This window comes from Cherax quadricarinatus, chromosome 63 (assembly GCF_038502225.1).
Source record: "Cherax quadricarinatus isolate ZL_2023a chromosome 63, ASM3850222v1, whole genome shotgun sequence".
NCBI classification, from domain to species: Eukaryota; Metazoa; Arthropoda; class Malacostraca; order Decapoda; family Parastacidae; genus Cherax; species Cherax quadricarinatus.
This window is the reverse complement of record NC_091354.1, coordinates 14,442,116-14,586,294: the sequence shown is the minus strand read 5'-3', so window position 1 is coordinate 14,586,294 and position 144,179 is coordinate 14,442,116. Positions and strand designations below refer to the sequence as shown.

General features: G+C 40.8%; 3 protein-coding genes across 5 annotated transcripts in view; 2 read left to right on the top strand and 1 right to left on the bottom strand.

Annotated features, from left to right (window-relative positions):
- Nucleotides 1-17,537, bottom strand: part of mdy (diacylglycerol O-acyltransferase) — a 139,199-nt gene extending 121,662 nt beyond the window's left edge. Inside the window, exon 1 of the mRNA XM_053790278.1 lies at nt 17,381-17,537. Coding sequence (XP_053646253.1) covers nt 17,381-17,479 — 99 coding nt within the window. The 5' untranslated portion in view covers nt 17,480-17,537. The remainder of the gene's footprint in view (nt 1-17,380) is intronic.
- A 28,356-nt stretch (nt 17,538-45,893) lies between these two features.
- Nucleotides 45,894-101,322, top strand: HDAC3 (histone deacetylase 3). Of its 3 annotated transcripts, XM_070098644.1 has the most exons (12): nt 45,908-45,979; nt 52,527-52,562; nt 53,943-54,066; nt 57,545-57,646; nt 64,460-64,654; nt 69,496-69,629; nt 80,527-80,639; nt 83,834-83,940; nt 91,447-91,598; nt 93,325-93,466; nt 98,251-98,352; nt 100,670-101,322. In XM_070098644.1, the coding sequence occupies exons 1-12, from the start codon at nt 45,922-45,924 to the stop codon at nt 100,761-100,763; spliced, it is 1,359 nt and encodes a 452-aa protein (XP_069954745.1). In that variant the 5' UTR covers nt 45,908-45,921; the 3' UTR covers nt 100,764-101,322. The 3 variants fall into 3 exon arrangements, with proteins under 3 accessions (XP_069954746.1, XP_069954745.1, XP_069954747.1); XM_070098645.1 differs by lacking the exon at nt 52,527-52,562 and having other exon boundaries at nt 45,894-45,979; XM_070098646.1 differs by lacking the exons at nt 45,908-45,979; nt 52,527-52,562 and adding an exon at nt 50,155-50,197.
- Nucleotides 101,323-108,938: 7,616 nt separating this feature from the next.
- Nucleotides 108,939-144,179, top strand: part of Rpn9 (regulatory particle non-ATPase 9) — a 52,087-nt gene continuing 16,846 nt past the window's right edge. The window contains exons 1-4 of the mRNA XM_070098643.1: nt 108,939-109,132; nt 111,510-111,623; nt 112,416-112,566; nt 140,215-140,318. Of these exons, the coding sequence (XP_069954744.1) occupies nt 109,032-109,132; nt 111,510-111,623; nt 112,416-112,566; nt 140,215-140,318 (470 nt within the window). The 5' untranslated portion in view covers nt 108,939-109,031. The remainder of the gene's footprint in view (nt 109,133-111,509; nt 111,624-112,415; nt 112,567-140,214; nt 140,319-144,179) is intronic.

Genomic DNA, 144,179 nt, shown 5'->3' with positions numbered 1-144,179 from the left:
TGCCAGCGCTGGTCCTGCTACCTGCATGGACCACAGTGTGCCAGCGCTGGTCCTCCTACCTGCATGGACCACCGTGTGCCAGCGCTGGTCCTGCTACCTGCATGGACCACCGTGTGCCAGCGCTGGTCCTGCTACCTGCATGGACCACAGTGTGCCAGCGCTGGTCCTGCTACCTGCAAGGACCACAGTGTCCCAGCGCTGGTCCTGCTACCTGCATGGACCACCGTGTGCCAGCGCTGGTCCTGCTACCTGCATGGACCACCGTGTGCCAGCGCTGGTCCTGCTACCTGCATGGACCACAGTGTGCCAGCGCTGGTCCTGCTACCTGCATGGACCACCGTGTGCCAGCGCTGGTCCTGCTACCTGCATGGACCAGTGTGGCAGCGCTGGTCCTGCTACCTGCATGGACCACCGTGTGCCAGCGCTGGTCCTGCTACCTGCATGGACCACAGTGTCCCAGCGCTGGTCCTGCTACCTGCATGGACCACAGTGTCCCAGCGCTGGTCCTGCTACCTGCATGGACCACCGTGTCCCAGCGCTGGTCCTGCTACCTGCATGGACCACAGTGTCCCAGCGCTGGTCCTGCTACCTGCATGGACCACAGTGTCCCAGCGCTGGTCCTGCTACCTGCATGGACCACAGTGTCCCAGCGCTGGTCCTGCTACCTGCATGGACCACAGTGTCCCAGCGCTGGTCCTGCTACCTGCATGGACCACAGTGTCCCAGCGCTGGTCCTGCTACCTGCATGGACCACAGTGTCCCAGCGCTGGTCCTGCTACCTGCATGGACCACAGTGTCCCAGCGCTGGTCCTGCTACCTGCATGGACCACAGTGTCCCAGCGCTGGTCCTGCTACCTGCATGGACCACAGTGTCCCAGCGCTGGTCCTGCTACCTGCATGGACCACAGTGTCCCAGCGCTGGTCCTGCTACCTGCATGGACCACAGTGTCCCAGCGCTGGTCCTGCTACCTGCATGGACCACAGTGTCCCAGCGCTGGTCCTGCTACCTGCATGGACCACAGTGTCCCAGCGCTGGTCCTGCTACCTGCATGGACCACAGTGTCCCAGCGCTGGTCCTGCTACCTGCATGGACCACAGTGTCCCAGCGCTGGTCCTGCTACCTGCATGGACCACAGTGTCCCAGCGCTGGTCCTGCTACCTGCATGGACCACAGTGTCCCAGCGCTGGTCCTGCTACCTGCATGGACCACAGTGTCCCAGCGCTGGTCCTGCTACCTGCATGGACCACAGTGTCCCAGCGCTGGTCCTGCTACCTGCATGGACCACAGTGTCCCAGCGCTGGTCCTGCTACCTGCATGGACCACAGTGTCCCAGCGCTGGTCCTGCTACCTGCATGGACCACAGTGTCCCAGCGCTGGTCCTGCTACCTGCATGGACCACAGTGTCCCAGCGCTGGTCCTGCTACCTGCATGGACCACAGTGTCCCAGCGCTGGTCCTGCTACCTGCATGGACCACAGTGTCCCAGCGCTGGTCCTGCTACCTGCATGGACCACAGTGTCCCAGCGCTGGTCCTGCTACCTGCATGGACCACAGTGTCCCAGCGCTGGTCCTGCTACCTGCATGGACCACAGTGTCCCAGCGCTGGTCCTGCTACCTACATGGACCACAGTGTCCCAGCGCTGGTCCTGCTACCTGCATGGACCACAGTGTGCCAGCGCTGGTCCTGCTACCTGCATGGACCAGTGTCCCAGCGCTGGTCCTGCTACCTGCATGGACCACAGTGTCCCAGCGCTGGTCCTGCTACCTGCATGGACCACAGTGTTCCCAGCGCTGGTCCTGCTACCTGCATGGACCACCGTGTCCCAGCGCTGGTCCTGCTACCTGCATGGACCACAGTGTCCCAGCGCTGGTCCTGCTACCTGCATGGACCACAGTGTCCCAGCGCTGGTCCTGCTACCTGCATGGACCACAGTGTCCCAGCGCTGGTCCTGCTAACTGCATGGACCACAGTGTCCCAGCGCTGGTCCTGCTACCTGCATGGACCACCGTGTCCCAGCGCTGGTCCTGCTACCTGCATGGACCACAGTGTCCCAGCGCTGGTCCTGCTACCTGCATGGACCACAGTGTCCCAGCGCTGGTCCTGCTACCTGCATGGACCACAGTGTCCCAGCGCTGGTCCTGCTACCTGCATGGACCACAGTGTACCAGCGCTGGTCCTGCTACCTGCATGGACCACAGTGTACCAGCGCTGGTCCTGCTACCTGCATGGACCACCGTGTCCCAGCGCTGGTCCTCCTACCTGCATGGACCACCGTGTCCCAGCGCTGGTCCTGCTACCTGCATGGACCACCGTGTCCCAGCGCTGGTCCTGCTACCTGCATGGACCACCGTGTCCCAGCGCTGGTCCTGCTACCTGCATGGACCACCGTGTCCCAGCGCTGGTCCTGCTACCTGCATGGACCACCGTGTCCCAGCGCTGGTCCTGCTACCTGCATGGACCACCGTGTCCCAGCGCTGGTCCTGCTACCTGCATGGACCACCGTGTCCCAGCGCTGGTCCTGCTACCTGCATGGACCACCGTGTCCCAGCGCTGGTCCTGCTACCTGCATGGACCACAGTGTCACAGCGCTGGCCCTGCTACCTGCATGGACCACAGTGTCCCAGCGCTGGCCCTGCTACCTGCATGGACCACAGTGTCCCAGCGCTGGCCCTGCTACCTGCATGGACCACAGTGTCCCAGCGCTGGCCCTGCTACCTGCATGGACCACAGTGTCCCAGCGCTGGCCCTGCTACCTGCATGGACCACAGTGTCCCAGCGCTGGCCCTGCTACCTGCATGGACCACAGTGTCCCAGCGCTGGTCCTACTAATTGCATGGACCACCGTGTCCCAGCGCTGGTCCTAATTGCATGGACCACCGTGTCCCAGCGCTGGTCCTGCTACCTGCATGGACCACCGTGTCCCAGCGCTGGTCCTGCTACTTGCATGGACCAGTGTCACAGCGCTGGTCCTGCTACTTGCATGGACCAGTGTCACAGCGCTGGTCCTGCTACTTGCATGGACCACTGTCACAGCGCTGGTCCTGCTACCTGCATGGACCACTGTCACAGCGTGGGCCTGCTACCTGCATGGACCACTGTCACAGCGCTGGGCCTGCTACCTGCATGGACCACTGTCACAGCGCTGGGCCTGCTACCTGCATGGACCACTGTCACAGCGCTGGGCCTGCTACCTGCATGGACCACTGTCACAGCGCTGGTATAAAGGGGTTGTTTGGTAGCTGTAGAGCGGGTAGTTAAATGATATACTTCTTCGGAGGCTTCTTAGTTTATTGTTAAGTAGTGGTGGGTTACACAGGCTTGTGTGTTTGTGCCCATGGCCCGGGCAGGGCCATGCCCGCGAGAGAGAGATGAGAGTACTTGTGTGTTGAAGCCAGGCCGCTGTGTGAGTGAGAGCGAGGCAAGTCTGGGCATACTGAAGTGGCAAGGCCTATAGGTGGCAGCACTTGAGTGGCGCGAAATATGAACTAAGCTGGCAGACAGCATGGGCTGTCTGTGCAGACAGTACAGGCTGTCTACATACGCTCGGCCACCTACCGCGCGTCGTCCCGACGCGACAATACTGGTAGTAAAAGAAACTCGGTCTCTCTCTCGTAGGAACAGGGCACAGAACACAAAATAAAAACATATATATACATATGGACATGGAAAAAAAAACTTCCTACAGGGAGGGAAGAAAAAACATGTGGGGTGTGCTAAACATCGTGGTCATAGGCAGTGAGCGTCGAAGGGCATCACTGCACGCCTTCCTGCGTCTGGACAGGTACTGCAACACGGGAGACATCGCTGCGGCTGAGCTGTGACGTAACAGGGTACGGTCTCCTCTGGAACGGTGAAGCAGACATCGTAGGAGTCGCTGCAGGTTTTCACTCAACCTGGGGCACGACATGCTGGTGCCCTCGAGTGAGGCGTCGACAAAACTCGGCAACTGGGCAGGACTTCTGGCAAGCGACTCAGGAGGACACTTCTCGACTGGTACTGTCGCTGGGCTGTCACTGCCGGCGATCGTGGAGCGAGTTGTGGAGCGAGTCGTGGCAGAGACGACTGGGCGAAACATCTGGGAGTCGTAACATCATACACCAGACTGCAGTGAGAGAGCTAGCAGTCAAAGTGACATCTTCTTTGTGCAGGCTGCTCACTGAAGCTTGTGACACGAGGCTGACACAGCGCCTGCCGACAGGCCTGGCTGCGGCTTGACGAGTATCATCTCTCGACAGGTGGAGTTATAGCAGAGGTTAGTCTAAGCGTCCCCAGACTTGTTTCTCTACATATAACTGCACTCTGAAGGTCTGGAGGTGAAGTGAAACAAATCTCGATGGGAATCGTAGCAGGTACGATTCTACAGAACATCACGAGCGACGAGCATAAAAGCTTTCTGTACAAGGGGGCTCATACGCTCAGGGCTGAGAAATCAGCTGTCAAACACACTGGTCACGGGTGACTTAGTGGTACAACTCAAGGGTCTGACCACAGACCTCACTGGACACACGGAAAACTTACAAACACACCGCTGTACATACGGTACAACATGGCTTAACTAGCAAAAGATGCTTTTCTGCGCATAAAACTGACTAAGACATACTAAAATGTGAGAACACTGACTGAGAGGAATTAATTAACACACGACATATATTTTCTCTCAATCTTCTCGACAATACTGAAATAATTACTAGAACACTCGATGTGACATCATGTGATGTCAGGCGTGATGTCGCAAGGTGACGTCAGCAGCAGTGACGTCAACAGACATCTCGAGGTGACGTCAGGCAGACATCGTGAGGTGACGTCAGCAGACATCGTGACGTCAGCAGACATCGTGTGACGTCAGCATCTCGAGGTGACGTCAGGCAGACATCGTGAGGTGACGTCAGCAGACATCGTGAGGTGACGTCAGCAGACATCTCGAGGTGCAGACATCGTGAGGTGACGTCAGCAGACATCTCGAGGTACGTCAGCAGACATCGTGAGGTGACGTCAGCAGACATCGTGACGTCATGAAGTCGGGCAGCATCGTGGGTGGCGTCGATGTGATGCGGGCAGCAGACCACAGCATGTGGCCTGGGATATCTGGTAACTCACGTGGCTTTGTAGGTCTACGTGACATCGGCCACACCCACGTGACGTCGTAATCCACGTAGCTTCGAGTGGCCTCGGGCACTCGGATACACAGCACTGGCAATGAATTCATACGAAAAACAGCAGAAAACACAGCAGAGGGAGAGATGGCGTGGTGGTGTATGGTAGTGTGGTGGCGAGGAGCGTGGGTGAGTGTACGGCGAGGGAGGATCTGGCAACTTCCTCCTCTCAAACCCAAAACACGGCGAAACGCACACTGGACGCAGAAATCACCACAAAACTCACCTCTGGCTCGCTGAAACAGCTGTGCTGAGCTGAACAACAACAGCAACATACAAGTGACGCTGAACACGTGACTTGAGAAACAGCGTGGGGTCACTGGGACGCCACTTACAATTCTCGTAGAATTTCGATAAATTTCGGCTGGATCCTGCTTGTACCTGTGTCTGGATGCTCAAACGTGCAGACACGACATCAGAATAACTCGTTGAGAGACGGATGCTTCTTATGTAGGGTGATGAAGTGAAGGTGACTTCATACCTCTCCTTCCTCTCTCCAGGGTAAACACAACGCTGCGACCACCGCTGGTACCAATATAAAGGGCTTGTTTGGTAGCCGTAGAGCGGGTAGTTAAATGATATACTTCTTCGGAGGCTTCTTAGTTTATTGTTAAGTAGTGGTGGGTTACACAGGCTTGTGTGTTTGTGCCCATGGCCCGGGCAGGGCCATGCCCGCGAGAGAGAGATGAGAGTACTTGTGTGTTGAAGCCAGGCCGCTGTGTGAGTGAGAGCGAGGCAAGTCTGGGCATACTGAAGTGGCAAGGCCTATAGGTGGCAGCACTTGAGTGGCGCGAAATATGAACTAAGCTGGCAGACAGCATGGGCTGTCTGTGCAGACAGTACAGGCTGTCTACACTGGGCCTGCTACCTGCATGGACCACTGTCACAGCGCTGGGCCTGCTACCTGCATGGACCACTGTCACAGCGCTGGGCCTACCTGCATGGACCACTGTCACAGCGCTGGGCCTGCTACCTGCATGGACCACTGTCACAGCGCTGGGCCTGCTACCTGCATGGACCACTGTCACAGCGCTGGGCCTGCTACCTGCATGGACCACTGTCACAGCGCTGGGCCTGCTACCTGCATGGACCACTGTCACAGCGCTGGGCCTACCTGCATGGACCACTGTCACAGCGCTGGGCCTGCTACCTGCATGGACCACTGTCACAGCGCTGGGCCTACTACCTGCATGGACCACTGTCACAGCGCTGGGCCTACTACCTGCATGGACCACTGTCACAGCGCTGGGCCTGCTACCTGCATGGACCACTGTCACAGCGCTGGGCCTACTACCTGCATGGACCACTGTCACAGCGCTGGGCCTACTACCTGCATGGACCACTGTCACAGCGCTGGGCCTGCTACCTGCATGGACCACTGTCACAGCACTGGGCCTACTACCTGCATGGACCACTGTCACAGCACTGGGCCTACTACCTGCATGGACCACTGTCACAGCGCTGGGCCTGCTACCTGCATGGACCACTGTCACAGCGCTGGGCCTACTACCTGCATGGACCACTGTCACAGCGCTGGGCCTACTACCTGCATGGACCACTGTCACAGCGCTGGGCCTGCTACCTGCATGGACCACTGTCACAGCGCTGGGCCTACTACCTGCATGGACCACTGTCAAAGCGCTGGGCCTGCTACCTGCATGGACCACTGTCACAGCGCTGGGCCTACTACCTGCATGGACCACTGTCACAGCGCTGGGCCTGCTACCTGCATGGACCACTGTCACAGCGCTGGGCCTGCTACCTGCATGGACCACTGTCACAGCGCTGGGCCTGCTACCTGCATGGACCACTGTCACAGCGCTGGGCCTGCTACCTGCATGGACCACTGTCACAGCGCTGGGCCTACTACCTGCATGGACCACTGTCACAGCGCTGGGCCTGCTACCTGCATGGACCACTGTCACAGCACTGGGCCTGCTACCTGCATGGACCACTGTCACAGAGCTGGGCCTACTAACTGCATGGACCACTGTCACAGCGCTGGGCCTACTACCTGCATGGACCACTGTCACAGCGCTGGGCCTGCTACCTGCATGGACCACTGTCACAGCGCTGGGCCTGCTACCTGCATGGACCACTGTCACAGCGCTGGGCCTGCTACCTGCATGGACCACTGTCACAGCGCTGGGCCTGCTACCTGCATGGACCACTGTCACAGCGCTGGGCCTGCTACCTGCATGGTTATTCACACACGTGTATATACTGCCCCGAACGAGTATTTACATTATGTATACAGGCAGTATATGTACACGCTCATGGGTATACAAATACGTACAGGTGAATACAAAATGTGTACATGTAAACACGTGTACATGTCCTAAATTAAAACTGGAATTTTGAGCATTGACGTAACTCGGTCAAGTATCTACTATATATCAGTCTAGATTGTGTAGGCACGGTACTCGAGGTGACCTTCATACAGCCATCCACCAGTCTTCATTATCCTAAATCCAGGATATTTACTTCAGTGTGAAATTATTGTAGTATTTGAACAACCACGCAAGGCAAGCCAGTTTCCCTACACCTGTTGTTGAAAATGCTGTATATATTTTCCAGAAATACAGTAGTTATATGTAAATAGATGGCCATACTGTATTTAATAAAATTTGTCATAAAAAATGGGAAGCTGCGCCTGCGCAGAAAACACTCGCCATTGCTGTCTGAACTGGTCAACAGAAAGTTAGTGAAATCGGAAGAATTTTTCGTGCTCTAGAGGTTAAAATTGGGCTGACACCTCTCAAATAGGAGCCGAAATTGTTGGATGTGCATTCCTGCATAATTTGAGTATCAGGCGACAGGACAGGACAACTCCAGGAACCTCAGATAAGCTGTCTAATTTATGTTTAAATTCAGGCCAGTAAATTTTTCATAAATGTTGGCAAAAAGGGGAGTCCTGTACATGACACATTAATCTCCAGTCAAATTGGCGATTGATATTAAGATATTTTCCTTCTGTTATGTAAATGTGTGTATATATAATCCTTTTTTAATTTTAATATACAGTCCACAAATTTATATATTTACCAGAATTCCTGGTGATACATATTTCATTTATAATTAATGGGTCCAGAGCAACTTGTGGATATGACAGTGGTAGGTATCGAAGAGGGACTTTTTGCGACCTGGGTGTCCCAAATTCCTATTTGTCTAACTGATAAATAATAATTATCTTTGTTCATTTACTGTTATATACATAATGATACATTCAGATAAATACAATTTTCCACACCTGTTGCCCCTGCTCACCTAACATTAAGTACGTACCAAGGTATGTCTACTCTCGTAGCTGGTATCCTGAGGTGAATGGCAGGTAGTAGCAAACCTTAACTTTTTACCAACTGGGGAAGTCCGTTTCTCAAAAATAGCTTTCGTGCAATTTTGCGCTCTAGAAATAGCAACCCCCTCCCCTTCCATTTTAATATTTGTTATTCTTTGTTAGGTTTGGTTATCGTATATTAACCTGCTATACATTTCCATATTACCAGACAATAACTAAACGAGAAAATTGGGTGGCTTACGTCTAGGCGCATTTCAATTTGGAGCGTGAATTTTCTAAAAATACTGAAGGATAGGTTGATCTAAGAAAGGGGAATGAAGTAACAACTCTTAGCCTGTATATTCAACTGTGTAAAAAAAAAGGGAGGGGGAGGGGTAAAGCATGTGGTAGGCAGACGTCCTTCAGTGAGAGTAAACACTGAGGCTTCCTGAGAGCTGCACCTCACGAGATTTTTTACTGAACGTTTCACCTACACGATTGGCTTTATAGTCACAGAGGATGGGGATAGAAGATGTGCATATATACTCTTATTGTGATAGCGGCAGCCTGAAGAATGAGGCTTTAAGGTATGTTTGGTAAATGGACACAGATGCAACTAATTTGACATTTTATTATAGCAAAGTTCCTGGAGAGCGAAACATTGACAATACAACGTCGCATTAGCTACATTTGTGTCCATTTACCTAACATTTTGTTGGTAATTCTACCATATCATAAAAATCTTTGAAAGGGTTCTAAGAAGCAAGATCGCCAACCACCTAGATACCCATCAGTTACACAGCCCAGGGTAACGGGTTTCAAGCAGGTCGCTACTGCTTGTCCTAGGTACTATATCAAGGTCCTGGATGCTGTAGAGGATAAACAAAATACAGATGTATACACAGACTTTGCAAAAGTTTTCGACAAGTGTGAACATAATGTAATAGCACACAAAATGCGTGATAAAGGAATAACAGAAAAAGTTGGTAGATGGATCTACAACTTTCTAACAAACAGAACACAGTAATAGTAAACAGTAAAGTCTGAGGCAGCTACGGTGAAAAGCTCTGTTCCACAAGACAGTACTCACTCCCATTCTATTCCTCATATCTGACTGACAAATGTAAGCCATAGCTCCGTGTCTTCCTTTGCGGATGACACCAGGATTGCCATGATAATGACAAATTCTAACCATACAATAGAGCAAAAAAGTAATGTGAAGGACCTGGAAGTAATAATGTCAGAGGATCTCGACTTCAAAGACCACAACAATGTATCTACCGCATCTGCTAGGAAAATAATAGGATGGATAATAACCTTCAAAACTAGGGACGCCAAGCCCATGATAATTCTCTTCAAATCGCTTGTTCTCTCTAGGCTGGAATACTGCTGTACACTAACTGCCCCCTTCAAGGCAGGCGAAATTGCTGACCTGGAGAGTGTACAAAGAACTTTCACGGTACGTTAAGGCACCTAAATTACTGGGAACGGTTGAAGGCCCTTGATCTGTATCCCCTGGAGCGCAGGTGAGTGAGATGCATGATAATATACACTTGGAAAATCCTAGAGGGATTAGTACCAAACTTGCACACGAAAATCACTCCCTGTGAAAGCAAAAGACTCGGTAGGAGATGCAACATTCCCCCAATGAAAAGCAGGGGCGCCACGAGTACACAGAGAACACAATAAGCGCCCGGGGCCCAAGACTGTTCAACTGCCTCCCATCATACATAAGGGGGATTACCAATAGATCCCTGGCTGTCTTCAAGAAGGCACTAGACAGGCACCTAAAGTCAGTACCTGACCAAACCTGACCAACCGGGCTGTGGTTTGTACTCAGTTTACATGCGGCCAGCAGTAACAACCTGGTTGATCAGACCCTGATCCACCACGAGGCCTGGTCTCAGATCGAGCCGCGGGGGCGTTGACCCTCGAAACCCTTTCCAGGTATAGTGCCAGAACGAAACATTCAATATTGTCCAAATCATAGGCAGTACATCATGAAATTTTACGAAATGGGAAATATCCGACATTTAGGTGGCGTCTCGTGGCTCGGATGGCAACGCTCTCGCCTCTCACACCAAGTGTCCATGGTTCAATCCCCGGCACGGGTGGAAACGTTGGACATGTTTTCTTATACCTGATGTTCCTGTTTACCTAACAGTAAGAAGGCACGTGAGTGTCAGTTGATTGCTCTGAGTCGCATCTTGGGGGATAAGATTAAAGGACGCCAGTGAAAACAAGACGGTCGTCGAGGATGCACCGACTCACCCCGGGGTGTCCAGCGTCAAGTAGTAGGTTCGCTGGTATTGTCCCAGCGCGGGTCTTTTCCAGATGGTGACCCGGCGCGCCAGGGTCAAGGGGTCACAAACCACCAGCATGGTAAAATAGTCCAGCGTCAAGGGTCACAAACATCATATATTCAAGTTGACCTTGTACCAAGTATAGAGGTCATCACTCGGGTTAATTTAGAAATATTTACACTGGTACATATTAGAATTTCGTTAATTGTATTAATTTAACAGTTCATCCGTGATGTGTTTCTCAAAATATTTCTGTTTTATCATAATGTATCCATCGTTGAGGAAGACGCACAAAACTTCTACAAATTGAGCACCAAACCCCAATGAGTAGGTTTTTTTTTTCAAAATATTTCGACTCGCTAGATTACAAGGACTAGGAACTTACACAAATGACTTTCATATTAGATAAGCTTCTTAATAAAAGTACAACAAAATATATACCCCACAAGCCATGTCAGCATCAATATAAATTTTGCAAAAAAATATATATTAAAGGGTTAATAAAATATGGAATATAGTGTTAAGGACTGGTCATATATGTATATAGAGGTGAATCTATTGAACATCGCCCAGCGTGCCACCGATGGAGTATTTTGTCATCCCGGAGGGCTAGTAACCCAGGATAATTAAGGAAAGTTGATCAGTGTGCCTTATTTCCACTGGGATCATTTGGTTTCCCCAAGATGCGACCCACTCGAGTCTGCTAACACCTAAGTTCCTACATGTTCCTGCTAGACGAACACTAGTAATAAGGATAAGGAAATCACGATCTGAATCTCCACATTACCCAAATAATAATAATTAATAATCTTTATTTCTACAAGTACATGTACAACGTATACAGGCCAAGCTGACATTAATGACGTACTACTATATAGAAGCCGCTTGTTATGCTGAGCATTTTGGGGCAAATTAAGTCAGTTATGCCCCAGGATGCGACCCACACCAGTCTTCTAACGCCCAGGCACCCATTTTACCAATGGGTGAACAATGGACAGCAGATACATAAAGGACACGTCCTAATGTTTCCGGCCGTACCGGCGATAGATCCCCCCGGACCCCAGTGTGAGCCGAGTGCGCCAACGATCGAGCTACGGCACACCAACCAGGGTTCTTTAGTTGTGAATTATAGGCGCTATCACTAAGCCTGTAGCTTTTTTAGCTATCTGAACTTTGAAGCCCAGTCTCTGGACCGATTGTGTGTGTGTCATCTTGTGACTACCGTCCACATGATGGGTATGTGATGCTTAATAAAGATATTAAACTAACTACCACTAAGTCGATAGTCAGGTGAACATGCAACACTAGTACATGCCATGTTATCCGTGGGAACCGCTTACCGACTCCACAAGAGTCGCTGCTTAACCTTGAAAATAGAGATAACCTTAGATAACGAGCACCTCAGGCACCCAGATCACTGATTGCCTTAGATAATGCATACCAACCCAGACAAAGTCCACAATAACTGATATTCTTCAGTACACGGATGAACAAATTTGACATATGAAGACCACTTCGCCTTTTGAAATCAATGCGTTCTTGGCAATAAAAAGTCAGTATGAAACTACATAAAACCAACCACAGAAAAGCTTAGGAAAAACCTAGTACGATCAAATACAAGAGTTATCTCAAGTTAAAAATAATTCTTATCAGTTAAAATATACTTCTAAATTGTCAACAACAAACAATTTCCACGAGATACCTACATAAACTTCAGCTAAAATGCCGAAGATGTGGACTGACAGTTAAAATGCCTCCCAGCATACATTATAGGGATTACCAATAGACTCCTAGCTGTCTTCAAGAGGGAGCTGACTAGGCACCTAATATCAGTGCCTGATCAGCCGGGCTGTGGTTCGTACGTCGGTTTGCGTGCAACCAGCAGTTACAGCCTGTTTGATAAGGTCCTGATCCACCGCCAGGCCTGGTCATGGACCGGGCCGCGGGGGTTAGCCCCCCGAAACACCAGGTATACTGTACTCAACAGCCACTTAGTTAAACAGCTTTATTGTGCAGCCCATGCCCATGTGGGTAGTAGTCCAAGTAATACACAATGGGTCCAAGGACTCTAGTCTTAATGTTTCCACAAGTTAGGTTAGGTAAGGTTCGTCAGGAAACAGGACAAGTGTTTCCTGACGCGGGTCTTAGTCAGATGACCCGCCTTTGGAGCTTTTGGTCATCTGACCGAGGCCTTCCGCTGGCTTACCGGTCCACCCCTTTAAAAATGTTTCCACAGCTAAGCAAATTAGTAGTAATGAACTAGCCAAGTTTAATTATCGCGCTGCAATTGTAAGTTACTGTTTATGCAGACATGAATTTTTTAACACTTTACAATGTTGGTTAAAAGTTATTTATAATACCCAATATTTGAGCTTGGTATTACTGACTAAATAAACTTAAGGGGGTTATGGAGTTATTTATAGTCAACTACACAAGTCAGGAAGTAGCCTCTGAACACAGGTGGTTACGTGACGTGCACTAGATTCTCGTCTACAGAAAACATTTTAGTTACCTGCTATTGCAAAGCTTAAACTAAGGTACTTTTGGAAGGTAGTGCCAGGAGTGGAACCTTCAAGGACTGACAGAGGGTAAGGAATGCCTTGCTTGGTTTCAGACGAGCAGTCCCCTCTACTGCTTTGGCTGTTCCTAGTGTAGGAAGGCGGCAAAATGAGTCTTGTGGAACCCTGTATAACTTACTCACGTTGGTATTACTGCCACTTAACGAGGATGACTGCAAAAACACCATTAAAAAAACTTCGATTTCGTGCCTTTACAGAGCTTCAGAGGAACTAGAAAGAAGAATTAAGATTAATACATTTTATAAGCTTGCGAAGTAGTTGTGAGATGGTAAATGACAGGTTATGGAAGTACTCTTAGTTGCTCCATACCTTACAGATGGCTACTACAAACTGTTTAAACTTGAGTAATCATTACCGGTACAAAACTATCTAGATCACATACACAAGAAAATTATATTTTATAATTTTCTACACGAAACGGAGCTTCAGAGCAGTCTCTCTTTCATATATTAAAAACTTTTTTTTTTTTATTAAAGTTAACATAAATAACCTACTCAAGTATACTATTTAAAATTCAAGTACATACGTTGGTGCTAGACCAGTTCCCCGCTGTCCCATCTAGATGAATAATAGAGTACATGTCTGTACAGATTGCCCTTAGCAATCTAAAAGCTATTACGAAGTCTTGGGATAGGTCCATAGCCTCTACCAGTTAGCACTTGAGGGTTAATATTTTGTTACTGGGCTGTGTGATGCAGTCACGAATGTGATTTACAACCTTTATGGAATTCCCGGTCGATGGCATCCTGCTTATAATGAGTAACATCCAAAGGCAGCCCAATAAAAAAAAAATACTGGCCTTCCACTAGCAAGTCATTTAAGCAATTTACAGGTTTATTCACGTTTGCAATTATCTATGTGGTCATGAAGCCGCAAACTAAGTACTTTTAAGGCTGGGCGCCACCACTGGGGTAACTGCCCTCAAAAACTTCAGTGTGCATAAGTTTTCCTTCACAACTTTTTTTTTTTTTTAACAGGGCCAGAATCAGTGAGCCTCCGTGGGAAGAGTACTGCCAATTTAGTCACACAGGGGAAGGATCCAGGAGTTGCCCAGGGTGGATGAGGCCATCCTTGCCTGTACTGACGGAAGAGATGGGGGAGGGGGGGGGGTGATCAGCCGCCGGAGCTGTGGTTTCCTAATTCATGGATTTTGAATGTCAATATATAATAGTAATAATTAAAGAGTATGCATTTTTTTTTTTCAAAAAAAGTCTGTGGCCCAGGAAAAGGGGTGCCATGGCTCCCCTAGCACATCCCTTCCGGGATTTGATTCTGGCTGTAGCAGGAGCCAGCACCTTGTAATCACCAGAGGGACGGTGACTGGCAGAGTATCCTGAGGGAGGGGGAGAGGGGAAGCTGACCCTCTGCAGACCTACACATTTTTATAAGATTGGTGAAAGCTCAAGAAAACACGTATTGGATTAAAACTAGGGACCAGAAAACGATCAAGTTCAAACCTTATGGTACCTGTGGCTCAGTTGATAATACACCAAGCCCACACAGCATCCGTGGTTCGATCCCCAGCACGGGTGGAAACACTGGGCATGTTTCCTCACACTGGCTGCCCCTGTTTACCTAACAGTAGGTAGTCATTTGGGTGTTAGTAGACTGTTGTGGGTAGCAACCTGGGGGACAAGATTAAAGGACCTAAATGCAAAATAAGTCCTCACTACGATGCACTGAGCTTGTGTTATATTGAATGACTAACACCCTCAGAGTTAAAAATCCGAAAAAAATCTTATCCCCCAGCAAAATGACCAGCTGTGCTGACTTTCTCTGAAATCTTCTCCCTACCTTACGCAGGGAACAACTATTGGGGTGGTTCCCTTCGGTAGAGTTTAGAGTACTAGAGTACTAAAGATGCTTTATGTTTCTCCAGGAGCAAATTTGGGATACAACAACACCGTTTTCTCCACCAGTAGCAACCCCCGCCTACCACAACTTCCCTATCACTACAATGACTACTAACGGCCCCTTTCAAGGCCGGCGATATTGCACACCTGGAAAATAGAGAACTTTCACTGCACGTATAAGTACAATAAAACACCTAAAATACTGGGAACGGTTGAAATCCCTCGACCTGTACTCCTTAGAACACAGGTGAGAAAGAAGCACTATAATGTACACTACGAAAATCTTTTCGGGACTAGTCCCAAATATACACATTGAAATCATTACCTACGAAAGGAAGACTTGGCAGGTAGGGAAACATCCTCACCCAAATGACAAGCAGGGGCGCTATGAATACGCCAAGAGAGAACACAAGTGTCAGGGGCCCAAGACTGTTCAACTACCTCCCAGCATACATAAGGAGAATTACCAAGAGAGTCCTAGCTGTCTTCAAGGAGCTGGATAAGCACCTCAAGTCAGTACCTGACCAGCCGGACTGACTAGTACGCCGGTTTACGTGCGGCCAGCCTGGTTGATCAGGCCTAGCTCCACCGCGAGGGCTGATCACGGACCGGGCCGCGGGGGCGTTGATCCCCGAAACCCCCTCCAGGCATACCACAATAATAGTTTCCCTCCCACCACAACAACCACCTCCCTCCAACACAAAATCCACCACTTACAATCTCCACCCCACTAATACAATCTCCACCACTTACAGTCGCCCTCCTACCACCACAACCTCCAGCCATCATAACCTCTTCTTCTCAACATAACCAGTACTGCAGCCACATTAACCAGCTCAACAACAAAAGCTGTTCCCACACAAATTACTATAGTTATTAGCGTCTTCAGAGTCAATGTACTGTACAAATTAATTCAACAGTCTTACTCCCCGTGTATTATACAACCTTTGAATATTTCTATTTTCCTTAATGGAATCAGATTGACATTGTTTCACATTCTGACCTGCTATATGTAGGGAACACTGTCTCCGTACCACGTTTTACATTCATGGAGAAGAGCTAAACCCTTGGGGGTCAAAGTGTCCATGGAATGGGAGACAATCGGAACCGATTCGAGGAACGAGGGGGTCCCAAATAGCCACCTTGTGGGGTGGGAAATACAAATCATTAGTCATTTAATAGGCAAAATAGTTATAATTATAACCTTAATTTTTGAAGGGTGGACGGGAAAGGCAGCGGAAGGCCTCTATCATGTTTAATATGTTTATTATGCACCCCATACCCATCCTGTGGGCGGTAGTCAAAAGATTACAGAGGTACATAATGGGTCCAGGGACTGGGCCTCAAAGTTTTGATAGCTGAGCAAGTTACAGAGGTAATGAATTCACAATTTAAAAAGGTAATGAACTCACAATTTACAAAGGTAATGAACTCCAGGTAGGTCTAGTCACAATCATGACAAGTTACAAAGGTATTTACAGATTACAATGGGTCCAGGGACCGGGCTCCAAAGTTTTGATGGCTGAACTATCAGAGGACCAAAAGCTCCATTTGCGGGTCGTATGACTAAGACCTGCGTCTGGAAACGTATCCTGTTGTCTGACAAACATTACCTAACCTAACCTTCAGAAGTAAGAGTTATTTGTTATATTTAAACAACCACGTTACAGCCATCCACTACAATCACTATTAGTTAGTTGGTTAGCTTATTTTGCGATCCATACACTTACGTGGCTATCCTGATTTATGATTTTCACTGGGGCTTTATTTGCATAACATCCATTACACTACGGTTTCCATACTATGTTCAATCACATAGAATGGAAGTTTCACGGAGAATTTTCGCTAGGTAGTTTTAACACCACCCATTAAACGGCCTTTATTAATTCACACTATGACCTCACGTAATAATCATTGTACTATAAGAGTTTAAACAATTATTACGCACCTGCCTTACCACACAAATGATAATGTAGAGTTTGTGAACATTTTAAATTTTAATCTTTATCGCATAGAGAATGACTGGCTATAGTTATCAATTATTCAGTAAAAAGCTAAAATACAATTCCTTCATTCTGCTAGTCTCTTATCAGGTATATTTAACCATGTCCAGCATTATGTTGGTTATATAGCTAAACTTAAAGCCATACAAAAATCACTAATACAGAAAATGAAATGAAATACCCCGAAAACTGTACTTTTAATCAAACTTACCCTGTTCTCTTCAGACTGGTTCTGAACTCCAGTCTTGAAAAAGATAGCGCCATTCTCTGAAGACTTGCCTTCATCACTATCCCCACTGCTGATAGACATCCTACATGTAGGGTGGCAGCTGAGTGACTGAGACAGTTGTAGTTGTAGTGACGGCCGGAGAGGCAACATGAACATTGCCTCTCCCGCAATAACTTGTTACTTTGTTAGGTTTGAAGCCTACTGGCCCCACCTGGGTTAATAAGGATGCAGTTTCCCTGTAAAACAACATTACGAATACTGTAATCCCATAAAACTGATTAAAAGAATAACTCAATGTATATACAGTGAGATATACACATGCGTATATACCCTGTATGGTCCCTCGCTGCTGGAAGGTTGTCCCTTTCCCCGTCGTTGCCACCACACACAGTAATGTTATTTATCTCGCGTTTGTTAGGATGGGTTTCTTTAAAAGTTGTATTGTAATTCTAACAGTAAGTGTAACGTGATATGATTTATAATAAGTTTGTGTTAGTAAATGTGTGCACAGATCTCTGAAAAGTGCACAACACAAGTTTGTCATAGCGCCATCATCACCACTTATCTCACCTTGTGATGTGTCTCACTCTTCCATTATATTACCAATGTAGGTTATTTGAGCATCAGAGAACGACTCTTGGATACCTTTAATATAACAAAAATAAATAAAACTAATGAGCATACAGAACACATGACTATTTCATGTTAAGTATTAATTTTCCTGTAGAAAATGATCATTTGGGTTACATGGAGTCTACCTGGAGGGTATTTCGGGGATCAACGCCCCCGTGGCCCGGTCCACGATCAGAACTCCCGGTGGCTCAGGGCCTGATCAACCAGGCTGTTACTGCTGGCTGCACGTAGTCATAAGAACATAAAAAAGAAGGAACACTGCAGCAGGCTTACTGACCCATGTTGAAGATTGAGACACTTATGCAACATATGGGAATCTTTATTCAGGAAACGTTTCGCCACACAGTGGCTTCATCAGTCCAATACAAAGTAGAAATGAGTAAGGAGAGGAGGAGTTTGAGGTAATCAGTCCCTCAGCCTGGAGTCGATGTGTTCAGTCCATCAATCTTGTAGAATGTACGGCATAGGGCCGTGGACATGGCTTATATACTCTAGAGAGGTGAAGCGAAGCAGGAGGCGGGGTCATAGTGGTACCATCCACTAGTTGAAGTAAGACTTCGTCCAAAGGTTGTTTACCTGGAGTTTACCTGGAGAGAGTTCCGGGGGTCAACGCCCCCGCGGCCCGGTCTGTGACCAGGCCTCCTGGTGGATCAGAGCCTGATCAACCAGGCTGTTGCTGCTGGCTGCACGCAAACCAACGTACGAGCCACAGCCCGGCTGATCAGGAACTGACTTTAGGTGCTTGTCCAGTGCCAGCTTGAAGACTGCCAGGGGTCTGTTGGTAATCCCCCTTATGTGTGCTGGGAGGCAGTTGAACAGTCTCGGGCCCCTGACACTTATTGTATGGTCTCTTAACGTGCTAGTGACACCCCTGCTTTTCATTGGGGGGATGGTGCATCGTCTGCCAAGGCGAAACGTTTCCTGAATGAAGATTCCCATATGTTGCATAAGTGTCTCAATTTTCAACTTGTCGGTTTTTCAAACCATTCATCACTTACATGCGGAGCAGGTCCATGCGACCCCCCGGATTAGCCCAATGACCCACCCAGTCTAGTCACCTCCACCCAAGGAAGGAGCACGGCACCAGACCCAGCAGCACAAGCTAGTCAGGTCTAACTCACACCCACTCATGTATTTATCTAACCTATTTTTAAAATTACACAACGTTTTAGTCTCAATAACTGTACTCGGGAGTTTGTTCCGCTCATCCACAACTCTATTACCAAACCAGTGCTTTCCTATATCCTTCCTGAATCTGAATTTTTCCATCTTGAAACCATTGCTGCGAGTCCTGTCTTGGTTGGAAATTTTCAGCACGCTATTTACATCCCCTTTATTTATTCTTGTTTTCCATTTATACACCTCGATCATATCCCCCCTAATTCTACGCCTTTCGAGAGAGTGCAGATTCAAGGCCCTCAGTATATCCTCATAGGGAAGATTTCTGATACATGGGATCATCTTTGTCATCCTCCTTTGTACGTTTTCCAGAGCATTTATATCCATTCTGTAATACGGAAACCAGAACTGAGCAGCATAGTCTAAATGAGGCCTAACTAAGGATATATAGAGTTGAAGAACAACCTGAGGACTTCTATTATTTATACTTCTAGATATGAAGCCAAGAATTATGTTAGTTCTATTGCGAACACTAATGCACTGTTGTCTTGGTTTTAGATTACTGCTGTGTCTCGTACGTTGGATTGCGTGCAGCCAGCAGTAACAGCCTGGTTGATCAGGCTATGATCAACCAGGAGGCCTGGTCACAGACTGGGCCGCGGAGGCGTTGACCCCCGGAACTCTCTCCAGGTAAACTCCAGGTAACTAGAACTCCTAAATCCTTTTTGCAATCAGTAGTATTAAGTTCTACATTATTTAGTTTATATGTCGCATGGTTATTTTCCTGTCCAACATTTACAACTTTGCATTTGTCTATATTAAACTGGATTTGCCACTTCTTCGACCATTGCATCAGTCTATTCAAATCATCCTGGAGTGCTCTAGTGTCCCCATTACAATGAATTGGACGGCCTATTTTGGTGTTAAAAAAACAAACCATACCACGGGCGGGGATAGAACCCGCGATCAGAGAGTCTCAAAACTCCAGACCGTCTCATTAGCCACTGGACCAGCTAGCCACAATAAGATTCGTCCAACTAGGTATATTTCTACACCAACTTGCATTTGTGGTCACAGTAGTGCCTATGCTAACCTTCCTATGGTGTAGAAATATACCTAGTTGGACGAATCTTATTGTGACTAGCTGGTCCAGTGGCTAACGCGATGGTCTGGAGTTTTGAGACTCTCTGATCGCGGGTTCTATCCCCGCCCGTGGTATGGTTTGTTTGCAATCGTGTCATTACGATTTCGTGAGTCATATTTTGGTGTTATCAGCAAATTTGCTTATGTCGCTATTTATTCTCTCATCTATGTCGTTTATGTAAATTGCGAACAACAACGGGCCCAACACTGACCCCTGTGGAACACCGCTTGTGACGTGCCCCCATTCTGATTTCTCCCCATTTATGCAAACTCTCTGCTGCCTATTTGTCAGCCATGCCTCTACCCAAGAAAAAAAATTTCCTCCTATACCATGTGCCTTAAGTTTCCTCAATAGCCTCTGATGTAAAACTCTATCGAAAGCCTTACTGAAGTCCATACACACAATATCATATTCGTTACCATGATCTACCTCCTCAAACACCTTAGTGAAAAATGTTAGTAAATTCGTAAGACAAGAAGAGGATGGTATAACCTATGATATTCTCAGAACTCTCAGGCACGTGCCTGATAACCCATTGTTGGCACTGTATAATCTCAGTTACATTGAGGGCGTTCTTCCTACTTCCTGGACCAATAGTCTCATTGTGCCTATCCCTAAGCCCCAACAGCCTGATACATTTAGGCCGATCTCCTTAACTAGTTGTCTTTGTAAAACTTTTGAAAGAATGATGCTTAACAGACTGTACTACAGAATCAGACATCAACTTTCCCCCTACCTCTATGGGTTCATGAAAGGTAAAAGTGTGCAGAACTGTATTTCCGCCTTTCTCACTGCACACACCTCTACTAGTTTTACCACTTTTCTTGATCTAAAATCTGCATTTGATATTGCGAACAGAACCGTTATACTACATGAACTAGCCAAAATGAATATTGGTGGTAGCTTACTCTGCTGGATAATAGGATACCTGTCAAATAGAGTATCCTCTGTCCTTTACCAAGGCTTCAGAAGAGATTCTAAAGAAATGTCTTTAGGTACACCGCAGGGAGGAGTTCTTAGTCCCATGCTATTTAATATTCTGATTAATGCTCTCCTAAATGCTCTACCTGCCTCACCTAAACATATAGCTATAAGCTATGCTGATGATATCATGATCCATACAACAGGGCATAAGAAGATGAATACCATTCTTAATGAAGTTCAAGCAATTTGTAATCGACTAGGCCTCATAATATCTTCCTCTAAAACAAAGATATTAGCAAGCAAACGACATCCCCCACCCATCTATTTGCAGGGTGAAATCATTAGCTACGTTAAAACTTACAGATATCTTGGTGTAGATGTACCCTTTAACAAATCCACTATACCACAACTAAACAAGAAATGTAAAGCTAGGCTAAATGCTCTCAAAGCTGTTGCTGGCTACAATCCCAACTATGGTGCTAATGTGAGAATCGTGAGAATGATGTACATAGCCTATGTTAGGTCCTTAATTGATTATGCGGCTCCCATGTTGATATTAGCTAGAGAAAGTTCTCTCCGACCCTTGGAGTTAATGCAAAATGAAGCTCTCAGGATTATTCTTGGCTGTCCCAGATCTACAAAAGTTCTTAACATGAGGAAGGAGCTTGGTATTTCTAGTATCAGTGATAGGATTGTTGAAACTAACACTGTACTCGGTATTAGAATGTTGAGAAACGAACCAGACACTGTCACAGTAAATCTTACCAAGTGTCTAGAGGTAAATACACACAGATCTAAATGGATTGTGAAAACGTGCAATTGCATTAAGTTTTATAACCTGCATGAACTGCATCACTGTAGGCAACAAGAGCATTTCACCCCTCCATGGAAGATGTGTTCATTTAATATCACATACCTACAAGTCCCTCCCAAGAAGCTCATTGCTAGTAATCCCTTCCTTAAATCTCTTGTTAGAGCAACTGCTCAAGAAGAAATTTTTCACCTAGCTGGTAGTAACAAGTTATCACAAGTTATATACACTGATGGATCTAAACAGGAGTCTTCTGGCAGGGCTGCATCTGCTCTTGTTGCCACCTCCCTAGTTAAGAACGATAATAAATTTGTTGAGTTAGGCATAAGAATTAACAACTGGGCGTCTACACTGCAAACTGAATTGTTTGCAATCCTAATGGCGCTAAAGCTAACCTATGACACTGAGCTTGACTCTATCATCATTACTGATTCTATGTCATCATTGAAGGCTCTTGGCTCATATAATGACTCCAACAACATGCTCATTGGGGAAGCCAGGTATAGATACTCAAAAATTAGGGACAAAGGAATTAATGTACAATTGCTATGGATCCCATCACACATTGGATTACTCCTTCATGATAAAGTTGATATGTTAGCCATGAAGAGTATCCAGAAGGAGAATGTAGAATATAACTTTGGTATAACTGTGTCTAGCATTAGGAATAATATTAGGAGAGAAGTAAATAATGAAAATGATTGTTATAGGAATGCAGTTAGAAGCCTGAGTAGATCTATAACCCACTATGATAACATGAACGTAGATAAGTATGTTTATGGAGCAACTTGCAATGTGAACAGACTGACTGATGTTGTAGTGGCCAGGCTTAGGCTTGGTTACAAGTACTTCTGGCAGTTTGGGAGACACACAGATGATGATCAAACTAAATGTAAATTATGTGATCAGGCATATGGTCACTCTCTTGAACACTATGTGCTTAATTGTCCACTTATTGAGGAATACAGAGACAGACAGTATAATGACCTATGTAATAAGATATCTTATTAATGAAAATAAGATACCAGATATACTAAGCAAATTTCCTAAATTTGCTTGTAACAGATAAGTGAACTATAGATATGTAGATATAAATCCATATGTATTCCTGTTAACCCTTTGGGGCCTAGTTCCTAGGCCTTTTGTGTATCCATATGCTCTCGCGCTACCGTCCACAGGATGGATATGGGGTGCACAATAAACTAGCCACTTCGGTGGCAAAATCTAAATCTAAATCTAATCTAATCAGGAATGCCCCTTTGTAAAACCGTGTTGAGATTCGTTAATCAATCTGTGGCTATCAAGATGGCTACGAATTGCTTCGGCAATTATTGATTCCATAAATTTTCCCACTATGGAGGTAAGGCTTATTGGTCTATAGTTCGAAGCCAAGGACCTGTCACCTGCCTTGTAAATAGGTATTACATTTGCCATTTTCCACTTATCAGGCACTATGCCAGTTTGTAGTGATATGTTAAAAAGATTAGACAAGGGTATGCTAATTTCCTCTTTACATTCATTTAACACCCTTGAAAATATTTCATCAGGGCCTGGGGATTTGTTAGGTTTTAGTTTATTTGTCTGAGGACCTTGTCACTAGTTACTGCAATTGTGCGTAGTTTATTATCGTCCTGTTCTACATAATCTATTATTTCAGGAATATCGCTAGTATTTTCCTGGGTGAAAACTGAGAGGAAGTAGGTATTGAGAATTTCACTCATCTCCTTTTCACTGTCAGTGATCTGACCAGAGTTACTCTTAAGTGGGCCAATCTTGTCCCTAATCTTACTTCTGTATACCTAAAAGAACCCTTTTGGGTTAGTCTTTGAATCCCTTGCGACCTTAGCCTCATAATCCCTTTTTGCTTTTCTTATTCCTTTCTTTATTTCTCTCTTTAATTGAATATATTTATTTCTTAACTGTCCATCTCCTCTTTTGATACGCCTATATATGCCTCTCTTGTGACCAATGAGATGTTTTAATCTATTGTTCATCCATTTGGGATCATTTTTGTTAGATCTAATTTCCCTACTCGGGACAAAAGTTGTCTGGGCAGCTAGAACTATGCTCTGAAAAACGTCATATTGGCAACCAAGATCACCTACCTGACCCATAGTCAGGACATCCCAATTTAGCCCACCCAGGTAATTTTTCAGTCACATGAAGTCGGCCAAGTGGCAATCTGGGACAGAGATTTGATTGCAGTTATCTGGGTAATTCCATGATGTACTGAAACAAAGTGATTTGTGATCACTTTCCCCAAGCTCATCATTAACCTCAAAATTATTAATTCGTGACTCTTTGTTGGCAAGAACCAAGTCAAGCAGATTGTTTCCTCTAGTTGGTTCTGTCACAACCTGTTCTAAAAAGCAATCCTGAACCGTATCAAGAAAGTCACTAGACTCAAGATTTCCTGTCATATTGTTCCAATCAATTTGTCTAAAGTTAAAATCTCCCATTATCACAACATTTTCCTATCTAGATGCCTTATGAATTTCGTCCCATAACAGCTTACTGCACTCCCTATCAAGGTTTGGGGGCCTATAAATCACACCCAAAATTAATTTGTCATGACCCTCGAGAAACTGTAGCCAAACAGATTCTGTGTTCGATGTTTCTAATCTTATATCATGTCTAAGACAACAATTTAAATTTTCTCTGATGTACATCGCCACTCCACCACCCTGCCTGTTCACCCTATCAATGTGGAATGGTTTATAACCCTGTATGTTGCATTCAGAAGGCATTTCTCTCTCTTTCAGGTTGAACCAGGTCTCTGTTATACCAATAATATCTATATTACCTACACTTGCAAGTAATCTTAGCTCATCTATCTTATTTCTTAAACTCCTACTATTTGTATAGTAAACCCTAAGAGATCTAGTCATTCGTTACCCTCTGCTATCTCTCTTTGTTGATCAATTGATTTGCCATTACTAGCAACTTTATTTTGAATATTGTCTTTTAAACATATCCCTGAGGTATCCCGGTAATAACTGCTGTTTTTAACCCTTATACTGCAGCCTGATTGTTTCCCACAAACTCCCATACCTCTATAATCTATTAGTTTAAATTCCTAGACAAGTCACCAATTACCCTCTCAATTGAATTGGCTAATGCAACCAATCCATCCCCAGAGAGATGAACCTCATCCCTTGCATAAATATCATGTTTGCCAAAGAATGAGTCCCTGTTATCAATGAATGGGATTGCAAGTTCCTTGTAGTACCTGTCTAGCCAGCAATTTATACCAATTGCCCTAGACATCCATTCATTGCCCACTCCTTTTCTAGGCAAGATTCTACATATGACTGGGATCCCTCCCTTAGACCTAACTAATTCTATGGCTGACCTGTACTTATAGAGCAGCTCCTGTCTCCTGCCCTTCTCAATGTCATTACCCTCAGCACTGAGGTAGATAATGGGCTTGTTCCCATTACCTGACATAATATTATCCAACCTGCTGACTATGTCACCAACACCAGCTCCAGGAAGGCACACCCTCTGTCTCATCTTTCTGTCTCTGTTACAAAAAGCACAGTCCATATATCTTACCTGAGAATCTCCTACTATTAAAATATTCTTACCTTGATTAGCAGGGGAATCAGTGGTACCTTCAACCTCACTAACCACTGAAGTGCACTCGTCCTGGAGAACAGAGAATCGATTTCCTACCTTCACATCTTCTCTGTTAACCCTCCTTATCTTCCTTTTCCTGAACTGTGAACCACTTGCCACTTAAAGCAGCTGCCACTATCACTGCTAGTGACCATTTCCTCCTTACCAGCTAAATCCTTCTCAAACTCACTCCCAAACTCATCTAAGTGAAGCTTAAGCCTCCTATTTTCCTCATGAAGAAGTAGAACCTCCTTCTTCAACACTTTAACCTGAGATTCTAAAACACTACAATAATGCGTAGGGAGACACTGGTCAGAGAAATAGCAAGCATCGAACCTAAGCTAAAGGAATCTTATAGGAGTCAGGAATCGCGGGAAGAACTAAAAGCCATAAATGAAATCGAAAGAAACCCAAAGTATTTCTTCTCCTATGCCAAATCAAAGTCGAGAACAACGTCCAGTATTGGGCCCCTACTTAAACAAGATGGGTCCTACACAGATGACAGCAAGGAAATGAGTGAGCTACTCAAGTCTCAATATGACTCAGTTTTTAGCAAGCCACTAACCAGACTGAGAGTCGAAGATCAAAATGAATTTTTTATGAGAGAGCCACAGAATTTGGTTAACACAAGCCTATCTGATGTTATCCTGACGCCAAATGACTTCGAACAGGCGATAAATGACATGCCCATGCACTCTGCCCCAGGGCCAGACTCATGGAACTCCGTGTTCATCAAGAACTGCAAGAAGCCCCTATCACAAGCCTTTTCCATCCTATGGAAAGGGAGCATAGACACGGGGGTCGTCCCACAGTTACTAAAAACAACAGACATAGCCCCTCTCCACAAAGGGGGCAGTAAAGCAACAGCAAAGAATTACAGACCGATAGCACTAACATCCCATATCATAAAAATCTTTGAAAGGGTCCTAAGAAGCAAGATCACCACCCATCTAGAAACCCATCAGTTACACAACCCAGGGCAACATGGGTTTAGAACAGGTCGCTCCTGTCTGTCTCAACTATTGGATCACTACGACAAGGCCCTAGATGCACTAGAAGACAAAAAGAATGCAGATGTAATATATACAGACTTTGCAAAAGCCTTCGAAAAGTGTGACCATGGCGTAATAGCGCACAAAATGCGTGCTAAAGGAATAACAAGAAAAGTCGGTCGATGGATCTATAATTTCCTCACTAACAGAACACAGAGAGTAGTCGTCAACAGAGTAAAGTCCGAGGCAGCTACGGTGAAAAGCTCTGTTCCACAAGGCACAGTACTCGCTCCCATCTTGTTCCTCATCCTCATATCCGACATAGACAAAGATGTCAGCCACAGCACCGTGTCTTCCTTTGCAGATGACACCCAAATCTGCATGACAGTGTCTTCCATTGCAGACACTGCAAGGCTCCAGGCGGACATCAACCAAATCTTTCAGTGGGCTGCAGAAAACAATATGAAGTTCAACGATGAGAAATTTCAATTACTCAGATATGGTAAACACGAGGAAATTAAATCTTCATCAGAGTACAAAACAAATTCTGGCCACAAAATAGAGCGAAACACCAACGTCAAAGACCTGGGAGTGATCATGTCGGAGGATCTCACCTTCAAGGATCATAACATTGTATCAATCACATCTGCTAGAAAAATGACAGGATGGATAATGAGAACCTTCAAAACTAGGGATGCCAAGCCCATGATGACACTCTTCAGGTTGCTTGTTCTATCTAGGCTGGAATATTGCTGCACACTAACAGCACCTTTCAAGGCAGGTGAAATTGCTGACCTAGAAAATGTACAGAGAACCTTCACAACGCGCATAACGGAGATAAAACACCTCAATTACTGGGAGCGCTTGAGGTTCTTAAACCTGTATTTCTTGGAACGCAGGAGGGAGAGATACGTGATTATATACACCTGGAAAATCCTAGAGGGACTAGTACCGAACTTGCACACGAAAATCACTCACTACGATAGCAAAAGACTTGGCAGACGATGCAACATCCCCCCAATGAAAAGCAGGGGTGTCACTAGCACGTTAAGAGACCATACAATAAGTGTCAGGGGCCCGAGACTGTTCAACTGCCTCCCAGCATACATAAGGGGGATTACCAACAGACCCCTGGCAGTCTTCAAGCTGGCACTGGACAAGCACCTAAAGTCGGTTCCTGACCAGCCGGGCTGTGGCTCGTACGTTGGTTTGCGTGCAGCCAGCAGTAACAGCCTGGTTGATCAGGCTCTGATCCACCAGGAGGCCTGGTCACAGACCGGGCCGCGGGGGCGTTGACCCCCGGAACTCTCTCCAGGTAAATTCCAGGTAAACGCACGAACCACAGCTCGGCTGATCCGACACCGACTTTAAGTATCTGTCCAGCTCCCTCTTGAAGACAGCCAGGGGCCTATTGGTAATTCCCCTTATGCATGGTGGGGGAGGCTGTTGAACAGACTTGGGCCCCGAACACTTATGGTGTTTTCTCTTAGTGTAACAATGGCACCCCTACTTTTAATTGGGGGTATTTTGCATCGCCTGCCCGGTCTTTTACTTTTGTAGGGAGTGATTTCTGTGTTCAGATTCGGGACCATTCCTTCTAGGATTTTCCAAGTGTAGATTATGATTTATCTCTCTTGCCTGCGTTCTGCACTCTGCTTCTAAGCGTTCCCAGTAGCTGAGGTGTTTGATGGAACTTATATGTGCAGTAAAAGTTCTCTGTACACTCTCTAGATCTGCAATTTCACCTGCTTTGAATGGAGGTGTTACTGTACAGCAGTATTCCAGCCTAGAGAAACAAATTATTCTAAAAGGATCATCATTGGCTTGGCATCTCTTGTTTTGAACATTCTCATTATCCACGCCCAGCAGCAGCAGCAGCGGCAGCAGCAACAGGAACCTTGTCCTCTATTTTTACTTCTACCTGAGGTTCCCAGCAGCCCAGTGATGACCTAATCAAGACCCGCATAACACTAACATGTGTGGATACCCAGAATGATATAAAGCAACTGCAGAAATCACCCAAAAGTTCACAAATTACAAACTAATAGGACTCGTACTACGAACTCCTACCCCGCTGCCACTGAAGTGATACTCCACAACATTCACCCATCACCCATCGCCTACTATTCACCCGAAGCCACAGCCAATAGACAAGGGCCAGAACAATAAAAGAAGATCCAGTAACCAGCTAAGGACTCCTAACATCAAAGGTGAGAGCAGTAATAACACGAGGAAAACTTGTGGTACTGCCAGCCATGACACAACCCTCATCACCCACCGGCACCACCACAACACACGACAGACAACAACAAACATGGCCGCCGCTACAGTCCAAGATAACTCCTTCCCAGTATTTGATGTCAAGAAGATCACCGACCCAGAAATAGCTAAACTCCTTATGATTCAGAACCAAACGATCACCAAACTAACTCAAGAAATGCAGGAACTAAAGGCTAGCAATGCAGATTACCTCAACAAGAACACTGCTCTAGAACATAAACTAGACACTCTAGAACAACAAAGCAACACCCACACCCGGTCCCTAGACACCATCAACACTCTAAAAGACCAAGTCACCCTACTTACTAACAACATTACAGAGGAAAGATCAAGAGTGGACCAACAACTTGCCAATGTCATAACCAACTTCCAAGACCATAATGACCAACAGCAGCTATCTGACACTGTTGTAGTTAACAGCAAACATCTCCCACCCACAGTCACCCAAGAGACCTGCATGGAGACCACCCTACAGCTTATCAAGGACCACCTTCGCCTTAATATACGTAGTGACGACCTAAAGGATTGCAAACTGATGGGCTACCAAGCAGGTAAAAAAACAGTGCTGTTAAAATTCCAAACTAGCCTACAAAGAAACAACCTACTAAAAACATCTATTTCTATGAAAACTGATGTTTACGTCAATGAGTGCCTTACCAAAACAAGACAAAACCTTCTTTATCGGCTAAGAAAATTGCGCTATGCCCAAAAAATCCACCAGTGCTTTGTGAGGGATGGAAAAATCGCAGTTAGGAAACAGCCCACTGGGAAGAGATACTTCATCTCTACAGAACATGACCTTAAAACATTCCTAAGTGAGGCTGGACTAACAGAATCAAAGTAAAGTGCAGATAATACCCATAGTCCACCGTTAGTGTTATATTGTCATAAATTTGTGCCCCCCTAAAATTCTAATACCCCAACTACTTTTGATTGTCATTGTTGTATTCAACGACCATTCTACCTCATAGTCTTAATTGTGTTTAATATCTACAGAATCTATCTCCTTTTTTACAACTTACCACATCACTGTTCCATCTTATTTTACTATAAACTAACCATAACTTGTCTTCAATAATTCTACCTCACTTTAAAAAATACTCAATTGCCCAATTTTATTCTAAATCCCTATTATTGCCCAATTTTACTTTAAACTATATTGATCAAACTTATTGTAAACTTCTTTTATTGACCATTTTTATTCCATACTTTTTTAAACTAGTATTTTCAACTACAACTTTTATATTATCCTGTCTACCATCTTACCTGGAGTTTACCTGGAGAGAGTTTCGGGGGTCAACGCCCCCGCGGCCCGGTCTGTGACCAGGCCTCCTGGTGGATCAGCGCCTGATCAACCAGGCTGTTGCTGCTGGCTGCACGCAAACCAACGTACGAGCCACAGCCCGGCTGATCAGGAACTGTCTTTAGGTGCTTGTCCAGTGCCAGCTTGAAGACTGCCAGGGGTCTGTTGGTAATCCCCCTTATGTGTGCTGGGAGGCAGTTGAACAGTCTCGGGCCCCTGACACTTATTGTATGGTCTCTTAACGTGCTAGTGACACCCCTGCTTTTCATTGGGGGGATGGTGCATCGTCTGCCAAGTCTTTTGCTTTCGTAGTGAGTGATTTTCGTGTGCAAGTTTGGTACTAGTCCCTCTAGGATTTTCCAGGTGTATATAATCATGTATCTCTCCCTCCTGCGTTCCAGGGAATACAGGTTTAGAAACCTCAAGCGCTCCCAGTAATTGAGGTGTTTTATCTCCGTTATGCGCGCCGTGAAAGTTCTCTGTACATTTTCTAGGTCGGCAATTTCACCTGCCTTGAAAGGTGCTGTTAGAGTGCAGCAATATTCCAGCCTAGATAGAACAAGTGACCTGAAGAGTGTCATCATGGGCTTGGCCTCCCTAGTTTTGAAGGTTCTCATTATCCATCCTGTCATTTTTCTAGCAGATGCGATTGATACAATGTTATGGTCCTTGAAGGTGAGATCCTCCGACATAATCACTCCTAGGTCTTTGACGTTGGTGTTTCGCTCTATTTTGTGGCCAGAATTTGTTTTGTACTCTGATGAAGATTTAATTTCCTCATGTTTACCATATCTGAGTAATTGAAATTTCTCATCGTTGAACTTCATATTGTTTTCTGCAGCCCACTGAAAGATTTGGTTGATGTCCGCCTGGAGCCTTGCAGTGTCTGCAATGGAAGACACTGTCATGCAGATTCGGGTGTCATCTGCAAAGGAAGACACGGTGCTGTGGCTGACATCCTTGTCTATGTCGGATATGAGGATGAGGAACAAGATGGGAGCTAGTACTGTGCCTTGTGGGACAGAGCTTTTCACCGTAGCTGCCTCGGACTTTACTCTGTTGACGACTACTCTCTGTGTTCTGTTAGTGAGGAAATTATAGATCCATCGACCGACTTTTCCTGTTATTCCTTTAGCGCGCATTTTGTGCGCTATTACGCTCTTACTAGCATATTATAACCAAGTCATTGCCATTTTTATTTTTATCATTTTTTTTATTATTCTTTTGCTACCTTAATTTGTGTATTTTATCCTGTCAATTTAAATCTAATTATACTATAATTCTTGTAAACAACTTATGTAAGACCTTAGTGCAATTACAATTAAGAGTCTTGTTCCTTTATTATATTATTAGATTAATCACAGTTTTACTCTAGCTCATTCTAGCTCAATACATAGTCAATACCAAATTCACTATACTAGACCATAGTACAATTACTAGTGAGAGACTGGTGCTATTTGTAATTTGTATTTTTATATTAGACTAAACCTAGTTGTACTATAGCTCTTTCTAGCTCAATACATAGTCAATACCAAATTCACTATATTAGACCATAGTGCAATTACTAGTGAGAGACGTTAGTTAGTTAGTTTAATATGTTTATTATGCACCCCATACCCATCCTGTGGGCGGTAGTCAAAAGATTACAGAGGTACATAATTGGTCCAGGGACTGGACTCCAAAGTTTTGATAGCTGAGCAAGTTACAGAGGTAATGAACTCACAATTTACAAAGGTAATGAACTCACAATTTACAAAGGTAATGAACTCACAATTTACAAAGGTAATGAACTCCAGGTAAGTCTGGTCACAATCATGACAAGTTACAAAGGTATTTACAGATTACAGAGGTACGTAATGGGTCCAGGGACTGGGCCCCCAAAGTTTTGATAGCTGAACTAGGTACAAAGGTAATGAGCTCACAAGTTACAAAGGTAATGAATTCTGTAGAATGGTTACTTACGTTTATACTTTGGCTACAATCATGAACAAATTATAGAGTAATGAGCAATTCACACTTCCACACCCGGTCACAACTGTAATGAGTTATTGGTGCAAATATTGATTGTTGAGTCACACACACACACACACACACACACACACACACACACACACACACACACACACACACACACACACACACACACACACACACACACAATCGGCCTGACGACACTGGAGGACAGGAGGGTCAGGGGAGACATGATAACGACATATAAAATACTGCGTGGAATAGACAAGGTGGACAAGGACAGGATGTTCCAGGGAGGGGACACAGAAACAAGAGGCCACAATTGGAAGTTGAAGACACAAATGAGTCAGAGAGATAGTAGGAAGTATTTCTTCAGTCATAGTTGTAAGGCAGTGGAATAGCCTAGAAAATGACGTAGTGGAGGCAGGAACCATACACAGTTTTAAGACGAGGTTTGATAAAGCTCATGGAGCGGGGAGAGATAGGGTCTAGTAGCAACCGGTGAAGAGGCGGGGCCAGGAGCTAGGACTCGACCCCTGCAACCACAAATAGGTGAGTACAAATAGGTGAGTACACACACACACACACTTTAGTTTAATATCTTTATGCACCCCATACCCATCCTGTGGGCGGTAGTCAAAAGATTACAAAGGTACATAATGGGTCCAGTGACTGGACCCCAAAGTTATGATAGCTGAACTAGTTACAAAGGTAATGAACTCCAGGTAGATCTGGTCACTAATCATGGCAAGTTACAGAGGTAATGAATCAGCTTCACTCCTATACATGGTTACAGTCATGAACAAATTACAAAGTAATGAACCACTGATACGTCCACACCTGGTCACAATTGTAATGAGTTATAAATACAAATATTAAGTGGATCATACACCCACACTAGCGCGCTGTTGTGATAGAAACACAGGCCTTATCTCTAGGCTTTATTGAACATAGAATCTTCATAGTACTTCTGCAACAACAAAATATAATGACTAGTACATCTAATAATGGCTTCTACAGGGATGGTGATGTCTTGCATATGTCAAGAGAAAAGTTATAACTACAGGCCACATATTTAAACTCACCATGTAATCTGCATCGCTGATAAATGGATAAAGTAGGAGAGAATCACACACCATGTGTTGGTGCCCATGACACACACCAAACTGTTGTTGTTGTTAAGGGCCCCTAGAGGTGGTGCAGTATTATCCTGCTGCTGCTCCCCACAGGACCAGTATCACTACAATCTCCCCCTTCTAAAATATCAGAGACAGTAATCTCCCAAACTGTTAGGTGGGCGACGTACACGTCCCGACCTTCGTAGCCCTTGAGCCTCTTCACCAGGTTCGATATTTTCCAGCGGGGTTTGATTAACTGCTGGAGCAGAATCCTCTATTTCCATAGGGGTAGTCTCAAGGGGCTTTCCAGGAGAAAACGAAGCATCTTTCACATCTATTGGTGTATCTTGAGATTCCACGCTAATAGGGATTTCAACTGGGGCTAAATGTCTTGAAGATACTGTAGTCTCTTCACCATTTTGGTAGCGAATGTGGGCGTAATGTGGATTAGCTTGCAGGAGCTCTACCTCTTCCACTAAAGGATCCGTCTTGTTCATCCTACGGTGACTCTTCAGGAGAACGGGTCCAGGATGACATAACCAAGTGGGCACGGAGGCTCCCGTAGAGGAACGACGTGAATAGTTGAGGAGTCTTTCATGAGGGGTTGCATTAGTAGCTGTGCACAGCAGTGATCTAATAGAGTGAAGAGCATCAGGTAGGACAGTTTGCCAGTGTTGAACAGGTAGATTGCGCGACTTTAATGTCATTGTAACTGCCTTCCATATAGTACCATTGAACCGCTCCACTTGACCATTGCCTTGAGGGTTGTAGCTTGTTGTTCTGCTGCAGGCAATACCTTTGCTAGCCAAAAACTCCTGAAGTTCGTTACTCATGAACGAGGATCCCCTGTCTGAATGGATATAAGCTGGCATACCAAAAATAGAGAACAACTGTGAAAGACAACTAATAACAGTTGAAGCAGCCATATTTGCACAGGGGAATACAAAGGGAAACCTTGAATATTCATCTACTATGTTAAGGAAATACCTATTCTGATTTGTGCTTGGTAGAGGTCCTTTGAAATCTATATTCAATCTTTCGAAAGGCTGGGTGGATTTTATGAGATGAGTCTTCTCTGGCTGATGAAAGTTTGGCTTGCACTCTGCACATACTCTGCATGCTCTGATCACTTGTCGCACATCTTCCACTGAGTAAGGCATGTTCTTTGATTTGACAAAATGGTACAGGCGTGTAACTCCTGGGTGACACAAAGCCTTGTGGAGAGCTGAGAGTGATTGCAAATCATGACATGCTGCTCCACAGTGGGACCTAGAGAATGCATCAGGTGAGATGTTCTCTTGACCCGGTCGGTACAGAATATCAAAGTCATAACACGATAGTTCCATCCTCCAGCGTAATATCTTGTCATTCTTTATCCTACTTTTGTGCCTCTTGTTGAACATATACATCACGGACCGTTGGTCAGTCCTTATAGTGAAATGTCTACCAGTTAAATAATGCCTCCAGTGGCGAACTGCTTCTATGATGGCCTGGGCTTCCTTTTCTACAGCAGCATAACATTTCTCTGATCCTTGAAAAGTTCTCGAAAAGAAGGCTACTGGTCGTCCTGCCTGAGATAAGACTGCAGCAATGGCAATGTCAGATGCATCCGTTTCCACTTCGAATGGTAGGGACTCATCAATGGCTTGAACTACTGAGTTTTCAATGTCCTGTTTGAGAGTATGGAAAGCGGCTTCTGCTTCCTTTGTCACAGGAAATGTGGTAGCACTCAATGGGCGGACTTTACTTGAATAGTTGTAGATCCATTGTGAGTAATAAGCAAAGAGACCAAGAGTTCTTCGGAGTGACTTTTTGTCTTGAGGCATTGGAAGTTCCCGTAGAGGTCGTAGTCGTTCAGGGTCTGGGAATATTGAACCTCCTTCCACTACATAACCAAGGATGCTAAGCCTTTTAGTTGAAAAAGTGCACTTTTCCTCATTGTAACTGATATTTTTCTTCTTGGCGGCTTCCAAAAACTTATCAAGGTTTGCATCATGTTCCTCCTGGGTCTTGCCACAAATGGTAACATTATCTAAATACGCGTAGGTTCCCATGAGTTGCTCTTCCTGAATGAGTGAATCCATAATTCGTTGGAAGCAGGCTACCCCATTGGTGACTCCAAAAGGGACTCTGGTAAACTGATACAGGCCATCACTAGCCTGAAACGCTGTGTATGGTTTATCTTCATTCCTTATAGGGACTTGATGATAGGCACTCTGCAGATCAATTGTGCTAAACACGTAGTACTGAGCAATTTTGTTCACTGTATCGTCAATTCGAGGTAGAGGGTACCCATCAAGAAGTGTAAATTTGTTGATTGTCTCAGAGTAATCGATAGCCAGTCTCCGTTTCCTATAACCATCTTCAACAACAACAACCTGTGCACACCAAGGGGAATCACTCGGTTCTATAATACCCTCCTTCAGCAGCCTCTGAGTTTCTTTCTCAATGAACATCCGATCCTCATAAGAATAGCGGCGTGACTTAGCTGATATAGGATGGCAATCCGCGGTAAGATTTGCAAACAGCTTTGGTGGGTCTACCCTTAAAGTGCTAAGTCCACAGACAACAAGAGGAGGCAGTTCACCTCCATATGTTAAGGTGACACTACCATGCAGCTTCTGAAAGTCCTGACCAAGGATAACATCAGAGCACAGTTGTGGCAGAATAGCTAAATGTACATCTTGATAATCCTTTCCATTAACTCTGAGATTTACCTTACAAAACCCTAAGGTCTGAATAGAGAGAGATGTTGATGCCATGGAAACGGTACCTGATGAGTGATGTAGAGTCAAGGAGAGCCGTTTAACTAAGTCAAGGTTGATGAAACTCTCTGAGCTGCCACTATCAATAAGACCATCTACTTCTGTTCCTTTGATGAATACTTTCACAACTGCCTTTGACAGTGAATTTGGAGTAGCCGCAGAAGTCACTGTTGCTAGAGTCGCATGATCACTGGAATGTGTGGAGGCACTAGCTCTTGTTGATGCATTAGCACGACATACTTTAGCAAAGTGACCTTTCTTGTGGCATTTATGGCACATTGCTTCACGAGCAGGACACTTTGGACGTGGATGTCTTGAAAAACCACAAAAGAAACACACCGTACCTGCTGCTGCTGTCACTGAGGCAGGTTCCCCAGTAACTTCATTGCAATAGTCTTGGTCAGGAATTGCAGCACTTACCACTCGAGAAGGCTGAGTGGTACTGTATACTTCAGAATTCTTCTGGGCTGAATCTAGAGCTCTTGCCTGGTCAAAGGCAGCGGCTAAGTCGAGAGTTTTATTCTCCAATAAACGCTGCCTTATTATTGGTGATTGCAGGCCACTGATAAAAGCATCCCTGATGGACTCTTCACAATACTGAGCAGCTGTCACTGCTTGGAAGTGACAGTCCTTACCTAAAATTTTCAGTGCTTGAAAGTATTCCTCTAAGGACTCATCAATCTGCTGGCGGCGAGTTGCAAGGCGATAGCGTGCAAAGATTTCATTTGTAGGTTTAATATACTGAGACTTGAGGGTTTTGATAGCATCTTCGTAGGTATTACACTCAGAAATAGCCTCATATATCTTAGGTGACACAAAATTGATGAGCAGACTTAGTTTATCTAGATCTTCTTTAGGAAGGGCTCCCAAGAAGTTTTCGAAAGTCTTAAACCAGTGCTTCCATTCCTGAGCAGCCGTTGATAAGCTGGGATCACAGTCTAGCCTCTCAGGTTTCAGTAAACGCTCCATGTTGTGATGTAGTCTAGCGCAGGATCACCACCAGGTAGCCCAGGATTCTATGTTCAATAAATTGTTGTGATAGAAACACAGGCCTTATCTCTAGGCTTTATTGAACATAGAATCTTCATAGTACTTCTGCAACAACAAAATATAATGACTAGTACATCTAATAATGGCTTCTACAGGGATGGTGATGTCTTGCATATGTCAAGAGAAAAGTTATAACTACAGGCCACATATTTAAACTCACCATGTAATCTGCATCGCTGATAAATGGATAAAGTAGGAGAGAATCACACACCATGTGTTGGTGCCCATGACACACACCAAACTGTTGTTGTTGTTAAGGGCCCCTAGAGGTGGTGCAGTATTATCCTGCTGCTGCTCCCCACAGGACCAGTATCACTACACGCGCGCGCGCACATACACACACGAGGGCGCACGCACGGACATGTGCACACGAGCGTACAAATATATGCATACACACAAGGACGCACACCCACACACACACACCCACACACACACACACCAACACCCACACACACACACCCTCACACACACCCACACACACACCCTCACACACACCCACACACACACACCCACACACACACACACACACCCACACACCCACACACGCACACACACACCCACACACGCACACACACACACACACACACACACGCACACACACACACACACCCTCACACACACCCGCACACACACCCTCACACACACCCACACACACGCATGCACACACACACACACACACACACACACACACACACACACACACACACACACACACACACACACACACACACACACACACACACACACACACACACCCTCACACACATTTGTAATTTGTATTTTTATTTTATTAGACTAAACCTAGTTGTACTATAGCTCTTTCTAGCTCAATACATAGTCAATACCAAATTCACTATATTAGACCATAGTGCAATTACTAGTGAGAGACTGGTGCTATTTTTAATTTGTATTTTTATATTATTAGATTAAATTCAGTTGTACCATAGCTCATTCTAACTCAATACATAGTCAATACCAAATTCACTATATTAGACCATAGTGCAATTACTAGTGAGAGACTAGTACTATTTTTAATTTGTATTTTTACATTATTAGATTAAACCTATTGTACTATAGCTCATTCTAGCTCAAAACATAGACTCCACAAAAGTCATTATTAGACCTTAGTGCAATTACAAGTGAGAGTCTTGTTCTATTTTTAATTTGTATTTTTATATTACTAGTTTATACCTAGTTGTACTTTAGTTCATTCCAGCATAACACATAGACAACATCAACTTCATTATGTGTAGTAGTGACTATACCCTACATGACCAAAATACTCTAGCTATATACTTGTCCAAACTTCCTACCACTACAGATATCAGTACTAGAACTCAACACACATCTCAGGATATAAATAACCATAATTTAAACCTAGAAGATGATTGATCACGTTGACCCTGATCTAAACCTCCATAATCTGACACCCAATCAAAACCTATTGGAAAGTAACTGCCTTTATTACACAGCATCACAAGCCACCACTATCCTAAACAATGCTAAAAGTCTATCAGTACTTAACTACAACATCAGGTCCTTAAGCAAACACTATGATGACCTCCTAGCACTCCTTGAATCACTAAAGACACCCTTCTCCTGCATTATTCTTACTGAGACCTGGCTTAAGCAGGACACAATAGATATCTACCCTCTACCAGGATACACAGCAATTCACAACTGCAGACCAAACCAAGTTGGGGGTGGTATTGCAATCTATTACTCTAACCAATTATCTTGTCTTAGCACCACTTGCTTTAGTGATGAATATGGGGAATACATTTTTGCTAATTTTACTGTAAAAAACCTTAAGACGCCTATAACAATCGGTGCCATTTACCGGATACCTCACACAAACATCCCAAATTTCAGTGAGAAATTAAAGTCACTAATAACAAACAGACAAATGAATAAGCACCACCTTCTCTTTGCTGGAGACTTCAACATCAACCTTGGCTTACTAGATGATCAGCCTGTAACTGATTTCATCAACAATATGAACAACACACTTCTCATACCAACAATAACTAAACCAACCAGGCTCACTGAGACAAGTGCAACCATAATAGACCACATATGGACCAATATACTAGCCCCCCTTAAATCAGGGATAATCACAGATAGCACTACAGACCACTACCCTACCTTCCTCCTGACAAACATTAGTAAACCACCACTTGAATACAACAAAGTCTCATTTAGACTCCATGACGAGGCCTCAGTAAGGAAGTTCACAGCTGACCTAGAGACTGTTGATTGGCCTACAGAATTCTCCAAGGCCAATGGTATTGATGACAGGACAGACATTTTTCTTAACAAATTACTTAGACTATACAACAAACATTGTCCTATAAAAACAAAACAGATCACAAACGAACGGCTTGGTTGCCCATGGCTAACCAGCACCATTCTGAAATCCATTGACAAGAAACACCAATATGAAAAGCAATATAGACAGGGCTTAATACACAAAGATATTCTTAAACACTATTCATCAGCTCTCACCAAAGTAATTAAGAAAGCCAAACAACTATACTACTCCAGTAGATTCACAGACACTAGAGGAGATATAAAAAAGACCTGGAAAACACTCTCTCAGATTCTAGGGACCCACAAACTGAGAAAAACCAAGAATATTGTCCTAACTAAACCTAATGAAACACCACTACATCCCACTGACACAGCTAACAAGATAAACGACTTCTTCTCAACCATAGGATCTAATCTCGCCAGTAAAATCCCACATACCAATGCCCATGCCGGGGACTACCTAGATGGGAATTTCCCTAATTCCTTCTATCTTGCACCAACTGAGCCCACGGAAGTCACTGAGATTATAAAGTCACTTAAAAATAACTCGGGGAATCTGTCTCATGTCCCACCATTACTGTACAAGCGAGCGGCCCGTGTCCTTTCACATGCTATTTCATTACTTTTTAACAAGTCACTAGAGACTAGCACCTTCCCGAAACTACTCAAGATGGCAAGGGTTACACCAATACATAAAGGTGGTGACCCTACAGACTTAAACAACTATAGGCCAATATCTAACTTACCATTGCTATCCAAAATCTTTGAGAAACTCGTGCACAGGAGACTGTATTCATTTATAACGGCTCAAAACATACTCAACCCCTGCCAATTTGGATTCAGGAAAAATAAAAGCACTAATGATGCAATCATAAAAATGCTAGATCTGCTTTACACAGCATTGGAAAATAAGGAATATCCACTAGGAATTTTTATTGACCTAAGAAAAGCTTTTGACACAGTAGACCACGACATCCTACTCCACAAACTTGATCATTACGGTATAAGAGGCCATGCGCTTGCTTATTTCAAATCTTACATTACTAATAGGTATCAGTACGTCACCATTAAAGACACAGCATCAGCAACACGGCCACTTGATACTGGAGTTCCGCAGGGAAGTGTCCTTGGTCCCCTGCTCTTCCTCATATACATCAATGACCTTCCAAACGTATCCCAACACCTGAAACCCATTCTCTTTGCTGATGACACGACTTATGTCATCTCTCACCCTAATCTTGCCACCCTCAACACTATTGTGAATGAGGAGCTGATTAAAATATCGACTTGGATGACAGCCAATAAACTTACGCTTAACACTGACAAAACCTACTATATTATGTTTGGTAGCAGAGTAGGAGATGCACAAATTAACATTAAGATTGACAACACTCTAATTACCAGAAATAATGAGGGCAAATTCCTAGGCTTATACCTTGACAACAACCTGAATTTCAGCACCCATATCCAGCATATAACCAAAAAAGTATCCAAAACGGTTGGGATCCTCTCCAAGATACGATACTACGTGCCGCAAAATGCCCTTCTCACACTATACCACTCACTTATTTATCCATACCTCACCTATGCTATTTGTGCTTGGGGATCAACTGCAGCAACTCACCTAAAGCCAATAATAACCCAACAAAAAGCTGCAGTAAGAATAATCACTAAATCCCATCCCTGGCAACACCCCCCCCCCACTCTTCATAGACCTAAACTTACTCCCAGTTCAGTACATCCACACTTACTACTGTGCAATCTACATCTACAGGGCCTTAAACTCTAATATCAACCTTGACCTAAAACGCTTTCTTGATAGTTGTGACAGAACCCACAGGCATAACACCAGACACAAACATCTTTACGACATTCCCCGTGTCCGACTAAACCTTTACAAAAATTCAATGTATGTCAAAGGCCCTAAAATCTGGAATACCCTACCTGAGAACTCTAAAACTGCAGACACATTCATCACCTTCAAAACTACCATTAGAAAACATCTTATCTCCCTGATACACCCCGTCAACTAACTACACGAATACCACCTGGTGGTTCACACTTACACTCACTCACTCATTTGACCATAAACAGAAATATTAATCTCAATCTTAAAATAATGAATCTTGTGATATTCCAATACTGAAACTATGTACTGTGCCAAAACAAATGCATTCACATTGCTAAACTCACAAACTAGTATTTAGTCACTTAGCCATAATACCAACTTACCTCATAATTTGTAATATTTTACAATTAAGAATAAAACTAAGTCTGCCCGAAATGAATAGCCATGCTAAGCGTTCTAGTGGTACACTCTGTAATCACAATTTTACTACATGTAAACCACACAATAACCAAATTTCTGTAAACTCAACATTGTAATCCTTATAGAGAATAAACTTTGAATTTGAATTTGAATTTGAATCATATCATATTCTTTGCAGTTGTGATCGTGACACTGTTGTGATCCTTGAAAGTGAGATCTCAGACATTACCACTCCCAGGTCCCTCACATTATTTTTTCGCTCTGTTGTTTGATCAGAGTTTGTAATATGCTCGGTTCTAGTTATTAACTCCTCCAGTTTTCCATAACGGAGTAGTTGGAATTTGACTTCATCGAACATCATATTTGTCGTTGCCCATTGGAAAACTTGGTTTATATCTTCTTGGAGGTTAAAGGTGTCCTCAACAGATGACAGTCTCATGCAGATCCTAGTATCGTCTGCAAAGGATGACATGGACTGTGGATTATATCTCTGTCTATGTCTGATGAGGATGAGGAACAGGATGGGAGCAAGTATTGTGCTTTGTGGAACAGAGCTTTTCACTATGGCAGCTTCCGATTTAACTCTGTTGACCACTGGCACTACTCTTTGTGTTTGATTGGTTAGAAAGTTGACGATCCATCTCCCCGCTTTGCCAATTATTCCTTTAGCACGTATTTTGTGCGCTATGATGCCATGATCCCACTTATCAAAGGCTTTTGCGAAGTCTGTGTATATTACATCTGCTTTCTGTTTTTTCCAGTGCATCCAAGACCATATCATAGTGATCCAGCAGTTGTGAGAGGCAGGAGCTACCTGTACTGAACCCAGATTCTGGGGACCCACAAACTGAAAAAAAAACAAGAATATTGTTCTAACTAAACCTCATGAAACACCACTGCATCCCACTGATACAGCTAACAAGATAAACAACTTCTTCTCAAACATAGGATCTAATCTCACCAGTAAAATCCCATGTACCACTCCCCATGCCAGGGACTACCTAGATGGGAATTTCCCAAATTCCTTCTATCTTGTACCAACTGAGCCCACGGCGTGCTACAGAGAGAGTATGCCCAGTAAGTACCAGCGTCTCAGAGTCGTCTGAAGCTAGCGTCTGAGTCTGCATAGTTATACTAGGGGATACATACCCTCTTGGATATAGGAATTTCTGAGGTGCAGGCAGGACACTAATAACGATTGAATATTGCAGGAATTAATGCTCCCGGTTGCACGGAAGTCACCGCGATCATAAAGTCACTTAAAAATAACTCTGGGAATCTGTCTCACATCCCACCATTATTGTACAAGCGAACGGCCCATGTCCTTTCACATGCTATTACATTACTTTTTAACAAGTCACTAGAAACTAGCACTTTCCCGACACTACTCAAGACAGCAAGGGTTACACCAATACATAAAGGTGGTGACCCTACAGACGTAAACAACTATAGGCCAATATCAAACTTACCATTGCTATCCAAAATCTTCGAGAAACTCGTGCACAGGAGACTATATTCATTTATAACGTCACAAAACATACTCAACCCCTGCCAATTTGGATTCAGAAAAAATAAAAGCACTAATGATGGAATTATAAAAACGCTAGACCTGCTTTACACAGCATTGGAAAATAAGGAATATCCGCAGGGAATTTTTATTGACCTAAGAAAAGCGTTTGACACAGTAGACCCATGCTCTTCCTCATTTACATCAATGATCTTCCAAACATATCCCAACACCTGAAACCCATTCTCTTTGCTGACGACACGACTTATGTCATCTCCCACCCTAATCTTGCCACTCTCAACACCATTGTTAACGAGGAGTTGCTCAAAATATCGACTTGGATGACAGCCAATAAACTTACACTTAACACTGGCAAAACCTACTATATTATGTTTGGTAGCAGAGCAGGTGTTGCGCAACTTAACATTAAGATTGACAACACTCTAATTGCCAGACATAATGAGGGCAAATTCCTTGGCCTATACCTCGACAACAACCTAAATTTCAGCACCCATATCCAACACATAACAAAAAAAAGTATCCAAAACGGTGGGGATCCTCTCCAAGATACGATACTACGTACCGCAAACTGCCCCTCACACTATACCATTCACTTATATATCCATACCTCACCTATGCTATCTGTGCTTGGGGTTCAACTGCAGCAACACACCTATAGCCAATAATAACCCAACAAAAAGCCGCAGTAAGAATAATCACTAAATACCATCCCTGGCAACACACCCCCTTACTCTTCATAGATCTAAACTTACTCCCTGTTCAGAACATCCACACTTACTACCGTGCAATCTATATCAACAGGACCTTAAATTTCAATATTAACCTTGACCTAAAACGCTTTCTTGATAGTTGTGATAGGATCCACAGGCATAACACCAGACACAAACATCTCTATGACATTCCCCGTGTTCGACTAAACCTTTACAAAAATTCAGTGTATTTCAAAGGACCTAAAATCTGGAACACCCTACCTGAAAACTCTAGAACTGCAGACACATTCATCACTTTCAAAACTACAGTTAGAAAACATCTTATCTCCCTGATTCACCTCGACAACTAACTACATGATAACCACCTGGTGGTTCAAAATTACACTCACTCACCCATTGACTATAAACCCAGAAATACTAATCTTAATCTTAAAATAATAAATCCTAACTAGTCATAAGTTTGCCTGTGACAGTCAAATATAGACACCTTGTATTGTGCCAAAACAAAAGCATTCACATGCTAAACTCACAAATTATGATGTAGTCACTTAGCCTTAATACTATAATCTATAAGGATTTAATGCTAAGAATTAATCTAAGTCTGCTCGAAATGCCTAGCCATGCTAGGTGTCCTAGTGGCTCCCTCTGTAATTAGTATTTTATAACATGTAAACCACAAAATACCCAAAACCTTTAAACCCCACATTGTAACCATTATAGAGAATAAACTTGAATTGAATTGAATGTTACCTAGGGCTGTGCAGTTTTTGGGACATAAATCTGTCCTAGTGTTTGCTGACGTGTCTTTTGTCAAGTGTCCAGTAGCTCTAAGCGTCCCGTAGCTCGATCGCTAGCGCACTCAGCTCACACACTGAGGTCCGGAGATCGAATCCCCGGTACGGCTGGAAAACATTAGGATGTGTTTCCTTAAGACACCTGTTGTCCATGTTCACCCATAAGTATAAAATAGGTACCTGGGTGTTAGTCGATTGGTATGAGTCGCATCCTGGGATAAAATTGACTTAATTTGCCCGAAATGTTCTGCATAACAAGCGGTTTACTATATAGTAATATGCCATTGACATCATGTACTTGTAGAAATAAAGATATTATTGTATTATTATTAAAACTTCGCTAGTGATGCCAAGACAGATCGAGACGTTCACAAATAACTAAGATAAGATAAGATAAGATAAGATTTCGTTCGGATTTTTAACCCCGGAGGGTTAGCCACCCAGGATAACCCAAGAAAGTCAGTGCGTCATCGAGGACTGTCTAACTTATTTCCATTGGGGTCCTTAATCTTGTCCCCCAGGATGCGACCCACACCAGTCGACTAACACCCAGGTACCTATTTGCTGCTAGGTGAACAGGACAATAGGTGTAAGGAAACGTGTCGAAATGTTTCCACCCGCCGGGAATCGAACCCGGGCCCTCCGTGTGTGAAGCGTGTGTGTGCGCTTGAGAGGGGAACCTTATGAGGACATTTCATTCCATCCTGGATTACGACGAACCGAAACGTCGTCAAAAAATTCCTGTCCTAAGTATGGGTCTTTGGTGAATTCTTACAATCCCGGTATTGTGACTTTGCGTTAATACCGTATTCGCTATATTTTACCTTACTCCCAAAGTGTATGGTCTTCATTGCAAATAAATCATATGCTACTGTACAACTATGAAATAATTACTATCCTACTGTACAACTATGATATACTCCTTAGTATTTAGCATACATACAGAGGTACAAAAAAATACAGGTAAGAGCAGCATGCCAAAGCCACTTATATTGTAAGCCAATAATGTTAAGTTGGCCCATAATGCCTAGGCATAATAGAGGCTTTCTTTGCATTGCAACCCATTACTGTAAATATAAAATCTCAATGTACTGTTTGCAAAGACATAAAATAAATTAATAAATAAATAAATAAATGGCGTTGGGAAGCGCTTGAAGTTTGTCATTTGTCACATATAAACAAACATGGGAGGGAAGACAGTCGCATATTTTTATGATCCGGACGTCGGGAATTTCCATTATGGTCAGGCTTATTTTATTGAAGTGTATTAATTAGCCGAGTATAGGTTCATAAGATACACCAGTTGTGGGAAACTTATCCTCTTTAACCACCAGGAAGCTTCTTCACGAACTCTGGTAGTCCCGGGTAGCTTTGAGGAATGAGACTTTTGTAACATTTGGGAATCTTTAATTAGGAAACGTTTTGCTAGCCAGTGGCTTCTTCAGTCCAATAAAGAGAAGAACGGTGGAAAATGAGGAATAGTTTGAGGTAATCAAACTCCTGCTCCGCTGTTCTCAGTATTGGACTGAAGACAGCACTGGCTGGCGAAACGTTTCCTCAATAAAAATTTTCAAATGTTGCACAAGTGTCTCAATCTTCGTTTTTCTAAACCATTTACATCACACCAAGTAGCTTTCCCATCAGGATGTATATTCACAGAGAAGTGTATTTCTCTGCATATACATGTATATGCTGCGAGTTTACTTAAGTATCTATTGAGGATTACAGTATGTATTCTTGTCTGGTAGCGGAAATGTTATGTGCTGCCATAATGACAATAGTGTAATCGATAGGCTTTAAACTCCATTCACTAGTAATTTCCTATACCCTCTTCAGGTATACTCCGGGTAATACCTTGGGGGTGTTCCGTAGCTCAATTGCTAGCGCACTCAGCTCACACACTGAGGTCAGGGGATCGATCCCTTGGTACAGCTGGAGAGGTGTTAGTGTTGCAGTTTTATAACTGTAGTGTGAGCGTGCCTCTGGCGAGAGTGATGGAGTGAATGATGATGAAAGTTTTTCTTTATCAGTCCACCCTGCCTTGGTGGGAAATGGCCGATGTATTAATAAAAAAAAATAAATGTTTCCGTAAGACACCTGCTATTCCTGTTCACCCATCAGTAAAATGGGTACCTGGGTGTTAGTCGACTGGTGTGGGTCGCATCCTGGGACACAGTTGACTTAATTTGCCAAAATGCTCTGCATAACAAGGGGCTTTCTATGTAGTAATATGTCACTGATGTTAGCTAGGCCTGTAAACCTTGTACGTGTACTTATAGAAATAAAGATAATATTATTATATTGTTAATGTCAAATTTTATACACCAAGAGCACAAGAATAATGAAACACTGAAGTACGTCTACTAGCCCATGCTTGGCAGGTTCATCTCGCATCCACCCACACCCACTCATGTACTTGTCCACCTTATATTTCAAGTTACCCAAAGTTCTTGCTTCATTGATGTTACCTGGGAGTTTGTTCCACTTGTATACAACTCTGTTACTAAAGCATTACTTCCCTATATTCTTTTTAAATCTAAATTTCTCCAGCTCTAATTTATACTACTAGTCCTGTCTTGCTGAGATATTTTCAATATGCTATGTATATCCCCTTTTTATATTATTGTTTTTCATTTGTACACTTCACTCATTACTCCCCAAATTCTATACCTTTCCATAGAGTACAATTTCAATGCTTTCATCCCATTTTTGTAGGAAGGATTACTAATACACAGAATCAACTAAATCATCCTTCTCTGTATATTTTCAAGTGCATTTATGCCTATCCTGGAGACCAGAACTGTGCAGCATAATCTAAATGAGGTCTAACCAAGGATATATAAAAAGTTGAAATATAACCTTAGGACTTCTGTTATTTATACTTACTGATATGAAGCCAAGAATTCTATTAGCTTTATTGTGAACACTTACGAACTATTGTCTTGGCTGTAAATTTCTGCTTACCAGAACTCCTAGATCTTTTTTGCATTTACTGTGACAAAGATCTACATTATTTAGCTTAAAAGTGAAGAGAAATAGACTTTCTTCGAATTTTTAATCTAATACCCCTACTTTATCTCCCCTCCTAGCTGATGGTTCTACCTTTGACACAGACTCCCTTTTTGACTTTTTCACAGTAACAGATTTATTAACACATACAGTGGACCCCCGCATAGCGAACTTAATCCGTGCAAGAGGGCTGGTCGTTATGCGAAATGTTCGCTATGCGAATTAATTTTCCCCATAAGAAATAATGGAAATAAAATTAATCCGTGCAAGACACCCAAAAGTATGAAAAAAAATTTTTTTTACCACAAAAAAATGTTAATTTTAGTACACACAAACTGAAAAAGGCATGCACAATTACATGACACTTACTTTTATTGAAGATCTGGTGATGATTGATGGGATGGGAGGAGGGGAGAGAGAGTGTTAGTGTTTAGAAGGGGAATCCCCTTCCATTAGGACTTGAGGTAGCAAGTCCTTTTCCGGGGTTACTTCCCTTCTTCTTTTAATGCCACTAGGACCAGCTTCAGAGTCACTGGACCTCTGTCGCACAACAAATCTGTCCATAGAGCTCTGTACCTCCCGTTCCTTTACGATTTGTCTAAAATGGGCCATAACATTGTCATTGAAATAGTCACCAGCACGGCTTGCAACAGCTGTGTCAGGGTGATTTTCATCCATAAAGGTTTGCAGTTCAACCCACTGTGCACACATTTCCTTAATTTTTGAAGTAGGCACAATGGATTCCACAACTGGCATAGGCTTCTCAGGGTTAGCCCCAAACCCTTCAAAATCTTTCTTAATTTCCATACTAATTCTCACCCTTTTTACCACAGGGTTGGCACTAGAAGCTTTCTTGGGGCCCATGGTCACTTATTTTCCAGAAACAGCACCGAAAACACTGTAATAATACGAAATATTCCGAGTGTATGCTTGAATGTTACCGCGGAGGCTGGCTGGTAAACAATGGGACGGGCGGCACATGTGAGGCTGGCTGAGGCCGCACATTGGACGCGTCTCGGACGAAGGTCGCTGAGCGGGTTTTTGTCCACTATGCGGGGCAAAATTTTAGCGAACAAAGCGTTCGCTATGCGGATTGTTCGCTATGCAAGGCGTTCGCTATGCGGGGGTCCACTGTACTTTGATTATATGTACTTCCTTTATCACTCCTTACTGCCCATACAAATTCTCCCTCCATTATACTTTTCACCCTTGCTAGTTTCAGATCAAGCATAATACATAGTTCACACACCCTACCCTGCAGCACTCTATGACCCTGGTGGGTTTAATTCTTAGTTTTGATTATAATAATAATAATGAAATTCTTAATCATGGAGGGTTAGTAATGCTGGTTAATCCAAGATAACCAAGCAATGTGACTTCCATTTTGGTCCTTTGGCCTCCCTTTGTATACCACACACTGCCACAACATTCAGCTGACTCACAGAAAAAGAAGGCTTTATTCGAAATAGTAACTCCAGAAGAGCGGTAATCCAGGATAAACCAAGAAAGCCAAGCATTCTGTCTTATTTCTGCCTGTTCAGGATGTGACCCAATACAATTAGCTCCTAGATATCAATTTAGTGTCAGGTGAACTTATTGACTTTTCAAATCACTAATGCTAGTAAGTTATCCAACTGGAAGGTTCGATGACTTGTTAAAATAGTATAGCCAAATATGACCATGAGATTTCCGACGAAGTGTAGGTTTAGGTTAGGTTAGGTGAGTGCTTTCTGATAGTTTCACTATATTTACACATTAGGAAACTTTCTGCATGTAGAAAAACATGGAAGACCTTTCCTGAAATTGTCTGATTTCTTTAATAATCAGTTTATTACAGAAAAAGACTGCATATGTTAGGTAGCTAGCCAAAGAAATCTTTTCAACATTACCAAGAACATCTTAGTATTTAACTACAATGCCATATCCTGTTAGTTACTAAATACAGTGGACCCCCGGTTAACGATATTTTTTCACTCCAGAAGTATGTTCAGGTGCCAGTACTGACCAAATTTGTTCCCATAAGGAATATTGTGAAGTAGATTAGTCCATTTCAGACCCCCAAACATACACGTACAAACGCACTTACATAAATACACTTACATAATTGGTCGCATTTGGAGGTAATCGTTATGCGGGGGTCCACTGTACAGTGCAATCCAAACTTTCATTATTCCTACAGAAACCTGGCTAAAACATGATCTAATTGGTATTTATAACTTATCTGGGTTCACAACCATACAACTGTAGACCTGATGAAAAGTGTGGTGGAACTGTGATCTACTACACTGAGATGAAATAAATTAACTCAGCATGTACCAGAAATAAACTTAGGGAATGTATATTTTCACAATTGACAATAAAAAAACTGGACCCAATCACAGTAGGAGCTATCTGCAGGTCATCACATATCATGGCTGGTTCTCATGAAGAAACTGGAGCACACTTCAATAAGTGAGCCTCTACCCTTCAAACTGAACTGTTTGCCATACTCCTTGCAATCATATGCATCCATGTATCTAAAGTTGACACTTTAATTGTAACTGATTTTTTAACATCCATAAATACTTTCAAATCCTTAATTAAGTATCAGTTGTGGCAGAAGCCAGACACAGGTAGGGTAGGATTGTAAACATTGGAGTTGGTGTGCACCTTTTGTAGATTCCATTTCACATTGGTCTTCAGATGCATGATAGAACTGGTGAATTAGGTAAGTTATATGCCTTCAAAGAGGGAGTAGATTATAATCTTGGGCTGTTACTTATCAGTTTGAGAACAATAATACAAAAAGAACTTCAGCTGAATTTTACTGACTTAAGACTGAGGGAGAGTGACATCAGTCAGCCCATTAATTATCATTCTGTCATGCAGGAGGAGCCACATGTTTATGGTGCATCCAGCAAAATAAGCAGTCTTGGATGTCACTACCACCTGGCTCCTGCTGGGTTACTAGTATCTTTGGCAGGTTAAATCACCACCACTAAATGTAGACCTAATGAAATGTAAACTTTGCCAGATGGACAAATGTCATACCTTGCATCATAAAGGAGGAGACCAGAGTTGAATAACTATAGGGCAATATCCAACTTAAACCCTCTCTCAAAAATCTTCGAAAAATTAGTTCATAAACGAATCTACTCCTACCTCATCTCCCAAAACATACTTAACCCCTGCCAATTTGGATTCAGGCCTAATAAAAATACTAATGATGTTTTTATACACATGCTAGAACATATATACACTGTAATAAAGAAAAAAGAAGTCCCACTGGGGATCTTCATTGACTTATGTAAAGCTTTTGATACAGTTGACCATGACTTGCTCCACATAAAATTATCACACTATGGTATAAGAGGGCACTCCCTCAACTACCTCAAGTCATACCTCAGCAACAGAAGCCAGTACGTGTACACAAATGGGGCAAACTCTTCCGCACAACCAATTACAGTTGGTGTCCCACAGGGAAGTGTCCTTGGCCCTCTTCTCTTTCTCCTATACATAAATGACCTACCAAATGCTTCGCAATTACTCAAACCCACACTATTTGCAGATGACACTACATACGTCTTCTCTCACCCGAGTCCAGTCATGCTAGCCAATACTGTAAATACCGAATTACAGAAAATATCTACCTGGATGAGGACTAACAAACTTACACTAAACAATGACAAAACCTACTTCATTCAGTTTGGTAACAGAGCTACAGATGTCCCTCTTAACATAATGATAAACGGATCATCTATCACAAAGCTAACAGAGGGAAAATTCTTAGGAATCCACCTTGATAATAGACTCAAATTTCATACACATATACAAAAAATTTCTAAGAAAATTTCCAAGACCGTAGGCATACTATCAAAGATATGGTACTATGTTCCACAGTCAGCCCTCCTGGCCCTATATCACTCTCTTCTTTACCCTTATCTCACCTATGGAATTTGTGCATGGGGCTCAACAACAATTAACCATCTCAGACCACTAATTACCCAACAAAAGGCTGCAGTCAGAATGATAACAAATTCCCACTACAGACAGCACACTCCACCAATATTCAAAACACTAAACCTACTCACCATACAAAACATCCATACTTATTACTGCGCCTATTACATACATAGAACACTTAACTCTGATATTAACCCTCCCCTCAAACATCTCCTTGCCAACCTCAACAGAACACATGACCATAACACAAGGCACAGATCACTCTTTGATGTTCCTCGTGTCCATCTCACGCTATGCAAAAACTCAATGCACATAAAAGGCCCTAAAATCTGGAATTCATTACCTGTAAATATAAAAGAAACGCTACCTGTTTATAAATTCAAGTCTCTTCTCAAAGATCACTTACTCACCCAAAACCAAATAAATACTGAATAACTGAACCTTATAAATTGTATATCTCAAATGTTTCTCATAATTATATCACATAAATGTTAAACCTAAGACCCAATCTAACTTTCTTATTTTTTTAAATACACTACCTAACAGAATACTCCATTCTACTGAATGTACAGCAATGCATGCAACCATATGACCTGTCTTTGTAATACTCATTTGTGCTTTATTGTTATCTGTTTACAATAATGTTTTATCACTGATTACATCATTGCTTAGTTAATCTTAAGTTAATTTTAAGCATGCCCGTAATGCTGTGCATACAAGTGGCTTTGGCATGCTGCTCTTACCTGTATTTTTTTGTACCTCTGTATGTTCAAATTATTAAATAAATAAATAAATAAATAAATTATGTAGTGGAATACAATAAAATTATTGAATTCAGAGACAACTCACTTAGAAATGTTCAAGAAATGTCAAGGTATTTTATCCACAGTGGATATTGCAAACCATTCTGTGTGTGTGTGTGTGTGTGAACTCACCAAATTTTACTCAACTAATTTTGGTTGCATGGGTGGAGTCATAGCTCCTGGCCCTGCCTCTTCACTGATTGCTGCTAGGTCCACTCTCTCCCTGCTTTATCATACCTCTTAAAGCTGTGTTTGGATCCTGCCTCCACTACATCACTCTTCAGACTAATCCATTTCCTGACAACTTGATGACTGAAGAAATACTTCCTAACATCCCTGTGATTCATCTGAGTTTTAACTTCTAATTATGACCCCTTGTTGCTGTGTACCATCTCTGAAAAATCCTGTTTCTATTCACCTTGTCAATTCCTCTCAGTATTTTATATGTTGTTATCATGTCCTCCCTATCCTTCCTGTCCTCCAGTATTGTCAAGTCAGTATTTTTTTTTTTTTTTTTTTTTGTGTGTGTGTGTGTGTGTGTGTGTTTGGTGGCCCAGTCCCTGGACCCATTGAGTGCCTCTATAATTTTTTGACTACCACCCACAGGATGGATATGGGATGCATAATAAAAATATTAAAGTAACTTATAGCTAACTATGGTGATAATCTTAAGTTGCTAATTATGAACATTAAATTAAATAAACATAGCTTAATAATTGCTGGGAACTTCAACATCAACCTTTTTCAATCAGAAACAGTGCAACTAGGTACATAGCACTTTCTTTCATACCATATAAATCAGCAACAGTTCCATGGTCTATTCATAGCAGTTCTGGTGAATCCATAGCCCTTCTCTGTTGAACCTACAGTTGTCTAGAGAATCCTTAGCAATAGCCCTTCTCTGTTGAACCTACAGTTGTCTAGAGAATCCTTAGCAATTCTCTAGTGAACCAGCAGTTCTCTGGTGAGCCTGCAGCAATTCCCTGGTGAACCTTTAGCAGTTTACGTATGAACCACTAGCAGTTTTTTAGTGAATTGGGCATGCAATAGCAGTTGGCAGAAATTTTTTTTACACCTAAAGAAAAAGGTGTTCTGCAGTACATACAGTACACTAAGTGAAATCATGAGTAAACTAAAATATTTATTTCAGTACTGAATATTGTAAATTTCATAACTTTATATGGTTTTTGACAGCTACCTGCTATGAGCCTCAGGGTTTTTAAGAGTTTCGTGTTGAACCAGGATATATTTTTTCTTAGTTATTATTACATATACTGTACTGTATAATGAATATTTTGTCTGATACATGTATATTGTGGTTGAGCTGTAGAAACTTAGTTTTATGCCTAAATATACGAGGGTTAAGACGATAAAGAATTTTGAAAAGTATGAAAGTATGAATGATATGCCTGTAAATCACTTTGAGTATTTAATTACTTTCTTTTCAACAGGTCCTGGACATCCTATGAAGCCACACCGCCTTTCTATCACTCATAGTCTTGTCCTTCATTATGGCTTATATAAAAAGTTACAGATATACAGACCATATCGGGCAAACTTTCATGACATGACCAGGTAAATTAGTTATTAGGTGTATATAATTATGGGATTAGGTCAGGGGTTTCAAATAGAGTTAGAGCTAAAGAAGGAGTAGCAACAATGTTGAAGGATAAGCTATGGCAGGAAAAGAGGGACTACAAATGTATTAATTCAAGGATTATGTGTAGTAAAATAAAGATTGGATGTGAAAAGTGGGTTATATAAGTGTGTATGCACCTGGAGAAGAGAGAAGTGTAGAGGAGAGAGAGAGATTTTGGGAAATGTTGAGTGAATGCATGGGGAGTTTTGAATCAAGTGTGAGAGTAATGGTGGTTGGGGATTTCAATGCTAAAGTGGGTAAAAATGTTATGGAGGGAGTAGTAGGTAAATTTGGGGTGCCAGGGGTAAATGTAAATGGGGAGCCTTTAATCGAGCTATGTGTAGAAAGAAATTTGGTAATAAGTAATACATATTTTATGAAAAGAGGATAAATAAATATACAAGGTATGATGTAGCACGTAATGAAAGTAGTTTATTAGATTATGTATTGGTGGATAAAAGGTTGATGGGTAGGCTTCAGGATGTACATGTTTATAGAGGGGCAACTGATATATCGGATCATTATTTAGTTGTAGCTACAGTTAGAGTAAGAGGTAGATGGGAAAAGAGGAAGGTGGCAACAACAAGTAAGAGGGAGGTGAAAGTGTATAAACTAAGAGAGGAGGAAGTTCGGGTGAGATATAAGCCACTATTGGCAGAAAGGTGGGCTAGTGCAAAGATGAGTAGTGGGGGGGTTGAAGAGGGTTGGAATAGTTTTAAAAATGCAGTATTAGAATGTGGGGCAGAAGTTTGTGGTTATAGGAGGGTGGGGGCAGGAGGAAAGAGGAGTGATTGGTGGAATGAAGTAAAGGGTGTGATAAAAGAGAAAAAGGTAGCTTATGAGAGGTTTTTACAAAGCAGAAGTGTTATAAGAAGAGCAGAGTACATGGAGAGTAAAAGAAAGGTGAAGAGAGTGGTGAGAGAGTGCAAAAGGAGAGCAGATGATAGAGTGGGAGAGGCACTGTCAAGAAATTTTAATGAAAATAAGAAAAAATTTTGGAGTGAGTTAAGCAAGTTAAGAAAGCCTAGAGAAAGTATGGATTTGTCAGTTAAAAACAGAGTAGGGGAGTTAGTAGATGGGGAGAGGGAGGTATTAGGTAGATGACGAGAATATTTTGAGGAACTTTTAAATGTTGAGGAAGAAAGGGAGGCGGTAATTTCATGCACTGGCCAGGGAGGTATACCATCTTTTAGGAGTGAAGAAGAGCAGAATGTAAGTGTGGTGGAGGTACATGAGGCATTACGTAGAATGAAAGGGGGTAAAACAGCTGGAACTGATGGGATCATGACAAATGTTAAAAGCAGGGGGGGATATAGTGTTGGAGTGGTTGGTACTTTTGTTTAATAAATGTATGAAAGAGGGGAAGGTACCTAGGGATTGGCAGAGAGCATGTATAGTTCCTTTATATAAAGGGAAAGGGGACAAAAGAGATTGTAAAAATTATAGAGGAATAAGTTCATTGAGTATATCAGGAAAAGTATATTGTAGGGTTATAATTGAAAGAATTAGAGGTAAGACAGAATGTAGGATTGCGGATGAGCAGGGAGGCTTCAGAGTGGGTAGGGGATGTGTAGATCAAGTGTTTACATTGAAGCATATATGTGAACAGTATTTAGATAAAGGTAGGAAAGTTTTTATTGCATTTATGGATTTAGAAAAGGCATATGATAGAGTGGATAAAGGAGCAATGTGGCAGATGTTGCAAGTATATGGAATAGGTGGTAAGTTACTAAATGCTGTTAAGAGTTTTTATGAGGATAGTGAGGCTCAGGTTAGGGTGTGTAGAAGATAGGGAGAATACTTCTCGGTAAAAGTAGGCCTTAGACAAGGATGTGTAATGTCACCATGGTTGTTTAATATATTTATAGATGGGGTTGCAAAAGAAGTAAATGCTAGGGTGTTCGGGAAAGGGGTGGGATTAAATTATGGGGAATCAAATTCAAAATGGGAATTGACACAGTTACTTTTTGCTGATGATACTGTGCTTAGGGGAGATTCTAAAGAAAAATTGCAAAGGTTAGTGGATGAGTTTGGGAATGTGTGTAAAGGTGGAAAGTTGAAAGTGAACATAGAAAAGAGTAAGGTGATGAGGGTATCAAATGATTTAGATAAAGAAAAATTGGATATCAAATTGGGGAGGAGGAGTATGGAAGAAGTGAATGTTTTCAGATACTTGGGAGTTGACGTGTCGGCGGATGGATTTATGAAGGATGAGGTTAATCATAGAATTGATGAGGGAAAAAAGGTGAGTGGTGCGTTGAGGTATATGTGGAGTCAAAAAACGTTATCTATGGAGGCAAAGAAGGGAATGTATGAAAGTATAGTAGTACCAACACTCTTATATGAATGTGAAGCTTGGGTGGTAAATGCAGCAGCGAGGAGACGGTTGGAGGCAGTGGAGATGTCCTGTCTAAGGGCAATGTGTGGTGTAAATATTATGCAGAAAATTCGGAGTGTGGAAATTAGGAGAAGGTGTGGAGTTAATAAAAGCATTAGTCAGAGGGCAGAAGAGGGGTTGTTGAGGTGGTTTGGTCATTTAGAGAGAATGGATCAAAGTAGAATGACATGGAAAGCATATAAATCTATAGGGGAAGGAAGGAGGGGTAGGGGTCGTCCTCGAAAGGGTTGGAGAGAGGGTGTAAAGGTTTTGTGGGCAAGGGGCTTGGATTTCCAGCAAGCGTGCATGAGCATGTTAGATAGGAGTGAATGGAGACGAATGATACTTGGGACCTGATGATCTGTTGGAGTGTGAGCAGGGTAATATTTAGTGAAGGGATTCAGGGAAACCGGTTATTTTCATATAGTCGAACTTGAGTCCTGGAAATGGGAAGTACAATGCCTGCACTTTAAAGGAGGGGTTTGGGAAATTGGCAGTTTGGAGGGATATGTTGTGTATCTTTATATGTGTATGCTTCTAAACTGTGTATTCTGAGCACCTCTGCAAAAACAGTGATAATGTGTGAGTGTGGTGAAAGTGTTGAATGATGATGAAAGTATTTTCTTTTTGGGGATTTTCTTTCTTTTTTGGGTCACCCTGCCTCGGTGGGAGACGGCCGACTTGTTGAAAAAAAAAAAAAATTATGAATTCAGATAATTTAGTGTAATGTTTTGAGATATGGTATATTCTTGGAAAATACCATAAGCTTGTCTGGATTGCATTGCAACAGGGTGAACTTTTATTATTATTATTTGCAGTGGGCTGTGTCAAATTTAATTATGTCTAGTACCAAAGCTTTCATATTGGCATTTTGACAGTCAAGTAAGTGTTCACTTGATTTTTTTTTTCATAATGCACTTAACAGTTATAATGAATATATAATAAAGAGTGAAGATAATGATGTGTAAGGAATGTGATTTTTTTTGTATCGAGATTGCAGTAAATAGAGTTGATACTTAATCTTATTTCTGTTCCAGATTTCATTCTGAAGAGTACATAGACTTTCTTATGCGAGTTTCTCCACAGAATGTACAAAACTTCACAAAAAATTTAGGACAGTTTAATATGGCTGATGACTGGTATGTCTTATATGTATTCTACATATTATCAAATTTTGTTGTTGAATGTGTATTATTCCATTTAGTTATGGTCCATTTTTCTAGCAACTTGACTGATCAGAATAATTTTATTGCATTATTTTGGTAATTTTTTCAGCTTTATAGTGCATAGAAGCTATTAACGAAATGTAATCGTATTTAATGCATTGTAATTACAATTCAATTTTATGAAATTAACGAGAGCACTTACTACTGCACTACACTTTTTTTTCAGGTAGTTCGTCTGGTTTTCGTACCCCGAACGCCAGCGGTGAGAGTCGCGCCTCTCACCACTGGATTACAGTTTCTATATTTTTTTCTAGTAGTTCATCTGGGATTCGAACCCAGGCCCCCAGTGGTGAGAGTCACGCCTCTCACCACTGTTATCACTGATCATATGTTTTAAGGAGAGCTTTCTGAGATTCACTAATGCTCCATTTTTGAAAGTTACCCATAAATTTTACTGAAGCTTTCCTGTTTTTATGCAGTATTACTACAAAAAACTATTCTGATCTTGGTGATAGTTTTGTAGTTTTAGTTAGAGTATATTAAAGGGCTTTTAAAGGTCCTGTACATTTAAGCAACTTGACCAATTAGTTTGGCCAAAATGATTTGAATACTAGTAGCTTTCTTTTCTGCCTAACAGTGTTTTATTACATGTAAACTACATTATCCTTGCACAACATTAAAAGAAATAAAAAATTTTCATTTGGATTTTAAGCATGAAGCAAACACGATTCCTACAGCTCACCCTTGGTTTTCTGTAATGTATTGAAGTTGTCCTGTTAAACTTTAGTATTGCAAGGTGATAAAATCTCATATCACCTAAATCTTTGGAAATAAATGGTGTAAAATACCGACACAATGGAAATATAAACACATATGCAGTATAATGTGATCCTTTATTGACAACGTTTTGCCCACACAGTGGGCTTTTTCAAGTCACAAACAGATCTACCTGGGTGGAAGGTACACGAGTATTTATAGTCAGGTTCAGAATGCTGGGTCAGGTGGAGAATGCTGCATCTGATGATCTACCGAGTGTGGTTATAGAGTCTAAAATTTTGGGTAGCTTGGAAGGGAGATTGGATAAGTTTGTGAGCAGACCTTCTGCAGTGTTCCTCCATTCCTATGTTCTTATGTGGGATAGTGATGAAGAAGTTTCTTGGCAAGTGGTTCAGCTATGTTATAGAAGCCATTGTTCTGGTTGAAGTTGTCGGATATAGAGATAAGCGATGACTCCAGGATTCTTCGGTATTGAGTGTTGTCTTCTCTGGCGATAAGTCTTGAGTTTCTGTAGTTTATTAAATGGTTGTGTGAATTATGGTGTTGTACACAGGCATTTCTTGTATCGTCAGACCTGCTTGCATATTGGTGTTTTGAAATACGTGTTTGGAGGTCTCTTGATGTTTCGCCCATGTATAATTTGCTGCAGTCATTACAAAGGATTATGTATACCCCTGCAGAGGATGGAAGCTTGTCCTGTCTATTACTGGTAATGTCCTTGACGGTCGTGGTTGTGGAGGTAGATACTTGGAATGAGGTATTGGAAAAGATGTTGGAAACGTGTTTGGCAATGGTGTTGGTGGGGAGGACTATGTATCTCTTCTCGGCAGTGACTTCTCTGGGTGTGTTGAAGATGTTTAATGCCCTTCGTCTGCAGTCTCTGACGAAGTGATGAGGATAGTGAAGTTTGGAAAATACTTGTTCAATTATAGTGCATTCTTCCTCAAGGAACTCATTGCTGCAGATTCTGAGTGCGCGCAGGAAAAAGCCTATAATTACACCACGTTTAGTTTTGGAGTCGTGGTGAGAGTAGAAGTGGAGAAGATCGTTTTGGTTGGTGGGTTTTCGATAGACTTTAAAACGAAGTTCATGGTCAGCTTTGCAGAGAGTTCTTCTCTGCAAAGCTGACCATGGACTCAAAGTAGCAAAAATGTTCGATTTTTGCCAATGTTCAAGAGTAAACAAATGACATCATCGTCTAATACATGTCCAGTTGGCTGATTGGACATGTATGGGTTGACATTATTTATACAATTATTACACTAATGCAGTAGTCTGCATAACAGTAAATCTTCTATTTTTTGTGTGAATAAAAATTCAAAATGGAAAGCAGGCGTAATATAAAAGTGGCCTGGAGATGTAACTAATGAACAGAGAAAATGTTATTTTAGTGCCACGAATGTCTGCATTGTTTATTCTGGCCCCTATTTTGAAATTGGCATCTCATGAAATTTGTGCGAAATTGGCCAATTACCGATTTCTAACTACTTGATTGGGTAGTTGAAATAGGTAAATGGGCAAATAGGTAAATGGGCAGTTTCTTGTGCTCAGTCGACAAAATAGTGTAGAAGGAATACTGGTGAAATAGCTATGAGTTTAGTAGACTGGAACAAGGGAATGGGCCAAAAATAGGGCATAAAGTGGGTGAAATCGCAGATGCATAAATATCACAGTTGGGCTAAGTATATTCTAGCCTAACCATTCTATAATCTGGCATAATCTCTAATCCAGCACCCTACAGATCCCAATGATGCCGGATTAGTGATGGTCAACCTGTACAGTGGACCCTGGTTATCAGCCGTAATCCATTCCAGAAGGTCGGCCTAAAACTGAAATGGCCGAAAACTGAAATAATATTTCCCATAAGCATTAATGTAAATCCAGTTAATCCGTTTCAGACACCCAAAAATTTATTTTTATTTTATTATCACACTGGCCGATTCCCACCAAGGCAGGGTGGCCCGAAAAAGAAAAACTTTCACCATCATTCACTCCATCACTGTCTTGCCAGAAGGGTGCTTTACACTACAGTTTTTAAACTGCAACATTAACACCCCTCCTTCAGAGTGCAGGCACTGTACTTCCCATCTCCAGGACTCAAGTCCGGCCTGCCGGTTTCCCTGAATCCCTTCATAAATGTTACTTTGCTCACACTCCAACAGCACGTCAAGTATTGAAGATTGAGACACTTATGCAGCATATGGGAATCTTTATTCAGGAAACGTTTCGCCACACAGTGGCTTCATCAGTCCAATACAAAGAGGAAGGCGTAAGGAGAGGAGGAGTATGAGGTAATCAGTCCCTCAGCCTGGAGTCGATGTGTTCAGTCCATCAATCTTGTAGAATGTACAGCATAGGGCCGTAGACGTGGCTTATATACTGTAGTGAGGTGACTTGAAGCAGACGGAGGCGGGATCATAGTGGTACCATCCACTAGTCGAAGTAGGTCTTTGTCCAAAGGTTGAACAAGCGTTGAAGAATTCTTTGTAAGAAGATCCCATGATGCTGCAGTGTCTGACAGTTGTGATGAATGGTTTGAAAAACCGACAAGTTAAAGATTGAGACACTTATGCAGCATATGGGAATCTTTATTCAGGAAACGTTTCGCCACACAGTGGCTTCATCAGTCCAATACAAAGAGGAAGGCGTAAGGAGAGGAGGAGTATGAGGTAATCAGTCCCTCAGCCTGGAGTCGATGTGTTCAGTCCATCAATCTTGTAGAATGTACAGCATAGGGCCGTAGACGTGGCTTATATACTGTAGTGAGGTGACTTGAAGCAGACGGAGGCGGGATCATAGTGGTACCATCCACTAGTCGAAGTAGGTCTTTGTCCAAAGGTTGAACAAGCGTTGAAGAATTCTTTGTAAGAAGATCCCATGATGCTGCAGTGTCTGACAGTTGTGATGAATGGTTTGAAAAACCGACAAGTTGAAGATTGAGACACTTATGCAGCATATGGGAATCTTTATTCAGGAAACGTTTCGCCACACAGTGGCTTCATCAGTCCAATACAAAGAGGAAGGCGTAAGGAGAGGAGGAGTATGAGGTAATCAGTCCCTCAGCCTGGAGTCGATGTGTTCAGTCCATCAATCTTGTAGAATGTACAGCATAGGGCCGTAGACGTGGCTTATATACTGTAGTGAGGTGACTTCAAACCATTCATCACAACTGTCAGACACTGCAGCATCATGGGATCTTCTTACAAAGAATTCTTCAACGCTTGTTCAACCTTTGGACAAAGACCTACTTCGACTAGTGGATGGTACCACTATGATCCCGCCTCCGTCTGCTTCAAGTCACCTCACTACAGTATATAAGCCACGTCTACGGCCCTATGCTGTACATTCTACAAGATTGATGGACTGAACACATCGACTCCAGGCTGAGGGACTGATTACCTCATACTACTCCTCTCCTTACGCCTTCCTCTTTGTATTGGACTGATGAAGCCACTGTGTGGCGAAACGTTTCCTGAATAAAGATTCCCATATGCTGCATAAGTGTCTCAATCTTCAACTTGTCGGTTTTTCAAACCATTCATCACAACTGTCAGACACTGCAGCATCATGGGATCTTATTACAAAGAATTCTTCAACGCTTGTTCAACCTTTGGACAAAGACCTACTTCGACTAGTGGATGGTACCACTATGATCCCGCCTCCGTCTGCTTCAAGTCACCTCACTACAGTATATAAGCCACGTCTACGGCCCTATGCTGTACATTCTACAAGATTGATGGACTGAACACATCGACTCCAGGCTGAGGGACTGATTACCTCATACTCCTCCTCTCCTTACGCCTTCCTCTTTGTATTGGACTGATGAAGCCACTGTGTGGCGAAACGTTTCCTGAATAAAGATTCCCATATGCTGCATAAGTGTCTCAATCTTCAACTTGTCGGTTTTTCAAACCATTCATCACGTCAAGTATTAAAAACCATTTGTCTACATTCACTCCTATCAAACACGCTCACGCATGCCTGCTGGAAGTCCAAGCCCCTCGCACACAAAACCTCCTTTACCCCCTCCCTCCAACCTTTCCTAGGCCGACCCCTACCCCGCCTTCCTTCCACTACAGACTGATACACTCTCGAAGTCATTCTGTTTCGCTCCATTCTCTCTACATGTCCGAACCACCTCAACAACCCTTCCTCAGCCCTCTGGACAACAGTTTTGGTAATCCCACACCTCCTCCTAACTTCCACACTACGAATTCTCTGTATTATATTCACACCACACATTGCCCTCAGACATGACATCTCCACTGCCTCCAGCCTTCTCCTCACTGCAACATTCATCACCCACGCTTCACACCCATATAAGAGCGTTGGTAAAACTATACTCTCATACATTCCCCTCTTTGCCTCCAAGGACAAAGTTCTTTGTCTCCACAGACTCCTAAGTGCACCACTCACTCTTTTTCCCTCATCAATTCTATGATTCACCTCATCTTTCATAGACCCATCCGCTGACACGTCCACTCCCAAATATCTGAATACGTTCACCTCCTCCATACTCTCTCCCTCCAATCTGATATTCAATCTTTCATCACCTAATCTTTTTGTTATCCTCATAACCTTACTCTTTCCTGTATTCACCTTTAATTTTCTTCTTTTGCACACCCTACCAAATTCATCCACCAATCTCTGCAACTTCTCTTCAAAATGCTTTTTTTTTAAAGATTAACTATAGTTTTACATACACAAAACAATGAGAACCAATTAAAATGACTAATGAAATGGATAAATGAATATTTAAATTACTTTTACCTTTATTGAAGAGCCTTGTTGGTGTATGCAATATGGCGAGGAGCGAAGAGGGATGCGAGTTTATTGTTTGGAGACGGGACAAAATGCTTAAATATGATGCTATTATCAACTCTATGGCTTATTTATCTATCACAATTCATCTAATATGACATAATGAGCAATATTAATAACATAGAAACATGATACTCTAGAATGAATAACATTTGTCATTACGTATGTGAGGAGTGGTGGTGTTGGGTTTATAAGGGCCATTGGCAGTATAAGCCGTACATATAGTGGTGGTGGTGGCGGCAGCAGAGGCCACCACCACTATTCACACTGAAATGATGTACATAATTTATAAATAAGAAATATTTACGCTTACCTTGGAGGAGATGCTGGCATTGGTTTAGGATGGTGGAAGATACGCAGGGCGGTGTATATTGTCAGTGGCCCTATATACCTCCAACAACATTGGAGGAGTCAGTTTCGTGTCGTACTTTTTCGGTAGCTTAATTGCTTAACTTACTTGCTACACTGTTAATGCTACACTTTATCACTGGCTGGTGCTATAGCCTTTACCGACTCCTGCTGCTTAGTATCGTCCATATTGTAGAATCACTGAATCACTGAAGAAGGCACATTCTTCCCTCTCTCTTCCTCCTTCACTTTCATACTTTGCTATGGGTGGATGCGTCCAATATGGCCGATCTCCAAAATAACGGCTGATAGCGGGGATAGAATTTCGGCCAAAAAAGTGGCCAATATCAGGAACAGCCGATAACCGAGGGTCCACTGTATGACTTTATTGGAATTAGTGTCATCATCATTGCTTGTCAGCATTACACCTTCAGTTTGCACCACTAGTTCTGTAGGATTTTTTATTATTAAAATTAAAAAAAAAAAAACATATTTCTGAGCCACTTCTTAACTCTCCTCCCTCCTTTTCCATTTTCTTTGGATGTGAGAGCATCTACTGTGTATCCTTGCTTCCTGTAGAATTTTCATTTTGTTAAAGTTTTGTATTTTTTTGAAGGGAAAGATGTGCATAAATAATTCATTAATATAATGACACCATAATAACATTTTAGAGTCTTTTTTTTCAGGAACTTGAAGCTATTATATATGGCTTAAACATGCACAATATTTAGGCAAAAAATTGCTTTTCTGGAGAAATTACATGGTGGCTACCCTGTCATAGCCACTTTTATTTTTTTTACCAAGTTTACCCTGAAATATTTGTATTTTGGTTTGTTACAGCCCTGTGTTTGACGGACTCTATGATTTTTGCTCTATGTACACTGGGGCGTCATTGGAAGGCGCTGTAAAACTAAACCATAATTGCTGTGATATTGCCATCAACTGGTCTGGAGGTTTACATCACGCCAAGAAATTTGAAGCCTCAGGTTTCTGCTACGTTAATGACATTGTAATAGCTATCTTAGAAATGTTAAAGTAAGTTTTAGGTTTAAATTTTTTTACATAATTTGATTAAAGAACAATAAAAAAAATTTAAACATGGTAAACTAAAGTGATTTGGTAGTGAGTTTCTTCAGGAAATATGTATATGTAAAACCATACAAAATGTAAAGCAATTACTACCTAGGAATAATAAAAAATTATTAATCGTTTATTAATTAAAAAGCAAAGGGTGAAATGTGTAAGTATGTTATTAATTAAATGCTGTAAAAATTAGTGATTATTCTGGCAAAAACATTGTGACATTAAAAAATAGTAGCAAAATTGGAAAATATAGAAGAAGCTAATGTAAACTTTACAGTTCAGTAAAATAAGTTTACAGTGGTGAACTGAAAATAAAGTGAAATTACAGTACATGTATTTATAATATTTCTAATAGAAGGCATGACACTGCTGTTGTAATATTTTATATAAACTCTGATGAGCGGTATCTGCTTATGACGGTTTGACCGAGGACACTGAACCACCCTCTGATGAAAATAGTGAATTGGAATCTTATTAACCCTTTGACTGTCGCGGCCGTATATATATGTCTTACGAGCTACCGTGTTTGACGTATATATATTCATAAATTCTAGTTAAGGAAGCCTAGAGAACAAATGGATTTGTCAGTTAGAAATAGGAGAGGAGAATTATTAAATGGAGAGTTAGAGGTATTGGGAAGATGGAGGGAATATTTTGAGGAATTGTTAAATGTTGTTGAAGATAGGGAAGCTGTGATTTCGTGTATAGGGCAAGGAGGAATAACATCTTGTAGGAGTGAGGAAGAGCCAGTTGTGAGTGTGGGGGAAGTTCGTGAGGCAGTAGGTAAAATGAAAGGGGGTAAGGCAGCCGGGATTGATGGGATAAAGATAGAAATGTTAAAAGCAGGTGGGAATATAGTTTTGGAGTGGTTGGTGCAATTATTTAATAAATGTATGGAAGAGGGTAAGGTACCTAGGGATTGGCAGAGAGCATGCATAGTTCCTTTGTATAAAGGCAAAGGGGACAAAAGAGAGTGCAAAAATTATAGGGGGATAAGTCTGTTGAGTATACCTGGTAAAGTGTATGGTAGAGTTATTATTAAAAGAATTAAGAGTAAGACGGAGAATAGGATAGCAGATGAACAAGGAGGCTTTAGGAAAGGTAGGGGGTGTGTGGACCAGGTGTTTACAGTGAAACATATAAGTGAACAGTATTTAGATAAGGCTAAAGAGGTCTTTGTGGCATTTATGGATTTGGAAAAGGCGTATGACAGGGTGGATAGGGGGGCAATGTGGCAGATGTTGCAGGTGTATGGTATAGGAGGTAGGTTACTGAAAGCAGTGAAGTGTTTTTACGAGGATAGTGAGGCTCAAGTTAGAGTATGTAGGAAAGAGGGAAATTATTTCCCAGTAAAAGTAGGCCTTAGACAAGGATGTGTGATGTCACCGTGGTTGTTTAATATATTTATAGATGGGGTTGTAAGAGAAGTAAATGTGAGGGTCTTGGCAAGAGGCGTGGAGTTAAAAGATAAAGAATCACACATAAAGTGGGGGTTGTCACAGTTGCTCTTTGCTGATGACACTGTGCTCTTGGGAGATTCTGAAGAGAAGTTGCAGAGATTGGTGGATGAATTTGGTAGGGTATGCAAAAGAAGAAAATTAAAAGTGAATACTGGAAAGAGTATGGTTATGAGGATAACAAAAAGATTAGGTGATGAAACATTGGATATCAGATTGGAAGGAGAGAGTATGGAGGAGGTGAATGTATTCAGATATTTGGGAGTGGACGTGTCAGCGGATGGGTCTATGAAAGATGAGATTAATCATAGAATTGATGAGGGGAAAAGGGTGAGTGGTGCACTTAGGAGTCTGTGGAGACAAAGAACTTTGTCCTTGGAGGCAAAGAGGGGAATGTATGAGAGTATAGTTTTACCAACGCTCTTATATGGGTGTGAAACATGGGCGATGAATGTTGCAGCGAGGAGAAGGCTGGAGGCAGTGGAGATGTCATGTCTGAGGGCAATGTGTGGTGTGAATATAATGCAGAGAATTCGTAGTTTGGAAGTTAGGAGGAGGTGCGGGATTACCAAAACTGTTGTCCAGAGGGCTGAGGAAGGGTTGTTGAGGTGGTTCGGACATGTAGAGAGAATGGAGCGAAACAGAATGACTTCAAGAGTGTATCAGTCTGTAGTGGAAGGAAGGCGGGGTTGGAGGGAGGGGGTAAAGGAGGTTTTGTGTGCGAGGGGCTTGGACTTCCAGCAGGCATGCGTGAGTGTGTTTGATAGGAGTGAATGGAGACAAATGGTTTTTAATACTTGACGTGCTGTTGGAGTGTGAGCAAAGTAACATTTATAAAGGGGTTCAGGGAAACCGGCAGGCCGGACTTGAGTCCTGGAGATGGGAAGTACAGTGCCTGCACTCTGAAGGAGGGGTGTTAATGTAGCAGTTTAAAAACTGTAGTGTAAAGCACCCTTCTGGCAAGACAGTGATGGAGTGAATGATGGTGAAAGTTTTTCTTTTTCGGGTCACCCTGCCTTGGTGGGAATTGGCCAGTGTGATTAATAATAAAAAAAAAATTATAGCAGCTTCAAATCAAGAAGGAGAAAGCTGGTAGGCCCACATGTGAGAGAATGGGTCTGTGTGGTCAGTGTGCACCACATAAAAAAAAATCCTGGAGCACGCAGTGCATAATGAGAAAAAAAAAAAACTCAGACCGTTTTTTTTAATTAAAATGCCGACTTTGTGGTCTATTTTCGTATAGTATTTATGGGTGTATTCTCGTTTTCTTGGTCTCGTTTGATAGAATGGAAAACATATTATAGAAAAAGAGATGATTTTGACTGATTTTACTATAAAAAGAACCTGGAAATGGAGCTCAAAGTAGGGGAAATGTTTGATTTTTGCCGATGTTCAAAAGTAAACAAATGACATCATTGTCCAATAAATGTCCAACTAGCCATTCTAATATGCAGTCATGAATGGGTTGATGTTATTTATACAATTATTACAGTATTGGAGTAGTCTGCATAATAGTAAATCTTCTATTTTTTGTTTGAATAAAAATTCAAAATAGAAAGCAAGAGTAATATCAGAGGGGCCTGGAGACATGACTGATGAACAAAGAAAATGTTATTTTAGAGCCAGGAATGTTTGCATTGTTCATTCTGGACCTTATTTTGAAATTGTCATATTTTTTAGTTTTCGTGAAATTGGCCAAATTGCAAATTTCTGACCACGTTATTGGGTAGTTGAAATTTGTAAATGGGCAGTTTCTTGTACTCAATTGATAGAAAAAATGGAGTTCTAAAGAAATTGCTATGAGTTTGGTCGACTGGAAAAATGGAATTAGCCGAAAATAGGGCTCAAAGTGGGCGAAATCGCAGATTTGTAAATATCGCCAAGGTCGCTAACTTCGCGAGAGCGTAATTCCGTCAGTTTTCCATCAAATTTCGTTTTTTTGGTGTCATTATAATTGGGAAAAGATTCTCTATCATTTCATAAGAAAAATTTTTTTTTTTCTTTTTTTTAAATTTTGCGACACCAGGAGACACCTCAGGATTGGGGGTTGCGACAGTCAAGGGGTTAAGATCTGTACCCCTCACTGGAGGTTCCCTGATTTCATGCATCAAGGATGCATGAAATTGGACACATCTTTCCTTTTCTTGGAGCAAATCTGATTGCCTCCCATTTCTTAGGTGCTGTATGACCCCTGAGGGCTTGGCACTACCTCATGAATGTAATATAATAAAGAACTTGATTGTTTCCCATTTTTCCCAGTTGCTGTGTGACCCATAGAGGTTTTAGTGCTTCTCCCTAAATATAATATTAACAATAGCTAATGAAGCTCTGTAGTGTTTGGAAATGTATTGATTTCAGATGTTGGGCTTATTTATAAGATAGGCAGCCACACTAGTATTTCACAGAAATATAAGGAAAGCAGCAAAGAGTGGAAGTATTTAAAATGTAAGAAATAAAAATAAAGCATACCCATTTATGTAAAGTTAGCATCCTAAAGAAATACTGTATGTAAAAGCAGGAAAATATGAGTGGATGATGAAAAATTACTAGGTAAAGCAGTGAGGGTGAGGGGTTGAATATAATGTTCAATTAAAATGAGATAGTATGTAGACTTAGTGTGAATGTATACGAGGTGTTGCTCAGCAGAAAAGAATAAGCGCCAAATTCAGACTGTGGAGAAAAACAAGATCTGTGTTATGGGGCTGTGAGTGTAACTTACACATGTAGAAGAGTCAATATCTGTACATTCTCACATTAAGAAATCAGTTCGTTCACTAACCCGGACTATGGCCATGGTGGTGCTTATTCTTTTCTACTGCACAGTGCTGACATGTACATATTTGACAAATACTGAAATCTCTCTCTTAGTGACACTAGAGATTTCCTGAATTGAAATTAAGAATTTTTAAAAATTCAGAAAATTTTGACTGTGAAAGATTAGGCTAAAATGGAAATTAAAGAAAGCATTCTTTCTCGCCTTTAAAAAAATTAAAATTAGAGATTTTTCCTAATTAAAATTAGGATTTTTTTTTTAAAGAAAAATATAAATTTTGTAAAACCTTCCAAATTAATAATTTCTGTTAACATTTAGAAAATTCTGAACGAGATTTTTCTGATTGAAATTTATGTTCTTTCTTGAATTTGTTTAATTTTTGAAATTCAGAACTTTTAATTCATTTTCTTAATATTAGAATTGTAAATAAAAGAAATATTACTGTAAAATATTGTACAATGTGTTACATTATAAGCTATGTATTGAACAGTACAGAGATTCCACTCTAAGTGTAATTATTCTTGCTAAGTTGTATTAACAATTAAGATGATTATTTTTCTCAGATACCACCCGAGAGTATTGTACATCGACATCGATATTCATCATGGTGATGGAGTACAAGAAGCCTTCTACCTTACAGACAGAGTCATGACAGTTTCTTTCCACAAATATGGAAACTACTTTTTTCCTGGTACAGGTTGGTCATCAAGAAGAAGAAGAATATGTTGAGACAAGTTTGATTTTTAGTAGCTTATCTTTCATCATGAATAAATCTAAGAATTACAAGTTGCAGAAGTCTTCCCACCCACTAGATAACTGCACTGATCATTGAGATCCTGATGTATATAGTGTCATAGGATAGTAGCATCCATGTTCATATTCATATATATAATTTTGCAAAGGACTTGCAACAGTGTGTGACTTGAAGTATGCAAAATAATCGGTATGAAAGGATAGTAACAAAATGATCTTAAGTATTGTTTAAAATTGAAGGAAAACAAGAAAGGAAAGGATTTACTGTATGCTTTCACTAATGTTTTGATGTTTGGAACGAGAAATTGGTAAAGTTTATGTACACAATACCAGGGCAAATATTAAAAATGTCCTTTTTATACTGTACTTTGTGCATACTGTTCTTGTAACCTCTCTACCCACTTTTACATATTCTTACAGTGAGCCAGATTAAAGAATGTGTGGATATTTTTGAGTGTTCAGTTTTTATTCAATGCTCATTTATATGCAGTGGTGGGCACAGTTCCGCTAACCGCTAATTAGCAGAACTAAGTTCCTGTTTAGTGGATTAGCTTTTCTGCTAACTTTTGAAACCATTAGCGGATCAATTAGCTTCCACTAAATAAAGTTCCGCTAGCTTTGAGTCTGCTAAAAAGAATTCATACATTGTTGGTAGTCGGAAAGCAGTGAGGAGAGCAGCAGCACCACTGATGAGGATGAAGATGATGACTTCTTGAGCAGCATCACTCAGTTCTGGGACAGCAGAAGCCACAGGTCACTGAAGTTGAAGCCACAGAACATGGTGAAGACCTGGCTGGAGACCGGCTCGAAGGAGGTCGCGAGTGAAGTCAATTTCTTGGGTGAGCAGGTCTTGATTGACCTATTCATAAAATACAACACCACCATCCCATCCAGTGCTGCAGTTGAGTGCCTATTCTCTATAGGCAAGGATATCTTGAGGGCCAAGAGAGCCACCCTGTCAGAGGGATACTTTGAGAGACTGATGCTCATGAAGGGCAACCAGCATCACATCAAAGCAATGGAGAAGGCCCAGCCAGAGTAGTAATCAGCCCAGCCATCATCTGATCTTGGCATGATACCCATGCTATGCATTTTGTACAGTAAATAAAGTGTATGTTGGATTTAAACTGATGTTCTTGCCAACAAAGAATCACTAGTTATTAATCTTGAAGTTAATGATGAGCTTGGGGAAAGCAATCACAAATCACTTAGTTTCAACATATCATGGAATCACAAAGATAACTGCAGTCAAGTCTTTGTCCCAGACTTCTGCTTGGGTAACTTCATGGGACTGAGAAATTACCTGGGTGGGCTAAATTGGGATGACCTGACTATGGGTCAGGTAGGTGGTGGTGATTGCCAATATGATGTGTTTCAGAGCATAGTGCTAGCTGCCCAGACAACTTTTGTTCTGAGTAGGGAAATTACATCTAGCAAATATGATCCCAAATGGATAAACAATAGATTAAAACATCTCATTGGTCACAAGAGAGGCACGTATAGGTATATCAAAAGAGGGAAAGGGCAGTTAAGAAATCAGTATATTCAGTTAAAGAGAGAAATAAAAAAAGGAATAAGAAAAGCAAAAAGGGGTTATGAGGCTAAAGTCGCAAGGGATTTGAAGACTAACCCAAAAGGGTTTTTTCAGGTATACAGAAGTAAGATTAGGGACAAGATAGGCCCACTTAAGAGTAGCTCAGGTCAGATCACTGACACTGATAAGGATATGTGTGAACTTTTCAAGACCTACTACCTCTCACTTTTTACTCAGGAAGATACTAATGAAATTCCAGAAATAAATTATGCAGAACAGGACGATAATAATCTATGCACAATTGCGGTAACTCGTGACATGGTCCTCAGACAAATAGAGAAATTAAAACCTTATAAATCCCCAGGCCCAGATGAACTGAATGCAAGGGTTTTAAAGGAATGTAAAGGGAAACTAAGCATACCTTTGGCTAATCTTTTCAGTATATCACTACAAACTGGCATAGTGCCTGACAAGTGGAAAATGGCAAATATAATACCTATTTACAAGGCAGGTGACAGGTCCTTAGCTCTCAACTATAGACCAATAAGCCTTACCTCCATAGTGGGAAAATTTATGGAATCAATAATTGCCGAGGCAATTCGTAACCATCTTGAAAGGCATAAATTGATTAATGAATCTCAGCAGTTTTACAAAGGGGCGTTCCTGTCTTACGAATTTGCTAACATTTTTCACTAAGGTATTTGAGGAGATAGATCATGGTATTGAATATGATATTGTGTATATGGACTTCAGTAAGGCTTTCGATAAAGTTCCACATTAGAGGCTGTTGAGGAAACTTAAGGGACATGGGATAGGAGGAAAATTTTTCTCCTGGGTAGAAGCATGGTTAACAAATAGGCAACAGAGAGTTTGCATAAATGGGGAGAAATCAGAATAGGGGCATGTCACAAGCGGTGTTCCACAGGGGTCAATGTTGGGCCCCTTGTTGTTCACAATTTACATAAATAACATAGATGGGGGAATAAATAGCGATATAAGCAAGTTTACAGATGGCACCAAAATAAGCCATCCAATTCATTCTAATAAGGATATTAGAGCACTCCAGGATGATTTGAATAGACTGATGCAGTATACTTGGAGAGAGTTCTGGGGGTCAATGCCCCCGTAACGTGGTCTGTGACCAGGCCTCATGGTGGATCAGGGTTTGATCAACCAGGTTGTTACTGCTGGCTGCACGTAATACAACATATGAACCACAGCCCGGCTGGTCAGGTACTGACTTAAGGTGCCTGTCCAGTGCCTGCTTCAAGACAACAGTGGTCGGAGAAGTGGCAGATGCAGTTTAATATAGACAAATGCAAAATTCTAAATGTTGGACAGGAAAATAACCATGCCGCACATATACTAAATAATGTAGATCTTAATACTACTGATTACGAAAAGGATTTAGGAGTTCTGGTTAGCAGTAACCTGAAACCAAGAGAACAGTGCATAAGTGTTCACAATAAAGCTAACAGAATCCTTGGCTTCATATGAAGAAGTATAATAATAGAAGTCCTCAGGTTATTCTTCAACTCTATATATCTTTGGTTAGGCCTCATTTAGATTATACTGCACAATTCTGGTCACCATATTACAGAATGGACATAAATGCATTGGAAAATGTACAAAGGAGGATGACAAACTTGATCCCATGTTTGAGAAATCTTCCCAATAAGGATAGACTGAGAGCCCTAAATCTGCAGTCTTTAGAAAGGCGTAGAATTAGGGGGGGATGTGATTTTTTTGTTTTTTCAACAAGTCGCCCATCTCCCACCAAGGCAGGGTAACCCAAAAAGAAAGAAAAGCCCCAAAAAGAAAATACTTTCATTATCATTCAATACTTTCACCTCACTCATGCATAATCACTGTCTTTGCAGAGGCACTCAGGTACGACAGTTTAAAACTCCCTCCAAACTGTCAATATCACAAACCCCTCCCTTAAAGTGCAGGCACTGTACTGTGGTACCTCGAGTTTCGAACAGCTCCCAACTCGAACAATTATGTAAGTGTATTTTTGTAAGTGCTTTTGTAAGTGCATTTTTGGGGGTCTGAGACAGACTAACCTAAGTTACATTATTCCTCATGGGAACAGATTCGTTTGGTATCAGCACTTGAACAGCCTTCTGAAACGAATTAAGTTCGTAACTCGAGGTACCACTATACTTTCATACATTCCCTTCTTTGCCTCCATCGATAACGTTTTTTTTGTTTTCATGTATACCTCAACACACCACTCGCCTTTTTACCTTCATCAATTCTATGATTGACCTCATCCTTCATAAACCCATCCGCTGACACGTCAACTCCCAAATATCTAAAAACATTCACTTCTTCCATATTCCCTCTTTCCAATGTGATATCCAATTTTTCTTTATCTAAATCATTTGATACCCTCATCACCTTACTCTTATCTATGTTCACTTTCAACTTTCTACCTTTACACACCCTTAAAATCTTTACATACCCTCAGTAAACACACACTCAGTAAACTTATTCCCCTATAATTTTTACAGTCTCTTTTGTCCCTCTTTCCTTTATATAATGGAACTATACACTCTGCCAATCCTTAGGTACCTTCCCCACTTTCATACATTTTTTTATTATTATTTTTTTTTATTAACACACTGGCCGATTCCCACCAAGGCAGGGTGGCCTGAAAAAGAAAAACTTTCACCATCATTCACTCCATCACTGTCTTGCCAGAAGGGTGCTTTACACTACAGTTCTTAAACTGCAGCATTAACACCCCTCCTTCAGAGTGCAGGCACTGTACTTCCCATCTCCAGGACTCAAGTCCGGCCTGCCGGTTTCCCTGAATCCCTTCATAACTGTTACTTTCCTCACACTCCAACAGCACGTTAAGTATTAAAAACCATTTGTCTCCATTCACTCCTATCAAACACGCTCACGCATACCTGCTGGAAGTCCAAGCCCCTCGCACACAAAACCTCCTTTACCCCCTCCCTCCAACCTTTCCTAGGCCGACCCCTACCCCGCCTTCCTTCCACTACAGACTGATACACTCTTGAAGTCATTCTGTTTCGCTCCATTCTCTCTACATGTCCGAACCACCTCAACAACCCTTCCTCAGCCCTCTGGACAACAGTTTTGGTAATCCCGCACCTCCTCCTAACTTCCAAACTACGAATTCTCTGCATTATATTCACACCATGCGTTGCCCTCAGACATGACATCTCCACTGCCTCCAGCCTTCTCCTCGCTGCAACATTCATCACCCATGCTTCACACCCATATAAGAGCGTTGGTAAAACTATACTCTCATACATTCCCCTCTTTGCCTCCAAGGACAAAGTTCTTTGTCTCCACAGACTCCTAAGTGCACCGCTCACCCTTTTCCCCTCATCAATTCTGTGATTCACCTCATCTTTCATAGACCCATACGCTGACACGTCCACTCCCAAATATCTGAATACATTCACCTCCTCCATACTCTCTCCCTTCAATCTGATATCCAATGTTTCATCACCTAATCTTTTTGTTATCCTCATAACCATACTCTTTCCAGTATTCACTTTTAATTTTCTTCTTTTGCATACCCTACCAAATTCATCCACCAACCTCTGCAACTTCTCTTCAGAATCTCCCAAGAGCACAGTGTCATCAGCAAAGAGCAACTGTGACAACTCCCACTTTATGTGTGATTCTTTATCTTTTAACTCCACGCCTCTTGCCAAGACCCTCACATTTACTTCTCTTACAACCCCATCTATAAATATATTAAACAACCACGGTGACATCACACAGCCTTGTCTAAGGCCTACTTTTACTGGGAAATAATCTCCCTCTTTCCTACATACTCTAACTTGAGCCTCACTATCCTCGTAAAAACTCTTCACTGCTTTCAGTAACCTACCTCCTACACCATACATCTGCCACATTGCTCCCCCTATCCACCCTGTCATACCCCTTTTCCAAATCCATAAATGCCACAAAAACCTCTTTAGCCTTATCTAAATACTGTTCACTTATATGTTTCACTGTAAACACCTGGTCCACACACCCCCTACCTTTCCTAAAGCCTCCTTGTTCATCTGCTGTCCTCTTCTCAGTCTTACTCTTAATTCTTTCAATAATAACTCTACCATACACTTTACCAGGTATACTCAACAGACTTATCCCCGTATAATTTTTGCACTCTCTTTTGTCCCCTTTGCCTTTATACAAAGGAACTATGCATGCTCTCTCCCAATCCCTAGGTACCTTACCCTCTTCCATACATTTATTAAGTAATTGCACCAACCACTCCAAAACTATATCCCCACCTGCTTTTAACATTTCTATCTTTATTCCATCAATCCCGGTTGCCTTACCCCCTTTCATTTTACTTACTGCCTCACGAACTTCCCCCACACTCACAACTGGCTCTTCCTCACTCCTACAAGATGTTATTCTTCCTTGCCCAATACACGAAATCACAGCTTCCCTATCTTCATCAACATTTAACAATTCCTCAAAATATTCCCTCCATCTTCCCAATACCTCTAACTCTCCATTTAATAACTCTCCTCTCCTATTTTTAACTGACAAATCCATTTGTTCTCTAGGCTTCCTTAACTTGTTAATCTCACTCCAAAACTTTTTCTTATTTTCAACAAAATTTGTTGATAACATCTCACCCACTCTCATTTGCTCTCTTTTTACATTGCTTCACCACTCTCTTAACCTCTCTCTTTTTCTCCATATACTCTTCCCTCCTTGCATCACTTCTACTTTGTAAAAACTTCTCATATGCTAACTTTTTCTCCCTTAATACTCTCTTTACATCATCTTTCCACCAATCGCTCCTCTTCCCTCCCGCACCCACTTTCCTGTAACCACAAACTTCTGCTGAACACTCTAACACTACATTTTTAAACCTACCCCATACCTCTTCGACCCCATTGCCTATGCTCTCATTAGCCCATCTATCCTCCAATAGCTGTTTATATCTTACCCTAACTGCCTCCTCTTTTAGTTTATAAACCTTCACCTCTCTCTTCCCTGATGCTTCTATTCTCCTTGTATCCCATCTACCTTTTACTCTCAGTGTAGCTACAACTAAAAAGTGATCTGATATATCTGTGGCCCCTCTATAAACATGTACATCCTGAAGTCTACTCAACAGTCTTTTATCTACCAATACATAATCCAACAAACTACTGTCATTTTGCCCTACATCATATCTTGTATACTTATTTATCCCCTTTTTCTTAAAATATTTATTACCTATAACTAAACCCCTTTCTATACAAAGTTCAGTCAAAGGGCTCCCATTATCATTTACACCTGGCACCCCAAAGTTACCTACCACACCCTCTCTAAAAGTTTCTCCTACTTTAGCATTCAGGTCCCCTACCACAATTACTCTCTCACTTGGTTCAAAGGCTCCTATACATTCACTTAACATCTCCCAAAATCTCTCTCTGTCCTCTACATTCCTCTCTTATACATTTATTAAACAAAAATACCAACCACTCCAACACAATATCCCCCCTGCTTTTAACATTTCTGTCATGATCCCGTCAGTTCCAGCTGCTTTACCTCCTTTAATTCTACGTAATGCCTCACACAGCTCCCCCACACCCACATCCTGCTCTTCTTCACTCCTAAAAGATGTTATACCTCCCTGACCAGTGCATGAAATTACCGCCTCCCTTTCTTCATCGACATTTAAAAGTTCCTCAAAATATTCCTGCCATCTACCCAATACCTCGAGCTCCCCATCTACCAACTCCCCTACTCTATTTTTAACTGACAAATCCATTCGTTCCCTAGGCTTTCTTAACTTGTTTATCTCCAAAAATTTTTCTTATTTTCAGCAAAATTTCTTGACAGAGCCTCTCCTGCTCTTTCACCTGTTCTCCTTTTGCACTCTCTCACCACTCTCTTCACCTTTCTTTCACTCTCCATATACTCTGCTTCTTCCTCACTGCTGCTTTGTAAAAACCTCTCATAAGCTACCTTTTTCTCTTTTATCACACCCTTTACTTCATTCCACCAATCGCTCCTCTTTCCTCCTGCACCCACCCTCCTATAACCACAAACTTCTGCCCCACATTCTAATAGTACTGTATTTTTAAATATTTCCCCCTCCCCCCCCCTACTCTTGCTTGCATTAGCCCACCTTTCTGCCAATAGTTACTTATATCTCACCCTAACTTCCTCCTCCCTTAGTTTATACACTTTCACCTCTCTCTTACTTTTGTCCCATCTACCTCCTACTCTAACTGTAGCTACAACTAAATAATGATTTGATATATCCGTTGCCCCTCTATAAATACAGTGAACCCCTGCTTTACGATGAGCTCCCAATGCGACCAATTATGTAAGTGTATTTATGTAAGTGCGTTTGTACGTGTATGTTTGGGGGTCTGAAATGGACTAATCTAATTCACAATATTCCTTATTGGACCAAATTCGTTCAGTAATGGCACCTGAACATACTTCTGGAATGAAATAATATCGTAAGCTGGGGGTCCACTGTATGTGCATCCTGAAGCTTACCCATCAGCCTTTTATCCACCAATACATCATCTAAGAAACTACTTTCATTACTTGCTATGTCATCTCTTGTATATTTATTTATCCTCTTTTCATAAAATATGTATTATTTGTTACCGAACCTCTTCCTACACATAGCTCAATTAAAGGCTCCCCATTTTCATTTACCCAGGCACCCTAAATTTACCTACTACTCCCTCCAAAACATTTTTACCCACTTTAGCACTGAGATCCCCAACCACAAGTACTCTCTCACTTAGTTTGAAACTCCCCATGCACTTACTCAACATTTCCCAAAATCTCTCTCTTTCCTCTGCACTTCTCTTCTCCAGGTGTATAAACACTTACTATAAACCACTTTTGACATCCAACCCTTATTTTACACCACAGTCCTTGCATTTACACATTTATATTCCCTCTTTTCCTGCCATAACTTACCCTGCCTCGGTGGGAGACGACCGACTTGTTGAAAAAAAAAAAAAAAACTTATCCTTTAACATTATTGCTACTCCTTCTTTAGCTCTAACTCTATTTGAAACCCTTGAGGTAATCCCATTTATTTCTCCCCACTGAAACTCTCCTACCCCCTTCAACTTTGTTTCACTTAAAGCCAGGACATCCAGCTTCTCATTCATAACATCCACAATCATCTCTTTCTTATCATTCGCACAACATCCACACACATTAAAACATCCCACTTTGACAGTTTTCTTCTTTTTCTTTTTAGTAAACTAGTATACAGGAAAAGGGGTTACTAGCCCATTGTTCTCGGATTATAGTTGACTTTTACAACAGGCATGGCTTACGGAGGAAAGATTTTAATTCCACTTCCCCATGGATATGAAAGGAAAAGCAATGAGAACTAAGAATTTTTTTTTTTTTAACAAACCGGCCGTATCCCACCAAGACAGGGTGGCCCAAAAAGAAAAACGAAAGTTTCTCTTTTTAAATTTAATAATTTATACAAGAGAAGGGGTTACTAGCCCCTTGCCCCCAGCATTTTAGTCGCCTCTTACAACACGCATGGCTTATGGAGGAAGAATTCTGTTCCACTTCCCCATCTCCATGGGGAAGTGGAAGAACCAGAAAGATAATAGCAGAAAACTCAGAGGGATGTGTATATATATGCTTGTACATGTATGTGTAGTGTGACCTAAGTGTAAGTAGAAGTAGCAAGACGTACCTGAAATCTTGCATGTTTATAAGACAGAAAAATAACACCAGCAATCCTACCATTATGTAAAACAAATACAGGCTTCCTTTTTACACTCACTTGGTAGGACAGTAATATCTCCCCGAATGGTTGCTGTCTTCTTTCTTTCAACACACTGGCCATATCCCACCAAGGTGGGGTGGCCCAAAAGGAAAATGAAAGTTTCTCCTTTTACATTTAGTAATATATGCAGGAGAAGAGGTTACTAGCCCCTTGCTCCTGGCATTTTAGTCGCCTCTTACAACACGCATGGCTTACGGAGGAAGAATTCTGTTCCACTTCCCCATGGAGAATGGTTACTGTCTACAGGAATTAATTAAGGGGATGTCAGTAGCGTGCTAAAAATATCTAGCCTAGACAGGACATGCAGCAATTCAGATTCAGGAAGGATATGGGAAAGCACTGGTTTGGTAATAGAGTTGTGGATGAGTGGAACAAACTCCCGAGTACTGTCATAGAAGCTAAGACATGTAGTTTTTAAAAATAGGTTAGATAAATACATGAGTGGTTGTGGGTGGGTGTGAGTTGAACCTGACTAGCTTGTGCTAGTAGGTCAGTTGCCATGCTTCTTCCTTAGTGAATGTGACCTGACCTGACTACCTTAAGGCTTTGGCTTAAGCCAGTGAGTGAATTGGACCTGTCTCACATGGGCCAGTAGGCCTGCTGCAGTGTTCCTTCTTTCTTATGTTCTTATGTTTGATTTCACTTGTTCATTTAACTATTTGTGTACACTTGTATCGCTGGTGCAACGATAAGTTGACCTCAAGGCTTCAACTTTAAGCACAATTTTCAACTACTTTTTTTGTAGTTTATTGGGTTCAAGATCTAAATTAAGTTAAATGCAAACGTGAACAGAAACAGAATAAAATGAAGAAATACAATGAGTAACTGGAACTAATGAAGAAAACAGTCAAATATGCTAACTCAATCTGTTCTGGTGCTATGAGGCCTCTGTGCAGTGACGAGTGTGTCCTTGTCAGTCACTTGCATTACATCGCAAAATTAAACAGTCGCTATTTTCGCACTGGCGGCACTTGATCATCATATGACCTTGGCATTCTATATTTTATTAGGAAGCTCTCCAGGTCTGTTCTGAAAGTCTTAAAAGTAAAAGTAAAAGACCAAAAAACTATACTGAATCTGAATTCATGTGACAAACTTAGCGGTTTGCGTTTAACGTTAGCTTCCACTAATTTTTTCTGCCCTCTAGTGGTTTAGCATTAGTGGAGCTATTTTTTTAGTTAGCGGATTAGTAGTTAGTGAAGGTAACTTTTCGGTTAACTGTGCCCACCACTATTTATATGTTTTATGAGGTAATTATGTTTGTTTCACTCCCATCTCCCACAATGTGTTTCTACTTTACTTGATATAAAGTCATTCCTCTACTATTGTCCCATCCAGTGCAACAGTCCTGTTTATCAATACTTGCTCACTTTATCTTCCAATTTTGTCTCCAATCCATTTATCATGGAGGATGAATTAATTCTAATCATAACTCTTAGTCTCTTGTTAAATGAAATGGCTCATATTAATGGTAAAAGCAGCAGAGCTCATTTCATGTCTAATTGATATAATTTTTTATCTTGACAGGTGATATGTTTGAAATTGGTCATGAAAGTGGCAGATATTATTCTGTTAACGTGCCTCTGAAGGAAGGTATTGATGATGCCAGCTATACACAGGTCTTCAAACCAGTCATTGAGGTAATATTAACAGTAATAATAATATTTACATCTCAGCAATATTAAATGCTTTTTTAAACTAATACTGTATAGTTGTCCCTCACTTTATGTGATAGAGACATTCTGGGCCCGTGGTGCATAGAGAAGCTATAGTAATTTAAACAGTGATCAACATACACTAGCACTTTCTTACATTATCTGAACTGCAATGATTGCACATGAGTGAATTTATGCCATGCAGGGAATTATATGTAAAGAGAGGTTCATCACATAAAAGGGGACCAACATGTAGTGAACCTGCATAAAGTGAGTGATTACTGTACTTGCACATTAAATATCACATAGCAATGATTCAGCAGAAACAAAATCCATACAGGGTTTCAGAAATAGCTATAATAACTCTGTCATATTAGTTAAAAGTTAAAGAGGCAGGACCAAGAGCTCAAATTCAATCTCTGCAAACTCAAGTAGGTAATTGCAGTAGAATGTATGACAGATTTTGCTATAGTTAAGGAAACTTTCTCGATTAGAATATTTGTACTGTACAGTGAAAAACTGTATTGTCTTTTCTCACAGATTTTAACTTTTTTTTTTTTTGTAAAGCAGTATATGGTAATACCCTCTATGTCCATTATGTTTTCCCTAGGATGCTACCCATAACAGTGGAATAACACTTAGGTATGTACCTATTTACTGCTAGGAGAACATGGGCAGCAGGTGTAAGGTGACATGCTTCTCAGGTTAATTCTTAAATATAGTTGCCTATGTTCATTGAAAGACAAAGCTTATTTTGCAAAAGTATATTAGATAAGTGGAAGTTGGTGAAAAAATTAAATAGAAAAGTAGTAGTGTTTAAAAAGTCAATATTTCACTGTGTTTCAGACAGATCTAACGTTAATACAGTGGAACTCTGGATTTCGTATGCACTGAATATTGTATGTTTCGGATTTGGATACATACAATTTCCATCTGGAAATTGTATGTATCAGACGCGTCCCCCTGGGCTGCTCATACTTTCGTGACTCAAAATTATTTAAGAAACATGTTACATAGCATATAAACAATCAATGTTTATATGCTATCAAGGGATGGGGTCAGTGGAGGGTAAACATTACGTTTTCTCCAGTCCAGCATTAGAGAAAATTGTCTGCCCAAGTCACCGCCCTTAATACACTTTACATGATGCTTTTGTTTACAATTCTCGGCATGAATTATTCATTACTTCTCCCTTTGTTTATGATGGCATCTAAAGGTAGTTGTTAGAAATGATTAAACTCAGTGAACTGGTATGTTGATGGTAATAATATGGCTGTGGGCCGCAGTGTATGTAGCCAGTAGGTATAGCCCAGGCGGATGTATTCTGCCTGGGATGTAGGCCGCCTGCGATGACAAATAAATACTACTCACCTCTCTCCCTACATTAAGACTACAAATATTTTAAGGTAAGTAATGAATGTACTGTGTATGTATTTTACTTTTTATTGTGTTTTAATGCCTAGTTCTATTACTAACTCAATATAAATTAGTGTAAACTTGACAACCCTATGCCTGTTGTGGAATCTATTGTGGCTTTGGGGAAGTCCATGAGGGTGGATGTGAGTGGCCAGGATGTGGAAGAGTTGGTGGACAACCACAGGGAAGAGCTAACCACTGAAGAGCTGCAACACTCTAGTTATTCTCTATAAAATTTATTTTTTGTTAATATTTTTGAGTGTCTGAAACAGATTAATTGGATTTACATTATTTCTTATGGGAAATATTGCTTTGGTTTTCATCTGTTTCAGATTTAGACCAACCTTCTGGAACGGATTAAGTACGAAATCCGGGGTTCCACCGTAACTTAAAATGTACCAGTACTTATGTGTTAGGAGTATAGAAGTTGTGAATCTAGATACTGTAATTTGGTTTATTGGTGATAAAAGGGGAGGGGGGTGCTCATATCAATCTGTATGTTTGTGTCTTTGATGGTGATTGCCTATTTGTGATTACTGTACTTCTCTTGTATGGTATTTAGTTTGTCATATAGCTTTTTGACATTGCCAGTGGTTTTATCATATACTTCTTCTTAGATCACCTTCCAAAAGTCTGCTACTCTTACATGTGAAAAACTACTTCATAACGTTCTTATATCTCTCTTATTGCAGCTTTTCTCCTGTAGTTACAAGTAGATATTCACAATCACTTTACGTATATCATTAGTGTATCCAGTATTCAGTGGACAAACAGCAAAGCTGTTCTCTTATGCATTGCTTGTCATTAAGGTATGTCAGCCCCTTCTCAAACCACGACCACAAAATAGGTCGCTTCTCACACTTAAGGATATCTGTCTAGGAAGTGATTAACACATTTTTCAAGGTTTCATGGAGTAAATTTTCCCGTGACTCATGGATGGTAGACCCCAGCCATGGGAGTTGGTTGACTGCCTTTCCCTAGTAGATTTCTATCACAGCCCATAGGTTCTCATTAGGGTTCAAGTCAGGAAATTTCCTGGTCAGTCATTGAAGAAGGGTGCTTCATAGTCAGAAAGCCACTGAACAATAGATTTTGCGGTGTGGCAAGGAGCATTGTCTGGCATACAAATCTTTGCACAACACTGCAGGAAAAATTTGAGCAAATAATCACAGAGTAATTCTCAGTACATTAGTGGGAATGTTTTTCTAGGCTTCCTTGAATATGCTTTTGGTGTAGGCTTGTCAGTAACACTGTCCTCAAGGGACTGATTTAAACAAGTCTTTACTGAACATTCACACATCAATGGCTTCTACCGTTTCCTTTGTTTGACGGTGTGCCTTATGTATCCAGTGATCTGTGCTATTGTCTTGAGTCATCAACTTACTCTTGCCCATAATAAATCGGCAGGGCACTTAAGATGCAGCCAGTAGCCCTAGGGAATCCTGAGATGCTACTCTGTGAGTTGCCAGGCCATCATAACTTTTTGTTTCACTGAAACACCTACCAGGGTTTGATATTACTTTGGGCATTAAAGTATACTGGTTGCTTTTCATCTGGCATACTTTAATGACGAGCACTTTATATTCTTGATTGTGTGTATAATGATGGCCTAAGGGAAAACAAATATGTTGCAATATTCATCAGGAGACAGGACAAGCATCTCCTGACACAGTCTTAATTAATAGATGACCCATTTTAGATTCATAAACATGTGTACGTTTAGATATTAAATATACATTTTCCTTTTTTTTTTTCCTTAACAGGCTGTTATACAGTACTATTGCCCAACAGCAATTGTTCTTCAGTGTGGTGCAGACTCACTATCAGGTGACCGCCTTGGCTGCTTCTCCCTCTCCACCAAAGGTCATGGGTAAGAATATAAGTACAGCCTCTCCTCACTTAATGATGGAGTTCCATTCCTAAAACCATGTTGTTAAATGAATTCGTTGCTAAGTGAGGAGCATACTATAATGGTAGTGGGTTTGTGTCAACTGTCTTTGATATTGTTTTAATGTCACCTTTGCATCATTTATAACATTTCTGGTATACTATTTTTAAATGTTTATACAGTAGTGTACTGTACAGTGGTATCTCGAGTTTCGAACAGCTCCCAACTCGATTAATTATGTAAGTGTATTTTTGTAAGTGCTTTTGTAAGTGTATTTTTGGTGGTCTAAAATGGACTTATCTAATTTACATTATTCCTTATGGGAAAAAATTCGTTTGGTATTGATACTCGAACAGCCTTCTGGAACGAATTAAGTTCGTAACTCGAGGTACCACTGTATATTGAAATAAACAGAATAGAGGAAATCAGCTCTAATACAGGTCCTCCATCACAAATTCGGCATCATTGGGACCTGTAGTGTGCCGGATTACTGAGTTTGCCGGATTACAGAGTGGTTAGGTTAGAATACACTTAATAAAATTAACCAACTTGACTTACACAGTTCATTGAACATCGGCAAAAATCGAACATTTCCGCTACTTTGAGCTCAATTTCAAGGTACTTTTCATCATGCAAGCAATCAAAATCATGTCTATTTCTGTAATATATCTTCCATTCTATCAAATGAGTCCAAAAAAATGAGAATACAACCTAAAAACCATACGAAAATATACTTCAAAGAGGCGGCTAATGGCTGAGAAGTGAATTCCCTTATTTATCGTCCGTCTTTTTTATTTTTGTTATACGTTAAGAAGCATTTTTTCCATCATACATTGCCCAAGTTTCAATGAGATAGCCCAACAAACAACCGAGAAAAAAAAAATTCACCAAAAATCATATATGGCAAGCCCAAGCCAGGTACTGGAAATAAGTCACTTTGTCTGACTTTTCTGGGTTATCCTAGGTCCTCTATACATACACTGCTATGTATGATAATCTATGTAAGTGTATTTGTGTATACCTGAATAAACTTATTTACTTCTAGTCTGTCAACTGAGTACAAGAAACCGCCCATTCACTTATTTCAACTACCCAATAAAGTGGTCAAAAATTGGCAGTTTGGCCGATTTCACGCAAATTTCAACGGATGCCAATTTCAAAATAGGATCCAGAATAAACAATGCAGACATTCCTGGCATTAAAATAACATTTTCTTTGTTCATTAGTCACGGCTACAAGCCCCTCTTATATTACTCTTGCTTACCTTTTGGAATTTTTATTCACACAAAAAAATAGAAGATTTACTGTTATGCAGACTACTGCATTATTGTAATAATTGTATAAATAATGTCAACCTAGACTACGTATTGGAATTTAGACTGGCAGCCAGACAGGTATTGGATGGTGACGTCATTTGTTTACTCTTGAGCTTCGCTAAAGAACAGAACATTTTCGCTACTGTGAGCGCAATTTCAAGGTACTTTTCGTCATGAACGCAGTCAAAATCATATCTATTTCTGTAATATATCTTTCATTCTATCAAATGAGACCGAAAAAATGAGAATATAACCATAACAACCATACAAAAATACATCGCTAAGCGGCCGCTAATGGCTGAGAAGTGAACTCCTCTATTTATGGTCTGATTTCTTTCATTTTTGGTGTACGTTAAGAAGTATCTTTGCATCACACATTGCCCAAGTTTCAATAAGATAACCCAGCAAACAACTGAGAAAATAATAATAATAATAATAATATCTTTATTTACTACACTTACATGTACAAGGTATACAGGCATCAGTGACATACTACTGTATAGAAAGCCACTTGTTATGCAGAGTATTTCAAGAAAATTAGGTCAGTGTCTCTGGATAACACCCACACTAGTCGGCTAACACCCAGGTACCCATTTACTGATGAGTAAACATAGACAACAGGTGTAAAGAAACACACCTAATGTTTCTACCCTGGCTCGGAATCGAATATTTACCAAAAATCATATATGGCTAACCCAAGCCAGGTACTAAAAATAAGCCACGTTGACTTTTTTTTGGGTTATCCTAGGTTCTCTACACAAATGCTGCTATGTGTGATAATCTATATAGAGAAAAATAACTTTTTTGTTTCAGGTTTATGGTGCAATACGAGTGTGTATATCACAGTTAGCCCTGTGCTATACTCCGTTTTCTCTAATATAAGCCCCCAAGACAGGGATAGGAGAATGGTATTTGTATACCATATCCTCTTCATACCTTCATCGAACTGCTCAGTGTTATGCCAAATATTATTTATTCTGGAGTATTTAACATGTTTTATGTTATTTATATTGTTAATTATGTCATATTAGATCAATTGTGATAGGCAAATAAGCTGTAGTGTTGATATTAGCGTAATAATAAAGCATATTCTCCTGCTTCATGAGACTGAGCTCATGACAACCGACAGTGGCTTCAAAGCCACCTTATCATTAATGGATAATGTACTGTGTAGGTGCTTTACATAATGAGAAGCATTTCTTTTATTCATTGGAACCATGGCTAGGGCTAAAAGTAAGCAGGTTAAAACAATAAATGGAGAAAAAGAAATTGAAATGACTTATGCAGCAAGTAGCGCCACCAAACAGTACCAGCAGGTTGGTGTGGCGACCCTGGAAATTTGAAATTATGCTAGCCAAAATTAGTGCCGAATAACTGAAGGAACCGAATAACTGATTGCCGGATTTGTGATGGCGGACCTGTATACATTATTTAGGTATAAATACTGGTCAGAGAGCCCGTTGTAAGTTTGAGACGTCGGTAAACGAGTACGACGCTAAGTGAGGAGCGGCTGTATATAATGGAGGCTTGGCAGTAAATACTGCAGTATTATTTTTATGTGAAACAGTTAATTTGAGTGGGTCATCCAGTGAAAGAGCTGTGAAAGCTCTCTCCTCAGTACGTTAAAATCAAGAAAAAATACTTTTCTTCCTGGCTTTTTCCATCTGATTGACACTAGATAAAAGCACACAGCTGTTTTTTAACCCATGGCAAAAGTTTTTGGTAAATGAAGATTTGTTCGATTGATAATGTGTTTCTTTTATCATGCAAACATTCGTTTCTTTCAAGTGTCTTCTGCACACCAAGTATCATTTTTCATTTATTTTCTTACAGTTATTAATTTTACATTCTTCAGCTTTTTGTTGTCCTAATGTCCTTCACTTCCTACATTGCCATTGGGTAAAAACTGAAGCATTTTTTAGTACAGTGGACCCCCGCATAGCGACCTTAATCCGTGCAAGAGGGCTGGCTGTTATGCGAAATGTTCGCTATGTGAATGAATTTTCCCCATAAGAAATAATGGAAATCAAATTAATCCGTGCAAGACACCCAAAAGTTTGAAAAAAAAAATTTTACCACATGAAATATACATTTTCCTACACACAAAGAGAAGGATACATGCACAATAGTAGAGTAGTACATGCACAATATATATTGTGCATGTACTACTCTACTAAATGAAGAATAAATGACACTTACCTTTATTGAAGATGCAGCAATGACTGATGAGACACTGTGTCCTGGGAGTGCCTTTTCCTCCTGAGTACTGTAGGTCCTGTTTGGTATTTTCTTCCAGAACAGGCCTTATCACACTGTGTATGTCACTACGATTCTTAAATCTCTCAAACCAACCTTTGCTGGCTCTAAATTCACCAATATGAGCACTAGTTCCAGGCATTTTCCCTGTTCACCTGGGTGTTAGTCGACTGGTGTGGGTTGCATCCTGGGAGACAAGATTAAGGACCCCAATGGAAATAAGTTAGACAGTCTTCGATGACACTGACTTTTTTGGGCTATCCTGGGTGGCAAATCCTCTGGGGTTAATTGTTTCTTGGTATTCTCAATAAGCCACACCAACAACGGTGCTACAGCAGCAGCAGCAGCAGCTGACGATGTTACAGCAGCAGCAGACGATGCTACAGCAGCAGCGAGCAGCAGCAGCAGACGATGCTACAGCAGCAACAGACGATGCTACAGCAGCAGCAGACGATGCTACAGCAGCAACTGACGATGTTACAGCAGCAGCAGACGATGCTACAGCAGCAGCAGCAGCAGACGATGCTACAGCAGCAGCAGCAGCTGACGGTGGTACAGCAGCAACAGACGATGCTACAGCAGCAACAGACGATGCTACAGCAGCAGCAGACGATGCTACAGCAGCAGCAGATGATGCTACAGCAGCAGCAGACGGTACTACAGCAGCAGGAGCAGCTGACGGTGGTACAGCAGCAGCAGCTGACAGTGCAGCAGCAGCTGACGGTGATACAGCAGCAGCAGCAGCTGTACCACCAATAGTAGCGATGGTTGATTGGGGTTTATTATACAACCTGGCCAGCTCGGAGACACGCACTCCACTTTCATACTTATCAATGATCTTTTTCTTCATCTCCATAGTAATTCTCACCCTTATTGCTGTAGGGTTGGCACTAGAAGCTTTCTTGGGGCCCATGGTCACTTATTTTCCAGAAAAAAATCACCAAAAACACTGTAATAATACAAAATGTTCCGATTGTATGCTTGGATGTTACCGCGGAGGCTGGCTGGTAAACAATGCCACCGGCGGAACATGTGAGCGTGGCTCAGGCCGCACATTGGACGCGTCTCGGACGAAGGCCGCTGAGCGGGTTTTTGGGCGCTATGCGGGGCAAAATTTTAGCGATCAAAGCGTCCGCTATGCGGATTGTCCGCTATGCAAGGCGTCCGTTATGCGGGGGTCCACTGTATTTATGAATCTCTATTGAAACTAATTATCCAGAGAACTTTTTCTTACTAAATATATTATGTTCCATATTACTAAAATATTTTATAATGGTAAATTATAATACAGCTATTAATATGGAAAAATTGTATACAGTGGACCCCCGCATAACGATGGCATCGCATAGCGATTTTTCCGCATAACGATTACTTTTATCGCAAAATTTTTGCCGCGCATACCGATTAAAAACCCGCATACCGATTTTCGTCCGAGACGCGTCCAATGTGCCCTCAGCCAGCCTCACATGTGCCGCTCCGTCCCATTGTTTACCAGCCAGCCTCCGCGGTAACATCCAAGCATACACTCGGAATATTTCGTATTATTACAGTATTTTCGGTGCTGTTTCTGGAAAATAAGTGACCATGGGCCCCAAGAAAGCTTCTAGTGCCAACCCTACACCTCAAAGGGTAAGAATTACTATAGAGATGAAGAAAGAGATAATTGATAAGTATGAAAGTGGAGTGCGTATAGCCGACCTAGTCAAGCTGTACAAGAAACCCCAATCAACCATCGCTACTATTGTGGGCACCAGAAAGACAATCAAGGAAGCTGTTCTTGCCAAAGGTTCAACTGTGTTTTCGAAACAAAGATCGCAATTGATGGAAGATGTTGAGAGACTCTTATTGGTGTGGATAAATGAAAAACAGATAGCAGGAGATAGCGTCTCTCAAGCGATCATATGTGAAAAGGCTAGGAAGTTGCATGAGGATTTAATTAAAAAAATGCCTGCAACTAGTGATGATGTGAGTGAATTTAAGGCCAGCAAAGGTTGGTTTGAGAGATTTAAGAAGCGTAGTGGCATCCATAGTGTGATAAGGCATGGTGAGGCTGCCAGTTCGGACCACAAAGCGGCTGAAAAATATGTGCAGGAATTCAAGGAGTACATAGAAACTGAAGGACTGAAACCTGAACAAGTGTTTAATTGTGATGAAACAGGCCTGTTCTGGAAGAAAATGCCAAGCAGGACCTACATTACTCAGGAGGAAAAGGCACTCCCAGGACATAAGCCTATGAAAGACAGGCTTACTTTGTTGATGTGTGCCAATGCTACTGGTGATTGCAAAGTGAAGCCTTTATTAGTGTATCACTCTGAAACTCCCAGAGCGTTCAGGCAAAAGAATGTCCTCAAGGATAATTTGTGTGTGCTGTGGAGGGCAAACAGTAAGGCATGGGTCACTAGGGAATTTTTCTATAACTGGTTACACCATGCATTTGCCCCCAATGTGAAAGATTACCTAACTGAAAAGAAATTAGAACTTAAGTGCCTCCTGGTGTTAGACAATGCCCCTGGTCATCCTACAGACGTGGCAGAGCGACTTTATGGGGACATGAGCTTCATTAAGGTGAAGTTTTTGCCTCCTAATACCACTCCTCTCCTGCAGCCCATGGACCAGCAGGTTATTTCCAACTTCAAGAAACTGTACACAAAAGCTCTGTTTGAAAGGTGCTTTGTAATGACCTCAGAAACTCAACTGACTCTAAGAGAGTTTTGGAGAGATCACTTTAATATCCTCAATTGTGTAAACCTTATAGGTAAGGCTTGGGAGGAAGTGACAAAGAGGACCTTGAACTCTGCTTGGAAGAAACTGTGGCCAGAATGTGTAGACAAAAGGGATTTTGAAGGGTTTGAGGCTAACCCTGAGAATCCTGTGCCAGTTGAGGAATCCATTGTGGCATTGGGAAAGTCCTTGGGGTTGGAGGTTAGTGGGGAGGATGTGGAAGAGTTGGTGGAGGAGGACAATGAAGAACTAACCACTGATGAGCTGATAGATCAACTTCAAGAGCAAGAGGCCAGACCTGAGGAAACTGGTTCAGAGGAGGGGAGAGAGAAATTGAAGAAGTTGCCTACTACAAAGATAAAGGAAATCTGTGCTAAGTGGCTTGAAGTGCAAACCTTCATGGATGAAAATCACCCTCACACAGCTATTGCAAGCCGTGCTGGTGATTATTACACTGACAATGTTGTGAAACACTTTAGGCAAGTCATAAAGGAACGAGAGGTACAGGCCACTATGGACAGATATCTTGTGCGAAAGAAGTCCAGTGACTCTGAAGCTGGCCCTAGTGGCATTAAAAGAAGAAGGGAAGTAACCCCAGAAAAGGACTTACTACCTCAAGTCCTAATGGAAGGGGATTCCCCTTCTAAACACTAACACACTCTCTCCCCTCCTCCCATCCCATCAATCATCACCAGATCTTCAATAAAAGTAAGTGTCATTTAATTGTGCATGCCTTTTTCAGTTTGTGTGTATTAAAATTAACATTTCATGTGGTAAAAAAATTTTTTTTTCATACTTTTGGGCGTCTTGCACGGATTAATTTTATTTCCATTATTTCTTATGGGGAAAATTCATTCGCATAACGATTATTTCGCATAACGATGAGCCCTCTTGCACGGATTAAAATCGTTAACCGGGGGTCCACTGTATTTATTTGCATATATGCCATTTTAAGATATTTTAACTAATATTCACATGTTTACATTACTAGTTCATTAATATATTTCATTTAGTGTTCATCTAAGTCATTTACCATTCTAATATTGCTAGAATATTTGGAGTATATTTACAGCAAAGAGGACAGGACATGAAATAATTATGTTGTAGTAAAAGTTCTGCTGATTAAAGCTTTCATTGCTTAGAGATTTTGTGGGCATTTACAGTGCAGGCTAATGATCATTCTCAAATATTTCAGTGAATGCGTAAGCTTTACAAAGAAGTTTGGTGTTCCATTGTTAGTGCTGGGTGGTGGTGGTTACACTCCAAGAAATGTGGCTAGGTGTTGGGCTTATGAAACAGGACTACTAATTGATACAGACATGCCGACAGAAATTCCATATAACACAGGTAAAATATTTCTTAAACTTTTTTGATGTTCCATTATTGCTTCAAAGCTCATTTTTTACAATTAGAGTGTGTAGAAGGGCCTCGTTTGTACAGCTTTTAGGTTCTCGACCTTGTAGAGTAAGCAAGAATTGCCGCCAAGTGGAAAAAGAGCGATTTATTTATTACTGAATGCGTCTAAAATGACTGATAATGTGTTTACACCATCATATCTTAAGTGCTCAATACAGCTAGGCATAAAAAATAAATAAAAAGTAAAATAAATACACAATACATGTATACTTATAAATATGGTGCTGCTCGCCCTTCCCTTACTCGTCTAAGACCTACTTTTACCGGGAAGTAGTCTCCCTCTCTTCTACACACCCTAACCTGAGCCTCACTATCCTCATAAAAACTCTTTACAGCATTTAATAACTTACCACCTATTCCATATACTTGCAACATCTGCCACATTGCTCCTCTATCCACTCTATCATATGCCTTTTCTAAATCCATAAATGCAATAAAAACTTCCCTATCTTTATCTAAATACTGTTCACATATATGCTTCAATGTAAACACCTGATCTACACATCCCCTACCCACTCTAAAACCTCCTTGCTCATCCGCAATCCTACATTCTGTCTTACCTCTAATTCTTTCAATTATAACCCTACCGTACACTTTTCCTGGTATACTCAGTAAGCTTATTCCTCTATAATTTTTACAGTCTCTTTTGTCCCCTTTCCCTTTATATAAAGGGACTATACATGCTCTCTGCCAATCCCTAGGTACCTTCCCCTCTTTCATACATTTATTAAACAAAAGTACCAACCACTCCAACACTATATCCCCCCCTGCTTTTAACATTTCTGTCATGATCCCATCAGTTCCAGCTGCTTTACCCCCTTTCATTTTACGTAATGCCTCACGTACCTCCCCCACACTTACATTCTGCTCTTCTTCACTCCTAAAAGATGGTAACCTCCCTGACCAGTGCATGAAATTACTGCCTCTGTTTCTTCCTTAACATTTAAAAGGCCATCTACCCAATACCTCCATCTCCCCATCTACTAACTCCCCTACTCTGTTTTTAACTACAAAAAGGGGCGAAAAAGCGGTAAAAGCACTAAACATAATGACCAAGAACTATTAAGATAAAATCAAAGAAAACTCAGATGAGTGTGTATAAATAAATGTGTACATGTATGTGTAGTGTGACCTAAGTGTAAGTAGAAGTAGCAAGACATGCCTGTAATCTTGCATATTTATGAGACAGACAAAAGACATCAGCAATCCTACCATCATGTAAAACAATCACAACAGTCTACCAACCTACTACCTACTTATAAATATGGTGCTGCTCGCCCTTCCCTTACTCGTACAAAAAGGGGCGAAAAAGCGGTAAAAGCACTAAACATAATGAACAGTGGCTCAATTGAAAGCCAGCGAAAACGTGGAACACTGGAAAGAGGGTGCTGCGTATGCAGGGCACTTCTGTACTGAGAAAGAACTTCAGAGTCAGTATTTAGCAATATTTTATGTATAGTATAATATATAGCAAAGACAGTGATTGTGTGTGAATTGTGGTGAAAGTGTTGAATGATGGTAAATGTGTTTCTTTCTTTTTTTGGTCACCTTGCCACAGTGGAAGATGGCTGGCATGTTGAAAAAAAAATTGCATTTCTTATAGACATTACTTCTTTAGCTCCTAGTTTTCTGTAAAAACATTTAATTCATATTTCAGAATACTTCCAGTATTTTGCTCCAGATTTCTCCCTCCACCCTGAAGTAATAACACGTCAAGAAAATGGGAACAGTCGACAGTATCTGGAAGCTATTGTTAAACATGTGTATGATAACCTCAGGATGGTTCAGCATGCACCAAGGTAAAGTAAAAGAAATTAAATACTTTATGCCACATTTCAGTGTTATTTTAGTTGATGGCTTCTTTCATCAATTTAACTTTATATCCATAGAATTATGGTTATAATTCTGGTTTTATCACATGTGTTGGGTCTTTCAACTAACATTGACATTGTTGAATGTCCTCTATTCACAAAATAAGGTGGGCTTTTATCATGATATTTTTGTGATGATAAATTTATTCTTGTAGGTAGTAGGTTGGTAGACAGCAACCGCCCAGGGAGGTACTACCATCCTGCTAAGTGAGTGTAAAATGAAAGCCTGTAATTGTTTTACATGATGGTAGGATTGCTGGTGTTCTTTTTTCTGTCTCATAAACATGCAAGATTTCAGGTACGTCTTGCTACTTCTTCTTACACTTAGGTCACACTACACATACATGTACAAGTATATATATACACACACCCCTCTGGGTTTTCTTCTATTTTCTTTCTAGTTCTTGTACTTGTTTATTTCCTCTTATCTCCATGGGGAAGTGGAACAGAATTCTTCCTCCGTAAGCCATGCGTGTTGTAGGAGGCAACTAAAATGCCGGGAGCAAGGGGCTAGTAACCTCTTCTCCTGTATATATTACTAAATGTAAAAGGAGAAACTTTCGTTTTTCCTCTTGGGCCACCCTGCCTCGGTGGGATACAGTCGGTGTGTTGAAAGAAAGAAGAAATTTATTCTTAGCACCACCTAGATTACTACTCTTAGCATTGTCCCTAATCTCCATAATATGCAGTACTGTTAACTCATTAACCTGGAAATATCTTGCCTTTGAAGTAAGACTCCATGAGCATGTCTAACAATCACTTCAACCAATTTCATCACAGATGTCTTGTTAGTAGACTTGCCTTGCTAATTTTTTCTTCACTTGGAAGCCTTTATTATTTTTTTTATTTATTAACACATCAGCCATTTCCCACCAAGGCAGGGTGGCCCAAAAAAGAAAAACTTTCATCATCATTCACTCCATCATTGTCTTGCCAGAGGTGCACTTAAAATGCAGTTATAAAACTGCAACATTAACACCCCTTCTTCAGAGTGCAGGCACTGTACTTCCCATCTCCAGGACTCAAATCCAGCCTGCCTGTTCCCCTGAATCCCTTCATAAATGTTACCTTGCTTACACTCCAACAGCACATCAAGTCCTAAAAACCATTTGTCTCCATTCGCTCCTATCTAACATGCTCACGCATGCTTGCTGGAAGTCCAAGCCCCTCGCACACAAAACCTCATTTACCCCCTCCCTCCAACCTTTCCTAGGCTGACTCCTACCCTGCCTTCCCTCCACCACAGATTTATATACTCGAAGTCATTCTATTTTGTTCCATCCTCTCTACCTGTCTGAACCACCTCAACAACCCCTCCTCAGCCCTGTGGATAATAGTTTTGGTAATCCCACACCTCCTCCTAATCTCCAAACTACAGATTCTCTGCATTATATTCACACCACACATTGCCCTCAGATGTGACATCTCCACTGCCTCCAGCATTCTCCTTGTTGCAACATTCACCACCCATGTTTCACACCCATAGAAGAGCGTTGGTATAACTATACTCTCATACATTCTCTTCTTTGCTTCCATGGACAAAGTTCTTTGTTTCCACAGACTCCTAAGTGCACCACTCACCGTTTTTCCCTCATCAATTCTATGATTAACCTCATCCTTCATAAATCCATCCGCCGACACGTCAACTCCCAAGTATCTGAAAACATTCACTTCTTCCATACTCCTCCTCCCCAATTTGATATCCAATTTTTCTTTATCTAAATCATTTGATACCCTCATCACCTTACTCTTTTCTATGTTCACTTTCAACTTTCTACCTTTACACACATTCCCAAACTCATCCACTAACCTTTGCAATTTTTCTTTAGAATCTCCCATAAGCACAGTATCATCAGCAAAAAGTAACTGTGTTAATTCCCATTTTGAATTTGATTCCCCACAATTTAATCCCACCCCTCTCCCGAACACCCTAGCATTTACTTCTTTTACAACCCCATCTATAAATATATTAAACAACCATGGTGACATTACACATCCCTGTCTAAGACCTACTTTTACTGGGAAGTAGTCTCCCTCTCTTCTACACACCCTAACCTGAGCCTCACTATCCTCATAAAAACTCTTTACAGCATTTAGTAACTTACCACCTATTCCATATACAGTGGACCCCCGCATAACGATATTATTTCAATCCAGAAGTCTGTTTGGGTGCCATTATAGACCGAATTTGTTCCCATAAGAAATATTGTGAATTAGATTAGTCTGTTTCAGACCCCAAAAAATACACCTACAACAGCACTTACAAAAATACACTTACATAATTGGTCGAGTTGGGAGCTGATCGTCATGCGGGGGTCCACTGTACTTGCAACATCTGCCACATTGCTCCCCTATCCACTCTATCATATGCCTTTTCTAAATCCATAAATGCAATAAAAACTTCCCTACCTTTATCTAAATACTGTTCACATATATGCTTCAATGTAAACACATGATCTACACATCCCCTACCCACTCTGAAACCTCCTTGCTCATCTGCAATCCTACATTCTGTCTTACCTCTAATTCTTTCAATTATAACCCTACCATACACTTTTCCTGGTATACTCAATAAACTTATTCCTCTATAATTTTTACAATCTCTTTTGTCCCCTTTCCCTTTATATAAAGGGACTATACATACTCTCTGCCAATCCCTAGGTACCTTCCCCTCTTTCATACATTTATTAAACAAAAGTACCAACCACTCCAACACTATATCTCCCCCTGCTTTTAACATTTCTGTCATGATCCCATCAGTTCCAGCTGCTTTACCCCCTTTCATTCTACGTAATGCCTCGCGTACCTCCCCCACACTTACATTCTGCTCTTCATCACTCCTAAAAGATGGTATACCTCCCTGACCAGTACATGAAATTACCGCCTCCCTTTCTTCCTCAGCATTTAAAAGTTCCTTAAAATATTCTCACCATCTACCTAATACCTCCCTCTCCCCATCTACTAACTCCCCTACTCTGTTTTTAACTGACAAATCCATACTTTCCCTAGGCTTTCTTAACTTGTTTAACTCACTCCAAAATTTTTTCTTATTTTCATTAAAATTTCTTGACAGTGCCTCTCCCACTCTATCATCTGCTCTCCTTTTGCACTCTCTCACCACTCTCTTCACCTTTCTTTTACTCTCCATATACTCTACTTTTCTTATAACACTTCTGCTTTGTAAAAACCTCTCATAAGCTAACTTTTTCTCTTTTATCACACCCTTTACTTCATCATTCCACCAATCACTCCTCTTTCCACCTGCCCCCACCCTCCTATAACCACAAACTTCTGCCCCACATTTTAATACTGCATTTTTAAAACTATTCCAATCCTCTTCAACCCCCCTACTACTCATCTTTGCACTAGCCCACCTTTCTGCCAACAGTCGCTTATAAAATCACAAAAACATGTTTCATCTTAACCCTTTCAGGGTCCAGAGGCCAAATTTCAAAGTGCGCACCAGTGTCCAAGAATTTTCAAAAAATAATTTTTTTATTTTTTCTTGTGAAATAGTAGAGAATCTTTTTCTGAAGGTAATAAAACAAAAAGTATGAAATTTGATCGAAAATTGATGAAATTATGCTCTCGCGAATTTTGATGTGTCAGCGATATTTACGCATCAGCGATTTTGCCGACTTTGACTCCCATTTTAGGCCAATTACATTATTCCAGCCGATCAAATTCTTAGATATTTCACTAGTATTACTTCTATTCTATCGATTGAGCACAAGAAATCGCCAACTCAGCTGTTTCAACTACAAAATAAAGCGATTGGAAATTGGTAATTTAGCCAGTTTAGTGCAAAGTTCAAAATATTCCAGTTTCAAAATAGGGTCCAGAATAAACAATGCAGGCATTCTTGGCACTAAACTAACATTTCCTCTGTTCATTAGTTACGTTTTCAGGCTTTACAAATGAATTCCATTTTGATTTTTAATTCACATAATGAATTTTTATTCAAACCAAAAAATAGAAGATTTACTGTCATGCAACATTGTAATAATTGTATAAATAATATCAGCACATTTGTGAACGTATATTAGACCCACCAGCTGGCATGTATTAGACATGTGAGGTCATGTGTTTACGCTTGAACATCGGCAAAAATTTAACATTTCCGCTACTTTGAGCTCAGTTTCAAGCCATTTTCAATACTAAAACCAGTCAAAATCATCTCTATTTCTGTAATATACCTTCCATTCTATCAAATGAGACCAAGAAATTGCAAATACAACTATAAAAAACATATGAAAAAACACTGCAAAGTTGCTGTTTTAATCGAAAATTAGTCTCAGTTTTTTTCTCTTATGCACTGTGTGCTGCAGGATTTGTTTTATGTGGTGCACACATACCACATAGATGTATTCTCTCATATCTAGGCCCAAATTTACCACTCACAGTTTATCAGAGTGAGCTGAGCTCATGGCGTAGATCTATGGTTTGGACCCTCAACATAAAACCGTAGATATACGGCACTGAACCTGAAAGGGTTAATAGACAGTTTGACTAAAGTGAAAGAAATTCCAATCCATGCACTTTTTTCTTGGTGTATCAGTCACATTATTGAGGAACATACAAGTGTTTTGAATTTGTTTCTTTTCATTGTAATCAATTTGCCATCAGTATATAAATATTTGGATTTTTTCTGTTTGTATTATATTTCTTTGTTTAAGCGTGTTTTCATGGTAATATATATTTTCTGTATTCAGTGTCCAGATGCAGGATGTACCAAATGATGGATTAAATATTAAGGAAGAAGAACAAGAACTTGATCCAGATGCTCGTCTGCATCTCAGTGAAGAAGATAAAAGGTAATTTATATAGTGAATTTATATATATTCATATTGGCTGTTTGGAGTGACATCTAAACTGTCGTATCTGAGCACCTCTGCAAAGATGGTGATTATGTGTGAATGGTGGTGAAAGTGTTGAATGATAGTGAAAGTGTTTCTTTCTGTTTTGGGTCACCCTGCCTCTGTGGGAAACAGCCAACATGTTGAAAAAAATATATATACATTCAGTAAAACCTTTCATAATACTTGTGTTACATTCCTGAAAAAATAGTGTTATGTGTGGTGAAGAACATAAGGGAAAAAATTTGGTTATATTTGAAACACCTAAATTTAATTCACCTCCCCCCCAAAATTACTGCAGTATGCATTAACTAATATTATGGGTAGTTCTTTCTTATTGAAATGGAAGAGTGTAGGGAGGGTTGATGTAAGCCTACTGGGCTGAGGTGGATGGCTGTGGTTCTTGTGTTGATGTAGATGCAGAGTTGTCAGTAGCTAATGGTTGTATTGGAGTGCTCAGGTATTTTGTAATTTGTCTGCTGTGTTTTACCCTGTAATACTTTGTAGAACTGCCCAGAAAACTTTGTTATAAAAATTAATGCCCTTTTTGAAACCTTCAAACTGTCCAACTAAATATACAGTGTTGTTGAAATTTCACCTTCTTTCTTACATACAGTTTTATATGATTAGGACATTCAATAACTTTTCCATCTTACTGAGCTACATGTAGTAACCTCTTGGATTTTCTTTAGAGCAGATGACAAAATCTAGAACTAATGCACAAGATCTTTTTTCCTCACTTTAAAGGAGAGGTTTGGGATATTGACTGTTTGGAGTGGCATCTAAACTGTTGTATCTGATCACCTCTGCAAAGACAGTAATCATGTATGAATGATGGTGAAAGTGTTGAATGATAGTGAAAGTTTTTTCTTTCTTTTGTTTTTTTTTTTTCTTTTTGGGTCACCCTGCCTCGGTGGGACATGGCTGACGTGTTAAAAAAAAAAAAATCACATTGTAAGTCAGCACTGGAATTACCTGTCTATCTGTAGTCTATTCCTGAAAGTCATTACCCCAGTGGCCTGGTCCCATGCATTGAGTTATATTTTTCTTTTTATGGTGTAGAAGCTACCTGTCATGCATGCCTAAAATTGTCAAAAGTGCTCCTACTAATGTTGATATTTATAGTAGCATTTTTTGCTTGATAACAATAACAGCCTAAATAGAGAAATTCCTGTCACTTTATTCATGCTCTTTGTATGTGAATTTGCCTGTGTGATGACCCCATTCCTTCAATTGATTTCCTTTGATTATCAAAAATTAACACTTAAGAAGTCATTAAGGTTCACACAAAAGTGCACATGGATCCTGTTTAGGAATAGTGATGCCAGGCCCTTGGTGAGCTTGATGCTTTCCTCAGAGTATTCAAGCTTGAGATTTGATCTTTAAAAACACAGCTAAATTCATCTTCCAGCTTGGGCATACACAGATCTTCAGTCACAGCATGACACTTCTTTCAGTATAAACGCTGGGTCTTTACCATGCCTACGTGGTAGGGTGGAGCAATGCCTTCACTTCATTTGATTGATCCTCAGGTCCTGTCATTGGTTGGCCATCCGTGTGTGCTTGTTGGGCCTCAGCTTGTGATCATGCTTGGGGCTTGTTTGCTGCTGCTGCACATTCTGATGCATGGTGTGCATGCAGTGTCAGAGTTGGTTTGACTTTCCAGCTGACTACTTCTTGGTTTTGGCTGTGCTCAGGGCCATGTTCAGAGATCCTCCCTAGCATATTGTCTGCCACATTTGTTAATAGTCCAGCTGAATTGTCGAATTGTCCTTTGTGCTGGCTAGACTATAATGTTTAGTTGAAGTGCCCTTCATATTGGCTAGGGGATAGTTTGTCACCAGCCTTCTTCTATTCTGCCATTATTCAACAGTTACCTCTGCTGGGCCTGGAGCTGATGGTATGTTTTTAAGCCATTTGAAAGCATGGTTTTATTTGAAAAACAGATTTTTGAAAAGTGGGCCCTAGTTGGGCGTATTGTTTCTGTCTCCTTCCCCAGCTGTTGTGTTTTGGTTGCTGAATGAGTCTGAGCTTTGCAAGGTCCCAGGTGATGCTAATACCAACAAGTGACCAGTGACAAAGGCAAGAATATATTGAGATGAGAATTGTTGTGACATTCTAGGTAGACCTCCAGGGCCTCTGATACAGAGCTGTTTTTGAAATCAAAAAGTGTGTTATTTTTATGGGAATTATCCTGGATGTTTTGTTCATTTCAATGCTTTAAACCCCTAGTTTTATTGTGTATTAATTAAAATTTCTTTTGTTTTTCTTCTAGAATTGAACCAGATAATGAATTTTATGATGGTGAAAAAGATAATGATAAAGACGAGGATCCTGAAGTTACATCCTCCTCTGCAACAAAAAACTGAGTTAAGAGAGAGTGAGATGGCTCAGACCACTTTCACTGAAAAAAAAAATATAAAGCAATCCGTATAAAAAAGAATTATGTGAAGAAGAGAAAGATTTAGACCAGTGCATGGTGATTTGCAATATGACTTAAGATACATTATTAACAATATCATAACCAAAGGAAAATATTAATCTTTATTCATCATTAGTTTTGTATAGGGTATTTAGTATGTCATTCATGTGAATGCAATTTTGATTATGTGTTTCATGTTGGTGAGAGCATGGAATGTTAAAAATACTACATTCTTGCCATGTATTGAAAGCATTATTTATGTACAAATATTGATAATAAGTGTTTTAGACAAATGTTTTTTAGAAAATTTATTATGCCCAAGATGTTTTCATAATTTTGTACATGATGCCAATATTTTTTTTATAATGTGTTCGTAAATTTCTCTTAAAACATTTGCAGCAGTATTTGACCCATTTAACTCCATTTTCATGCCATTATCTAAGATGTCCTCAGTGTGCACATGAAGTTGTAATTTATGTATTTTTATAAACAAAAAGAAAAACAAATGATTATTTATGTTACATCCTTAGAGTTTGTATCTTTATTAAAATAAAAACAATAAATTGCATAATTGTTGACTATGCATATTGATAAATTCAACAGAGATTGCTAAGGGTGTGTATATGTTTCCACAGTGAGTGGATTTCAATTTGGTTAAGCTAGGCTGGTTAGATAAATTGAGAACCTTGAATCTACACTCTTGAATGACATTTTACGAGTGAGATATATTACAGATATACTGGTGATAGACCAGTGTAAATAAAAGATATTATTACAGTACTGAAGATTTCTAACCAAGAAAGAACTGGAAATAGTGGATAAGTTAGAAAGGATACTGGAAAGCAGTGGCTAGACAACGGAGTTGTAGATGAGCGGAATAAGTAGCCAAGTGGCAACTTACTTCACTCAAAGCAACCTTTGTTGCTTTGCCTGTACTAACTCACCTGTGAAAGGAGATTCCATGATGCTAGTTAGAGGCTCTTGATTCATGGAATTGTACTTGTCTTTTTTTTCTCTTTTGATTGAATTTGATTGCCTCACATTTCTGATGGCACTGTATGACTCCTGTGGGTTTAGGGTTTTCCTAAATAATAATAAAAATGTTAGCACACTTCTTGCAAGACAGCAACTGAATGAATAATGGTGAATGTGTGTTCTTTAGGTTACTCTGTCTTGGCAGAAGATGGCCTGTTGGTTAACAAGAAATTTCTATCATCTCTCAACTCTTCCTTGCAGCACTTTTTCACCCATAACTTATGGTTTAGCAATTTCCATGAATATAATAACAATCCCCTCTACCCTCTCTTTCACCTCTAAATGACCGTTACATTATTATTATTATAATCAAATTAAGTACTTAGCCCACAAGAGTCAAATAACCATTACAGGTTTAGTGCTTTCCATGCATGTGTGTGTGTAGAGCTCAACCCAAATAGGATTAGTTTTTTTTTTTTTTAAATACTGTATGGTACTGTATAATGATGAAATGTGGGCTGATCGAAGAACTTCCTAATGTCAGTTATCCACTGGGTGTATACATTTGACATGAAAACAATGTATGAATAAGTACAGTGGACAGACTGGATAAACTTTGGAAGCTAAAAGGAGCCCAACACTACACTGTGAGGATTATCATATACATACTGATACTTTAGCATCTCTTGACTCATTTAGGGAGTTTTTTTTGATGCTGGTGAAGGGCTCTTGATCAAGGAATTGGACATTACCTTCCCATTTTTTAAATGAACCTGATTGCCTTCCATTTCCCAGACACTATAACTCTTACAGGTTTAGTGCTCACCCCATCAGTTGTACCGGTCATCGGAGAACCTGCCAGTTTAATTCTAGATGCTATTTTCAACACTCCAACATGGTTGCTCTAACAGCCCTACCTTTAATGCAGGCTCTATGGGTTATTGACTGATACCCATTTCATACATCAACTTTGGTTCTTTCCTATCACTCTTTTTGCTGTTGTCTTTTCCTGAACACCACCGCCTTTCCTTCCCTACCATTCTTTCACCTCTGTTGTGTGGCACAGGTTTGGTGCTCTCAGTGAAAGTAATGCAGTAATACATACATCAAGTGTGAATTCCTTCCTCCATTCTATTAATGCCCTTTGGCTGTCATTCTTCCATCTTTTTCCTTGACTCCTTTCAGGAGGAGGACCATACTGGCCTAGAGAAAGTGACTCCATCCATCATCATCCTTCCCAGCCCCACCCTACAAATTATTATTATTATTATCATTTTTTTTTATTATTATCACACTGGCCGATTCCCACCAAGGCAGGGTGGCCCGAAAAAGAAAAACTTTCACCATCATTCACTCCATCACTGTCTTGCCAGAAGGGTGCTTTACACTACAGTTTTTAAACTGCAACATTAACACCCCTCCTTCAGAGTGCAGGCACTGTACTTCCCATCTCCAGGACTCAAGTCCGGCCTGCCGGTTTCCCTGAATCCCTTCATAAATGTTACTTTGCTCACACTCCAACAGCACGTCAAGTATTAAAAACCATTTGTCTCCATTCACTCCTATCAAACACGCTCACGCATGCCTGCTGGAAGTCCAAGCCCCTGGCACACAAAATCTCCTTTACCCCCTCCCTCCAACCTTTCCTAGGCCGACCCCTACCCCGCCTTCCTTCCACTACAGACTGATACACTCTTGAAGTCATTCTGTTTCACTCCATTCTCTCTACATGTCCGAACCACCTCAACAACCCTTCCTCAGCCCTCTGGACAACAGTTTTGGTAATCCCGCACCTCCTCCTAACTTCCAAACTACGAATTCTCTGCATTATATTCACACCACACATTGCCCTCAGACATGACATCTCCACTGCCTCCAGCCTTCTCCTCGCTGCAACATTCATCACCCACGCTTCACACCCATATAAGAGCGTTGGTAAAACTATACTCTCATACATTCCCTCTTTGCCTCCAAGGACAAAGTTCTTTGTCTCCACAGACTCCTAAGTGCACCACTCACTCTTTTTCCCTCATCAATTCTATGATTCACCTCATCTTTCATTGACCCATCCGCTGACACGTCCACTCCCAAATATCTGAATACATTCACCTCCTCCATACTCTCTCCCTCCAATCTGATATCCAATCTTTCATCACCTAATCTTTTTGTTATCCTCATAACCTTACTCTTTCCTGTATTCACCTTTAATTTTCTTCTTTTGCACACCCTACCAAATTCATCCACCAATCTCTGCAACTTCTCTCCAGAATCTCCCAAGAGCACAGTGTCATCAGCAAAGAGCAGCTGTGACAACTCCCACTTTGTGTGTGATTCTTTATCTTTTAACTCCACGCCTCTTGCCAAGACCCTCACATTTACTTCTCTTACAACCCCATCTTCTTCTTCTTCTTTCAACGTACCAGCCGTATCCCACTGAGGCGGGGTGGCCCAAAAGAAAAAACTGAAGTTTCTCCTTTTAAATTTAGTAATATATACAGGAGAAGGGGTTACTAGCCCCTTGCTCCCGGCATTTTAGTCGCCTCTTACAACACGCATGGCTTACAGAGGAAGAATTCTGTTCCACTTCCCCATGGAGATAAGAGGAAATAAACAAGAACAAGAATTAGAAAGAAAATAGAAGAAAACCCAGAGGGGTGTGTATATATATGCTTGTACATGTATGTTTAGTGTGACCTAAGTGTAAGTAGAAGTAGCAAGACTTACCTGTAATCTTGCATATTTATGAGACAGACAAAAGACACCAGCAATCCTACCATCATGTAAAACAATTACAGGCTTTCGTTTTACACTCACTTGGCAGGACGGTAGTACCTCCCTGGGCGGTTGCTGTCTACCAACCTACTACCTAGGACAACCCCATCTATAAATATATTAAACAACCACGGTGACATCACACATCCTTGTCTAAGGCCTACTTTTACTGGGAAAAAATTTCCCTCTTTCCTACATACTCTAACTTGAGCCTCACTATCCTCGTAAAAACTCTTCACTGCTTTCAGTAACCTACCTCCTACACTATACACTTGCAACATCTGCCACATTGCCCCCCTATCCACCCTGTCATATGCCTTTTCCAAATCCATAAATGCCACAAAGACCTCTTTAGCCTTATCTAAATACTGTTCACTTATATGTTTCACTGTAAACACCTGGTCCACACACCCCCTACCTTTCCTAAAGCCTCCTTGTTCATCTGCTATCCTATTCTCCGTCTTACTCTTAATTCTTTCAATTATAACTCTACCATACACTTTACCAGGTATACTCAACAGACTTATCTCCCTATTGTAATAAAATAAGTGCTAAAGCCCCACCCTACAGAAGGTGGGCTCTCGGCTTTTTTTTTAATTACTCTCCTGGGAAATGGAAGGCAACCAGGTTAGATCTGATGAAGGGGATGACAACTCCTATTCCCTTGATTAAGATCTCTTCACTTGCCATCAAGTTATTTTTTAAGAAATTCATCCATCCCCAATCTAGTGGATTGCAAAAATGTAGCCTCCTATTAATGGCTGATGATGGGGCTCAATATGATAAATTAGAGCTGTCATTTCCTTATTTGGATCAACCCTAACTACAGCCCCTCCTTTTTCCCAGCCATTGTATGACCCTTATGGGTTTAGCATCTCCAGTATAATTGTACTAAGGGTGTGTCAGTGAGGGCCTCTTGATCCAAGGAACTGAACCATTCTTCCCTTTCTTGGATTGAGCCTTATTACCTCCCATTACCCAGTTGCTAAATGACCCTGTGGGTTTAACACTTTACCCTAAATATAATACCAAAGGTGTCAAATGCAACATTCTGTAGTCTGTATGGATAAACCCTGAGGACCAGAACCCTTGTTGTTGAGGTGCTCTTGATCCAAGGAACAACCAGACCTCTTAGAATCAGACCTGATTGCCTCCCATTCTTCAGGTGCTATTTGACACATGAGTTTAGCAGATAATAAAAAGGATAATATTTGCTAAGTATTGTTCTGTGAACCCAATGGGTTCCGGTCCACTTATTTTTTAATACAGTTATCAAAATTTGTTCCAACTGGCTCATTTTATATGTAAACAGACATATACTGTGTATGAGTCACCGTGAATGTACGTCCTGTGTATATTACCTGGAGTTTACCTGGAGAGGGTTTTGGGGGTCAACGCCCCTGCAGCCCGGTCTGAGACCAGGCCTCATGGTGGATCAGGGTCTGATCAACCAGGCTGTTACTGCTGGCTGCACGCAAGCTGACATACGAACCACAACCCGGTTGGTCAGGTACTGACTTTAGGTGCCTGTCCAGTGCCTTCTTGAAGACAGCCAAGGGTCTATTGGTAATCCCCCTTATGTATGCTGAGAGGCAACTGAAAAGTCTTGGGCCCCGGACACTTATTGTGTTGTCTCTCAGTGTACTCGTGGCACCCCTGCTTTTCATCAGGGGAATGTTGCATTTCCTGCCGAGTCTTTTGCTTTCATATGGAGTGATTTTTGTGTGTAGGTTTGGTACCAATCCCTCCAGGACCTTCCAAGTGTATATTATCATGCATCTCTCTCGCCTGCATTCGAGGGAATACAGATCAAGGACCTTCAACCGTTCCCAGTAATTAAGGTGCCTTATCGCACTTGTGTGTGCCGTGAAAAAGTTCTTTGCACACTCTCCAGGTCCGCAATGTCGCCAGCCTTGAAGGGGGTCATTAGTGTAAGGCAGTAATCCAGCCTAGAGAGCACAAGCGATTTGAAGAGAATCATCATGGGCTTGGCGTCCCTAGTTTTGAAGGGTCTCATTATCCATCCTATCACTTTCCTAGTGGTTGAAGTAGATACATTGTTGTGGTCTTTGAAGGCGAGATCCTCTGACATTATCACTCCCAGGTCCTTCACATTACTTTTCCGCTCTATTGTATAGTTAGAAAAAAACCATACCACGGGCGGGATTTGAACCCACGGTCAGAGAGTCTCAAAACTCCAGACCATCGCATTAGCCACTGGACCAGCTAGCCACAATAAGATTCGTCCAACTAGGTATATTTCTACACCATACGAAGGTTAGCATAGGCACCACTGTGACCACAAATGCAAGTTTTTACAGACGAATCTCCAGCTAGCGTGGCCATGACGAACTCTAGCTCAAGTCCCCTCACTGCCAACATGACTCACGAAATTGTAATAATACGATTGCAAACAAACCATACCACAGGCGGGATTTGAACCCACGGTCAGAGAGTCTCAAAACTCCAGACCGTCGCATTAGCCACTGGACCAGCTAGCCACAATAACCTTCCTGTGGTGTAGAAATATACCTAGTTGGATGAATCTTATTGTGGCTAGCTGGTCCAGTGGCTAACGCGACGGTCTGGAGTTTTGAGACTCTCTGACCGCGGGTTCAAATCCCGCCCCTGGTATGGTTTGTTTGCAATCGTGTCATTACGATTTTGTGAGTATGGTTAGAATTTGTGGTATATATGCTGAGAGTTTAATTGAATCCTTACTTTATGGATTAAAGTATTATTGTGAACGGGTGACGTGCAGTCTTAATGATCCTCGTGTAGTCCATCACAATAAGTGCCAGGGGCCCAAGACTGCTCAGCTGCTTCCCAGCATACATAAGGGGAATTACCAACAGACTCGTGGCTATCTTCACTAGGGAGCTGGACAGGCACCTAAAGTCAGTACCTGAATAGCCAGGCCGTGGTTCGTACGGTAGTTTGCGTGCAGCCAGCAGTAACAGCCTGGTTGATTAGACCCTGATCCACAGCGAGGCCTGGTCATGGACTGGGCCGCGGGGGCGTTGACCCCCCGAAATACCCTCCAGGTAACCAAGTGTATGTGTGTTTTAAGACCCTGAGGAGACGTTTCACCCACCAGAGGATCTATTAAACCAGTACATTATTATTATTATAATAAAAAAAGAAGCGCTAAGCCACAAGGACTATACAGATTAAACCAGTACAAAGGAGAGTAAAGTAGTACTGTACACTAGTAAGGGAGGTCAGGTTTTGAGAGATTTGTGTTTATTCATGTACTTGTTGGAATTATTCATCATTAGCACTCCCTCTTGATTAAAATAAATTAACCTAAATGATAATTTTTTTTATAGCAACAAAAATTGGGTTACTACTTAGACTAACTTTTTTTGGGTTTCTAATTGTATTTGTGTACTATATCTGAATAAACTTACTCCATGCAATAAAAGCTCTTCATCCAGGGAATTAGCACTACCCTTGGATCAAATCTGATTACCTTCCATTCCCATCCATTAAGAGTGTTTCTTTACACCTGTTGTCAATATTCACCCATCAATTAAATAGGTACCTAGGTGTTAGTGGACTGGTGTGGGTCGCTTTCTGGGACAAAACTGACCTAATTTGCCCGAAATGCTCAGCATAACAAGGGGCTTTCTATATAGTAGTATGTCATTGATGTCAACTAGGACTGTATACCTTGTACATGTACTTGTAGTAAATAAAGTTATTAGTATTATTATGACTGTCAAGAAACGACAAATGTTTCCTGACGCGTCTTAGTCATATGATGACCCACAATTGGAGCTTTTGGTCATCTGACTGAGTCCTTCAGCTGGCTTACCCCTCCACCCCTTAAAAAATAATGGTTATAATTATAATCATTATATTGTGCTGCTGCAGTATTCAGCGCAATCTGTGACTATTACAATATTTTATTCACACATGAATGTACTGCCATGACAAACAATGTTCCCATCCAGCACAGTTCTTATATTTCAAGGAAAGCTATTGACAGTAATAGATTTTTGGTTAATAATAAACATGCTCTGACATTGAAAATAATTGATTTTAATATTGAGATAATAATGAGGCAAATTTCATATGATTTTGTAAAATATTTTGAAATTAAAACTATAGAAGAACGTTAGTTTATCCTGGGATAATTTTTACAAAACTTTTTGGCCGATTACAACTGTCTTACGTGGTAGCATATATGTAAATTACCTAAGATAAGCCATTTACACCTTACTTTTAGCAGTTTATTAAAAGTGAGTAATTCGTTATTTGTGTCGTTTTTAAACTAAGTATTAATAAGTTTATTCATTTATCAGCAACGATTTTATGAGTTTTATGCTATTATTAGCGAAATTTTGTTGTTTTGTGAAATAGCGGTGAAGTGTACAAAGTGTGAAGATAGAGCGGAGAGGTCCACCACAACAATCAAAACAGACGACTCATCTGTTAGAAAAAATTCTTGTTATTACTCGCCAAAATGAGCAGCAAAGTTGAAACTTACCTCACGTCGAAAAAGAACTCATCGCCACCTGAACTCTCCAAGAAGTTTGGTGAAATGGAGGAATTCTATAATAAGAAGTAAGTTTTTAGATAGAGGCTGAGCCAGCCTCCCAGGATTGAGAATGGAGAGCAATATCATCTACTGTATATTACTTACTGGAATTATAAATAATCAGTCCCCCTATGGTAGATTCCCTAGTATAGTGAAGGGCTCTTGATCCAGGGATTTAAACAGTGGGATGACGCCTGATTGCCGCATATTCTCTCTAGCGCAGTATAACCACTATGGACTTTTTACTTCCCCATGATGATGATGATGCTAAATTATTCATCAATTAATTCATTATTATTGGTTATTTATACAAACTTTAAACCTTTTCTCCTCCAGTCTTTTAATGCCATATTCAGTAAGGTTCATTATAAAATCAAACCTAGGTAGGTTTTATTAGGATTATTAAGTTGGAGTTTAGTAACCCAGGATCACCTGATAAAGCCATTTGTCTGGCTTAGTTAAATTCAACTATTTAATATCTTATTTTTAAGTTGTTGTCGTAAATGTCACCTAATGTAAAAAAATTACCTGGAAATGTAATTTATGTAGAGTCCAATTCATTTTTCATGCTAATAATGTTATCATGTACCATGCTCCACTTGTAAGCTACTTTCATCTTTGTTATTTATATTAGGATTACTTTTACTTTAACTGCACAGTACATCCTTAATGCCTTTATATACATATAGGTGTATCTGCTATATTTATTATGTTCTATAAGTCTTATGTTACATTTTAGCTTGCCTAAAATGCTTGCCTGGAACGTGACCCACAGCAGTCAGCTTACATCTTGGTTCCTACTTACTGCTGGGTGAACATAGGCAGTAGGTGTAAGGAAACATGCCCAACACTTTCACTTGTGCTGGGATTGAGTCCCAGTCCTTCAGAAGCAAGCTAAAGGTTCTGCCACTTGAGCCACAAACCACCCTGCATTTGACCCCCAAAAAATGTAACCAAATGCTCTTGAATACTCAGTACTGTGGTAGCATAGTTTTACCTAGTTTTAGCTGTATCTTCCTTAGGAATTGTAATTTGTGTAAAATACAGAATTTATTTAAGAGTACTGGTAGAGTTACACCAGTGATCCCAGAGAACCCTTGTATCCCTCATGCTATAAAAATACTTTCCAAAAACTAACCAAACCCCTAACTGAATATTCATAATAATATACAGTATAAAATATAATTGATAATATAAATACAGTGGTCCCTCGTTTTTCGTAATTAATCCGTTCCTGGAGCCGTTACTATAAACGAAATTTACGATTTGCAAATCAATTTTCCCCATAAGAAATAATGTAAATACAATTAATCCGTTCCTGACACCCAGAAGTATTAAAACAAAAAAATTTTTTACATGAAATATACATATAGTACATAAACAATACAATGGGAAATGATGAATGAAACATTAGCAGCATAACACTTACCTTTATTGGAGATTCTTCTTAGTGTATGGGAGACTGGAAGAGGAGAGAGATTGGATTGTTTACAGTTTGGAAGAGGAATCCCCTTCCAGCAACACCTCAGGTACCAATTGCTTCTCTGGGGTTGCTTCTCTTCTCTGTTTCTTAATGCCACTAGGACCACCTTGAGAGTCACTCTAGTCCTGTCTCGCAAAGTAACTATGGAGAGAGCTCTGTTTCTGGCGTCTCTTTAACACTTCCCGAAAATGACCCAAGACTTTGTCACTCTACATATTTCTCACCTTCTTTACCACGGGCTTGGCACTAGGAGCTTTCTTTGGAGCCATGGTAGCTTATTTAGTAATTGCAAGCACTAAAATGAGTGGAATATTATGAAATATTTCGTAGGAGCACTTGAGGGGACCTTCACTCACTGGTAAACAATGCCAGACTGGCTGGGTAGGGAGGCCGCCCCGGCTCACACCGTGCGTACGTGTCCCGGATGAACTACTATTCGCGAGTCAACCTATGAAAAGCGAGTCCATGTTTATACAAAAATACCCCTATGATTGGCGAAATTTACGATTGCCGAGAACTACGAAAAGCGAGGGACCACTGTATCCCAGTTACACAAGTTAAACAAGCTGCTACAGGTTCAACAGAAATGTGAGACTGTTCAGCCTTGAATATAAATATAATGCACTGACAAGTTCATTATGTGGGAAGCATTTACTGTATTACAGGTATATTTTTTCCATGGAGAAGTGGAACAGAATTCTTCCTCCATAAGCCATGCGTGTCGTAAAAGGCGACTAAAATGCCGGGACCAAGGGACTAGTAACTCCTCCTCCTGTGTGTATTACTAAATTTAAAAAGAGAAACTTTCATTTTTCTTTTTGGGCCACCCTGCCTCAGTGGGATACGGCTGGTTTGTTGAAATATATTTACTTGTATATTCTTTTAATGAAATATATTTACCAGTGTATTTCCTTTTTCAGGTTATGGCACCAGTTGACATTAGCTCTTCACAAGCTAGTTAAGGAACCGTCTATGCGGGAAGGCACAGAACTTATTAAACTCTACAACAACTTGATTATAGAGCTGGAAAATAAGTAAGCAGTTGTGCCTCTGTTAATTTTATACATATTCACTCCTTGAAAGTTGAGCTGAGAGATTTAACTTTTAGATTTGTGATCTATTCCTTGTTATAAAAATATGATAAAGTAAAACTGATAAGTATAGAGTAGGATTTTTTGTTATATTTTTAATTACATAATATTTTAAGGACCTTGAATGCTGTTGCTCATATGGGAATTTGTTTTTTTATCCATCTCTGATGAAATAAACTATTGGAGTTATCTAATAATAACAGAAAATTTTATACGATTAGAGTACTTTATATACAGTTTTTAAGAATAATGGTGTCAATACCCTTGGTGAAATAGTTCACAAATAACCAGCACATCGGAGAGGAAACTCGTGATAACTTTTCTGTCCATCCTTTACTGTTGTTGTGACTTGACTCTCTGACCATGATAGACCAAAACATTACAAGTTTCCTTCCCAAGTACAGGATATTTGTGAATACTGTATATAATTTTATTATGAGTGAACTTGGCTTATAGCACTTAATCAGTTCTTGCTTACCTCAGCAGGGTATTTCACATAAACAGTAATTGATTAAACATATTACTGGCTAATCAGATTTTGATTTGATGATTTGATTGATGTATATGATGGACTGTATAAAATATTTCAGTATGTTAATTTTTAATATATATATGTATGTACATTTATATTTATTCAGTCACACTGTAAATTTAAATTCAGAATCGTTGATTTGCTACTAAAAGGTAATTGGAAACATTAAGGTATAGATTTTAAGCACTGTAATTTTCCTACAGAATCAACCCTTTGTCACTGGCCCAGATAGCGGGAGATGTAATCACACAACACAAAGATCCCAATGAAGCTATCACTTTCATTGAAAAGGTTGCTCCCAAAGTTGTTGATCACCAAGAAGCAAAAGTTCTTTGTAATGTTCTTATTGCACAGGTTAGCATAAATTTTCATTGCATGTATAGTGTACTATTTTTTATTCTAATAGTATAAACAACAATTGAAAATACTATAGAAAGTAAATAGGAAAAATGTCACAAAGGGGAAACTGGTGTAAGAGGAAGAATGGGAAATTGCAATCATTTCAAGGATAGATTGAAATTTTTGCAAGTATAACTGACTAGGAACTGGCAAAGTAGCAAGCAAAATTTGCTTACTACTAAAGCATTGGTGACATTATTTAGTAGTAAAGTACTGCCTTCCTTATTTAGACCAAATGTTTGGAGGGGTATATTATACGTATATCTTTATATATGCTTCTGAACTGTTGTATCTGGGCACCTCTGCAAAGAGAGTGATTATGTGTGAGTGAGGTGATAGTGTTGAATGATGAAAGTATTTTCTTTCTTTTTGGGTCACCCTGCCTCAGTGGGAGATGACTGACTTGTTGAAAATTTTTTTTTTATAAATTTTGAAAATATGTTAATAACAGCGCTATCGGGAGTACAGTAAGGCCCCGCCTTATGGCGATCCGCTAATACGGACATTTCAAATTATCACCAAAACTCTATACTGCTCACCCCACATGACTTTCTAATATGGTCACCATGCCTCACCCAGTTTATTTACATTCTCCATGAGCTTTGCGAGCACCACGTCTCTCCATTATGTCTGGAAACTTTCCAAAATTTCAAGTGTTTTAAGGTTATTTCATGTTTTATATATACGTATATACTTTTTTTTTTTTTTTTTTTTTTTCAACAAGTCGGTCGTCTCCCACCGAGGCAGGGTGACCCAAAAAAAAAAAAAGAAAGAAAATCCCCAAAAAGAAAATACTTTCATCATCATTCAACACTTTTACCACACTCACACATTATCACTGCTTTTGCAGAGGTGCTCAGAATACAACAGTTTAGAAGCATATACGTATAGAGATACACAACATATCCCTCCAAACTGCCAATATCCCAAACCCCTCCTTTAAAGTGCAGGCATTGTACTTCCCATTTCCAGGACTCAAGTCCGACTATATGAAAATAACCGGTTTCCCTGAATCCCTTCACTAAATATTACCCTGCTCACACTCCAACAGATTGTCAGGTCCCAAGTATCATTCGTCTCCATTCACTCCTATCTAACACGCTCATGCACGCTTGCTGGAAGTCCAAGCCCCTCACCCACAAAACCTCCTTTACCCCCTCTTTCCAACCCTTTCGAGGACGACCCCTACCCCTCTTTCCTTCCCCTATAGATTTATTATTTATTATTATCACACCGGCCGATTCCCACCAAGGCAGGGTGGCCCGAAAAAGAAAAACTTTCACCATCATTCACTCCATCACTGTCTTGCCAGAAGGGTGCTTTACACTACAGTTTTTAAACTGCAACATTAACACCCCTCCTTCAGAGTGCAGGCACTGTACTTCCCATCTCCAGGACTCAAGTCCGGCCTGCCGGTTTCCCTGAATCCCTTCATAAATGTTACTTTGCTCACACTCCAACAGCACGTCAAGTATTAAAAACCATTTGTCTCCATTCACTCCTATCAAACACGCTCACGCATGCCTGCTGGAAGTCCAAGCCCCTCGCACACAAAACCTCCTTTACCCCCTCCCTCCAACCCTTCCTAGGCCGACCCCTACCCCGCCTTCCTTCCACTACAGACTGATACACTCTTGAAGTCATTCTGTTTCGCTCCATTCTCTCTACATGTCCGAACCACCTCAACAACCCTTCCTCAGCCCTCTGGACAACAGTTTTGGTAATCCCGCACCTCCTCCTAACTTCCAAACTACGAATTCTCTGCATTATATTCACACCACACATTGCCCTCAGACATGACATCTCCACTGCCTCCAGCCTTCTCCTCGCTGCAACATTCATCACCCACGCTTCACACCCATATAAGAGCGTTGGTAAAACTATACTCTCATACATTCCCCTCTTTGCCTCCAAGGACAAAGTTCTTTGTCTCCACAGACTCCTAAGTGCACCACTCACTCTTTTTCCCTCATCAATTCTATGATTCACCTCATCTTTCATAGACCCATCCGCTGACACGTCCACTCCCAAATATCTGAATACGTTCACCTCCTCCATACTCTCTCCCTCCAATCTGATATTCAATCTTTCATCACCTAATCTTTTTGTTATCCTCATAACCTTACTCTTTCCTGTATTCACCTTTAATTTTCTTCTTTTGCACACCCTACCAAATTCATCCACCAATCTCTGCAACTTCTCTTCAGAATCTCCCAAGAGCACAGTGTCATCAGCAAAGAGCAGCTGTGACAACTCCCACTTTGTGTGTGATTCTTTATCTTTTAACTCCACGCCTCTTGCCAAGACCCTCGCATTTACTTCTCTTACAACCCCATCTATAAATATATTAAACAACCACGGTGACATCACACATCCTTGTCTAAGGCCTACTTTTACTGGGAAAAAATTTCCCTCTTTCCTACATACTCTAACTTGAGCCTCACTATCCTCGTAAAAACTCTTCACTGCTTTCAGTAACCTACCTCCTACACCATACACTTGCAACATCTGCCACATTGCCCCCCTATCCACCCTGTCATACGCCTTTTCCAAATCCATAAATGCCACAAAGACCTCTTTAGCCTTATCTAAATACTGTTCACTTATATGTTTCACTGTAAACACCTGGTCCACACACCCCCTACCTTTCCTAAAGCCTCCTTGTTCATCTGCTATCCTATTCTCCGTCTTACTCTTAATTCTTTCAATTATAACTCTACCATACACTTTACCAGGTACACTCAACAGACTTATCCCCCTATAATTTTTGCACTCTCTTTTATCCCCTTTGCCTTTATACAAAGGAACTATGCATGCTCTCTGCCAATCCCTAGGTACCTTACCCTCTTCCATACATTTATTAAATAATTGCACCAACCACTCCAAAACTATATCCCCACCTGCTTGCCCTTAGACAGGACATCTCCACTGCCTCCAACCGTCTCCTCGCTGCTGCATTTACCACCCAAGCTTCACATCCATATAAGAGTGTTGGTACTACTATACTTTCATACATTCCCTTCTTTGCCTCCATAGATAACGTTTTTTGACTCCACATATACCTCAACGCACCACTCACCTTTTTTCCCTCATCAATTCTATGATTAACCTCATCCTTCATAAATCCATCCGCCGACACGTCAACTCCCAAGTATCTGAAAACATTCACTTCTTCCATACTCCTCCTCCCCAATTTGATATCCAATTTTTCTTTATCTAAATCATTTGATACCCTCATCACCTTACTCTTTTCTATGTTCGCTTTCAACTTTCTACCTTTACACACATTCTCAAACTCATCCACTAACCTTTGCAATTTTTCTTTAGAATCTCCCATAAGCACAGTATCATCAGCAAAAAGTAACTGTGTCAATTCCCATTTTGAATTTGATTCCCCATAATTTAATCCCACCCCTCTCCCGAACACCCTAGCATTTACTTCTTTTACAACCCCATCTATAAATATATTAACCCTTTGACTGTCGCGGCCGTATATATACGTTTGCGAGGTACCGTGTTTGACGTATATATACTCATAAATTCTAGCGGCTTCAAATCAGGCAGGAGAAAGCTAGTAGGCCCACATGTGAGAGAATGGGTCTGTGTGGTCAGTGTGCACCACATAAAAAAAATCCTGGAGCACGCAGTGCATAATGAGAAAAAAAAAACTCCGACCGTTTTTTTTAATTAAAATGCCGACTTTGTGGTCTATTTTCGTATAGTATTTGTGGTTGTATTCTCGTTTTCTTGGTCTCAATTGATAGAATGGAAACTATATTATAGAAATGGAGGTGATTTTGATTAATTTTTCTATAAAAAGAACCTGGAAATGGAGCACAAAGTACAGGAAATGTTTGATTTTTGCCGATGTTCAAAAGTGAACAAATGATGTCATTGTACAATAAATGTCCAAATAGCCATTCTAATACGCAGTCATGAATGGGTTGATGTAATTTTTACAATTATTACAGTATTGCAGTAGTCTGCATAACAGTAAATCTTCTATTTTTTGTTTGAATAAAATTTCAAAATAAAAAGCAAGAGTAATATCACAGGGACCTGGAGACATGACTGATGAACAAAGAAAATGTTATTTTAGAGCCAGGAATGTCTGCATTGTTCATTCTGGACCTTATTTTGAAATTGTCGTATTTTTTAATTTTCGTGAAATTGGCCAAATTGCAAATTTCTGACCATGTTATTGGGTAGTTGAAATCAGCAAATGGGCAGTTTCTTGTACTCAATCGATAGAAAAAATAGAGTTCTGAAGAAATAGTTATGAGTTTGGTTGACTGGAATAACGGAATTAGCCGAAAATAGGGCTCAAAGTGGGCGAAATTGCCGATTTTTAAATATCGCCGAAGTCGCTAACTTCGCGAGAGCGTAATTCCGTCAGTTTTCCATCAAATTTCGTTTTTTTGGTGTCTTTACAATCGGGAAAAGATTCTCTATCATTTCATAAGAAAAAATAATTTTTTTTTTTTTCGAATATTTTGCGACACCAGAAGCAACTTCAGGATTTGGCCCTTCGACAGTCAAAGGGTTAAACAACCATGGTGACATTACACATCCCTGTCTAAGACCTACTTTTACCGGGAAGTATTCTCCCTCTCTTCTACACACCCTAACCTGAGCCTCACTATCCTCATAAAAGCTCTTTACAGCATTTAGTAACTTACCACCTATTCCATATACTTGCAACATCTGCCACATTGCTCCTCTATCCACTCTATCATATGCCTTTTCTAAATCCATAAATGCAATAAAAACTTCCCTACCTTTATCTAAATATTGTTCACATATATGCTTCAATGTAAACACTTGATCTACACATCCCCTATCCACTCTGAAGCCTCCTTGCTCGTCCGCAATTCTACATTCTGTCTTACCTCTAATTCTTTCAATTATAACCCTACCGTATACTTTTCCTGGTATACTCGGTAAACTTATTCCTCTATAATTTTTACAATCTCTTTTGTCCCCTTTCCCTTTATATAAAGGGACTATACATGCTCTCCGCCAATCCCTAGGTACCTTCCCCTCTTTCATACATTTATTAAACAAAAGTACCAACCACTCCAACACTATATCCCCCCCTGCTTTTAACATTTCTGTCATGATCCCATCAGTTCCAGCTGCTTTACCCCCTTTCATTCTACGTAATGCCTCACGTACCTCCACCACACTTACATTCTGCTCTTCTTCACTCCTAAAAGATGGTATACCTCCCTGGCCAGTGCATGAAATTACCGCCTCCCTTTCTTCCTTAACATTTAAAAGTTCCTCAAAATATTCTCGCCATCTACCTAATACCTCCCTCTCCCCATCTACTAACTCCCCTACTCTGTTTTTAACTGACAAATCCATACTTTCCCTAGGCTTTCTTAACTTGTATAACTCACTCCAAAATTTTTTCTTATTTTCATTAAAATTTCTTGACAGTGCCTCTCCCACTCTTTCATCTGCTCTTCTTTTGCACTCTCTCACCACTCTCTTCACCTTTCTTTTACTCTCCATATACTCTGCTCTTCTTATAACACTTCTGCTTTGTAAAAACCCCTCGTAAGCTACCTTTTTCTCTTTTATCACACCCTTTACTTCATCATTCCACCAATCACTCCTCTTTCCTCCTGCCCCCACCCTCCTATAACCACAAACTTCTGCCCCACATTCCAATACTGCATTTTTACGTATATACATATATATATATATATATTTATTTTAACAAGTCGGCCGTCTCCCACCGAAGCAGGGTGACCCAAAAAAAAGAAAATCCCCAAAAAGAAAATACTTTCATCATCATCATTCAACACTTTCACCTCATTCACACATAATCACTGTTTTTGCAGAAGTGCTCAGAATATAACAGTTTAGAAGCATATACGTATAAAGATACACAATACAGTGGAACCTCTACTTGCGAGTGTGTCCATGTGTGAGTTTTTCCAAATACAAGCAGTCGATGGGTCGATTTTTTGCTTCCATACATGAGCAAAATTTCCACAAGCGAGCAGACCTCAAGGTAGGTTTCTTGACACTGGTGAGGGGCTCTTGCTCTTGATCTCGGGAATTGTATCTCATTTGTTTGTTGGACTATCTTATTGAAACTTGGGCAATGTATGATGGAAAGATGCTTCTTAACATACACCAAAAATGAAAGAAATCTAAGCATATATAATGGAGTTCACTTCTCAGCAATTAGCCACCCCTTAGTGGTAATTTCGAATGGTTTTTTTGGTTGTATTCTCACTTTTTTTGGTCTCATTTGATAGAATGGAAGATATTTTACAGAAATAGATATGATTTTGATTGCTTTCATGATGAAAAGTGCCTTGAAATTGAGCTCAACCTAGGAGAAATGGTCCATTGCTTGGCTGTTTCAGTGTAAACAAATGATGTCACTGTCCATTCCAATATGCAGTCGTGAATGGGTTGACATATTTATACAGTTATTGCAGTAAGGAAAAACAGTAAATCTTATATTTTTTGTGTGAATAAAAATTACAAATAATTTATACATGTATAATAATAATAATAATAATAATAACAATAATAATAATAATAATATGTACATGTATAATAATAATATGAATAATAACAATACGTATTTACCTGGAGTTTACCTGGAGAGAGTTCCGGGGGTCAACGCCCCCGCGGCCCGGTCTGTGACCAGGCCTCCTTGTGGATCAGAGCCTGATCAACCAGGCTGTTGCTGCTGGCTGCACGCAAACCAACGTACGAGCCACAGCCCGGCTGGTCAGGAACCGACTTTAGGTGCTTGTCCAGTGCCAGCTTGAAGACTGCCAGGGGTCTGTTGGTAATCCCCCTTATGTATGCTGGGAGGCAGTTGAACAGTCTCGGGCCCCTGACACTTATTGTATGGTCTCTTAACGTGCTAGTGACACCCCTGCTTTTCATTGGGGGGATGTTGCATCGTCTGCCAAGTCTTTTGCTTTCGTAGTGAGTGATTTTCGTGTGCAAGTTCGGTACTAGTCCCTCTAGGATTTTCCAGGTGTATATAATCATGTATCTCTCCCGCCTGCGTTCCAGGGAATACAGGTTTAGGAACCTCAAGCGCTCCCAGTAATTGAGATGTTTTATCTCCGTTATGCGTGCCGTGAAGGTTCTCTGTACATTTTCTAGGTCAGCAATTTCACCTGCCTTGAAAGGTGCTGTTAGTGTGCAGCAATATTCCAGCCTAGATAGAACAAGTGACCTGAAGAGTGTCATCATGGGCTTGGCCTCCCTAGTTTTGAAGGTTCTCATTATCCATCCTGTCATTTTTCTAGCAGATGCGATTGATACAATGTTATGGTCCTTGAAGCTGAGATCCTCCAACATGATCACTCCCAGGTCTTTGACGTTGGTGTTTCGCTCTATTTTGTGGCCAGAATTTGTTTTGTACTCTGATGAAGATTTAATTTCCTCGTGTTTACCATATCTGAGTAATTGAAATTTCTCATCGTTGAACTTCATATTGTTTTCTGCAGCCCACTGAAAGATTTGGTTGATGTCTGCCTGGAGCCTTGCAGTGTCTGCAATGGAAGACACTGTCATGCAGATTCGGGTGTCATCTGCAAAGGAAGAGACGGTGCTGTGGCTGACATCCTTGTCTATGTCGGATATGAGGATGAGGAACAAGATGGGAGCGAGTACTGTGCCTTGTGGAACAGAGCTTTTCACCGTATCTGCCTCAGACTTTACTCTGTTGACGACTACTCTCTGTGTTCTGTTAGTGAGGAAATTATAGATCCATTGACCGACTTTTCCTGTTATTCCTTTAGCACGCATTTTGTGCGCTATTATGCCATGGTCACACTTGTCGAAGGCTTTTGCAAAGTCTGTATATATTACATCTGCATTCTTTTTGTCTTCTAGTGCATTTAGGACCTTGTCGTAGTGATCCAATAGTTGAGACAGACAGGAGCGACCTGTTCTAAACCCATGTTGCCCTGGGTTGTGTAACAATAATAATAATAATAATAATAATAATAATAATAATAATATATGTATAATAATAATACATATATAATAATAATGTACTACTGTAATAATTATAATAGACAGCTTCAAAAGGCATCACTAGATGGCAGTGTTTACCACAACAAAGAGGGAGCGGTTGTGGCTGCCTCCACCTGTTACATAATGACATATTTTATTCATTCTAGAATATATATCATGTTTCTGTGTTATTCATATTGTTTGTTATGTCATACTAGATGAACTGTGATAGATAAATAAGCTGTATAGATGATGTTAGCGAAATTATTCATGAAGTATTTTGCCCAGTGTCCTGACAAACTCTCGTCCACCACTGACACCGCCCATACCACTACATGAATGACATATTTTATTCATTTTTGAGTATATATCAGGTTTCTATGTTATTTATATTGTTTATTATGTCATATTAGATGAAGTGAGATAGATAAATAAGGTCGTAGAGTTGATATTAGCGAAATTATTGAAGTACAGAATTACACTGGAACGGATTAATTGCATTTCAATTAATTTAAATGAGCAAATCCAGTTGCGAGCAAGGTCATGGAACGGATTAAACTCGCAAGTTGAGGTTCCACTGTATATCCCTCCAAACTGCCAATATCCGAAACCCCTCCTTTAAAGTGCAGGCATTGTACTTCCCATTTCCAGGACTCAAGTCCGGCTATATAAAAATAACCGGTTTCCCTGAATCCCTTCACTAAATATTACCCTGCTCACACTCCAACAGCTTGTCAGGTCCCAAATACCATTCGTCTCCATTCACTTCTAGCTAACACGCTCATTCACGCTTCTTGGAAGTCCAAGCCCCTCGCCCACAAAACCTCCTTTACACCCTCCCTCCAACCTTTTTCAGGACGACCCCTACCCCGCCTTCCTTTCCCTACAGATTTATACACTCTCCATGTCGTTCTACTTTGATCCATTCTCTCTAAATGACCAAACCACCTCAACAACCCCTCTTCAGCCCTCTGACTATTACTTTTATTAACTCCACACCTTCTCCTAATTTCCACACTCCGAATTTTCTGCATAATATTTACACTACACATTGCCCTTAGACAGGACATCTCCACTGCCGCCAAACGTCTCCTCGCTGCAGCATTTACAACCCAAGCTTCACACCCATATAAGAGTGTTGGTACCACTATACTTTCATACATTCCCTTCTTTGCCTCCATAGATAACAAATTTTTGTCTCCACATATACCTCAACACACCACTCGCCTTTTTTTCTTCATCAGTTCTATGATTAACTTCATCCTTCATAAATCCATCTGCTGACATGTCAACTCCCAAGTATCTGAAAACATTCACTTCTTCCATACTACTTCCTCAACAATTTGATATCCAATTTTTCTTTATCTAAATCATTTGATACCCTCATCACCTTACTCTTTTCTATGTTCACTTTCAACTTTCTACCTTTACACACGCCCAAACTCATCCACTAACCTTTGCAATTTTTCTTTAGAATCTCTTATAAGCACAGTATCACCAGCATAAAGTAACTGTGTCAGTTCCCATTTTGTATTTGATTCCCCATTATTTAATCCCTCCCCTCTCCCGAACACCCTAGCATTTACTTCTTTTACAACCCTATCTGTAAATATATTAACCATGGTGACATTACACATCCCTGTCTAAGACCTACTTTTACCAGGAAGTAGTCTCCCTCTCTTCTACACACCTTAACCTGAGCCTCACTATCCTCATAAAAACTCTTTACAGCATTTAGTAACTTACTACCTATTCCATATACTTGCAACATCTGCCACATTGCTCCCCTATTCGCTCTATCATATTTTTATTTTTCAACAAACTGTCCATATCCCACCAAGGCAGGGTGGCCCAGAAAGAAAAACGCAAGTTTCTCTTTTTAAATTTAGTAATTTATACAAGAGAAAGGGTTACTAGCTCCTTGCCCCTGGCATTTTAGTTGCCTCTTTCAACACACATGGCTTACGGAGGAAGAATTCTGCTCCATTTCTCCATGGAGATAAGAGGAAATAAAGAAGAAGAAGAACTAGAAAGAAAATAGAAAACTCAGAAGGGTGTGTATATATATGCTTGTACATGTATGTGTAGTGTGACCTAAGTGTAAGTAGAAGTAGCAAGACATACCTGAAATCTTGTGTGTTTATGAGACAGAAAAAAGGACACCAGCAATCCTACCATCATGTAAAACAATTACAGGCTATCGTTTTACACTCACTTGGCAGGATGGTAGTACCTCCCTGGGTGGTTGCTGTCTACCAACCTACTACCTAGGACTCTGTCATATGCCTTTTCTAAATCCATAAATGCAAAGAAAACTTCCCTACCTTTATCTAAATACAGTGGACCCTCAACCAGCGATATTAATCCATTCCTGAGAGCTCATCGTTAATCGAAATAATCGTTAGTCAAGTTAATTTTCCCGATAAGAAATAATGGAAATCAAATTAATCCGTGCAAGACACCCCAAAGTATTGAAAAAAAAAATTTTACCACATGAAATATTAATTTTAATACACACAAACTGAAGAAGACATGCACAGTTACATGACACTTACCTTTATTGAAGATCTGGTGATGATTGATGGGATGGGAGGAGGGGAGAGCATTGATCTTCTTAGTGTTTAGAAGGGGAATCCCCTTCCATTAGCACTTGAGGTAGCAAGTCTTTTTCTGGGGTTAGTTCCCTTGTTCTTTTAATGCCACTAGGACCAGCTTCAGAGTCACTGGACTTCTGTTGCACAACATGTCTGTCCATAGATACCTGTACCTCTCGTTCCTTTATGACTTTCCTAAAGTGGTTCACAACATTGTCAGTGTACAGGTTGCCAACACGGCTTGCAGTAGCTGTGTCAGGGTGATTTTCATCAATAAAGGTTTGCACTTCAAGCCACTTTGCACACATTTCCTTAATCTTCGAAGTAGGCAACTTCTTCAATTTCTCTATCCCCTCCTCCGAAGCAGTTTCCTCAGGTCTGCCCTCTTGCTGTTCAAGATGATCTAGCAGCTCATCAGTGGTTAGTTCTTCATTGTACTCCACCACCAACTCTTCCACATCCTCCCCACTAACATCCAACCCCAAGGACTTCCCCAATGCCACAATTGATTCCTCAACTGGCATAGGATTCTCAGGGTTAGCCTCAAACCGTTCAAAATCCCTTTTGTCTACACATTCTGGCCACAGTTTTTTCCAAGCAGAGTTCAAGGTCCTCCTAGTCACTTCCTCCCAAGCCTTACCTATAATGTTGGTAAAGTGATCTTTCCAAAACTCTCTTAGAGTCAGTTGAGTTTCTGAGGTCACTACAAAGCACCTTTCAAACATAGCTTTTGTGTACAGTTTCTTGAAGTTGGAAATGACCTGCTGGTCCATGGGCTGCAGGAGAGGAGTGGTATTAGGAGGCAAAAACTTTACCTTAATGAAGCTCATGTCCCTAGAAAGTCGCTCTGCCAAGTCTGAAGGATGACCAGGAGCATTGTCTAATACCAGGAGGCACTTAAGGTCTAATTTCTTTTCAATTAGGTAATTTTTCACATTGGGGGCAAATGCATGGTGTAAAAAGTCATAGAAAAAGTCCCTAGTGACCCATGCCTTACTGTTTGCCCTCCACAGCACACACAAATTAGCCTTGACGACATTGTTTTTCCTGAACACTCTGGGAGTTTCAGAGTGATACACCAATAAAGGCTTCACTTTACAATCACCAGTAGCATTGGCACACATCAACAGAGTAAGCCTGTCTCTCATAGGCTTATGTCCTGGGAGTGCCTTTTCCTCCTGAGTAATGTACTTCCTGCTTGGCACCCATGGGACAAGTGGGGCGCGCTCAGGCCAAAGTGGACACGTCTTGAACGGAACGAATAGCGTTGGTCAGGTTTTTAAGCGCTAGTTGAGGCAAAATTTTTGCGTTAAAATGTATCGCTAGTCAGATTTATCGTTAATCGATGCCATCGCTGGTTGAGGGTCCACTGTACTGTTCACATATATGCTTCAATGTAAATGTCAGCATAGTTGCTGATCCCTGTGTTGTATAGCATATCAGTATCATCCATGTGCTTTAGATAGGAGATCCCTAGGCCTGTGACTGTTTGTGTGACGTCACGGGATGCGCATGTGTACGTTCGTACCTCTGCCTCCATCTCAGTCAGCGTTTGACACAGGCTAGGACAGGCACGGGGGAATCCGAGCGCCCAAGTCTACTCGTCCAGTCGTGACAGTAGTAGGTGATAACGAGTACACCATCCCAGTCCAAAATTCCTATGAAGTCTTAGCCAGCCTTGAGAATGACAGCCCTGCTGTTGATGCTGCTTCACACGTCTCTGACGTAGAGGAATTTGGGGATGAAGTAGAAAATGCCTTCTCCGATGACAACCCACCTTTCTGTTTGCATATAATTCCTAACGAAACGATTGGTCCTTTAGTACAAGCTTCTGTCCATAATGCGCCCGTTCATGTGTTCATGGACTCTGGTGCGCAAGTTAATATCATCAGGTCTAGCTTGTTTAAAGAGAAGCAGTTACGACGTGTCCTCCTCGTTGAACCAACTACTGTAACCTCCCTTAGTGGAGTAGCTGGTTCCCTTCTGCGAGTCCGAGGTCAGACTTCGCTCACCTTTACTATCCAAGGAAGAGACTTTACTGCTGCTTTTCTTGTTGTCGACCAGATTACTTTCCCTGGTGACCTTCTACTGGGATTTGCTTCCATGCGAGACTTACGCATTGTGCTTTACCCGTACCGATGGCATGCCCAAATTGACGACTTGATCGTTCCATTCTGGGGTTACCAGCTTGGATCAGAAATCTGTCATACTGCTGCAGAGTATGATGTACGGATTAAGTCCTTACAAGCCAATGCATTCTCCAGTAGCGTACCCAAGCGGTCAGGCACTGGTAACTCTGTCACTCCCATCTGTGTTCCACCTACACCTTCAGACTTGCAAGATAGTGTTCCGTTGCCTCAAGTGTCCGAGGACACTCAGACTGCCTTGAGTGCACAGCCTATCCCTGCAATGACTGCTAGTTCGAGTAGTAGTTTCTCCACAGGGGATGCCTTGTCAGAAAACGATTACTTGAAACTAGTAATGCCATCTCTTGTTGATGTCACATGCTGTCTGCAGAAAGACGTCTCTGTTGCGGCTAGTGCTCTCACTAGTGTCTGTTGTTGTTCCTAATGTTCCAGATGGTGATAACGTCCTAGTTGACAGTGATTCCTGCAAGGTCAAGGGTTTATTTGTTGAACCTTCCTTACACTTTGTAAGAGACAGTAAGATCCATTTACTCCTTGCTAACACTTCGGGTCACAGTGTTCGTCTCAGAGCAAATACCAACCTCGTTGACCTAGTTCACTATCCTTACCCTGTTCAAGTACAGGATGACGTGCCACCTGACCAGTGGGTCGGTGCTATTGATCCGCTGGATCAATCCATTCCACCAGTTGAGGAGAAAGACTTAGCTCCCACTGACTTCCCAGACGAAGTCAAGCGTTTGTTGACTTTGTTGAACAAACGTCGTAACGCCATTGCCTTACCAGGTGAGAAGATGGGTGTAACGAACTTATTGTCCCATCGTATTCCACTTGAACCTGGTACTAGACCTATTTATATACCTGCGTACAGAATGCCTCATTCCCAAGTTACTGTCGCAGAGGAACTGATCAATCAAATGCTCAATGATGGAGTTATTGCACATAGCAATTCACCCTGGAATGCGCCCTTGATCCTAGTGCCTAAGAAGGACGGCACTTGGCGCCCGGTGATTGACTTTAGGAAGTTAAATGCGAAAACCATTCCAGATCGTTTCCCACTTCCTGTACTAGGTGACCTTTTACGCAAAATCGGAGATAACAAAGTCTTCTCGACCCTGGACTTGTTACAAGGGTTTTGGCAAGTCCCTCTTCACGAGGACAGCCAAGGGTTAACTGCATTCTCCACTCCCACAGGTCATTGTCATTTCCTACGAATGGCTTTTGGATTACGATCGTCACCTATCATGTTCTCTAGACTCATGACCAACATCTTTAGAGGTCTTATAGATAAAGCACTTATGGTGTACTTAGACGACGTAATCGTCATGTCCGAAGATGTGGATACACACCTGAAAAGACTTGATATAGTACTTGGCAAGCTTGAAGAAGCCAATTTAAAGATCAAACTGTCTAAATGTCAATTTTTCAGATCAGAAATTAAGTTTCTGGGTCACGTAGTCACTCCTAGAGGGGTTACGACTGATCAAAGTAAAGTAACGGCAGTACTAAATTTTCCAACTCCCAAAACTGCTGATGCTGTAAGATCCTTTGTGGGTCTAGCAGGTTTCTACAGATCTCTCATTGCAAATTTTTCTTCAATAGCAGCTCCGCTAACTGAATTGCTTAAGAAAGATGCTCCTTTCGTTTGGACCTTCCGTCAAGAAAGAGCATTCCAAACTCTAAAAGAAAAGCTAACATCTGCTCCAATTTTGAAATTCCCAGATTTTGCTAAGCCCTTCTATCTGACAACTGATGCTAGTTCAATTGGCATAGGTGCCGTACTAGCTCAGAAGACTGATGGCAAGTACAACGCAGTTGCATTTGCTAGCCGAGTCCTTACGAAGGCTGAATGTAATTATACAGTAACGGAGCAAGAAGCTTTAGCAATAGTATGGTCTTTAAAGCACTTCCAAGACATTATTTACCAGTACCCTGTTCATGTCTTGACAGACCATGCACCACTGATACCTTTATTCCAGAACAAACAACCTACTGGAAGGTTAGCCAGATGGACCTTGACTATCCAAGAGTTCAGTCCCACTTTTGAACATTTACCTGGCAAGTCAAATGTAGTCGCAGATGCTTTATCGCGACACGTTAGTGTAGTTACTGCAGATCCTCCATTTACTGTTGAGCATGTCAAAAATGCCCAAAGAACAGATCCCATGTGGTCTGGTGTGATTCGATTCCTGCTCCAGGAAGATCTTATTCTTACTGTGAAGCCACCAGCACCCATTAGTGACTTTGTAATGAGCCAAGAATTACTGTATTGAACAGCCGAGTTGGGTACTCCAAGCAGAAGAGTGTACCAGTTAGTAATTCCACAGTCACTAGTGAACGTAGCTCTACAGCTAGTTCATGATGCACCAGGTGTTGCACACCCTGGTATGGATCGTTCTGTGAAACAAGCCAGAATGAAATACTTTTGGCCACGTGTGGCAACTGACATTTCCGAGTATGTTAAGAAATGTAGTGTCTGTATGCAACATAAAGGGAATGTCAATGGTCCTAATCCAATCCAAGTGTACCCAACCACTAGCGAACCGTGGGAAAGAGTTGCCCTTGACTTGTTAACCAATTTTAAATGTTCCCTCCAAGGCAACAAACATCTGTGTGTTATGGTAGACCATTTCACCAGATATTGTGAGTTAGTTCCTATTGCAGATAAGACTGCAGAGACAGTAGCTAAAGCGTTTAAAGAACACATTATCTGCAGGCATACCACCCCTAAGTCCTTAGTAACAGATAATGGAGGTGAATTCTGTAATGAGATTCTTGAAAATTTGTGTACTTTATACAAGATCTGTAAATCCACCATTGTTCCTCATCATTCTGCCAGCAGTGGGTTAGCCGAACGAACCAATAAGAAAGTACTTGATGTCGTGAGAGCCACTATCAACCCCAATAGTGAAACTTGGGATGAAGTCATACCAGATGTTCAATGTGCCATAAATTCTGCTTACAATGCTTCCATAGGTGATACTCCACATTATGCATTGTATGGTGTAGACAAGCGTTTACCCTATGAGTTGTTATATTCCACTCCGAAACCTAATTACAACCCTGATGATTTCGTAGCAACTCGTACCAGCATGGCTCAGAGTGTTTTTAGAAGAATCCGTGAAACACTTCATAAATCAACAGCAGAATTTACTAGAGTAACTAATAGCCGTGCTAAGCCATCAAAAGTCAAAGTAGGTTCGAGAGTAATGCTGACAAATTTCAACAAAACATCCGCAATGCCTAAGCTCGATCAAAAGTTTGTCGGACCTTATCGAGTTGTAGAACATATCTCTGGTAATAAGAATAAGGTTAGAGAAATTAGTACTGGTCAGTACAAAGAATCACATTTAGATCATATGAAATTAATATGCGATGTTGATGATATTGCTACCCAGACTAATGTGACAGATGCTGAAAATCCTCTTGACTCTGTACCCTCTACCTCAGATACTCAGTTAGATAACCAACCTGAATGTCGTTACTCCTTGCATACTCGACAAGTAATGAGAAACCCACAAGTATCTTTTGTTGATACTCGTTCAGATCTCCCTCAGTCAAGGCATGTATTAGCAATTGCAGAGGAATTCGATCCTCCCAGAGATGATAACCATTCTGCATATGTAAACCTCACCCTCGCAGAATTGGGTTTAAATGTACATAATCTGTATAACTAGATGTCCGAGATGAAGTAAATTGTCAACTGTTTGTTATTAACTGATTAGTTTTTCAAAAAAAATTTTTTTGTATTCGCGTTCCCTCTGTATTCTGAGAATTTGACAGTAATGATCTGAGTGCACACCAGATGCCTTTGCTGTTAATTTCACCTTGTATATATATATTTATTCTTCCTCAGAATCCGTAGAGTGCATGAATACAGATCGATCGATCAATTCCATCCACATTGTACAATGATTTCCTCTTATAGTTTGTAATGCATTACGTTAAAAGTGATTACGTTAACACCCATTACGTAAAATTCATTTTGTTAACATCCATTATAATACCATCCATTAGTTCTAAGTTATATATGAATTTGTTATTGTATAGAATCAGCCGAGAACCACCTGCCTGTTCAGCCTATAGATAGTAGTGTATGTCGAGACGACATACGTAACATGACCGAGCTGTCAGCATAGTTGCTGATCCCTGTGTTGTATAGCATGTCAGTATCATCCATGTGCTTTAGATAGGAGATCCCTAGGCCTGTGACTGTTTGTGTGACGTCACGGGATGCACATGTGTACGTTCGTACCTCTGCCTCTGTCTCAGTCGGCGTTTGACACAGGCTAGGACAGACAGAGGCTGGGCTCCATTTCCCATCATCACAGTCTGACAATATATCATTACCATCTGCAATCCTACATTCTGTCTTACCTCTAATTCTTTCAATAATAACCCTACTATACACTTTTCCTGGTATACTCAGTAAACTAATTCCTCTATAATTTTTAGTCTTTTGTCCCCCTTCCCTTTATATAAAGGAACTATACATGCTCTCTGCCAATCCCTAGATACCTTCCCCTCTTTCGTACATTTTTTTTTTTCAACAAACCGGCCGTATCCCACCAAGGCAGGGTGGCCCAAAAAGAAAAATGAAAGTTTCTCTTTTTAAATTTAGTAATTTATACAGGGGAAGGGGTTACTAGCCCCTTGCTCCTGGCATTTTAGTCGCCACTTACAACACACATGGCTTACGGAGGAAGAATTCTGTTCCACTTCCCCATGGAGATAAGAGGAAATAAACAAGAACTAGAAAGAAAATAGAAGAAAACCCAGAGGGGTATGTATATGTATGCTTGTACATGTATGTGTAGTGTGACCTATGTGTAAGTAGAAGTAGCAAGATGTACCTGAAATCTTGCATGTTTATGAGACAGAAAAAGGGACACCAGCAATCTTACCATGATGTAAAACAATTACAGGCTTTCGTTTTACACTCACTTGGCAGGACAGTAGTACCTCCCTGGGCGGTTGCTGCCTACCAACCTACTACCTATAATTCAGTAAACTTATTCCCCTATAATTTTTACAGTCTCTTTTGTCCCCCTTCCCTTTATATAAAAGAACTATACATGCTCTCTGCCAATCCCTAGGTACCTTCCCCTCTTTCATACATTTTTTTTTTCAACAAACCGGCTGTATCCCACCAAGGCAGGGTGGCCCAAAAAGAAAAACGAAAGTTTTTCTTTTTAAATTTAGTAATTTGTACAGGAGAAGGGGTTACTAGCCCCTTGCTCCTGGCATTTTAGTCGCCGCTTACAACACGCATGGCTTACGGAGGAAGAATTCTGTTCCACTTCCCCATGGAGATAAGAGGAAATAAGCAAGAACAAGAACTAGGAAGAAAATAGAAGAAAACCCAGAGGGGTATGCATATATATGCTTGTACATGTATGTGTAGTGTGACCTAAGTGTAAGTAGAAGTAGCAAGATGTACCTGAAATCATGCATGTTTATGAGACAGAAAAGGGGACACCAGTAATCCTACCATCATGTAAAACAATTACAGGCTTTCGTTTTACACTCACGTGGCAGGACGGTAGTACCTCCCTGGGCAGTTGCTGTCTACCAACCTACTACCTATGATTCAGTAAACTTATTCCCCTATAATTGTCACAGTCTCTTTTGTCCCCCTTCCCTTTATATTTTTTTTTTAACAAGTTGGCTGTCTCTCACCGAGGCAGGGTGACCCAAAAAGAAAATACTTTTATCATCATTCAACACTTTCACCTCACTCACACATAATCACTGTTTTTGTAGAGGTGCCCAGAATACCACAGTTTAGAAGTATATACGTATAAAAATACACAATATATCCCTCCAAACTGCCAATATCCCAAACCCCTCATACATTTATTAAACAAAAATACCAACCACTCCAACAGTATATCCCCCCTGCTTTTAACATTTCTCTCATGATCCCATCAGTTCTAGCTGCTTTATCCCCCTTTCATTCTATGTAATGCTTCATGTACCTCCCCTACACTCGCATCCTGCTCTTCACTCCTAAAAGATGGTATACCTCCCTGGCCAGTGCATGAAATTACCGCCTCCGTTTCTTCATCGACATTTAAAAGTTCCTCAAAATATTCCCACCATCTACCCAATACCTCCAGTTCCCCATCAACTAACTCCCCTACTCTCTTTTTAATTGACAAATCCAGTCGTTCCCTAGGCTTTCTTAACTTGTTTATCTCACTCCAAAAATTTTTCTTATTTTCAGCAAAATTTCTTGACAGTACCTCTCCCAGTCTATCATCTGCTCTCCTTTTGCACTCACTTACATAAGAACATAAGGAAGGAGGAACACTGCAGCAGGCCTGTTGGCCCATACTAGGCAGGTCCTTCACAATCCATCCCACTAACAAAATATTTGCCTAACCCAATTTTCAATGCTACTCAGGAAATAAGCTTTGATAATTCTATTTACCCATGTCCAAGTCCCACTCAAATCCAACACCTCTCACTCATGCATTTATCCAACCTAAATTTGAAACTACCCAAGGTTTTAGCCTCGACAACCCTACTAGGCAGACTGTTCCACTCGTCAACTACCCTATTTCCAAACCATTACTTTCATGTATCCTTTCTAAATCTAAACTTGTCTAATTTGAATCCATTACTGCGGGTTCTCTCTTGGAGGGATATCCTCAAGACCTTATTTATATCCCCTTTATTGATACCCATCTTCCACTTACACACTTCGATCATGTCTCCCCTCATTCTTCATCTAAGAAGTGAATGTAATTTAAGGGTCTTCAGTCTTTCTTCATAAGGAAGATTTCTAATGCTATGTATTAATTGAGTTATTCTATTACCACTCTTCACCTTTCTTTTACTCTACATATACTCTGCTCATCTTATAACACTTCTGCTTTGTAAAAACCTCTCATAAGCTACCTTTTTCTCTTTTATCACACCCTTTACTTCATCATTCCACGAATCACTCCTCTTTCCTCCTGCACCAATCCTCCTATAGCCACAAACTTCTGCCCCACATTCTAATACTGCATTTTTAAAACTATACCAACCCTCTTCATCCTCCCACTACTCATACTTGCATTAGTCCACCTTTCTGCCAATAGCTGCTTATATCTCTCTCTAACTTCCTCCTCTCTTAGTTTATACACTTTCACCTCTCTCTTACTAGCTGTTGCCATTTTCCTTTTGTCCTATCTACCTCTTACTCTAAGTGTAGCTACAACTAAATAATGTTCCGACATATCTGTTGCCCCTCTGTAAACATGTAGTGTACATCCTGAAGCCTACCCATCTGATAATTTTAATTATGTGTACCTGTACCTAAATGAACTTACTGTGCTGGCATGCAGGTACACATTAAAATCACTAAGAGCGCCTTATTAGTCTTGAGGATGCCATATTAATAATAATAATCCACAATAATAATCACTGAGGCACATTAAATGTTATATATTACGTTAATACAAATTTTTCATTAATCCATCTTTGATACTTTTTCAAAATTATGTAATAAGCATGCTACATAACATATAAACACGATAGATAAACACGATAGATAGATGTTATGTGTATGAGCCAAAACCAGACACATTTGTCTACTTGTTTACATAACTCTGCATCTCTCTCTTCTCTCATTTACTTGTTCTCTCTCTTGTTTATTCATTTTTACCTCGTTTACTCACCTCTGACTCTACATTAAGACTACAAATATTTTAATGTAAGTAATGAGTGTACTGTATATGCATTTTATTGCTTTAGGGTACTTTAAGTGCCAGAGTATGTTACATGTGGGTGAGGTGGGCTGACCTGGCTGGCTGCCATATCTCCCACACCTGACTTCCTACAAATAAATGCTACTCACCTCTCACCCTACATTAAGACTTCAAATATTTTAAGGTAAGTATGAATATACTGTATATGCATTTTACCACCCTGGGGTGCTTTAAATGTTGTAGTATACAGTGGTACCTAGGTATACATCTGCTTTGGAATAAGTCCAATTTGGTATGTGTCCTGTTTGGACGCGAAAATTTTTGCTTGGTATATGACCTTTGCGTGGAATACAACTCATATGCTAGAACTTGCATGGGTCAAAATGAGCCACGACACCACACGCTACCCTTGTTTACCTCTCTCTCGAGACGAAGCCACGGCTGCCCACTAGCGTCAGTATGCCCGTTACTAGTGAACAACCCATGCTGTTAAAGTCAAACCTGGTGAGCTTCAACCAGGTCCAAATAAGGAAAAGAAACAGAAAAGAGAAGGGGACTCTCCTTCCAAACAATAACATCTCCTCCCTTCTCAGCACTATCCTAGTAGGCACTCGATTTTTTTCAGCAAAGTAAAGTGAGGTTAAATTTGCATTTATTTCATCTAATTCTTTTGTATTTATGTATATATTTTAGTATTAAGCAGTGTTTAAATTATTTTATACAACCCCATCAATGTATAATATGCCAATAACAATAGGATTTTTTCGTAGGAACGGATTAATTGTTTTTCCCTATATTTCTTGTGGGAAAATTCGTATGGTATACGTCCTGTTTGGTATAAGTCCAAGGTCCTGGAACGGATTAAGGACGTATACCAAGGTACCACTGTATTACATGAGAGTGGGGTGGGCTGGCCTGGCTGGCTACCATACCTCCCATGCCTACTTCTCTCAAATAAATACTACTCACCTCTCACTCTACATTAAGACTACAAATATTTTAAGGTAAGCAATGAGTGTACCGTATATGCATTTTATCGCTCTGGGGTGCTTTAACCCTTAAATGGTCCAAACATATATATACGTTTTTTCAACATCTGAAAGTATGTAAAAAAATGTAGATCTTCTTTTGTACAAAGTTTTACATTTGAAAACGTGTAAAAAAAATTTTATCTACATTTTATTTTTTGTTACATATGAAAATATATTAAAAAAAGTAGATCTACTTTTGTAGCACTGCAAATTTGAACGTCGATTTGTTTGGACCGTTTAAGGGTTAAATGTCGTAGTATATTAAGACTACAAATATTTTGAGGTAAGTAATGAGTGTACTGTGTGTGTGTATTTAACTTTTTATTGTTTTTAATGCCTAGTTCTATTGCTAACTTAATATATGTTAGTGTAAACTTGTTATCTGGCATTTATATGCAATTTCTTTCTTTCAACGTATCAACTGTATCCCACCGAGGTGGGGTGGCCCAAAAGGAAAAACAAAAGTTTCTCCTTTCAAATTTAGTAATATATACAGGAGAATGGGTTACTAGCCCCTTGCTCCCGGCATTTTAGTCGCCTCTTACGACACGCATGGCTTACGGAGGAAGAATTCTGGTCCACTTACCCATGGAGATTATATGCATTTATAAGTGGAAAAAATGGCATTCTGCTTTCCAGCGGTGTCTGCTTTCCGACTGTAACCTGAAACCTAACCTGCTGTATAAGTGGGGCCCTACTGTATATGAAATTTTAGGTATGAAAAATAAAAATAAAAAATGTAGTTTCTCTCGCAAGTCAGCCATCTCCCACTGAGGCAGAGTGACCCAAAATGAAAGAAAATCCCCAAAAAAGAAATTACTTTCATCATTCAACACTTTCACCTCACTCATCAATAATCACAGTCTGCAGAGGCGCTCAGATACGACAGTTTAGAAGTACATTGGTACCTCTGGATACGAACAGCTGAAAACTCGAACAATTATGTAAGTGTATTTATGTAAGTGCTTTTGTAAGTGTATTTTTGGAGATCTGAATGGATTAACTTAATTTACATTATTCCTTATGGGAACAAATCCGTTCGGTATTGGCACTTGAACAGCCTTCTGGAACGAATTAAGTTCATATCCCGAGGTACCACTGTATATGTATTATAAATACAGTGGAACCTCAGCTTACGAATTTAATCCGTTCCGTGACCTTGTTCGTATCCTAATTTGTTTGTATGCGGAGTCAATTTTCCTCGTTTAAATTAATTGAAATGCAATTAATCCATTCCAGCCTCTCAGGAGGCATGACAAAATAATGCTTTTATCAACCCTACGGCTTAGTTATCTATCAAAATTCATCTAATATAACATAAACAATATTAGTAACATAGAAACATGATATATACCCTAGAATGCATAAAATAGGTCATAATACGGCAAGTGATGGCAACACGGGCAGCGGCAGAAAGCATCCACCATTTACTCTTCCACTCTAGTATCTTCCCAGTCTATAACCCCACACCTAGTTTGTGTTTATCTATGATTAGTGGTGAGGTTGTCACATGTGTAACCACAGGTGTGGTCAAGACAGATGTATATATAGGTGAAAACATGATCAGCGTGGCCACAGTGATGGTAGTGGCGGCATCCACAGTGGTGGTGGTGGTGGCAGCGGCGGCCACAGTTGTGGTGGTGGTGGCCAGCTGCCCCAGTCTATGCTGCTGCCTTCTTCGTTTCTCTAGCATTTTTCATAGTTTATAATCGCTTCTTGATGATTGTACACAAATACTGTCTCTTTGAGTAAGGCATTGTGTAAGAAATTTGTACAGCGTAAGACAAAATTACGCATCCCAAGGGTCTGCGGCGGTCACTCAGAGTAGCACACCTCTTCTTCCTTTTGACTCTTGGTCGGCACTGAGATAGCCGTGGTCATAGCAGCTGTATCTACAGCCACCCAGAGGGTTACCAATTTCTATTTTGAAGCATTTGGCACAAAAAAAATGAAAAAAAAAATATATGAAAATGTCTAAAAGTGACAACATATTACTACTATTATACAGTGGACCCCCGGTTTGCGATATTAATCAATTCTTGAGAGCTCATCGTAAACCAAAATTATCGAAAAGCGAATCAATTTTCCCCATAAGAAATAATGGAAATCAAATTAATCCGTGCAAGACACCCAAAAGTATGAAAAAAAAAAAATTTACCACATGAAATATTAAGTTTAATGCACACAAACTGAAGAAGACATGCACAGTTTGTAGTACTCTACTAACAGTAGAATACATGACACTTACCTTTAATGAAGATCTGGTGAGGATTGATGGGATGGGAGGAGGGGAGAGTGTCGAACTTATTGTTTAGAAGGGGAATCCCCTTCCATTAGGACTTGAGGTAGCAAGTCCTTTTCTGGGGTTACTTCCCTTCTTCTTTTAATGCCACTAGGACCAGCTTGAGTCACTGGACCTCTGTCGCACAATAAATCTGTCCATAGAGCTCTGTACCTCCCATTCCTTTACGATTTGTCTAAAATGGGCCACAACATTGTCATTGTAATAGTCACCAGCACGGCTTGCAATAGCTGTGTTAGGGCGATTTTCATCCATAAAGGTTTGTAGTTCAATCCACTTTGCACACATTTCCTTAATTTTTGAAGTAGGCACAATGGATTCCACAACTGGCATAGGCTTCTCAGGGTTAGCCCCAAACCCTTCAAAATCTTTCTTAATTTCCATACTAATTCTCACCCTTTTTACCACAGGGTTGGCACTAGAAGCTTTCTGGGGCCCATGGTGACTTATTTTGCAGAAACAAGCACCAAAAACGCTGTGATAATGTGGAATGTACCGAATGTATCCTTAGATGCTAGCACAATGGCTGGCTTGTAAACACTGATACACATGTGGACACGTCTCGGACGAATCGCGTATACCGGGTTTTTTTAGGGGAACCAAGGCAAAAATTTTGCATTAAAATGTATCGAATACCGGATTTATCGGATACCGATGGCATCGCAAACCGGGGGTCCACTGTATTGTATTATTATCATTAGTAGTAGTAGTAGCAGTAGTACATATGTATTATTATTATTAATAATAATTTAGGGAACTGGAGCACAGATCCAATTCCCTAGATGAAGAGCCTATCACCACGTACATACTACTACTAATAATAATTATTATAACAATAATAATAATACGTAATATGTAACCACAGGTGTGGTCAAGACAGATGTATATATAGGTGTAGACATGATCACTGTGGCCACAGTGGTGGTGATGGCGGCAGCCACATTGGTGATGGCGGCGGCAGTCACAGTGGTGGTGGCGGCCAGCTGCCCCACTCTATGCTGCTGCCTTCTTCATTTCTCTAGCTTTTTTCATAGTTTCTAATCGCTTCTTGCTGATTGTACACAAATACGTACTGTCTCTTTGGGCGAGGCATTGTGTAAGAAATTTGTACAATGTACGACAAAATTACACATCCCAAGGGTCTGCTACGGTCACTCAGAGTGGCACACCTCTTCTTCCTTTTGACTCTTGGTGAGCACTAAGATAGCCGTGGTCATAGCAGCTGTACCTACAGCCACCCAGAGGGCTATCAATTTCTATTTTGAAGCATTTGAAACAAAAATATGAAAAAAAAAAATACGAAAATATCTAAAAATGACAACATATTATATTGTATTATTATTATTATTATTATTATTATTATTATTATTATTATTATTATTATTATTATTCTTAGTACATCCATATTATTATTATTATTATTATTATTATTATTATTATTATTATTCTTTCTTCTTTCAACGTACCAGCCGTATCCCACTGAGGTGGGGTGGCCCAAAAGAAAAAACTGAAGTTTCTCCTTTTAAATTTAGTAATATATACAGGAGAAGGGGTTACTAGCCCCTTGCTCCCGGCATTTTAGTCGCCTCTTACGACAAGCATGGCTTACAGAGGAAGAATTCTGTTCCACTTCCCCATGGAGATAAGAGGAAATAAACAAGAACAAGAATTAGAAAGAAAATAGAAGAAAACCCAGAGGGGTGTGTATATATATGCTTGTACATGTATGTGTAGTGTGACCTAAGTGTAAGTAGAAGTAGCAAGACTTACCTGTAATCTTGCATATTTATGAGACAGACAAAAGACACCAGCAACCCTACCATCATGTAAAACGATTACAGGCTTTCGTTTTACACTCACTTGGCAGGACGGTAGTACCTCCCTGGGCGGTTGCTGTCTACCAACCTACTACCTACATTATTATTATTATTATTATTATTATTATTACTATTAATTTAGGGAACTGGAGCACAGATCCAATTCCCTAGATCAAGAGCCTATCACCACGTACATACTAATAATAATAATAATTACTATAACTGTAATAATAATAATAATAATAATAATACAATGTAATAATCACAGAATTGATGAGAGGAAAAGGGTGAGTGGTTCACTTTGGAGTCTGTGGAGACAAAGAACTTTGTCCGTGGAAGCAAAAAGGAGAATGTATGAGGGTATAGTTGTACCAACACTCTTGTATGGGTGTGAAGCATGAGTGATGAATGTTGCAATGAGGAGAAGGCTGGAGGCAGTGGAGATGTCATGTCTGAGGGCAATTTGTGGTGTGAATATAATGCAGAGAATTCGTAGTTCGGAAATTAGGAGAAGGTGTGGGAGTACCAAAACTATTATCCAGATTGCTGAGGAGGGGTTGTTGAGGTGGTTCAGACATGCAGAGAGAATGGAACAAAACAGAATGACTTCGAGAGTGTATAAATCTGTAGTGGAAGGAAGGCGGGGTAGGGGTCGGCCTAGGAAGGGTTGGAGGGAAGGGGTAAAGGAGGTTTTGAGTGCGAGGGGCTTGGACTTCCAGCAAGCGCACATGAGCGTATTTGATAGGAGTGAATGGAGACAGATGGTTTTTAATACTTGACGTGCTGTTGGAGTGTGAGCAAAGTAACATCTATGAAGGGATTCAGGGAAACCAGCAGGCTGGACTTGTCCTGGAGATGGGAAGTACAGTGTCTACACTCTGAAGGAGGGGTGTTAATGTTGCAGTTTTATAAATGTAGTGTAAAGCACCCCTCTGGCAAGACAGTGATGCAGTGAATGATGATGAAAGTTTTTCTTCTTCGGGCCACCCTGCCTTGGTGGGAATCGGCCGATGTGTTAATAAAAAAAAAAAAAATAAAAATAATAACAGTAAGAAGAAACTTCAAAAGACTGCCATTAGTTGGTGCCACCATCAGCAAAACATTGGTAACCACTGCTAGTGTACTTTTCACCTGTCTAGATTTAAGTATTCTATTAGTATTAGGTTAAGTCTGCCTGAAATGCCTCAGCATGATAGTGGCTTTCTTTGCTCCAATCATATTATGATATGTAAACACACATTGTAACCTTTGCAAAGAAATAAATTATTTATTTATTTATTTAAGGAACCTCCGTTGAGGGGGAAGTTCGCATCCTGAAATTTCGTTCATATCCAGAAGCAAAAAATTTACCAAACGACGGTTCATATCCTGAAAAATTCGCATGGTGGGACGTTCGTAAGCCGAGGAGTTTTTACACAGGAGGATACCAGCGAATTCCAGTAATGATAAATTATGTAGAACAGGACGATAATTGCACTATTAGGGTCACAAGTCCATGCAAGGGTTCTAAAGGAATGTGCTGTTCCTGCCTTACGAATTTATTAACTTTTTTCACTAAGGTATTTGAGGAGGTAGATCATGGTAATGAATATGATATTGTGTATATGGACTTCAGTAAGGCTTTTACTCGGCAAGTTTGCCGATGACACCAAAATAGGCCGTCGAATTCATTCTGACGAGGACATTTCCAGGAAGATTTGAATAGACTGATGCAGTGGTCGGAGAAGTGGCAGATGCAGTTTAATATAGACAAATGCAAAGTTCTAAATGTTGGACAGGACAATAACCATGCCACATATAAACTAAATAATGTAGATCTTAATATTACGGATTGCGAAAAAGATTTAGGAGTTCTGGTTAGCAGTAATCTGAAACCAAGACAACAGTGCATAAGTGTTCGCAATAATTTCCACTGTACATAAATTAGTTTTGTAACTGATTTGGCTGTATTTGCTTTTGCTTTCAATTATTTATTGTTGTTCATTGTGATCATTTTTATGATTCTTTTAATTTTTAGGTAACTTTGTCACGACTAGAGGATCAAGCAAGAACGAAGAAGATTTTAGATGAAACTGAAAAAATGCTAGATGAGATTGATGGAGTTACACCTGTTCATGGCAAGTGAGTTCATATTGAAAAGTAAATAATTTTCCCAATAATCATAGGTTAATATTGGAGTATTCATAAGACTGGTTAGCCTCAGTTCCAGTCATCTATGGGGGCCCATTATTGTTCCATATATAGTATGTAGATGAAAGTGCTTTTAAGAAACAAGGGAACTGAGATTTGAGAAAGTGCAAATATTCTGTGAATGCATAAAATAAGGGTAAGTTTTATGAGGCTGTGTTACGAATTTACAAAATAGAATTACATATAAATTCATATATTAGTGCTCATGGAAGTAGAGTTCCATTTTCTTGGCTCCACTTCTTAACTAATTGATCTGTGTAATGCCTTTTGAGCTCATGGTCTCCATCATATTTTGTTTTAAATTCTTATGTGGATTCAATCTGAGCATACATGTACTTTTCTTAGTGTTTTTCATTTATTTTTCACTCCTATGTTGAAGAAGTTCCTTACATTACTCAATCATCAACCAGGCTCTCATTCTTAAGAATTGGAAATACAGCCTCTCCTCACTTAGTGACATACTCATTTACTGATAACTAGGACTTTCGATGGGTCACTGTCCAGTGTGCATACCTAAATAATGTATATTAGAGCTGATTTTCTCTATTCTGTTTATTACAATATACAGTACACTACTGTATAAACATTTAAAAATAAACTATATACTATAAACTATATACAAAAAAGTGTCACAAGTGCTATCACCAATCATTGCAACACTCTTTAACAAATCCATTGAATCCTCCACCTTCCCTACAGTACTCAAAATAGCAAGGGTCACCCCGATCCACAAAGGAGGAGACCAAACAGAGTTGAATAACTATAGGCCAATATCCAACTTACACCCTCTCTCAAAAATCTTCGAAAAATTAATTCATAAACGAATCTACTCCTACCTTATCTCCCAAAACATACTCAACCCCTGCCAATTTGGATTCAGGCCTAATAAAAATACTAATGATGCTATTATACACATGCTAGAACATATATACACTGCAATAGAGAAAAAAGAAGTCCCACTGGGGATCTTCATTGACTTACGTAAAGCTTTTGATACAGTTGACCATGACTTGCTCCACGTAAAATTGTCACACTATGGTATAAGAGGGCACTCCCTCAACTACCTCAAGTCATACCTCAGCAACAGAAGCCAATATGTGTACGCAAATGGGGCAAACTCTTCTGCACAACCAATTACAGTTGGTGTCCCACAGGGAAGTGTCCTTGGCCCTCTTCTCTTTCTCCTATACATAAATGACCTACCAAATGCTTCGCAATTACTCAAACCCACACTATTTGCAGATGACACTACATACGTCTTCTCCCGCCCGAGCCCAGTCACGCTAGTCAATACTGTAAATACCGAATTACAGAAAATATCTACCTGGATGAGGACTAACAAACTTACACTAAACATTGACAAAACCTACTTCATTCAGTTTGGTAACAGAGCTACAGATGTCCCTCTTAACATAATGATAAACGGATCACCTATCACAAAGCTAACAGAGGGAAAATTCTTAGGAATCCACCTTGATAATAGACTCAAATTTCATACACATATACAACAAATTTCTAAGAAAATTTCCAAGACTGTAGGCATACTATCGAAGATACGGTACTATGCTCCACAGTCAGCCCTCCTGGCCCTATATCACTCTTATTTACCCCTATCTCACCTATGGAATTTGTGCATGGGGCTCAACAACAAGTAACCATCTCAGACCACTAATTACCCAACAAAAGGCTGCAGTTAGAATGATAACAAATTCTCACTACAGGCAGCACACTCCACCAATATTCAATACACTCAACCTACTCACCATACAAAACATCCATACTTATTACTGCACCTATTACATACATAGAACACTTAACTCTGATATTAACCCTCCCCTCAAACATCTCCTTGCCAACCTCAACAGAACACATGACCATAACACAAGGCACAGATCACTCTTTGATGTTCCTCGTGTCCATCTCACGCTATGCAAAAACTCAATGCACATAAAAGGCCCTAAAATCTGGAATTCATTACCTGTAAATATAAAAGAAACACTACCTGTTTATAAATTCAAGTCTCTTCTCAAAGATCACTTACTCACCCAAAACCAAATAAATACTGAATAACTGAACCTTATAAATTGTATATCTTAAATGTTTCTCACAATTATATCACATAAATGTTAAACCTAAAACCCAATCTAACTTTATTATTTTTTAAATACACTACCTAACAGAATACTCCATACGACTGAATGTACAACAATGCATGCAACCATATGACCTGTCTTTGTAATACTCACTTGTGCTTTATAGTTATCTGTTTACATTAATGTTTTATCACTGATTTCATCATTGCTTAGTTAATCTTAAGTTAATTTTAAGCCAGCCCGTAATGCTATGCATAGTATAAGTGGCTTTGGCATGCTGCTCTTATCTGTATTTTTTTGTACCTCTGTATGTGTGCTCAAATTGTAAATAAATAAATAAATAAATAAATAAATAAATAAATGGTGCAAAGGTGACATTAAAACATTATTAAAGATAAGAAAAACCATATCACGAGCGGGGATAGAACCCGCTACCCTGATAGTATGCTCCTTGCTTAGCAATGAACTCAGATACCGATGTGGTCTTATGAACGGAACTGTATGAACTGTATGAACGGCTGTATTATACTTTAGAAATGCATGCATGATGATTTTTGAGGGAATGCCTTTCCAAGCATCAGCAATCCACTAGTACACAGTCCTGTACGTTCCAGATGTGCACAGTCCTGTATGTTCCAGATGTTTTTGCGATTGAAAATTCCCTACTGCCATTTACCTTCTGTTTATTCTGTTAATAACTGGCCTTAACTTATAATGGCTTTTTCACAGACATTGAAAATTTCTAGTAAAAGGTATAACCGTTTGCCTGCATTTTTTTTTTTTCCATAAGGTAGAACTTATTTTTTTAATACATAGGTCTTCAGTTTATCCCAAATAAAGAAAAGGGGTTACTAACCTCTTGCTCTTGGCATTTTAGTCGCCTCTGGTGATACACATGGCTTACAGAGGAAGGATTCTTTGCAAACAATATTAAAGATATGAATTTAATTGAATATACAGGAGGGCCCCGCTTTACAGTGTTTCACTTTACAGTATTCTGCTAATACAGACATTTCAAATTATGACCAAAACTCGCTATATGGCTCCCCCCCACCTGACTTTCTCATACAGTCACTGCACTCCACCCAGTTTGTTTACATTCTTTGTGAGCTCTGTAAGCACCATGTCTCTCCATTATGTCTGGATACTCCAAAATTTCAAGTGTTTTTAAAAGTTATTTCATATTTTATGTATACTCTGATAATTATACTTATGTATACCTGTACCTAAATAAACTTACACACTGTGCTGGCATGCAGGTACATATTAAAATCAGTAAGAGTGTCTTATGTCTCGAGATGCCATATTAGTAATGATAATACTCAATAATAATCACTGAGTCTCATTATATGTCATATATTACGTTAATATACACATTTTCATTAATCCATCTATGATATTTTTCAAAATTACTATATAATAAACGTGATATGTAACATATAAAGATGATAAATGCACCCCACAGTAGAATAAATTAACATAAATATGAGATGTGGTAGCCAGACAACTTGTAGAAGTGACAGCAAGAATAACGTTTTCTCTAGTCCAATATTAGAGAAAATGTGTTACTGAGGGTAACTGTAGAAAATTGTTCCTTTCATATGCCTTCACTCAGAGCATCATTTCTTCTAAAAATGGTGTTACATGAGAATGGGAGCGTTCCTCTTTATTCTACTGTATCAACGTAGAGACAACTTGT

Coding starts and splice junctions, on each gene's coding strand:
- HDAC3 (XM_070098644.1), top strand. CDS start 45,922: ATGGGAGGGAAGACAGTCGCATATTTTTATGATCCGGACGTCGGGAAT. Junction 80,640..83,833: donor TCTTCAAACCAGTCATTGAG/GTAATATTAACA, acceptor TTTCCTTAACAG/GCTGTTATACAGTACTATTG. Junction 83,941..91,446: donor CTCTCCACCAAAGGTCATGG/GTAAGAATATAA, acceptor CAAATATTTCAG/TGAATGCGTAAGCTTTACAA.